The 116,073-nt window shown below is 42.3% G+C and overlaps 2 protein-coding genes across 9 annotated transcripts; both read left to right on the forward strand.

The window, feature by feature from the left end:
• Positions 1-1,005: 1,005 nt before the first annotated feature.
• DDC (dopa decarboxylase) lies at positions 1,006-76,326 on the forward strand. Its single transcript, XM_074985478.1, has 14 exons — positions 1,006-1,206; positions 10,745-10,858; positions 13,383-13,502; positions 19,662-19,796; positions 23,014-23,161; positions 29,960-29,964; positions 35,460-35,526; positions 41,114-41,208; positions 45,640-45,707; positions 51,164-51,240; positions 55,479-55,498; positions 58,100-58,198; positions 69,477-69,578; positions 76,114-76,326. Exons 1-14 carry the CDS (start codon positions 1,006-1,008, stop codon positions 76,324-76,326), a joined length of 1,464 nt encoding a protein of 487 aa, XP_074841579.1.
• Positions 76,327-86,161: 9,835 nt separating this feature from the next.
• FIGNL1 (fidgetin like 1) lies at positions 86,162-94,161 on the forward strand. Of its 8 annotated transcripts, XM_074986002.1 has the most exons (5): positions 86,171-86,227; positions 87,108-87,179; positions 87,312-87,425; positions 88,550-88,612; positions 91,889-94,161. In XM_074986002.1, the coding sequence occupies exons 3-5, from the start codon at positions 87,390-87,392 to the stop codon at positions 93,941-93,943; spliced, it is 2,154 nt and encodes a 717-aa protein (XP_074842103.1). In that variant the 5' UTR covers positions 86,171-86,227; positions 87,108-87,179; positions 87,312-87,389; the 3' UTR covers positions 93,944-94,161. The 8 variants fall into 8 exon arrangements, with proteins under 8 accessions (XP_074842110.1, XP_074842108.1, XP_074842103.1 ...); XM_074986003.1 differs by lacking the exon at positions 87,108-87,179 and having other exon boundaries at positions 86,188-86,227; XM_074986010.1 differs by lacking the exons at positions 87,312-87,425; positions 88,550-88,612 and having other exon boundaries at positions 86,190-86,227.
• The last annotated feature ends 21,912 nt before the right edge of the window (positions 94,162-116,073 follow it).

Here is a 116,073-nt window from a genome sequence, read left to right on the forward strand (position 1 = left end):
GGGACAGAATGCCGCACTGAGTGGGTGTAAGTTTCAGGTACATACCAATAAACCAAGAATGTAGTTGGGCATCTCTACTGGAATGGTGCTCAGACGTCCAATCTGCTCCCTTTGATGTTAATCACCTTGGCCTGTGTGTGTGCTCTCTTTGGACAACAATGTAGATTCTGCGGATAGCCGACACTGCAGACTTCAGAGAGCCCCCAAGAACCACAAGTCAAGCAAGGTGTGAAGGCACTGGAACCAGGCTTTTTTGTCATTGACATATGGTCTCCAACCCCCCAGGGCACCTAGATTAGGTGTCTACCATTTTATGTTGGTGTTTGCATACGCTGCAACAATGGCCCTGGTTTATTTTCAGGAGGCCGGAGTGCCCCAGTACTGTCCCCTAAACCGGGTGATACATTCAGTGTGACATACACCTTTATACTCAAGTATGAACAAGTTACGTGTACATTACGTATCCCAGGTACAACCCGTTCATTGTAATACATCGACTCCCCCAGTGTAACTAGATCTACCCATTAACTTGGGGATAGTGGTGGTACCATTAAAATAATATTATCCAGCATGTTCTCATTAGGACCTGTTCCTGAACGTGGGTCAGAATCTACCTGGTGCTAAGCTGTTATCTATGGTGAGTGTAGGGTACCAAGCAGGATGTGTTCGTGTGTATCATGGAGTGCTGAGCACTTTGGGATAATGTTCCGATCAGCCCTGTCTCTGCCAAATTCCTGTGTGCAGAATCTACCTAACTCACAGTTTTTGCTTTAACTCTGTTATTCAGGCTTGAGGTGCTTTAGCTAGGCACTGACCATTGTTTTGGGCCTTCAGCCTTACACCAAGCCTGATAGTCAGGCCTTCTTATTACTACTGTACTTTTCCAAGTGAAGCCAGTCTCAATTTTTAGACGCCTAAATATGTGGCTGATTTTAAGAGCTTTTTTCAAATGTGAGTTTTTTTCCTTAGGTTTTTCTGATACTGACACTCCAAACACCGGTTACAATGGATGCTGCAGAGTTCCGTAAGCGAGGGAAAGAAATGGTGGACTACATTGCAGATTACTACGAACAGTTAGAGAACAGACAGGTTTATCCTGATGTTGAACCAGGGTACCTGAGACCCCTCATTCCAGACGCTGCACCTCAGGAACCTGAGAGCTTTGAGGATGTCCTGAAAGACATTGGAAGGATAATTATGCCGGGGGTAAGGATGTCTGGAAAACAGAGTTACCACACTTTGTAAAGCCTGTGGGTGAAAACCTGGCCACAGTGAAATCAATAGCAAATCTCCCATAAGGCCAACATTGCACAAACCACTTGACACAGTGAACGTATCTATTCTTATTAGAAATTATCACTCCTGTATATGTACTTCAAATGGGCCTGTTCTTGGAATTAATCTTCTGGACCCTAGATGGGACTTTCATTTTTATGTGACCTATTGTTGATATGCTTTCTACTCTAGAAAAGAACAGGAGAGCTTTTACAAACTAAGATTTTTATCCCCAATATTCAGTACATAAAACACTTTGTTTGAATTTCTTGTTTAAATGTCAAGACTCTCACATGGCTTTTCTTTTTATTACTATTTCTCACCTATTTTGGTTTGTTACCTTACTCTCATAAATGGTGGCTTTTCCACCATCTTGTAATGCAGATGGCTCCTATCTTAATATCACCTTCTCGATAAGGGAGAAATTGACAATGAAAGCTATGCAATTGGCAGTGACTCAGCTTACTCCCTTATTCTCTTTTGCTGTTACCCCAGTCAGAATTGGTTATCATTCTTCTTTCAAATCTGAGCTAGTTTCTCAAGGTCTCTGGGTAGGCTCAAAGGTGAGCAAGTGGTCCTTCAGCTCATGGCTACACTAGAGTTTTCACAATGGCACTGCAGTCCTCTAATGTAGATGCTCTAAGTTGATGGCAGAGATGAGTTTGGCCTTTGGCTTAACTACTCCAGCCTCCAAGTAGCAGTAGCTTTGTCAATGGGAGAAACTCCCCCAACAATATAGTGCTGTCCACACCAGCGATAACATCAGTGTAATTTATGTTGCTTGGGGATGGAGAGGAGTTTATGAACACTGCCTGGGTAACATAAATTATTCTGACATAAGCTATAGTGTAGACATAGCCCTAAATCAGGGATTTCCCCTTGTGCTCTTACACAGGAAGTGAACTGGGGTCACTTCTGAAACGTACACAGCCTCCTGTGTGATAAATTAAGTTTTTGTGACTGTTATGATGCTAAACATGGAACCAATGTAAACTTGATTAGTCTGTGTATTCCTTTGATAAATTTGATCTCTTCATTGACCAGTGTAAATGTTTGTCCATCATATGGGCTTCATCTGAACTGATTGCTGTGGTGCCAAACCTGACGGCCTTTCATAAGCAAAATTTCCACTAAGTTCAGTAGTAGTCTTTCTATTAAATTCAGTAATCAAGCCCTAAACATAGCTGAGATGACCATAGCAAAACACACTACGGGTGCATCTACACTAGGAACAAACTTCGAAGTTAACGTCAAAGTTGCACACTACATCGAAGTAGCGAGCAGAGAGTCTACATACATTTTTCCCCTACTTCAAAGTCCTTACTCCATTCCTAGGAATGGAGTACTGCCCTACTTCAAAGTTTAACTTCGAAGTAGTGTGTGTGTGGACACTCTACTTCGAAGCTGCTTACTTCAAAGTAAGCGACATCGAAGTTATTTTTGTAGTGTAGACACAGCCTATGAGTAACAGAATAATGGCCAAGGTGTGGAACCTTGGCTACTAGTTACCCATGTTGTTTAGTCTCTGGTCCCTATATTGAGCAATATAATTATGTGGATGTGTAGGTTTAATCTGATATATGTGCTGTGGAACAGATGCTCAAATGGTCACCAATGATTTCAATGCCAATGGCACTAGCTGCAGCTCCTTCACAGACTTTTTATATAAATAATGAAATTTAGAACTGTTCAGGAACAGGAAAGTCCATTCCATGAGAAATTTTGAGATTTTGAAAATTGTTTGTTTGCCAATTTGAAACACAATAAAATACCTTCAAATTTTCTGCAAAAGGAATTTTCAGAGTGTTAAGTTTTGTTAAATGTTTCATTCGGGCTATGATTTTTTTTAAAAAAATTGAATAGCATAATCTCAGCTCTTAGAAAATTTCACCCAAATCAATATAGTCCTATTGAAATTACATTTTCTGATTGAAAAGTCCATTGAATGAAATGTTAATGTTATTTTCATCACAAAAATGCCATAGTAACCGTAACTCTGCATTACTTGTATATATTAATGACAAATGTCTAACCAAACACTGGCCAAGATATTGTTGTTGATCAAATCCAGAATAATAGAAATGGGCTGTACTTTCTTTAAACAGAGACGTATGTAACATTTGTGGCTATTCTGGGAAGATTTGCATCAGTTTCTGTTTGTTGTTAGAATTCTTTTTAATGTGGAGAAACAAAATTTACATCTCATTTACCTTCACTTCTCAGCCCTTCTCCACCTAAAATCTCTGAAACTCCTAGCAATAATAGTTGGCTTTATAGATGGTATTTTCCAAGAATAGCAACAAAACACCTCACAATCACTGTATTCGTTAACAGATGTTTTGGAGCATAAGCTTTTGTGGGCAAAGACCCACTTCATCGGATGGTCTTTGCCCATGAAAGCTCATGCTTCAAAATGTCTGTTACTCTATAAGGGGCCACAGGACTTCTTGTTTCTGAAGACACAGACTAACTCAGCACCCCTCTGATACTTTCCCTGTATTTATGTTACCCTTAGGCCAAACTGAGACACAAAAAAGTAAAATGACTAGGTTGAAGTAATGCAGCTGGTCAGAGGCAGAGCTGAGAATAGAACCCAACTGCGCTCACTCCCAGTCCCATGCTATTGCCACTGTAAGAATAAGATGTATTTCTGCATGTATTTTGATGGGTATCCGAGGAGATCCCCTGCCATACAGACTTTCCATAGGCAGAAACATGGAAATAATGGCTCCACTGAAGACTTTAGATTGGCAAAAATCAATGGCAGGATATGATAAATGTAAAATACCTGTTCCCCTCAACCTCCCCACAACAGACAGTCAGCTTCTTTGAATCAATAAAGGGTAAACCTGGCAACATTTTTATATTAGCTAAATTGGAGAGTCAATTTCAATGGAGAGTTTTCTATATCTGAGCCTGGCTATTTCTTCCACTTAAAACAAATCTCTCCCCCTTTATTGTGGCCAAAAGGATCAAGTTCAATGGTAGATGCACCTGCACAACAAGCCAGGGTTTAATTCTTGTAACATATAACCTTTGTAGAAAAGGTAGAAATAATTGTCTCTGATTGGGGACAGGGGTAGTGTTGTTGCATGGAAGGCATTTGCAGCAACTGTTCTTTTCTCAACCCTTCTAGCATTGTTGTTGGTCACTGTGAGTCTGACAGTAAAACAAACACCAACTCTACCACATTCATTGTGAAAATGACATAAATGTGTCAATATCCAGGAGGTAGCTTCTGCAGACACACCTTGGCATTTTGCAGCCTCACTGGGGTTTAAATGATTGTCCTTCTTTTCACTCGGCGGCACAGTTAGAATCTGCTGTGTTTCATCAAGTAAAAGGCACACAGCTCGTAGGCAGTTTAAGTTGATTAACCGAAGATGAATGTCATGTCGTTTTAAGGCTCACACAGGATTATCACTTGGGTGATAAGCACTTGCGCTGCTGGCTGATTATGAATGTCCCCATGAATCTGAGCATATGAGTCTGAGGGCAGTGACTATAGGAGTTTTTTTCTTGGAAGGAGGGAGCCTTTCACTGGAGACTCTATGGCATCCTTTCTTCGTAAAATTGTGTGCAAACCACTAGAAAATAACTTACATTAATACCATGCAGAGCTCCTGTGTGTTTTCCTGAAAGCCTGCAAATGGGCAATACAGTTTTGTACATACCAAGTATTTTTGGGAAGGCTTATAACTCAAGCCCCTCTGGTCCCTCTGAAAACCCTTATTTTACCTGTGATCAGCTAGAACCTAGGGAGTGAGATTTCTGTTTTTTGTTTTTTGTTTTTTGAGTGACTAGACTATGGAATATTTAAATTTGTACTGTGTATTTCATGACAGATTTATCCCCTGCTGGAAAGGGATTAGGTGATATGATTGGTCTTTCACTTGTTTAAGTAAACCAAAAAAACCCCAGCCCTGTAGCACTTCAAATACTAACAAAATAACTTATTAGGTGGTGAGATTTCAAGGGACAGACCCACTTCTTCAGAATTTTCCAGATCTGAAGAAGTGGGTCTGTCCCACGAAAGCTCATCACCTAATAAACTATTTTGTTAGTCTTTAAAATGCTGCAGAACTGCTTCTTTGTTTTGAAGATACAGACTAACTCAGCTATCTGTCTGTGACTATTCTTTAAGTAAGTGTATTTATGGCTTGTTGCACAGCTCTTTATCCTTTTCAACAAATCTCCTCCCATGTAGCTGTTGAGTTGCATTTTGAAGCAACTTTACCCGTGAGACAGTTAAAAGCTAGGAAATTAAGGCTGTAACAGAGCAGGAACTTAAGACAAGGCATCGCGGTGCTGCTCTTAAGTGGTGGACTCGGAAAATACTGCAAGCATACACTGTAAATATTCTAAGTGATCACTGTCAGAAAGGCAGGATCCCTTCTTTCTGCAATAGGTGAGATCACAAAATGTCAGAGGTTTTGAATGCCCCAGTACATGCAGCTCTAGAAGGACTCCTTTGTGGCTTCTTATGCTATAATTGCAAAGTTAAAAAAAATCCTGATTATTTTCAATAAACAGTGAACATCTAAAAGCCCAGAAATGAAAAATTCATATCTAAATAGCAAACAATATATGATCTGAAAACATGGGACAACTCCTTCTAGCATCCTCCAGAGAGAAGGTTTGGGAGTGAAAGTCAGGAAGACAGTGGTACAAACACTGTGAGGGGAAAAAAAATTGTGAATGTCCTTCAGTAAACCTGTATCACATTACAAATCGTTGTGCGTGCACTGTTCTTAAAATAGGCATTACAAAAAGTATGGTCTGAAGTTATGTATTAAGGACAGTCTCGTATTCACATGCATTGTGGCTCTTGAATTATCAAGCTTTTAACCCAACTGGAAAAAATGGCTCTTCTTACTATTTTGGTTGCTGACCCCTGCCCCAATATGACACAGCGTGGGTCTAATTTTTCTCAAGATATAAGCACCCTCAACTCCAACTCAGGTTGAAGGAATTCTTAAACGTGACCCTACATCATTTATCTGATTTGGGTGGCCCTGTGCAACAATATTTGCAATGCCCTCTAAATCCTCACAAATTTAGGCAACTCCTATCCACCCATGATCATGTCATTAATGATGGTGCAGGCCAGAGGATTTGCCCAAAGTAAAGTGGGATTCTTTTTCATGTAGAGTGAGTTTTTGAAAACTCAAAGGATCAAGCAAAGGGATTACAAGGAAGGGTGAGTCTCTACTTCCAGCATTCTCCTGTTTCATAAGTAGAGCCCACAGAGGTCAGGTGTACTTACCAACATTTAAAAACAGTGTTTCTGAAGAATACCAAAGTACTTTGAAAACACATAGGACTGTAGTATTGTACCTTACTCATTTGTAATTTGAACCTAATAAGATTTACAGTTGTAGTTCCCTATATCACATAAACTAGTATAGGAATTGCTAGTGGAGTATTTATAGCGGAGACATAAGTAAATTGTTAATTTGGTTTCTGCAAATAATATGCCACTGTGTTTTCCTATACAGCATTAGCTTCTGAGAATGTATATGTTCTGGCGACTGTAAAATTAACTTGAATTAGGTCTGTGGTTTGTTATTCAGAGGTATAATAGTGTATTTCGTACCTCCAAAGTTGCTTAAGTTTGTAGCACGAAATGGTAGTACTAGCTTTGAAGTCTGAAATGTTTGAATTTTTATTGCTACCTTTAGGGTACGGGGTGAGAATTTTATGGACAGAAACAAATGAGGGAAACATTTTGCTCCTCAAATTTATAATGCCCCAACCAGGGCTAACTGGAAATGTTGTTGGTAGTCTCAGCAGGGAGGCCAGGGAATTAATTAGTAGATGGTATTAATTTCTCTTCCACTCCTAGAGGGAAGAGCTGAGTCACATTGCTGGGGCACTGTGAAAAGCTCTAATTGCCCCTGCCCATGTTGTTCCTGTGCTGGAGTTACAGAGAGGAATTCAGTCTTCAGGGGCTTTCAGAGGCACTAAACTCAACTGAGATTTTTCTTTCAAAATTAAGGGAGGAGGGAAAATAACAAATGGTTCTTTTCAACAGCTAGGAAGGGTGAAGGGCAAATATCTCTTTGAAAAGGGGAACACAAAGGATCTGGGGAATTATAGATGAGTCAACCTAACCTCAGTACTCGGAAAGGTGCTGGAGCAAATCATTAAACAATCAATTTGGAAGCATATGGAGGACAGTCAGTACAGATTTGTCAAGAACAAAGCTTGCCAAACCAACCCAATTTCTATTTTTGGCAATGTTACTGGTCTAGTATGATATATTGTAGAAAATGAGGTCTAGATGAAGTTGGTATAAGATGGGTGTAACCATTTGTGGGGCAGGGGGGAAGGCACAATCAGCTCCAATAAGGAGTTGTGTCACTGCTTGATCTGGAACTATGGATGCCTTAAATACTCTCCTGCTGTGGCTCCCAGCCTGGACACCAACAATGACCAGACAGACATGCAGTATTCTGAGTAGCTGTATCTGGGCAGCCTCCTTCAGTGCTCCAACATCAGCAGCCTGTCACAACACACCAGTTCCATTTTGGTTTCCACCCGCCTTGGTTTATACTTGGGCAGATGACCCCCAAGCACACCTCTAATCCCAAAATTCCCTAAAATGGTTTGCTCTGGAGTGTTTAGCCTTCTCCTGAACCACTCTAAGAAGGAATAAATCCAGGTACTCCTTTCATGAGTCAGTATCCTCAGCTTGCCACTTTAACTAGAGTTCCCAATTCCTTCAATTCAAACACAGCACTGGATTCATTTACATTAAAATAAAATGAGTTTATTGACAACAGGACCTAAACGATGCCAAATAAGAAAAAAAAAGATGGTTAAAAGTAAACAAAAGAGAACCATGCATCTAAGAATCTAAAATTTAATTTAGCAAGGCAGATGCTTTTTTCAGATTATTTTCTGTCCAGCATGGCTGGCTGTCTATTAGTTAGGACCTTCTGCAGAAGCATGCATGGATGATTTCCTTTGTTGCCTTAGGTGAAGGATAAAGATGGACTCTCTCCATGTCCATTATATTCCCAAAGAATTGTGTTTGTTCTCAAAGTTAGGAAGGTCTCCTATGTATTCATTCTCCAGTATCTCCAAGGTATGCAGGAGTTTAGCTCAAGACAAGCCCTGATGGTTTAGCTTTGTTTATGGCTAATATGTTAACTGATATAAATGCCTTTCCTTTGTCTAGAACTAACCTGCCCTATCCTAAGTTGTCTAAATATTTTCTAGAAATATTGTACAGAGGAAAGTTGTAACTTCATGTATAAGTTGGACACATACATTTTACATTAATGACCAATGGGGTGTTTGTTTTCAAATGCTACCTTAGAAAACATATTTTGTATAAAAATCATTGAAGTTAAGTTTGAATACAGAAGCACTTAGGATCACACCTCACCCATACAAAATGATAGAAGGATGAACCCTTAACTGAACCTTATGAAGAGGGTCAGAACCCCCCTGTCTAGACAAGGCATCAGCCACAATATTTTCTTTCCACTTAATATGTACAATCTCCTTGTCATATTCTCGGAGCTTAGAATTAATGCCTTTGGTTCTGCGTACTCAGAGCGGGGTGAAAGGAGATCCCAGAACTTATTGATGTGCCCTGTCCCAGGCCTGGTGTCTTTAACAATGGGGAGGTGGCTCTAGGTAGGTGGAAGGGGTTGGGCTTGGAGCAGACCCCCTCAGTCAGTCCTTCATGGCCAGTGGCTAGGAGCCCAGGGGCTCTAGTGGAAAATTGAAAAGCTCAGGAATCCTGGCTGCTGCCACAGTGGCCAGGAGCCCCAGGCTCTTGTAAATCACTGGGCCCCAGGGCAGCTGCCTATTTCTTGATCCCTGAAGTTCTTGTTAAAAGGTAGGGCTGTCACTGCTTGACACTGTGGCACATCATTCCTTTTCTGTGGCTGCGTCTACACAATGAGATAAAATCGAATTTAAAGGAGTTAGCTTGGCATTAAATCATCACTGTCTTCACTGTAAACACCATTAGATCTATTTAATCTGCTCTAATGTCGATAACAAAATGTCAATATTAACGGAGGCCATATAGTGTCAATCCCGAGTTTAAAATGTCGAATAAAGGCTAGTATCAGAGGTAGCCGAGTTAGTCTGTCTTGAAAAAACAACAAGAAGTCCTGTGGCACCTTGTAGACTAACAGATATTTTGGAGCATAAATTTTCGTGAGACTCATGCATCTGATGAAGTGGGTCTTTTCCCACGAAAGCTTATGCTCCAAACTATGTGTTAGTCTATAAAGTGCCACAGGACATCTTGTTGAATAAAGGCTAGTGTGGAGGCACCGTGTCTTTCATTTGAATTTATTAGTCTCCACAACAGTCCTGTATGGAGCCCACAAAGCTGTGCGCTGCACCTGACTCCCAGCTCCCTGCTACTAGCAAGAGCCAAGAAACTGACCAGGGCTGCAATACTGTCAGTTTCCCAGGTTCCACAGGTTGGGGAAGCTGGGACATTGACCAGGGCTGCTGTGCTGTCAGTTTCCCAGGTTCCCCAAGCTGCAGGGATCTGGGAAATTGGCAGCAGCGCTACTGCAACTGGCTCCCAGCTCAGAATGTGGGGCTGAGGCAACTGTGGTTTAGGTTCCCACAATGCACTGCTGCAGCAGTTGATGTTTGGTGATTTCAGTGTGGAAGCAATATGTCAAATTTGCTGGGAGCCTACAGGAAGTGAGGATACTCAAAATCGAATTTAATAAAACCAGCATTATAAAATCGATTTTTAATAAATTCAAATTTATCTTGTAAGTGTAGATGTAGCCTATGACAGTTCCTTGCTTCCGAAAGCAACAAAATGTCTTATTACTTCTCCTAACTCCTTTAAAACACCACCTGGCCAAATGAATGATGCATCTCTATAATGTTCAAATGTTTTGTCAAAATCTGGACTGGCCATAAAAGGCTTTTCAAACAAAAATTTTCTTGTCCTGATCTTTACACGTTTAACCTTCCAAAAAAAAAAAGAGGGGAAAGGAAAAACCTGATAACAGTCTTTAAATACACAAAGGGCCATTATAAAAGGCATTTTGATGAATTGTTCTCCATGTCCACTGAATAAAGGACAAGAAGTCACTTGCTTAAATCTGCAGCAAGCGAGACTTAGGTTAAAGATTTGGACAAATTAACTTTCTATTTATAAGCATAGCTAAGCTCTGGACAAGCTTCCAAGGGAGGGCGTGAAATCCCCATCACTGGGAATTTTTGAAACAGGTCAGATGAACACCTGTCAGGAATGGTCTAGGTTTGCTTGGTCCTGACTGAGTTTAAAGGGCTGGCGTGGGTGACTTCTTAAGGTCCCTACCAGTCCTACATTTCTATGATTCTATGAAGCCCAGGTCTTTGAAGCCATATCCCTTCCACACTTCGTAATCTTCAACATTTAGCCAAAACAAGACAGTTTGCGGGATACCGGTCATACCATTATGATGATTAACAGTGAAATGTATTGTCTACACAGGTGACTCACTGGCACAGTCCATACTTTTTTGCCTACTTCCCTACTGCCAGTTCCTTCCCAGGTCTTCTTGCTGACATGTTGTCTGGTGGCATAGGATGCGTGGGCTTCTCCTGGGTAAGTTTATCATGGCCGATGATGTTATGCAAAACAAAGGCCAATCCTGCAAAGACCTAAGCATGTGAATACTTTTACCTGGGGGTAAGCAGATAGGACAGAAGTCAGTGGGGCTATGCAGATAGGCGAAGTTACTCCTAAGCATAAATGTTTTATATCAACTATGTAATTACTGATAATGGCAAACTGCCACTTACAAAAACATTTTATCCAAAAGATGGGTGGGTTGATAATTACAGGAGGGGGAAAACACTCTGTCTATTCTCATTTTCTAAAAGGACACTAAGGCTGTATCCACACAGGCATAAATCTTCGAAACAGCCATATTTTAAAGATTACTAATGAGGCGCTGAATTGAATATTCAGCACCTCATTAGCATTAGGACGCTTCCGGCCGCAGCAAAGCGTGCAGGTCAGCGTGGCTACATGAGGGTCCTTTCAAAAAGGACCCCTGTGTAGCTGCGCCGAGCTGCACGCTTTCAAGCGCCATGGCCGGAAGCATCCTAATGCTAACGAGGCGCTGAATATTGAATTCCGCACCTCATTAGTAATCTTCGAAATGGCCATTTGCATGGCCATTTTGAAGTTTTGGGCTAGTGTAGATGTAGCCTAACAGTTACAACAAGGAGGTCCCTTATGATCATGATATCCTATTTTTTTAAGAAAATAATGTTGCTATGTGAAAGCATGTGAGCACCACACGGCTGCCACCAAAGCAATTTCTCTTATGATTACTGCCAGGCTGTTCTCCCAGCAAGCCTTCTCCACTTCCCGCTACAGGTTGCACCTCCCTGCATGGTCGGGGCTGGCTAGTCCCAAACAAGAAAATTAGCTGAACTGGGCAGGTTACTGGCCTCTGGTCCCCACTCCCACAGCAGACACCCTGCCTCCCCCCCCACCCCCTGGACTACTTGCACAGCTGCTGTGTAGAGGGGTGGACAGACTCCACTATTGGCCCATGCTTGTCCCCATGCAGGGAAGACTCTAGCCCCAGCCCCACACTGCCCCCCCATGGGGCTACTCCAGCTCCAGCTCCAGCTCCAGCTCCTTGCTACCTCTCCCTGCAGGGCTGCTGGGGCGCTCTGGCCCTGCCCCCAACCCCATGCTGCCCCTAGCTGGGCTGCTGATGCTGTTACCACTGGCCCTGCATGGCCCTCCTGCCCTTAGACTCCTCGGCACTAGAATCCAGGAGCTGGATCATGGAGTTTGCTGGATCAGCGGGTGCTGGTTTCATGAGATGCAACCAGTTTTAGAAGAACAAGGAGATAAGGGAACTTCCTCATCAACAACCAACTGGCTGGGCAGGTGGGACGACTCCTCGCCGACATTCTCCTGCTCCCGCTGCAGTTTGCTCCCATAAGCTGCACAATGTGTCCGGTTGGGCAAAACACAGGAGCACAAATGAGCTCCCCTACTCTAGGTGGAGGGAAATACTTGTGGGTGTCTCCAGCATAGGTCTGTGTTGAACACTCAGCCCAGGCTCTGAGTCAGGTTTGAGCCCAGCCTCACACAAATCTGTCTAACTCAGGTTAGCGAGAGCTCAAGGCCCAGGTCATAGGCCTCTGCTACAGGGCACTGCATGAGCCCCACTAATGGTGCGTCTATATTACATAGCTTTTACTGGCACAGCTGTGTTGATGTGGCACTTTTGCTGACAAAATACCTCCACCCACAACGAGCGGATTTTGCTTTGTGGGCAGGCGAGCACTCCAGCCAATGAAGTAGCCCTCATGTGTGCCTTTGCTGTGGCAAAACCTTGTCTTTCATAGGGGAGACGAGGTTCAGCAGCCATGAACAACAAACATTTTGTCGAGCAAGTGCAAGTGTAAACACAGTCTAAGACTCAGGTTCAAGCCTTTTCATTGTGCAGAGCAGACTCATGCCCAAGACAGGAGAACTGTGTTGTGCAATAAGGACACATTAACACAGCAGCGAGACCAGGCTCCAGCAAATGTAAACTCTAGTTTACAAGGCAGTGGAGATGCCTCCAGCATGTAGGGCAACCATATCTCCCGGTCCCAGATACAGGACAGGGAGATATGGGGACTAAGGGCAGCTCCTCCGGACTCCACCAAGCACCAGGGAGCCGGGAAGGAGGAAGCAGCCTCCAGCGCTCCCCAAGTCTGAGGGAAGCAGCAGCCCCCAGCGCTTCTCAGGAAGTGGCAGGGAGGTGGCAGCCACCCAGGCTCAGAGAAGTGACCTATGTGCTCTCCAGCCAGCAGCCGGGCCTGCACAGCTGCTGGCAGAAAACATCAGTGCAGGGAGAGCCCAAATACAGGACAATGAGTCCCTTTTAAAAAATACGTATGGATGCCTTTTTTATGTCCCAAATACAGGACCATCTGGCCAAATGCAGGACAGATGGTCACCCTACCAGCATGGACTTGTAAACTCTGAGTCCACAAGCCCGGTTGCCAAAGAGACATGCTCAGAGACTAACATTTGGCAACAGCTGGTAAATGTTAAATTTTAAAAAGCAAACCACTGTATTTGGTTTATTCCTTTGTTTTATTTTCCACTATAGGCTGCAAGTCCAGCTTGCACAGAGCTGGAGACTGTCATGTTGGATTGGCTGGGAAAGATGATTAATTTGCCTGAAGAGTTTTTAGCCAGTAAAGATGGAGAAGGTGGAGGAGTCATTCAGGTAAGAAGGAAAGAGACAACAGACCGTGCAGTGAATGTGCATGTCCTCATTGTTTAGTAAAACCTTCAAACCAAAGCGCTAGCAATGGGAAGAGTGAAATGTTCCCGGTGTATGGAACCCCCTCAGATGTAGAAACAGAGATGGGCTGTATGAATGAGCATTCACCTTTGTTTAACATAACACAACACAGAGAAACTTTGCATGTGATTAGTACTTACAACTATGGCCTTGCCTTCCTTACCCAAAAGATCAACCCACTCAGCTTCAATCTTTTGGGGTTTGATTTTGGTCACCTGGTAAGGACATGGGAAATTGACCTATCATGGTCAGCACTCAATCCCTCCACACCTCACTGTCGCGAGGAGTAAGGGAGGTTGATGAGAGAAACTCTCCCATTGACCTTCCTCAGTGAGGATGGCCAGATAAGTCAATTTTAGCTACACAATTACTGTGTTTAGACTTGTGTAGCTGAAGTTGTCTTATTTTCCATGTGTAGACCTGGTCTAAGACACCACTATAACAAAGATAAATGTCTTTCTGCTCCCAGGGAAGGCAGGGGAAAGTTTCCCCTTGATTGCAGTGGGAGTTGGAAAGGATCCCAATTCACTGACAAAATTGTGCAGCAAATGTTCCTCTAATTTAGTATCCACGTGTAATCTCTTGACCACCACATTTCATAGAATAAGTAGGAAAAAAAAAAAACAACCAGTGTCGTAACATTTTCATTGTCCAACACAAGGGGGATTGTATTAGGAAGCCTGACCAAAAGTATGGTCTTTGGTTTTTTTGTATATGATATTTAAGAAGTGGGACGCTGTTGTTTTAGTAAATGAAGCTGTACTAGACAATTGTCTCTGTTCACATGGGTAGCAAATTTGTGTGTGTAACAATATGCAGGGGTCTATGTGAGTCATATTGTCACTGTTGAATATGTGAGATCAGTCCTAGAGTTGCTATCTTTAGTTCAATCAAACACCAAAGTAAACATTACCCTTTAGCCCTCTTTGCCTAACAACTCTCACTCTATCTGCACGACATCCTGACCACGTGAAAGGCAATGGTACTAGGATATGAGCATGACTGTCCCCATTGTGCTGTTTGTTCTGTTTTCCTTCTCGCTGTACATCCTTACATGGTGAATTTATATTCATGGGCAAATTGACACTGAGGGATTAAATTATTAACTTGGCAAAGTGAGGGGAGCACTGTGGTTTAACAAACTATGTCTTGCAGTCCTGTAGCACCTTAAAGACCAATACATTTATTTATTAGGTCATGAGCTTTCGTGGGTAAGATTGTATTAGACCGGGAATTTTAATCAACCCCCTTCTCTTCACTGACACACTGTGTGGCCTTAGGCAAGTCACTTATTCCACCTGCGTCTCACCGTGATGAAGTGGTAAAACTCAGAAGTCCTGTTTCCCATCCTCCTTCTACACTTCCTCCTGGATATACAGACTCTCCGACAAGATCTGACCTATGAGGAAGGATTGTTTGTCAATAAGAAAGTGAACTGGGAGTCAAGAAATTTGGGTTCACTTCCTGGCTGTGACACACATTCCCTGTGCCTATCTATATCTGCACAGTGCCATAAGCTCGAAATAGGCGATTTCGGCATGTGGCACTGTCTGAATGGTGCCACATGCTGAAATAAAGCCCTGCTTTGAGCCATCCCTGCACTCCTCATGCGCTGCTGGAATAGCATGCCCGTTAGCTTGCAAACTGTTCTGAGACAAGGGGCGCATAGCTTAGATGCGGTCGCTATTTTGGGACACTGCTGTATCCCAAAGCAGAGCCTGCCGTGCAGCCATAGCCTGGATGACCTTGGGCAAATCACTTAGGGTATCGCTAGTCTGGAGCTAGACTCACTTGTGCTAGCTTGCTAAAAATAGTAGCATAGTTGTGGCAACATGGCTAGGTGCCAAAATACCCTTCTTGGGTTACAGATAGAACTGTACTTATCCTGTCCCACTGCAGCAGCCAGTTCTACAACCCACCCGTATATGGTAACTCTGATGTGGACACTAGCAAACTGACATCCAAGTGATATGAGATTCCTAATGTTTACACAAACTATTTTTAATAACACAATAAAACCCTGGCATGTCAAAGGAAGCAGTTTTCATTGTAGCTAACAGAAAGACCAAAAAGGAATTTCTTGCTTAGTTTATTTCTCTGAGATGTGATTGCAGAGGGAAAGCGAAAAAATAGGGGGGGTTCTGTTTTATTTTTGGGTTTTTTGAGGGGGAGGGGTATTTTTCCCCCTTTGGGGTTTTAACCTTCCTGTATCTCAAATATTTCATTCAGCTTCTCCATGAACATTCTACTCTGATGTGAGATCCCACCTGTATATCTGAAATTTAACATTTACTGCACTATGTTTAAAAAATGGCACTGGAAATCTAGCTTTAGCCTAGCCTGTGGAAAGCCTCATACAGCTCCACAATATCAAAACAAAAAGCAGTCAAGTAGCACTTTAAAGACTAGCAAAATAGTTTATTAGGGGAGCTTTCGTGGGACAGACCCACTTCTTCAGACCAAGTGGGTCTGTCCCACGAAAGCTCACCTAATAAACTATTTTGCTAGTCTTTAAAGTGCTACTTGACTGCTTTTTGTTTTGATAGTGTATAGACTAGCATGGCTTCCTCTCTGTTACTATAGCTCCGTAATAATTCAGATTGTAATAACTTTTTCCAACATTTAAAAATCCAGACACCTCTATGGCAACAAATTGTGGGTGTTTTGTCGATGATGGTTTTAAATGAAGGTGAAATTGGTGAAAGTGAAAGATGATAAATTGACGGCCCTGGAGGCATATTGATTATAACACTGGGTATAGAGCTGGTTGGGAGTCTTCTCTTTGAAAGTACGTAGCCATGAGATGCAATGTGGCCAGGGACCATGGCACTAGAGGAGAATGGAAGCATGAGGCACTTGAATTACAACTTGTGTGAAGCACTGCATCAACTCAGGGGTTTACACAAATGCCAAACCCGCATGAAATTAGGTGTTTTCACTCAGTCCAACAAACTGAAATAAGCCATTTTGCTCCAGGAATGTTAAAATGTTTTATTTTGGCAGGACATGTCAAAACAAAGTGTTTTGAACTGAAATTTCCATTTCATGAAAATATTTTGATATTTCAGTGGGGTGATCCAATCTGAGGAAAGACACACGGGGAACATATTGGCCTGTCTCCTGGAATGGAGTTTGCTATTTTTGCCACAGTCTAGCTCCGTGGTTCCCAAATTACGTTAGACCGGAACATTTGCCATGAGCTCTGGCAAAGTGTTCCACCATTGAAACTGAGTAATGGCAGTGTCTTCTCCTTTCTCATGGGAAAAAATAAATTTTGGGATGGAATTTACAGTTTTCTGGAAATGACTATACAGTAAGCAATTTTGTTTTGTTAATGTCTGGTTTCATTATTATTTGTTGAGTTACATTTACCTTACAATAACTTACTTAATATTATTATGAAATATTTTCCATTAGTAATGTTCCTCATAGTTAATATAATGATGTGAAAAAGATAAAGTGGTCCACAGAGAGCACTGTGATGTCCAAATATTCCATGACTGGAAAAAGTTTGGGAACTGCTGGTCTAGCTGGTAGACACAGCAACTGTTCAACACCAGGCAGTAATACTACATGTTTACTTTAGCTATGGGAGTGGAGAACAGCTTGAAGTTGAATTTATATGAGGATTTTGAATCCTGATGATCACCACTAAAGCTCTGTGAAAAGGTTCGCTTTGAAATTCACTCAAAAATATGCAATATTTTCTTACGGACTGTTTCTAAAATGGCCTGCTGTTGTCCAGGGAAAAAAAAGCACCAGAAGTATACCTAAGAGTCCACAATATCTGACAAAGAAAAGCAAAGTAGAAAATCCACCATCAGGAGATTTTGTTAAGGAAATAAACATGATTTGAATAAATACACTTTATGGAATAAAATGAAATAGGACGAAATTGAAGCTGTTTATAATTGGAGCCTAAAATATAATGAAATTAAATAATCCAATTAGCAGGCTAAAACTCCAGTGCCCCAAAAGACAAACATCTATTAAAAAGTTGACCAATGAAATGAATGTTGAAGCCAGACAGCAAAGAATGCCTCTCACAGGGATAGTTTGTATGTGTGTGTAACAATATGTTGTATTTCAGAAATTTCTCCATTAATGCTTGTTCTCACTTCAAACCCACAAGTATCAAAAATTTACTGACCAGAGCTACTTAAAGACAGTCAAGAATTTGGCTTGACTTTGTTGAGCTTGCTTACACACTGCATACTCACAGCTAGTCCATTCCAACCCTAATGTCGTTAGCTATGTTAGGAGTATTTACATTAGGATGAGTCTGGGTTTTGCATGTACATGAAGCCAACCTTTCTTTGTGGGTCTCAACAGCATCAATTTTGTTCTGACGACAGCAGGCAATTATGCCAGTTGTTTATCAGCAGGAAATGTCGCCCTTTCCAGCTGACAACATTTGATGGCCTGTAATTTTGTAAGACACCAACAACTGTTCACATTTAGGAATTGAAAGTGAATGTCGTGCTGCCGCTTGAGATGCATCAATTTGGGCTGCTGATTCTCTCACTCTTGAAACAATAATGATAGAAATAAGAGGGGGTTTGGCAAAGATAACATGAACGTGAGGCTGCCAGGCATTCCCAAGGCAAATACCAAACAATTATTGCAGTGTTATATAAACTGGTCCTGGTCGTTAATTACATTTGAAAGCTCAGATCAATACAAAGCACTTTCTTCCTGTATACCAGATGACACTTGAAAAAGCCAAAAGATGAAAAGAAAATTTCAGCTCACAGCTCCGGTGGACATGAGCATCAGCTCTTGCAGATATTGTTTCTGCCCCTCGAGCCTGCTCACCATGGTAACCTTCTTTGCCGAGAGTAAAAGGGAAGGTATCGTCTCTGCACCCCTAACATAGAGTGCAGCTTTGAAGGGAAAAAGTGATTTTAAAAAGAGCAAAAATAGACAGCAACCTTTTCTCCAGAGCTTGTGTCACTGTGCAATGTACACAACTCACTTTTTTCTCTCAGACTTGAGAAAATGTGTTTACAAATCGATAGTCACAAAGCAAAAAGAAAAAAAGAGTTTGCAGCGTGTTTCTGGTTTCTGTGGGAGGAAAATAAGCTCACAGCAAATGGTTTCTTGGGTTACGTTTCCAAACCAATAGATTGCTGGGTCCAAAAAACACCTCTGAATAGTCACAGAATATCCTCAAATGAAAGCTGTGTTACTTCTTTTGAACCTAGTGCAGCCAAATTGTTTTAAAGCTTGTATCGACAATTCTGTATTTCATTTGTTAGCTTTAGGCATAGAGTGTTTACCAAATCATTAGTAAGGCAGCCAGCTACACTAAATCAGAGTTTTTACACTTAATGAGGTTCCTTCTTGTCAACATGTGGTTTATAACAAAAACCTTCTTGTCCCAGGAAACTATAATCCTTAATAACGTAACGTGCCACAATTTTCATAGTGCTCTATGGAAATAAGAGATGTGCTCAGCTTCTGATCTCCATTACACTCATATAAATCTAAAGCAACTTAATAGAAATCAGGTTACTCTGTGGTTATGTTGATGTAATGGAGATGACCAGTATCTATCTGGTCTCTGTCCTGTACAGAGACACTCCTCCAGCAGTCAGATTCTTGTGCCTCTATAGTCAGTGAGGTGGCTGGGTATCAACAAAAGGGCATGGGTTTGTTTGTAAAGACCTGATTCCAAGTGTGGAGCCTAAATAACCCAATCACAGAAACCAAAGCAAAGAGTCAAATTAAACAGTGAGGATGGGAAAGGCAAAGATTAAAATAAATGGATTTATTACTCAGTCATACAGTTTCTTGAACTTAATGTACAGTTTTTCTGGCATTCTTAGGAGCACATTTGTGTCCATCCTGTAGCAATGCTTCTTACCATGCATGTAGGGACTCAGTCATATCAGAGTTCTTTAATGATTCCATACTGTACCTTTTAACTTTGTACAGCTTTCACTTGGGACAGATCTTTAACGGGAACATTTTGTTCTGAGGAATTCTCCCTCTAGTGACAGGTAGCATTGGTTACCAGGGACCTCTCCCTTTTGAACCTTTCTTCACTACATCCCATAGAGTCTCTTTTCTCCACCACAGGGCACTGCCAGTGAGGCTACCTTGGTTATGTTGCTTGCTGCTAGAACAAAAACAATCAGACGTGTCCAGTCAGAACACCCAGAACTAGCAATGGGAGACGTCATGAGCAGGCTGGTAGCATATGCATCTGATCAGGTGAGTGCCTTTAAAAATGACACTGGGAATTACGAGGTTTCCTCTTCTTGCCAAATGCAGTGTCCCCACTAGATGGATTGCTTAGATTGTAAGCTCTTTGAAGCAGGGATCATTTTGTCACTGGTTTTGTGCAGGAACTTATACACTGGGGTGCTGGTCATGACAGCAGCTGTTACATGCTACTGCAGTACACTCAGCCCTCGTTATACAAGTGCTTTACTTACGATTACTTGCTAAAATGAGGGACACATATACAAGACAAGTGAACTTCCCCACTAATATGAGCTTTAACCCCCGACAACCAACCTGCCACCAAGTTTTAACCCTGCCCCCCCACCCTCCAGCCCCAAGGATCCAACCTGGTGTCAGGTACAGTTATCTCCACTGAGGCACATGCATTCACCATGCGCACATCTCCGGTTTAGGTGAGAAGATGGTGGGAGAGTGCCATGGGGGGAACAGGGAGACCTGGAGCCCTGCATCTGGAAGCTGGCTGGGCAGCACCCAGCTGGCAGAGCCACTGCGAAGTCTCTGGCTGGGGGCGGGGAGACCCGCAGCCCCACGTCTGGCTCTGCTCCAGCCGCAGGGTCCTGGCCAGGGGGTGGGGAGACCCTGGAGCCTTCTCCACCCATTCTCTGAGATACGCAGTTGTCTGACAGCCCTGTGGCTGGGGGAAGAGAGGAAGAAGGCTCTTAGCCTTGTTCCCGGCTCCCCTGAGCTGGCAGGAATGTGAAAATGACCAGCCGTGAGCTGATCCGTTTCCCGATCCCTCAAGCTATGGGGAGATGGGAACGAACCTGCCCCTGGTTCCCAGCTACTGCCACTCTGGGAGCCAGGAAACCGACCAGCCCTGGTGATTCCTGGCTTCCCTCCCCTTTCAGGAAAATTCGAGTTATGCAGGAGCAACCCCTGGTTAACTCGAGAGCTTACTATATTAGTCCCCCCACTGCCCACCCCACAGACCTCACCTGAGCCAAGTTTTAAATCCCACCCCCAGCAGCCCCAAACTACCCCCAGGCTTACACTCCCCCCCAGCAGCCTCAAACTTCCCCCAGCCTTAGTCCTCCCCACATCTCTAAATGGCCCCAGCCTTAGACCCTCCCCATCCTCCCACAGCCTCTTCACCAGGACTGCTAAACTGGACAGCTCCCCCAGCCCTCCTTGCTCCCAGCAGGTAACAATCATTAAAACCAATTAACTCAAGGTTTCAGCACCTCGGCATAAGGTAATTGCTATCTCTGCTGACAGAGATAGCTGCCATCTCCAGCAGCTGTCTCTATTGATAGATATCTGCCTGAGGCAGCAGCGTTAAGAAACTGCAAATGGCTTCTTTAACAGCCACATGCAGCTCAGAACTGCTCAGCTGGTGACCTTTAACAAATCTAATGGGACCCATGTTTGGGTCCCAACCCATAGGTTGGGAATCCCTGCTCTACATACATACACTACCTTCTATTTCTGGTGCCAAACTATTCAAATACATCAGGACAGTACCAAAACTCAACTGGCTTATGTCAAGTTACAGGCAGTTGGAATGAATTGGAGACTTTTACATGTTTTGTAATAGAAATTTAGTGTCGCTCTTATGAGTTTTCGCTTACGAGCAGGGATTTGGGAATCAACTGTGCTTATATAGCGAAGGATAAATGTACACACAATAAATAATATCAACAAGTGAAATATTTGTGTTATGTGTTACTGATTAACAGCTCCATTTTGCCTCCTGCTCTCAAACTGAGTATTTTTTTCACTTTGCAAGGAATCCCATGGAAGCAAATGGATAAACTGTTTGTGGAGTAAAGAGCTAATCACCATAAGTAACTCTGGGCCAATCAACTAACTAAACTAGTTTGAATGTTGACATACATAGAGATGCACTGCATGAATTATAAACAAGCTAGGCTTAATACCTGAAAAATTGTTATGGGCTTAAATAATCTGAGTGTATCAATCCAAGTTTGCCCAGCATAATCATTGTTTTCTATCTTCCAGCAGTATTTAGCCGATTTACTTAAACTATGAATTCTCAGCATGGCCAGGATCATGAAAAGCTGTTATCATCCATGCATGAAAGCAAACTTTGGTCTTCCGGTTCAGCTGTGCTTGCATTTAAAACTGCTGATCCTAACAAAGAGGGCAAAACAATATCACTTTTACCAATGAATATGACATTTTATTATTTAAATGTCAGTGAGATAGGAAGAATGCTCCCACTAGTTGATATTTAATTTGAACTAATCCACTGGTTACACTCTATTAAAATGGCCAGACTTCTGGTTTCACTGGACTTGCCATCACTGTATAATAAGACACAAAGTAACTTTAAGAGGGTACCTGCCTTTTGTTGGGGGGTGGGGAAGGGGAGTATTATGGTGCAGAGGCCATATGTGAGAACAGCCAGGATGTGAAAAATAGGGGAAGGATCCTGATGGTTTTTAAAAGCCATGATACAGTTGGTCCTTTCTTTTTACTTTGGGCTTTCGAGTGTGTGCTGCGCAGATTGCTAGACACAAAGCCCTAAGTCTACCGTAAGCAGAAGCCCATTGTTTGTCTTTCTTTTTTTTTTCTTGTAACCGGCTGATCTGAAATGGAGACTGACAGCCCTCCCTGCTTGCTGAAGGTCAGGGAATTTTCTGTCTGCAGAAGGATTTGCCTGAAGACATTGCTGACCTTTCAAAGCAGATCGTAGGGGTGCCTTCCGCACTGAGAATAGGCCTGTGCGACCCATGGCTCAGTAATCCAAAAGGAGTGAAAAACTAAAACAGCCTCCTGGGAGGGAGACGATGCATGTATAGACTAGCACTGTGCCAGATGGGGGTGGAAGGAGGCAAAACACATGCCAACCGCATTCCTTCACAAGACTCTTTACATCTTACCACACCCCTTATCCCTTAAGAAAATTCCATTGCAGAAATAGGATCACTGCAGGAAATGGGTGTTTGCCATTTACACAAGTAAATGCAAGATGTAGACCATAGAATACATACTGGGAAATGGATATTGTTATATGCAGCAGAACATGTAATTGTGTAATGACTATATAGCCGGGGTAAATTAAGCCCTTGCATAAAGAGCACAACTGACTGGAGATTTTAGCAGGGACTAGCCCAATTCCATTACATCCTTGTTCTCATAAAACATTGTTCATGCTTTGTTAGAATTAAAAACAGCTTTCTGTGGAAAGTTCAAGTTTTAAAACTCACCCATTTATCTGCAGGCCCATTCGTCAGTGGAAAAGGCAGCATTAATTGGTGGAGTGAAGATTAAAAATATACCTTCAGATGATAAATTTGCTGTTCGTGGCTCAGCTCTACAGGACGCTTTGCAGGAAGACAGAGCTGCTGGTCTTATCCCATTCTTTGTAAGTATTGGGTGTAACACTACTGTAAGTAATGTAAGAACATATAGGGTGTGTCTACACTTGCATTCCTCTTTTGAAAGAGGCATGCAAATGAGGTAAATGGAAAACGCAAAATAGGCATAAATTTGCGTATTCATCACCTCATTTGCATGTTCTAATTTCAAAAGAGCTTCTTCCGAAAGAAGAAAGCCAGTGTAGATGCTGCTTTTACGAAAGTAAACCCCATCTTCGAAAGAATCCTTCTTCCCATTTATACCTTATTTGCATTTTTGATTTACCTCATTTGTATACCTCTTTCAAAAGAGGAATGCAAGTGTAGACACACCCAGGCCATGTCTACACTAGCAAGTACATTCGAAATTAGGATCGTAAGACCAAGATCTTTTGAAAGAACCCGCGGAGCGTCCACACACACCCCGTGCCCTTTCGAAAGTAACTCGAAAGAACTCCCACCCTCCTTTCCCGGGATGGGAAGAGCGCCCTCCTTCGAAAGATAATTTCGAAAGAGAGCAAGTGCAGATGCTCTGCGGCCCTCTCATTTGAAAGCAGGAGTCCTCCATGGCGGCGATCAGCTGGCAGGTGGCAGTGCTGCTCACAGCACAGACAGAGCTCTATGGTTCTAGCATCCGGCTGCACTTAAGAGGACACAGGCTCCCAGAAACCCTCAGGCAGGAAGCTGAGAGCGTGCAGCCAGCAGTGAGGCCACACTGCTCTCCAGCTCGCCAGCCACTGTGACGGCCAGCCAGTCCCCCACACCACCCAGACACATGGCCGGCCAGCCAGCCGGACCCCCGCCCACCCCAGGGGCCCTCCAAAGACAGTGGGAAGTCGTTCCATGAGATGGGCCAGGCCCTGAAGCATCAAGGCCCCCCTGGACAGAGGCCAAAATCCAGGACCTTCTCTCCCTCTGGGAGGATGAGGAGGTCCTCCAACAAATGGGGGTCCGTCGCCACAATGCAGTCGCCTTCCAGCAGCTGGCAAAGGGGCTGCTCAGCTGTGGCCACCCCACCTGCACACTGGACCAGGTCTGGTCAAAGGTCAAAGAACTGTGGCAGGTGTATTGCAGGGCCCGGGACGCATCCGGGCGGTCGGGGGCAGCCCCCACAAGCTGCCCCTACTACAAAGAGCTCCACCGCCTCCTGGGGCCGAAGGAGGCCGGACCCCCCACCATCTTTCTCAACACATCCGTCGGTGACACTGAGCCAGAGATGGCGACTGAGGGCGAGGAGCACCCGGGGTTGTCAGCCAGCACCAGGAGACCACAGACAGCACGGCCACTCGACCCCACCAGCGATGATGAGGGCTCAAGTGAGGGGGCCCTCGTCATTGACTTCCCATCAGGCCATCCAGCTGGGCCCTGTCTGACCACGTCTCGCCTTCCTTCCCAGAGGGACCCCTAGGTAGGTAGCATGCACACCAGCCTCCCTAGTGCCCAGGGAGGGAGTGTCAGGTCCCACCCGGGGTGGCCACAAGCATCACAGGGCCACCAGTCCAGTGCATGTGGACCCTGGAGAGCTATGTTCCCCAGGCTCTCAGGGGGATGATGCGCAGCACTCAGCACCACATAGATGGGACAGCATCAGGGGCTGCCCAGACTTGGAGGGAGCAGGGAACAGTGAGGGGGGGCGTGTTCCTGGTACCCCTGTGGGGCACCCAGGGACATGTACCCTGGGGGGGGCCAGGACACAGGGACCTCCCACCTCCCATGCCGACCCCAGGCCCATCCTCAGCAGCGCCCCTATCTCCCTGTGCCACCTGCCCCAGCACAGCCACGACGGACCACCCAGACCTTGGGGGGAAGAGGTGGATGTGGGCGATAGGGATCCCATCCCTCAACTCCCATAAATGAATAGGGCCTTCCACCCTTACCTTTGGCCCTCCCAGGGCCTGGAGGGTGACCACCTGGGTCTGCAATGTCCGTGTATATAGTTCTCCCCAGGCCCTCCTTTCTGTGATACCCCCTGTATATATTCCCCCCCAGCCCCCCTTTCTGTGATACCCCTCCCTGTACATAGGCAGCAAAGCAGTAGTATCAGTTAAGTAAAGTGTTTATTTCGTGGTTCTATCTGGGTCCCCTGTGCATGTGTGGGGGTCGGTGTGTGTATATGGGGGTGGGGTGTGTGTACATGGGGGTGGGGTGGTTACTGCGGTCCCAGCTTAAAGGCCTGGTGCAGGGCCTCCCGTACCCACACCCCGTCCCGCTGGGCCTGGCGGCATGGGGCAGCAGGGGGCTGCTCATACCTGTGCCCTGCTTCAACGGCCCACCCGTGCACAAATGGCTTGTGCTTTGCCTCCATGAGGTTGTGCTGGGCACAGCAGACCCCAACCACTTCCAGAACACTAGGGAGACCAACCTTCAGCCTCGTGAGGAGGCATCTGAAGCACTCTTTCAAGTGGCCAAATGCCCACTCCACCATGTTGCGGGCCCAGTTCAGCTGCTCATTAAAAATGTCCTGACTGGGCTGTGTGTGTCCCGTGTATGGCCTCATGAGCCAGGCCTGCAGGGGGTAGGCCACGTCCACCATGATGCAGGGTGGCATTGTGGTGTCCCCAGTGGGGAGCTCCCTCCGGGGGATGAAGGTCCCCTTGGCCACGCGGCGGCCCAGCCCCAAGTTCTAGAACACCCTGGCGTCATGGGCATGGCCAGACCAGCCCACACAGATGTCCTGGAACCGGCCATTGGCATTGATGAGTGCCTGCAGGACCATGGAGTGGTAGCCCTTATGGTTTATGAAAGCCCCGCTGCTGTGCTCTGGGGCCTGGATGGCGATGTGAGTGCTGTCCAGGGCCCTGAAGCAGTTTGGGAAGTCCAACTCCGCAAAGCCCCGGATGGCATCGTCCAGGTCCCTGACATGCACCAGCTGCCTCAGGAGGACCCTGTTGATGGCCCGGACAACCTGCAGGGAGAGGGACGAGGATGCACTCATGAGCATGGGGTGGGGTGTAGTGTGCCTGACCATCCCTGTCCCCTGCAGGGCAGGCCTCCCTGGGGACCCTGTCCCCGTCCCTGGTGGGAGCTGCCCTGTCGTCCTCGATGGTGCCCCATGCTGGAGTGCCCCCATCCCCTGGCCCCCACATGCACATGGCTTACCTCTTTGAGGACAGCCCCAATGGTGGCCCTGCCCACCCTGAACTGATGGCTGACAGATCGGTGACTGTCCGGAGCGGCCAGTTTCCAGAGGGTGATGGCCACCCTTTTCTGGAGCAGGAACACTGGCCTCATGCGGGTGTCCTGGTGCTGGAAGGCAGGGGCGAGCCAGTGGCACAGCTGTAGGAATGTCCTCTTGGTCATCCGAAAGTTCTGTAGCCACCGGTCATCGCCCCAGTCCTCCAGCACGAGCCGGTCCCACCAGTTGCTGCTTGCGGGGAAGCTCCACAGGCAGCGGATGCCCAGGGGGACTGGTTGGGGATGTCGTACCCTCTAGATGACTTCCAGGAGGGTGACTAGTAGGCTGGCTGCCCGTAGCCACTGCTGCACGGTGGCCAGGACCACAGCCAGTGTACTAGGGATGGGGGGCTGCTCGGATTCCATGGGGGCCCGGGGTGCCTCCTCTGATCTCCTCGGTGTGAGAGCCTGGGGACTTCCAAATGGCAATTGTCAAAAATGTGCTTTCTGACTGATGTCAGAAAATATGTAAAATCAATAACTGAAATGATGCAATGTCAAACTGAAATAGCAACAACCAACCAAAACCCCTCCGAAGACCTTCAGACTCCGGGCTACTTTCGCAAATAAGCCTCATGGCAAGCCCTGGATGTCAGCAAGGTGAGGCTATATCTGACGGGTGCGTGTGCATGAGAGGGAGAGATGGTATCATCTTGTAACAAGATGACAAATGTCAGTAATAAGCTTCAAGTCACTACTATTGATCTTAATATTATTTTCCTTTCCTATCAGAATTCACGCACAATGAAAAGTGTTCATATGAAAGAAGTTTCAGACTGCACACTGTTGTCCTTCTAAAGTGTAGTCACTTGGAGTGACTAGTGAAAAATATTACCTTCTTATTCATCTTACTGAGGACTCTGTTCCTTGTCTGAATTCAGAATACCATGTGTTCATTTTATACTACATGAGGTTTTAAGAATATTTTTCTTCAGCTAGCCCTGAAACTTTAATACCACTAAGACTGAGAATGTAGTCTGTTATCATACATCAACAAAATTGTCTGCTGATTTCCAAACATTCACACTTATGCACACCTGCCGAAGACAATGAAACTTCCCAGGCTTATACGAGAGTGTAACATGGTCAGTAGAATATTTGAGTGGTGATGAAAGTGAAGGGTAAAACCCAGCTTGGCTCTTACAGTCCATACTGGGCCTACAGAGCTAGCATTTAGAAAAGGCCCTGCCTTGTCTGTTAATTTAAGGTAAATTTTTCCAAAGCACATGTGTGATTTAGCTTCCAACTCCCATTATCAAAAGTGATTTAGCAACCAAGGCCTCGGTGAAAGTCAGTCTGAAGTCACTTTTGAAAACTGAACTTAGCAACTTAAATCCCTGGACACATTTGGAAACCTTATTCTTTGCTTTCTTTTTTTTTTTTTGATTGCCTAGGGCCATGAGTTTATGGCATGTTAAAAGACCACAGCATGAGTATGTGACAGCTGTTTCATAAAGGTAGGGGATGCTATCTTCCTGCTTTGGAGAAAAGGAATTGAGTAATCTTGGGATGACCAAGTGAACTCTGCCAATTGCCTTCCAGTGGAAATAAGACTATTGTCTGAAAGAAAGGAGGTAGTATTAAGGCTGCTTGCATGAACGTATTTGTGCCATGCAGCCTGCTGCAGAAGCAATGTGTCTGTAACAGAGTGCTCAGCTCCCTCCCCTGGGGCAAATACAGAACAGAAAATTGTATGAGCATTTTCAACATGCCATGTGAAAGTTTGGGGTTTTTTTTGTTTTTTTTTTTTGCTTTAGTTTAACCATTAGGTTGTTCTAATATTTTTAACAGCCTGCCTCATTGTTATGTTTCTGCATCTCATACACACAATGTAATTCTGCATCCTCCCTCCATGTGCTGCTATAAAGTTAATTCAATTGCTTTGTTGATCAAACCCTGTCTATACACACACACACAATGGAACTCTCATAAATATTCACCATCTATTAATTTTGCAGCTGTGGAAAAGGGAAATCAAATAATCTGCTTACAGATTTAGTGACACTGTTACAAAGGATATCTTTAGTTTAACTGTATGTTGTCTCCACTGTTTGCTTTGCTAGGCAAACCTTGTAATGAAACATAGGTTTAGCCTGAGTTAGTACAGCCAGTGTCAGGCCTTCCCTTTATCTGTGTACGTGAAACATCTCAGGAAGAATTAGATGAGATCTCATTGTCCTTATTGCTGGCCTCCTAACTGAAAATGTGTGTTTGTTCTCTCTCATACTGAACATTAGTCCAGGCACCTCATTCATGATCCTTTTTCTGTTCTTCAAGTTCGTAGAATCATAGAACGCTAGACCTGGAAGGGACCTCAAAGGGCCATCAAGTCTAGTTCCCTGCCCCCACAGCAGTACCAAGCACCGTCTAAACCATTCCTGATAGATTCTGTCTAACCTGCTCTTAAATATCTCCAGAGACAGAGATTCCACAACCTCCTTCAGAAATTTATTTCAGTGTTTAACAGCCCTGACAGTTTGGAAGTTTTACCTAATGTCCAACCTAAACTTCCTTTGCTGCAGTTTAAGCCTATTGCTCCTTGTCCTATCCTCAGAGGCCGAGGAGAACAATTTTTCTCCCTCTTCCTTGTAACCTTCTTTGAGGTACTTGAAAATCACTCATGTCCCCTCTCAGTCTTCTCTTTTCTAAACTAAACAAGACTAGTTCTTTCAGTCTTCCCTCATAGCTCATGTTCTCTAGACCTTTGATCATTCTTGTCTCTCTTCTCCAATATCTCCACATCTTTCTTGAACTGTGGTGCACAGAACTGGACACAATACTCCAACTGAGACCTAATCAGCACTGAGTAAAGTTATTTTGTTCTTAAGTAGTTTGTTTCTGCACTGTTTACTAAGGACCACACCTTCTTATTACTCACTACTTTTTCCTTGAGCCTGCTGTCCGGAGAGAGATGCAGTGTCAGAACAGAGAGTTTAGTAGACGAATCCCCGACTAAAAAGAGTTTGTGACAGCATATACAACCTTCTTTGTCTCCACTGACAAGCTTAGAATGCACAGCTATACAAGTACATTATGCCACCAGGACAGAGCTATGCTGGCAGCAGATTGTCCCCTGATGACATATTGCTGTACGCACACGTGTTTATGCTGGCAAACCTCTTATTGCTCAGGACGTGGGTGGGGGGTGGTTTTCATCCTCCCAAATGACAAAGTTTTGTATGAGAGCTAGTGTAGATGTTAATCTGGGTTGCCTCCAACTTCATGCAGTCTTTTGAGCAAAAATGATTTAATAGGGCTCCTGAAAGAAAAAAGAAAAACCCTTGTGTTGTATGGGCCTCATTTTCCTTTCAAATGTGTACGTATAAATGTACCAATGTAAGTAGGGGGAAATTCAGGCTTCTGTGTTTACTGAGCTTGATAAGAAAGATCTAATTACAATAACTTGGTATTGTACCTGTACAATAGCTTTTTCAAATAAATAAGGTTTGTTTATTAGACATACTTGGCATTTAAAAAAAGTCTTTGAACTTCTGTCTCTCACTGGAGTTTTTTAGCACTAGCAATGTATTATTGGTGCACTTAGCCCAAATTATAGTAAAAGTTGGGAGCAAGTCCAGGGCTGTAGTTTTTATTTGCCTTTCCAAAGTTAAAAGCTCTGTATAGTTCTGTTACAAGTTCAGGTTGGAATTCTGTGGTCCACAGAAGTTGCTAGAGGCTGGGGACTCAGCCAGTCTGGCAGACAGCCCCACTGGCCAGGAGCAGAGCCAACAATGGCCATGGGCAGGGAGTCCTGGTGGCCTGGGGAGGGGCCGACCGTGAGGGGTGCAGAGCCACCACTGGGAGCATGGAGATGCCACCAGCTCCAGGCAGGGAGCCCCAGTGGCCATGGGTGTGGAGCCACTGCCAGCAGCAGGCAGGGAGCCCTAGAAGCTAGAGGTGCAGAGCTGACGCTGGCCTCAGGCAGGGAGCTGCTGCTAGCCCCTGGCAGAGAGCCCTGGCAGCCAGGGGCACAGAGTCCCTGCTGGGAGCATGGAGCTACTGGCAACCCTGGGTGCCCATGGGCAGGGACGTGGAGATGCTGGGGCAAGGAGTCCCACTAGCTGGAGTGGCCCAGAATGGCCTGACCTCCACTGGTCCAGCAAACTCCCTCATACAGGAAGGCTCAGGTTCCAAGGATTCCAGACCAGGGAGGTCCAGCCTGTATTTACCAAAATCAAAGCACAGTTATAATTCAATATATTAACAGAGTTGATAGGCTCTTGACAAACAGTGGGTCCAATCCCATGGGATGCTGAGCAGTTCCTGAGAGGAACTAAAGTTGGCAGGAGTTGAAGGCACTCAGCACCTTGGAGCAAGCTCCAAACTTGGCTAGTATGCTAGCATGTCCAGCTTCTGCAGTTGGGCCCCAATTCTGCAAGGCACTTATGCGTGTGCTGAGATCCCATTGACTTGCTTAGGCCTTAAATACATAAGTGCATTAAGTGCTCTGCGTTAGACTCGCAAACTGAGATGAACATGTCTGAGTGCTGATCTGAGTGTCCAATTGTGCAACACGATGCATCGACTTAGGCTCTAACAAGTTGGAAAATAGGATCCATTGCATACCAAGCTATTTTTGCATAGATGCGTATAAGAGATCTGGATGTATACTGACTTTCACAAGCCAGTACAGATACATGGCAACAGCTGGCATGTATGTTACAAAATACTTCAAAGAGCTAATGCAGTGTCCCACTGCTGTAATACAATCACCTTTCCATTGACTAAAGGCCCAGCATTGGTTCTCTGTGGCTCTAGCAGAAACAGCTCTTCTGAGTGATGATTGATATGACATACAGAGGCACATGCTTGGCACCCAGGTCACTTTGGGTGCTGATTGTATCAGAACTGGGCTGCTGAAGGTGACAGCTTTCACCTGAGTTAAAAAACTGAGCTCCTGACCAAAAATGACCATCAAAACCAGTAGATTTCACAAGTGAAATGTCTAGCCAAACAATCTTTGCTTTCTGTCTAGAAGGTGGTATTGCACCGTGCTACTTTCCACCCCAGACGTGGCTGCATTGTGAAGACAAGCACTGTTATCCTAATTAACTACTTCATTAATACATATCCCAATCTGATGGGCATGGGGTAGAGAGAAGGGAGAGATGGATACAGAAATTAATCACTCTCTAGTTTGGTAACTGAACAGCAGTGATTTTGAATTGAGTGGGGGAAGGGATGGGGGCGTTGTTTTGGTTTTTCAATGGGTCTTGTATGTGCAAGAAAATGACAAGAAGTTTAACATTCAAAACTCTGTGTCAGGTCCAAAAATCACCCTGTGGGTTCACCTTATTCCTCTGCAATTTTAGAAACTGGCTAAACCAGGTTGAATTTAGCTCAGTGAACATTGCTCATGTTTTATCATGAATAACTATGACACCTATACAGAGATTACTGGTAATCTGTTTAAAAATATGTCACGTGCTTTAATATGTTTCAATTACTGTAATATATTTTCTTGGTTAGTCTTATTATGTCCATTGCATTGACAAATAATCTCACCTCTTCAATGCCTCCATAGGTTTTGTGTGATAAACGCTATTCCTTTACTGAATCTTATGAAATTTACATTACGTGTATAGGAGTTAGGGGATACTAGTGGTGGGCAGAGAAATCCTGCTTGTGTGTCACTGGAATACTAGTCTTCTGACACTTGTGGAAGCAATGCTTCCTGAGGTTTATCCTCCAAACTTACGGGTTATTGTAAATATCTGTGCACGCTCAGGTGGTGTACTCAGGGGAAGTGATGCCCAGGGTGAGTGACGCAGACATTTGGCTGCTTTGCGTCCAGATCAAGGGCTGTGTTATATTTACACAATACGATCTGAAAAAGAGAATGCCGTGGGCTCTTCGGAGCTGTCAGTTCCATTTCTGAGACACAGCCTGTCCTCTACCCCCCTGCACAAATGGGATTATGCTACTGTAATATGGGTTACAAATTGGGTTAGATTCATTGTTTAGTCCTAATGCAGGGTAATGAGCACCCTGGAGAGAGCAGATGCTGCTACTTTAAGTGGTTTCTGGGAATTAATGCAGGTGGCGTTGGGATTCATGCACCTTCAGGAAAGACATTAAAATTATTTAAACAGCTGAGCCATTCTTTCTAGAACAAGCCCTTATTCAAACAACGGAGCATATGTATTGAATGTATAAAATCTCTGATTATAATGGCACATTCCTTAAAGTGATTAGAGAGAGAGTGTTTGTAGCTTAGTGTAATCATATTATGATGCTGATATGAGTATGTTGCATCTTTCAGCAGGCTGAATTGAGCTGCGCAATAATTTCGCTTACCCTTCTTGTTTCTCCCTAACCTGTAACACTTCTATTGTGCCCTGTTGGTAAAGGTCAGTCACCTAATTATAATACATATGTAAAAAGAAACAGACTTATGACAGTGCGCTGCAGTAATTTTAGCTCTTCTTGGCATGGGTCCCTTAACCATGCAACCTTAACATTGAAATCATTTTTCTTCATAGCCAACTTTTGTGCATGCAGAGACACAGCGCATTTTCATAAGGAGCTTTCTCTTTTTAAGGTCTGATTTACACCTGCACAATCTGCATCCCTATTTTTGTACCTACATCAACTGAAGATGCAGGTCTCATACCTGCCCCTCTTTTTGACTACCGGAGCAAATCATAAACCTAGCAATTCAATCACTTTAGGTCTCAGTTCTCTAGCTACAATGTAGGAGTAATAATATTTCCTTTGTTCACCATTTATATTTAGACTGTATACTCTCCAATACATGGACTGTCTCTCACCAGATCTGTGTATACAGAACAAAACACAATGGGGCTCTTATTTTTATTGGACCCTCTATATGTGTATTCAGATAATAATAATGGTAGTAGTAGTAGTAATAATAATAATAATAATAATATACAAAATAAAGCATCCCCCTCCCTGTAGCTTACACTCTCCTGTTTGGTTGCTTTCTCCTTTATAATTCCACATTTTCACTTCTCCCAGGGGAAGATTTAACAATTCATATTCACCCATTTATATCTTCTTGCTAATATGAAACATCCTCCTTTATTTACTGCAAATTCTTATTTGGCCCATTGTGCTCAATGTTCTGAGGACAGTTCAGAAGAGAGAGAGAGACATACCCATAAGAGAGAATCAGGGAAGCCGAGTTTAAGGCTACATGTACACTACAGCGATCTGTCAACAGACTTTACTGTCAGAAGATATCTTTCGACAAATCTTCTGTCGACAGACTGTGGCCACACATGAAAGCAAATCACACTATTGATCCCCTCTGTTGACAAAGAGTGTTCACTGCCTGGCCACTCTCTTGACAGAAGAGCCAACCAGAAGCACAGCAGACAGGGCTGCCTGCTGACCCAGAAACCTGGTCTGTCAACAGAGAGTGTTCACACAGCTTTTTTGTCAACAGATTTTGTCAAAAACGGCATTGTGCCTTGTGGGACAGAGGGAGAAGTCTGTTGACAAAAGTGCTGCATTCTGTAGAGTTACTGTCGACAGAATGCATATTTAGTGTGGGCGCTCCACGAGTTTTGTCAACATGAAGTTTTTCCAAATGTCCAGCCTAAACCTCACTTGCTCCAATTTAAGCCCATTACTTCTTGTCCTGTCATCAGAGGTTAAGAAGAATACTTTTTCTCCCTCTTCCTTGTAAACACCCTTTTAGGTACTTGAAAGCTCTTACCTTGTTCCCTCTCAGTTTTTTCTTTTCCAAACTAAACAATTCCAATTCTTTCAGTCTTCTATGTTGGGTCATGTTTTCTAGACCCAAATTCACTACATCTTTCCTGAAATGTGGTGCCCAGAATAACTGAGGCTTAATCAGCAAAGAGTAGAGTGCAAGAATTATTTCTCATGTCTTGCTTACCACTCTCCTGTTAATGTATCCCTGAAAGATGTTGCTTTTCCTTCTATAACTCCGTTTTTCACCCCCTCACATTCACACACTTATAGCTTCTTGCTAGTGTGAAACTTCCTTCATGATTTACATTATTTTTGCAACATTGCAACACTAACTCATATTTAGCTTGTTGTCCACTATGACCCCTAGATGCCTTGTCTGTAGTACTATATTTCCTAGACAGTCATTTCCCATTTAGTATGTGTGAAACTGATGATTCTTTCCTAAGTGGAGTACTTTGCATTTGTCCTTATTGAACTTCATCTTGTTTACCTCAGAACATTTCTCCAATTTGCCCAGGTCATTTTGAATTATAACCCTATCCTCCAAAGCACTTGTACAACCCTTCCCAGTTTGGTATCACCCACAAACTTTATAAACATACTCTCTATGCCACTGTTAAATAATTAATGGAGATATTAAACAGAACAGGTCCCAAAACTGGTTCCTGTGGAACCCCACTTGTTATGCCCCACCTAATCTCTGGGAAAGATTTTCCGACCAATTCTGCAGATACCCTATAATACCCACATTGATCCTGTTTATTGATTAAAAAGGTCATGCTTTACTAAAGAGTAAGTATGCCATGTCTACCACTTCCCTTTTATCCACGAAGTTTGTTATCCTATCAAAGAAAGCTATCAGGTTAGTTTGCCTTGATTTGTTCTTGACAAGTCCACGCCGATTGTTAACTTATCACCTTATCTTCCATATGTTCTCAGATGGATTCCTTAATTATTTGCTCCACTATCTTTCCCGGCACAGAAGTTAAGCTGACTGGTTTATAGTTTCTGGGGTGGTCCTTATTTCCCTTTTTACAGATGGGCATTCTATTTGCCCTTTTCTAATCTTCCATCTTCCACCACTTTTCGAAGATGATAGCTAATGGCTCAGATATGTCCTCAAACAACTCTGAGCATTCCAGCATAAACCACATTTTCATTGACTTCAGTAGAACTATTATAGATTGGGAGCTGCAAACCTACAGTTAGCGATTGGAGATATATGTGAAATCAAAAGCCTCAGTGCAAATTCTGAAACAGTCTTGCATTCAGAATGGCACACTGCAGTTCAGTTGCTGGGGAGGTATTGATTAGCAATTATGTGTGGGTATCCAGATGTCCTAAGTCACCTGAATTCTTTCTATTCCTTGAGATCTTTGTTGCTTGCTTTTTCTCAGTTGGTAATTGTTTTTGCTGGAAAATAGAACTTAAAGGTTTGCCCTTTTTTTCTCCTCAGTTTTGTGCAACACTCGGAACCACATCTTGCTGCTCCTTTGACAAACTGTTAGAACTGGGACCTATCTGTAAGTCATTCTCTGCTTCTTCTCTGTAAATTTAAATATAAGTTACTGTCTCTTGCTGATTCATTTTCCAGGTGTTATGCAGTGTCAGCATCCAAATGCAATAATTCTGACTATAAATCTTTCACATGCAATTGTTTTCTAAAACTTCTTCAAGCAGCAAGATTGTATTTTCAAGCCAGATGGCTAAAGGGTAAGAGCCATGGCCATAGCTACAAAGTTTTGTTGTTTTTAAAAATCTCTCCTTTGTGACAACGTATTTTAGGACCACAAAACGGTTATGTGCTTGACTCTGTGGCTTCTTTCTTTGGTCTCTTCTGAATGGGTCAGAAAATTTCCATCTCAAGCAGAATGAAAAATAGAAATCTGAACTCTGTGCTCTTCCTTGTGCCCCTCTGCCTCTTTGCATCAGTCAGGACACAGGTGAATTAGGTGAGACATAAGAATGGATTTAAGTGACAGGTTGCAACTTTATTAACTTACAACAGTTATCTGTCCTGTCTCCTACATACCAGCTATTTACATGCGTCCAGTGCAGGATTACAGGGTTCCCACCATATAGCCAATAACTAGGAGTGTATTTTCTTCAGTTTACCTCTCAATTTGACCTCTGCTAAATCCTCTCACCTGTTCCTGTGAGTGGGACACAACCTACCAAAAGAAGGACTTCATTACTCGAAGACTTCATGTCTCCCCTTTTCCCCAGGCCGAAGCTCCACCAATGCCACCATGTTGTGATGAGCTGAACAGTCATACAAGTTGCTGTTATTAAATTCTAAGTTCTACTCTATTCAGCCTTAACTACTTCCTCATAATGCTGTGAGGCAGGTGAAAAATGCTACCAGACCTCTGCCAGTTTGTCCCAACGGGAAAAACTCCTTCCTGATCTCCAAAGCAAGGAGATGCTCAAACCTCCAGTATCCTAATAAACCCAGATCCTCTGATTCGGGGGGACGAGTGATGCACTAAAATTGGAGCAAGAGGCTCCAAAACCTTCAGTCCAGGGTTAGCATTGACGATATCAGCTCAGAAGTCATGAGTCAGACTTGAGATTTGCCCCCAAATCATGAGACATTAAAAGAACACAACAGACTCTTTTCCTTTCAAGTCCTCACTTGCTCCAGTCCACCCTGACTGACCTCATCATCTGCAAAACAATCAATGGGAAAAGGCATTTTGGCACTTGCTGTGAGATTTCTATTCCCCTATTGCTCATCCCCTGCCCACTAGTTAACCCTGTCCACAGGATTCTCCCTCAGTTCCATGCTCAGCAGCTCCATACCTCAGTTCAAACCCTCCCCCGCACCAGCCCAGACACAGTTAAATTCTCCAGCCCCATCAATTCATCCCTCCCTTCCATTCCCATTCCCAGGATATGGCTCCACCAACCTAGCCTCACCTCCATTCCTCCTGGGGCTCTTGCTCCCCTGCTCACAGGCTTGAGGGATTGCAGCAGGTCCCCACTGCCCTTCCCCAGGTTAGGGGACAGATCTAGGGGCTCTTCACCCCATTTACTCCTTCTCAGGCTGGGTGCTGTGGCGGGGAGGAAAGGAGAAGATGCACCACCCACCTTGTCCATATCTCAGAGGAGGAGAGGGGAAAGAGGAAGTGGAGTTGTTCTTGGCTGCTGGGCTCTTTCCTATCACCTCCCCTCCTATGAGCATTGGGAGAGCAAAGGGAGGATCCAGTTTCCACACAGCTGGAAGCAGGGGAAGCTTCTCACATCCAGCGGCATCATTTTGGGTTTCAACAATGGGGGTAGTGGGGCTGACAGTCATACCAGGCACAGAACAAGGTGGCTCTGTGCCCCCAAAAGGGGTAGGGCTGAGGGCAGAAGGGGCAGGGCTGAGGGCAGAATGGCAGAAAGGCTCCAACCTCCTGTGAACTGCTCTGCTCCTTGAAGGGCGGGCAAGGGAACATTTTTCCTCTTGATCCCCATTGTTGGGGTGGGGAGGGCTGGGCTACCCCTTCCCTCTGGTGTGTTTATGTGGCTGGTCTGCCCACTTCCATCTGAGGGAGTGTGCGCACAGCCTGCTTTTAAAACGCCTCCATTAGTAATGCAAGGGGGTATAGAGCCATGCTGGTACACATCTGAACAAGCACACATGACCTCAGTATTGGTGCACAAGACAAAACTCACTCCACTCCTGGATGAAAAATCTTTCGAAGACATGGTGCCCCACATACCAATCTTCTGCTTCCTCCCCTTCCCCCTGCTCCACAGCTTCTCTCTGCCCTGAACTCCGCACACTCCACTCAACACTTAAATTTCTTACAGGCACTGTTTTATCACAGCACCCAGACCCCCCACGGGGCGGGGGGCAAGGAACTAGGTTGCAATAATACGCTACCTGTAAGAAATGTGTTACTTTCACCCCACTTTAGGAATAATACAGAGTACTGGAAGGAGGTTCCCATCCTAGTGTTTCTGTAAGGATTTGATAGAATAAAATTCACATCCATGACATTCACTGTGGGGACTCTAGTGTGAGAGAGACTGCTCCCCTCAGAAATATTATAAAGTAAACAGGAGCTAAGATTATGTAGCAGTTGGAAGGAAGGGTAGTAGAGGAGACACACAGCTATAAAAGGGCTGGCTGCTTGAGGCAAGGATTTGTTGTTTCTGTACAGTAACTATTAGCAAAGGTGTTCTGGGAAAAACTCCTTAGAATTCAAAAGCGCGTTTGCTATCCTGCTGAGGAATCAACATTTGTGTGTAACAGTCTGGGCCCTATCTGGTAAAGTGACCCAGCCCACTGTAAAGGAAAGAGTCTCTCAGACAAATGCAAAGTGGAACTTTATAGAAAAATAGATGCCGCACCCTGGGGTACTGTCTTCCCCCCCAAAGTTAGAGAGTTGGAAAAAATAGGAAAGTTTTAAGTAATTAAGAAATGTCTGTGGTGTGACAGCAGGTTTGTTTCTAGACAGCAGGGAAAGATCCCAGCAGGTGGTCATTCTTCAGCTCTTCTGTTTTAACAGTGAAGCATTCTTAGATGATAGAGCAAAGAATAACCTGCCCCAGTGGGAGGGAAAGAACAAAGAAGCACTGACTGGCTTTTCAATCAATGTGACTGGTGTGTGTGTGTGTGGTGGTGGGGGGGTAATGCCTCAGAGTAACAGCAAAGCCAGCGATACATAAATAAAGTGTCCTAAATTTCTCACACTCCTGTGTAGAGGGGAAGCAGGAGCCAATGGCCTAGAGTGGCAAGGTTCTAGGGATGGGCTGCTGCTCTCCCCTTTCAGCCCCAAATGATGCCCTGCTCGCATCTTCTCATGACAGGTTCCAACACCCTCTGAAATCCCTTCACTCACGATAAAAGCTTGAGAATTGGCAATACTGGAACAGTGAAGGGGGTGGGGGAACCGAGGAGCCACCTGGCTCTCATCTTGTTCTGCCAGGCCACCAGGAAGCAGAGATCTCGTAGAGGAGGGGCCTTCCTTGCATTCTACTCCTCTCCCACACCCTATAGCAGTGGTTTCCAAAAGAAATTTAACTGCCTGCCATAGGATCCCACCACCCCCGAGCCAGGCAACCCCTGAGCCAGGCGCCCCACCTCCCAAGCCAGGACCCTCCCCCGCCATTGGCCAGATGAGCCGCCCTGGGCTGAAGCCATGCCACACTGCACGAGCTGCCCCGCGGCTGGAGCCTGCTGGGACCGGAGAAGCTGCCTCTGCCCTTGCAGCCACGTGCTTGTCCCAGCATGTGGTGGGGCCCATGCACAGAGCATATGCGGCGCTCCCTGTTTGCCATACGTGGCGAACAGGGAGCGTATTGGATACTGCAGCCCTACAGATCCAGTTACATTTTCCACCATTGAATAGTGTAGATGCAATTTTTCCTCGCGTCGCTTCCCACCACTAGAGAAACAAAAGAAGTAAGAAACAGAGGGACAAAAGTATTTTTGTTGCCACTTCTCCCACCTACCCACTAGCAACTAAAGCTTTGGCTTTGAACAGTGGTTCGTAAGAAATGCAGGCTCCCTCCATCATAACAGTGACAGCCAGGTGTAGTCTCAGACGGACAGCTGTATTAGTTTGCAGCTTCATAAATAACAAGCACTCCTGTTTTTAGCCTATAAGGTGCTACAGATTTGCTTGGTATTTATACAGGTATAGATTACACGTGGGGCAGCAATATATCTATAACAAACCTTTTGCGGTTATTAAAGAAACACTTGACTGCTCTGATTGTTGCAGTTTTTTATTTCGGTATTTCGGGCAGTTTCAAAGGCTTTGGGGCACAGGGACATTGTGTAACAAATCAGAAGTTGTCCTGATAAAACTAGGATGAAAACTGATGTGTTGTGAATTCACCTGGTGGAAAAACAAAAAACGCATGTTGCCCTTTTTGAACGCCTGTGTTGTAATAATTTGTTTCTATGTATTCAGTACAAACAGGCTTCAGCGCTCCAATATGTTCCTAATTCTGTTTGTCATCATTTGATTAACCGCTAGTAATGAGCATAGTATTCAGGACACGTCCTTAAGAGTCCGTGTCATAAAACAGGAAAGAACAATAACACTTTTGGTGAAACTGCCTTGTTCACAAGACCAATGTTCTGCCTGAATCACAAGCTTTTGTGTGGCTTTTGGCTTCTGGCTTCTTGGCACAGAGATGAACTTCACCCTCCGTGTAAATACTTATCAATCATAAAATGAGGGACACACTTAGAGCTAGGTGAATTCAGTGCAAAACAACAATAACCTCAATTGTTTGCTCAAATGAGAGCTGAGAATTCACTCTGATGGGATAAATATTTTTGAGAGTTTGTTTTACAAAGATTTGTACAAATGAACTTTCAGTTCACAAGAATCCAACCACTTCTGTAATTAATCTTTGCAGCTAGACAGCTAATGTAAAAAAGAAAAAAAAAAAAACACCAGAAATGGTTGGTAGCTGTTGTAACTGATTTTTGTTGGCTTATTTCAAAGTCACTCAGTCAGGGTCATATCATTAGACGTACTGTCAATCATCAGTTGCATAGCGTGAACAGTGAAATCCAGATGCTGAAATAGTTTTGCAAAAACAATTTACTGAATAATTTAAGTGCATAGATTGTAATATGTCAAAGTTTGCTTATTGTTTAACAGCCCAAAATAAATTGTTGTAAATAGTTCACTCTGTTTAGGTTCCTGCTGAAAGAGGCCAGCAAAGTTAAGACATGTTTTATTATTCCATTTACAAAAACTGAGAGCTTCCTTTATATAAATTAATTAATGTGTCACTAGGTGTTTTTCAAGAAATACCCATTTTTTAACATCCTGAACTGATAATAAGTTGAGATTTTTGTACTGCAAGTGTGTATTAAGTATAACGCAGGGTGTTTAAGGGCTCCGTCCTGTTATGAGAACTGTGGAAGTGGGAAGGGTCTGTGTAAATGGATTCTTTAGCTGAACAGAGGTCAGCTGACCGTTTAGATCTTTGTCCTGATTGAATTGATAAAATATGAACGACAAAAATAAAAAAAAAAAAAAGCAAAGTTGTAGGGACTGGGAATCCCCTCTGTCACTTGGGCAAATGCAAATTAAGAAAACAATATAACGAAGAAAGCTGTCTTTGCTTGTTTAATTTCCATCATTATTTTTCCAGGCAATAAGGAGAATATCTGGATGCATGTTGATGCAGCATATGCAGGGAGTGCGTTCATCTGCCCTGAATTCCAACATCTTCTCAATGGAGTGGAGGTTTGTGATACTCCCCAAGTGTACCCAGGGTTCTGTGCAACTCACTGGTTCCTACCCTCAGGGTTAATCTACACTTACCAGGACTTAGGCTTGGTGCACAAGGATATAAAGTCTATCCCAGATATGCAATTCTAGCTACGACATTAGGATAGCTAGAATGAGCGTATCAGGATTGACTTCCTGCCCCTGTGTAGATCAGGGCTGTTCAGGTTCACACCAAGTTCCCTAACTCCACACAATAGCCTGGAGTACCAGGGTCAGTAGCCAAGTTCAGAGAGACCAATTTTGCTGCATCTTCACAGATGTGGCAAAATCAAACTCCGGAGGATCTATCACAGAGTGTTGAACGTGCAGTAAGTGTAGACATACCCTCAGGGTGTTCCTTCAGGTTTCCAACCTCTTATCCACAGGACACTCATGGTACTGTTGGGGCTGCTCTCCACACAGGACGGTACAAACCAGCTTGTAAGATTCAATTTAGGACCATCACTTTGCTTAACATCGTAACAAAAAAGCAGTCCAGTAGCACTTTAAAGACTAACAAAATAATTTATTAGGTGGTGAGCTTTCGTGGGATAGACCCACTTCTTCAAGACCATAGCCATACCAGAACAGACTCCTTCGCTTAACATCATGATAATGGTGGGGAGGTGTATGTATAAATAAACACATACATAAAGTGAAAACAAGAATTAATTTATCATCAAAGAATAGCAATTCAAGTAAGAGTGAGTAAGAATATCTAAATCTTGAATAGAAGCAGAACAGTGATTTTTACCTGTTAGAACAGCAATGAAGATCATATGCTGTATTTGGCACTGGTGTGATTGCTGATGGAATGCTATACACGTGTCCATTTCTGGTGCTCAAAATTTAAAAAGGACATTGATAAATAGGAGAGGGCTCAAAGAAGTGTCATGAGAATTATTTTGGGAAAATTCTAAGGCCTGTGTTATACAGGTGGTCAGAGTAGATAATCACAATGATCCCTTCTGACCTTAGAACCTATGGGCGATTGGAAACCAATGATTACATGGAAAACACAATGGTAACATGCTTTCTAGACCCTAACTTGACTAACAGTTACTTTTAACTAAAGATGTTTATTTCACTCAAAGTTCTATCTAGCATACAGCCCTTTTTCATTGTTTCTCTTTTCTTCGCACCTCAAGGTAAGGCTCTCTGGTTCTGCAGCGTTCACTGTCCTCTTACTTCCATCTTACAATCCTTTATTTGCATTCAGTTCAGAATGGAGACAGGAGATCTCTGTAAACAAGACAATTTTCAATTTATAGGTAAATAGACAAAAGGAGTGGTGTGCTAGCCTGAGAACAAACCTGTTTTTCACTTTTCCCTTTTGTCTAATATCTTGATATAGACTTAAAGAATGTGTTTCCAGTGTATGTCCATAATTTCTTACATTGGATCTGTATATATGTACTTCACAATAATATTGGCCGGTATGACACCAGCCGTTGTATGTATCACAATAACTTTGATAAACAAGTGTAACACTGGCTTTAATTTCAGACTTTCTATAATTAGTGAATTAAATATATTTCACAGTATCAGCAGTTTCCTGTAAACTGCCTCCCCCCTCCAATTCCTTCTTCTCAGTTGTCATCAAGAGGTTCTTGGGCCAAAACAACAACAGCAGCAAAAGCCTAATAGGTTCTTAAACTTCTGCTTTACCCACACTGTACCCAGAGTCCATGCTCTGTCAAGACACTGCACTTCAGTACAAAATATGGGTAGTGATGAATAAAAAGCAAACTTTGAGTAAGTCTTGCCAAGGAGTCACAGAGTATTTCCTTCCTCTGGCCCTGAGCACAACCCTCTGGTATTGTGAAAAGATACTGGAAGAGAAGGCATAGCTTTGTGTGTTCTACCACAAGCCTTTTCACCCAGCCAGTCCGTCCCCTGTCCTGCTCCCACAATCAACCCCAAATGAGCAGAAAAGACACCAAGAGACCTGATGGATGCCTCTTCCCGCAGTTTGAATCTTGTTCAGGGCATCAACTTCCTTTAAATTCCAAGCAGTGTTGGATTATATCAAAATGTCAGATTTTTTAATCAGTCTACCATTGGAACAGGGGTCAGCTGTTATATTTTACCCAGATCCAAATTTCCCCTAAGTTTAGGGAGGCAGAGGGCACTGTGTCCAATGTTTTTGTTTGAGCCCTTCTTAATCACCATTCAACACATTTGTGCTACAGTGAGGCTACAAAAGGCAGAAACCTAAACCCATTTCCTAACAGTTGTTTTAGGCATATCAGTGAGGAATTTGTATAAGTATGGCAACATTGAAAAAACTGAGAACCATAGATTCATTTTAGACATGCACCTCCTGGGCACGAACCCTCACAGTTGCTTTTAGAGCACAAGTTTTGCGCAAAAATGCAGATTTTGTTTCTCAATGGAACAAATGTTAGCTTTGGCAACTGTTACAATGTTAGCAAGTCAAAAGTGTTTTTAGTTTATAATAATCACCATGTCAGGTAAAACAGTTGCTACAATCTTTACACTAGTGTGCACAGTATGCCACTATCTATGAACATTTGCTGTTCATAATACCAAGTAGCATTGAATCAATGAAGCCTGGGAAAAGGGGACTTTTGCTTAAATCTCCTGATATAGAATATTTTCACACCTAAATCTATCTATCTATCTATCTATCTATCTATCTGTCTATAACTTTTAAAATACAACAATGGCAGTCTCACCTGTTTGAAAGCAACATATAGAAATATTACTATATTCTTATTAAAGGACATATAAGGCCAGATGGTGGCTGTCTACAACTAACTGACTGTGTTTAATATTTGAAAATGAGTCAGTTGAAATTTTCTTCCAATAAATATCAGGTTCCTTTTTCTTTTCCTCTCCCTGAGTCACTCGGCACTCAGTTGCTTAGATAAGGGTGCTTCAATTTCCTGATGTTCTTCTCACACTGTCAGATAAGTCCTTTTCTTCCATGCCAGTGGAGAAAATATCACCATTCGGTAAAGACAGAAATTTAAACAGAGCAGCTCTGATAGGTAGACTAATAAAGAAGGAGGAAAAACCTAACAAATAAAGCATTTCTCTCACATACTCATTTTTTTTATCAGCAAACAGAGCTTGCTGTAATTTCCTGTGTGGGTTTTATTAATTATTTTTATTGGTTCCTGTAGGAAGTGAATCAGCATCCATAGCACAGCCAGCATCTGTCAGTGTAGCCACTATTCAACAGCGCAGAATAGATTGCCAAGCTCAGATATTAGAAGGATAAAAAACTCCTCCAACATGGGCAACAACCGCCCTTTTACCAAAGATGGGAAATTTAATGGGAAACCAATGTAAAAAACGATAGCTGTTAGGTGCAGACTAGTGCTTCAGGATTCCCATTTCTTTGTGTCCCTGGTGTTCAACATCAACAGCCACCATAGGATCTAAAGGAGAAAACTTTCAACACAAATGTCCTTTTGTAACGCAAAGTTGATGATGTTAAATTTAATGCATAGCCATGAGTGCTGTGTAGAACTTTGTTCTAAGTTTTTGTCTAGATCTAATTTTGATTACATGAAAAAAGCTTTTTGGGGAAAATAATTTTTGACCACCTCTAATTCTGTGATTAGACTTACTGAAATATATTCCATGTCACAATCTATTATCACTGTACATGTGTGCACACACAAAGTATATGTACATGCTCATAATACTAATTTATTATGCTGTGAAATAGTGAAATCTGGGAACTCTTGAGTAGAAAATGGAATATAAACCAAAACTGGGATATCTCTTTTTTCACACTGAAATGGAGCTATTTATGTATTATATATATTAAAGTTCAAAAATCTGTATTAAAAGCACAATATCAGTGGCACAAGTCAAATATTGAAGATTTAGCAGATGCCAGAAGTTATGTTGTCCAAGGAGAGCCATCTCTATGGTCTGGTGAATCAGGGCAACTGAGGATCCCGGAGCTGGCATGTTTTTGGGGCTGGCACAATTGGCTGGTGTGGTCATTCCCTGGAAGTTTTCATCACTTCCATCACAGTCCCACACACCCCGTATGGTTTGCTCTATGTCCGAGCAACCTGAATTCTGTTCTCTTGTGTATATGCAAAATAGCTGTGATTGAGCAAAGTTTACTTAAGCATGCATATTACTTTGAGCATGTATGTAGTCCTGTTGACCCCTTCAGGCTTACATGAGGCTTATGTGATAGACAGTCCTTTTACTGGTCCTCCGTGCAGGGTGAATTTCACCCAGCATACATGTATAATCATCATTCACATTAGGTGAAATTACATTCTGGGTGTATTTTATTTTTAAAGCCTCAGCTCAAGAAAAGATTCCTTTTCCATATATCGGAGTGTATTTATATTTATAAATTGCCAACTCAGAGACTTTTTTTCCTAATTCTTCTTTTTATTTTAACCCTATCAGTTTGCAGATTCATTTAACTTTAACCCTCACAAATGGCTCCTAGTGAATTTTGACTGCTCTGCTATGTGGTAAGTAGTACAGGATGTGTAAGTTTGTCAGAAATAGTGAACTTCGTGGTGAAGCATGTTCTTTCTAAACACTTATTCCCTTTGTCACGTAGAAATACGTTGTTTTGTGTAGTGTTTGTCTGATGTGAATGATTCACAATAGCATGATAAATTGTTTGACTGAGGCAGCCAGAAACCAGAAACAGGTCTGACCCCTGAAGTCCGGAGCTCCATGAGAAACTTTGGGATATAGAGCTGTATTCCATTTTGTACTTATCTGTAAAGAAAAGAAAAAAAAAGTTGAATATGTTAAGGAAATGAATTGTACCTTACATCAAGCTTCTTTCTCTATTTTGATATGGTTTCTTTGAGGGTTGCACAGTTTAAAAGCCTTTGTTTATAGAGTCTGGACTTCAGCAGACTCAGAGCTGGGTGATTTGAAAAAAGCCTTTGTAAATGGCTGTTTTTTTCCAATTATTTTCGTTACTCATGTGTAAGGAACAAGACTGCATTTTGTGTTCCAAAGAGGTGCCCCAGAGGAACCTGCAGGTACATCATGGGCACAAAGCAAAAGGGCTTAAAAAAAATCCAATCATCACAAGGGATATAGAGTGAATTACCATAACAGACAATCCCATAGCTAAGACTTGGAGTTTTCCAACAAAACCAAGTGTATTGCCAGCATCTCACAGTCACACACCCTTTCATTGTGCTGATTACCAAAGAAGCTGCTCAGGAAATAGTAAATATTTTCCATGAAAAATAAATAAATAAAACCTTTTCAGTGGAAATGTTGGTAATGCTGCTAAATAATACTGACCTCCCGTGGTCTGTCAAATTCTCTAGTTCAACACCTTTCAGGTCCTGAGGAGGCTGGAATAGAGTGGTGCAACCTGTATCAGTAGATTATTATGATGAATCATTACTCTAGCAATTAAGAGTCCTTACCATGGACTAGGTGCATGCGCTCCATTCCGCTCAGTGCTGCGCAAATGAACAAAAACGCAGTCCCCTTTTCTGGTGTTTTGATCCTGCCTCATCCTTAGGGGTAGTCACATCTCAATAAAGAATATTTTGTGGTTTAGAACCAAGCCCCTAGTGTGCAATTATCTCACAATGAAGTGTGAGTCTGTGTTGAAGTTAGGGTGGAGAAGGATGAAATTCTTTTTCTTGCTTTCCCCTCAGTTCCCTTTCATGATTCAGAGAACCTACTGTCAGAGAAGCCACTGATGGAAGTGAAGAAATGAACGTAATACTCTTTACTGTGGTGTGGCTTTCTCAATTCAGTTCTCGTGAATTAATAGCCTTCCTACAGCAACACAAAGTAATAAGACACCCGGCAGCCATGCATAGCACATGGTGCAATATCAAGAGTTTTTTAAGGGTGAATTTACTCTTGCTTGCACAGACATGTAACTGTGGAGTTGCGCTAATGCACAACTGGAGTAAGTCAGAGAAGACTCAGGCCCTGAGGAAGAAATGTTCAAGGTTGCAAACAGCAGTGAGACACTTCACTTTCACTTGTGCCTTGGAAAATCTCCCCTTTAATCTCTTCCCCTAATATAATTCTGTGAAGCCAAGTTAAAAATTAAAAAAAAAAATACAACGTGGTTTTTTGAATTGTATTTCTCCTACTGTGCCAAAACCCAGATATTTTTAAATCTGTGTATACGTATGTGTGCACTCTTACAAAAAACAGCTTTAAAATTTATTCAAAATTGTGGGGAACCTTCAGTTTGTAAAGTCTAGAATCTCTTCATCTGGGCAACTTCAAGCGATTTGAATATAGTTTTTAAATAAAATTTCCCCAGGATTTGTGGAGTGGTTTATAATGACAGATAAATTCCATAATGTGCAAAGACATTTTAGATAGCACTGAAAGAGTAAACTCAGACTTTGTGTGTTGGTTTGCACACAGTGCACACCCTTTTATGAAATACTATTGAAGGAGATAAGGTTTCTCCCAGACTACAGGGCTGTGTCTACACTTGCATTCCTCTTTTGAAAGTGGCATGCAAATGAGGGAAATTGAAAATGTAAATGAGTGGCAGATTTACATATCTGGTGCCTGATTTGCATATTCTTCTCTTGAAAGAGCCTCTTTTGAAAGAAGAAAAACAATGTAGATTCAGCTTTTTTGAAAGTAAACCCAATCTTTGAAAGAACCCTTCTTCCCATAAAAAAAGTGAAGAAAGGTTCTTTTGAAGATGGAGGTTTACTTTCAAAAGAGCTGCTTCTACACCGCTTTCTTCTTTCAAAAGAAGCTCTTTTGAAAGGAAAATATGCAAATGAGGCATCGGATATGTAAATCTGCACCTCATTTGCATTTTTTATTTCCCTCACTTGCATGCCTCTTTTGAAAGAGGCAGGCAGGTGTAGACACAGCCCAGGGGTACACAATCTCAGGCCTTCCAGGTAGTTTGGAATTCACTGTTTATGGAGAAACTTACACATCCTGGGTGCATCTATATTTGCATTCCTCTTTTGAAAGAGGTATGCAAATAAGGTAAATCAAAAATGCAAATGAGATGTAAATTTGCATGTTGGCATCTTATTTACATATTCCAATTTCAAAGAGCTTCTTTCGAAAGAAGAAAGCCAGTGTAGACGCTGCTCTTTCAAAAGTAAACCCATATCTGAAAGAATCCTTCTTCCCTTTATTTATATTTCGAAAGAGCAGTGTCTACACTGGCTTTCTTCTTTCAAAATGCAGGTGTAGACGCACGTGGTGAGAATTTGCTATCATACCTGTTTCTTTAGTATTTTAAGCTTAGTTTTCATATTTGTTTTATTTGCTCAGTAATCTAGTCTGCTACGTTTGGTGTGCCTTATAATGAAAAAGTCTTTCTTTTGACATTTAGCAGCTTGTTTTTGTTTTCTCTAAAAAGCAGCAGAAAGAGTCCAGTGAAATGTATAGTTTTATTCTGATCACAAAAATATAACAATGCTAGTTTCTGGCTCACAGGGATGTCTTGGTGGGAACCAGACCTCCATGTATTTTTAGTGCTTCATTAGTAAACTTCGAAATGGCCCTTGGAACTCATAATGGGGCTGGGGGGGTAACAAGTTGTGCATATCTTCCCCCACATTGAGGGAGAGGGCAAATTTCAATTCGCTTACACTGTACAGTTCCCTGTGCAGTGCAAGTTGATATGATTTGGGATTTACACTCCAGAGGATGCATGCACTGGAGTGCTGGGCGTTTCCTGAGATGATCTCAGCATGTAGAGTAGGGCGTTTACTGCATACAGTAGAATTTTAAACCTAATTTCAGTTACTTTTTTATCAAATAAAACCTATGTGATAACTGAGGTCTTTAGAAGCTGCAGCTGGGCGATCAAAATAAGTACCTACTTTTCATATTGATTTCATTATTCTATTCAGAGGGATTTTCTTTGTGCACATGTTGTTATGAAACTTTAATATGCAAATCTTAGCCTGTTTGGCTAGATCTTAATGGTTATGTTCACGTGGCATCACGCCTTTAAGGAGGCTTCAACCCCCATAAGGTACACAGGAACTTGCTAAAGTATGTGTGTAGGCCTTAAATCAGATAGTGGTATACACAAATGGAGGTGAGGACAGGACTCAATCCTTAGATATATTTGGTAGCAGATCGAAGCTAGTAGTAGTAGTAGAAGCTAAAATCAACTGTGGGGAAATTTAACTATTCACGAGAAAATTTAGACCTGATGTGTGCAGATGCAGCTCTACTGGCTTTATTTCTTAGGATTTAAATTTTTAAATAAAATTCCTCTCAAACAGATGTTTTCTTATTGTCAGCTGGAAAGACCGTATCCCCTTTATAAACCAATACACCAGCTTAGAATTTGCAGGTTTCATCAACACAATTGTTTGTAATAGTCCAGGTATCCACCTATAACCTAGTGGGAGTTGAAAGAATGTATAATAATAATTTTACAATAATTAAATAATTTTTTCCAGTAATTGCTGCACTGTCACAAATATTTAATCAGATAACCTATCTCTGATATTGATCGGTATTGGATGTTGCAAGAGAAGGGGCAGATTTCTAATTCTTGCAGCTCATTGCTTCATAACTCCACAGTCTGGACCCCATTTGACCCTTGCAAATAATTAAGCAGGTATGTAATTTGTGCACAAGCCCCATTGACTTAAACTGCTACTCAAGTGCTTAAAATTATAAACTTGACTACCTCTTTAAGTATAAAGAATGAATGTTCTTTTTGGAACATGATACTCAGTGCATATAGAGTGTGTTTGCTTGACACTTACAAACATGCCTACAGAGAGTAAGATGTTGGACATTAGGGCTACGTCTACACGTGCCCCAAACTTCGAAATGGCCATGCAAATGGCCATTTCGAAGTTTACTAATGAAGCGCTGACATGCATATTCAGCGCTTCATTAGCATGCGGGCGGCAGCGGCGCTTCGAAATTGACGAGCCTTGCCGCCGCGCGGCGCGTCCCGACGGGGCTCCTTTTCGAAAGCACGCCACCTACTTCGAAGTCCCCTTATTCCCATGAGCTCACGGGAATAAGGGGACTTCGAAGTAGGTGGCGTGCTTTCGAAAAGGAGCCCCGTCTGGACGCGCCGCGCGGCGGCAAGGCTCGTCAATTTCGAAGCGCCGCTGCCGCCCGCATGCTAATGAAGCGCTGAATATGCATGTCAGCGCTTCATTAGTAAACTTCGAAATGGCCATTTGCATGGCCATTTCGAAGTTTGGGGCACGTGTAGACACAGCTAGATGTTTTAAGTGGAAATTTACAAATAATTCCAATTTGTAAATTGTAATGCAGAATATGTTCAAGAAATGTGTTTGGACCTGCTAAGAGAGTAGGGCACTGGACTCAATGTCCTCCCAAGATCTCTTCTGTCTCTGTGAGATGTGTATCTCCTTCTATTCCCAGAGAAGAGGTAGCTTGGTGGTTTGAGTATTGGCCTGCTAAATCCAGGCCTGGAAGTTCAATCTGTAAGGCAACCCTTCAGGGGTCTGGGACAAATAGATTAAAAAAAGAATTGCCAGGGATGGTGCTTGGTCCTGCAGGGAGAACAGGGGACTAGATCAATGGCCCTCTCAAGGTCCCTTCTAGCTCTGTGAGAGGTGATATCAAGCCTTCAGAGATGTGGTACCCATTACATTCTAATTCTTTCAACAAATAGCTGGAAATCCCACATTCACCACTAATTTCACTGTTGTCTCAAGTAGCTTACCTGTTCTAGTGTGAATGTCTATTTTCCTTGTGGAAGGGCTTTGTTTGTGTTTGTTTCCAGTTTGTTTGTTTTTTAAATATGATTTAAGAGTTTGTTTCTGCAAATGCTAACTTCAGGACTTTGTGCTTACCACCATGAGAGGAGAGTCACTGCAGAAATATGTAACTAAAACTGATTTTCCTTATCTGATTTTCCTTACCTGATCACCATTTTATTGTCTTTTCTCTTACATGAGACAATGCTGTGATAATCTAATCCATAGCTGATCTTTTTGTGCAGGGTGAAGAAGAGATCTGACTTAACAAATGCCTTTAAATTAGACCCTCTTTACCTGCAGCATAGCCATCAGGAATCTGGTAATTTTGCATTCAAATAAGATATTTGTTGTATCCACATTTCTTTTTTAAATTGCAAAACTCAGTGAAAAGTTAGGGATAACATTTTACGATGATCTAAATCCCATTTTCAAAAATGACTAAGAATCAGATATTCAAATGTATTTGTGACTATAGAGACAGGTAAGTGCCTAAACAGAGTTAAGCACCTATTGCCTTTTAAATATCATTCAGCATTTTAAATAAAAATATTCAAAACCCTTTTCTTCTGCAAAACAAAAAAAACCCTTTATTTTGCTTTTTTGCCCAATTTAGAATGAACGCAAAATTTCAAAATATCTGAGTTTCTCACATCACAGAAATTCTTATTTTTGACCAGCTACAGTCATATACCCACATAAATTAATAGTCCAATTACAGTATAGTGTTGTAAGTTATGTTATGCAGCTCATTCCATTCTGAGGGCTCTGTGCAGAGATCTTTCCTGTGTATTTGTGGTTTTCAAGGAAGGAAATAATTATAACCATCAAAAAATTCCGCACATATTTGAAATATAAACATAGCAGGGCAATTTTTGTTTATTATATAATGAGAAAAGATAGTGATTGGTATGTAATGCAGGGCTCCATAGAATGATGGAATAGTTAGCTGCGTTCTCTAAGGCTGCTTCTACACTTGTTCCCTCCCGTCAGAGGTGGCATGGTAATGAGGCAATTCGAAGTAGGCTAATGAGGCGCTGACATGCATATTCAGTGCCTCATTAGCATAATGGTAGTCGCAGGAACTTCAAAGTGCAGACTTCAAATTGCAGACGGACAGTGTAGATGCTGGCAGCTTCAGAATAAGCACCCACTTCGACATTCCCTTACTCTCACCTAGTTTTGTGGGCCCTTTCACCTGTCCATTATAATGCTGTATTATCTATATCTTTAAACTACTGGAGGAACAATAAACATATGTAGCTCTGGCACATAACATTGTGACATTGACAATACTGGAATGTGAGGTCTTCCATTCTCACCAGGTAGAGTAGCCATAGGAGAAAAGCAAGCCCTGCTAATTCTCTCCTTAATCTGCCAAAGTACCAACTGTGGTGGTATTTTTTTGTCTGATGGAATATTCCATGTAGGTTCACAGATGATAACATTTCTTGGTCTTTACCAACCAGATTTAAACCAGAAGCATATGAGAGTAATTGCTCTGTGTCCTGTCCTTATTTGCCAGCCATTTCTGAGAAATAAGAGCCACCTTTTCAAATTCAGGTGCCTCAAGTGAAGTTGTTAAGAGCATATTTAGGCAACTAAGAAGTGGCATGATTCTTAAAGGTGCTGAATGGCTGCAGTCTGCAACTCCCATTGACTTCATTGGGATTTATATGAACACAGAACTAAATAATGGCAGCCACTCGCTGTTCTGGAAGTGCTGTTTTCGGGAAAAAAAACAATTAGTGAGTTCCTTCAAAAACAAATTCTGTTTTCAAAAGAACCCTGCTTCCTCATATTTTTCAGGAAGACAGGTTCTTTTGAAAACAGGGGTTGTTTTAGAAGGAACCCCATCTACACTGCTTGTTTTTTTTCCGAAAACAGCACTTCAGGAACAGTGAGTGGCTGCCATTAAGCAAATGAGGTGTGTTATATATATAAATAAGCACCTAATTTGCATTTCTGATCAGCCACATTTGCATACCCCTTCCAAAAGGGAGGGGCAGTGTAGATGCATCCAAGAAATAGAAATATTTCAAAATAAGCCATAGGCTGTGGCCACACTACCCCTCCATTTCGGAAGGGGCATCTTAAATGAGGGATTTTGGAAGATGCTAACGAGGCACTAAATTAATATGTAGCCCCTCATTAACATAATGGCAGCCACGTACGATTCAATAGTGCTGCTTTTGAAACACACCCTGCCTGTGTAGCCAGGGGCCTTTTGAAAGGCCCCCCTGATTTTGAAAGCCCCTTCTTCCTAAAACCAGTTAAGAAGAAGGGGCTTTCGAGATCAGGGGGTCCTTTTTATAAGGCCCTTGGCTACATGGGCAGTGTATGTTTCGAAAGCAGCACTATCGAATCATGCATGGCTGCCATTATGCTAATGAGGTGCTGCATATTCATGTCAGTGCCTCATTAGCATCTTCCAAACTCCTTTATTAACATGCCCCTTCTGGAAGGGAGGGGTAGTGTGGCCACAGCCACTGTGTATCCAACGGCTCTATGTCGAAATAGGCTCTGTGTGTATAGACGTTGTATTTCAAAACAGCCAAGTGCTATTTAGAAATGCATTTTGTATGCAGCAGTGTTATTTTGAAATAAGCTATTCCAGAATAGCTTATTTCAAAATAAAGCTCCTGTGTAGACATACCTATAAAAATAGTCATTGCTGTAAAGAGTTTACATTCTTGAAGCTACTAGTTAATGAAGCAAACGAATATGTGAAGGAAGGATTAAGTAGTAAAAATATGAGTACTTATCCGCTTTGTGTTGCCCTGCACATGTACATCACACACCTATGTGTGGTTAACTGTCCATGTAGTGGTACCCAGACCACTTCACAGAGGAAAGAATAAGTGTCCTTTGCAGCCTCAGCTGAAAGCCACCTGGCCTTTAGCTCAAGCTATAGAGGTGCCTCTGCTAAGCTCTAGAGGATCCCAGGTTCAAGCTTGCCTCAGGGCAGTTACATACTCAGTGTAGATTGCTATTGCATTGGACCAGGCCCCTAGTATATACAAATTAACCAGGACTTCACTGAAAATGTTTCCTTTTCTCAAAAATATGGCATGTGATTAGTTTAAAACATGCATAATACAATAACATGCAGTACCTTTTTACAGGGAGTCTCAATTTAGGCAAACACTTAGGTACATGCTGTGTTTGAAGTCAATAGAACAGGCATGTATGCTTAAAGCTAAGCATATAAGTGCACTGCTAAATAGAGAGAAACTTTCAACACACACTTTCGTAGGTATCTGAACCAGAGGCTGAGACTGAGAGGCAGTAGATGTGGGTTTTGTTCCTGTCTCTGACTTATTGTAAGACCTTGAACAAGTCATTTCACAACTTTTTGCTGCAATTTTCTCTAAAGTAAAGATCAATTTAATTCACTGATTCCCAAAAGGATAAAGGCATCTTAGATGCTTGAACAAAATAGGGTACTAATACTGGGTATGTAGCTTTATCACTATTTACTGAAGGCTTTGAATACCTGAAATGAAAACAAAAGTGAAGAGCAAAGCATTGTTGTTCCAGCATAACGGATGAGTAGTTATCATTTATAATTCTCAGGGCTTGTCTACACTTGCCCCCAACTTCAAAGGGGACAGCAATCCCTTTGGCTGGGTCTACACTAACCCCCAACTTCAAATGGGGCATGTTAATCAGGGTGATGGGAGATTACTAATGAAGTGCTGCAGTGTATATGCAGCACTTCATTAGGCTAATTCTCCCCCACAGCAACCTCAAAGTGTCAAACTTCGACGTGTCAGCATGCGTGTAGCTGCAGGCACTTCAAAGTGACCATGCTACTTTGAAGTGCCTTTACTCCTCAAAATTTTGGGGAGTAAAGGCACTTTGAAGTGCCCATGGCTGCACGCAGGGTGACACGTCGAAGTTTGACACTTTGAGGTTGCCATGGGGGAAAATTAGCCTAATGAAGTGCTGCATATTCACCACATCATTTCATTAGTAATCTCCCATTGCCCTGATTACCATGCCCCTTCAAAGATGGGGGAAATATAGACCCAGCCTCAGTGACTTTCCTACAGGTTTAAGTACTAACAACAAGCATGAATGAGCAGAGTGGGGTAATCACTAGCATAAAATCCTTCTTGAAGGTATTTCCAGTTCCCCAAAGTGAAGATTATGGCAGTTTCATGACAAAGATCCTGTGATAAACTGGTGATCTGTTACTACTCTTTCTCCAGGTTCTGCTTTGAGGCAGTGAACTCTGGTTTCCAGTCAAATTACTGAATGGTGTTTTATTCCATACTTCCCAGACACGTATCCCCTTATAACAGGGAGATAAAGAGGACATTTGTTACGTCATCATTCACATGATCCCAAATATAACCAAAAGGGGAGCCTCATTTCTCCTTTTGAAATCTGCTTGGTCAATTCTGCCAATTGAGGAGTACTCCATGCCTTCAACTCAGTATCACTTAAAACCTTGTAGCCTCATGGTCATTGATATATATATATATATATAAAAAATTAGCAGACCAGTTTTTGCTATCACAGTAAATTGATTTATTTTTTTTCTTTAACTTACAGGACTTGTTACAGATTACAGGGTAAGTACAGTGCACTATGTATTTATAACCATATTGATTTATAAAGGTTGAACCTCTCTAGTCCGGCACCCTCGGGACCTGACTGGTGCCGAATGTGAGAATTTTCCCGACCATATGAGGTCCATATTGTCCAGCAGCATTACCAACACTTCAATTGCTTATTGGACTCTTAGGCTTAGGCTACACTATGGAGAAATGTCAGGAAAAGATACACAAATTGTGCACCACAATTTAGTTATCTTTTGCTGACACTTCTGTCAGCAGAGGCTTTTCCAAAATTTGGCCCGTACACACAGGGCCAAATATCAGGTAACCCCCTCTGTTAAGATATCCCTTCTGCTTCATGGAACGAGGTGTACAGGGATATTGACAGAATGCATCTGCTTTTCTGACAGTGTTCTCAGAAAAGCAGACGCGTTGCTTGGATGCAGCAGACCTTTTCCGAGAGACCCCCAGTATCTCAGAAAAGGGTGGTAGTCTAGCCCTGGCTTTAGAAGATATTTAGGGGTAAATTACAGCTGAGGAACTGCAGAATACTGAGAGCCAGGACTGGTAGCTGTAAACAAACTTTATGGGAACATGGGAAACTTGGCCACACCCATGATAAACGGCCATATAGCTAATTAAAATCATGCTAGATTATGGACGTTGCCAGATGAGAGAGTGCCAGACTAGAGGGGTTCAACCTGTGCGTGGTAATTTTTCTAAATATAGGCTTTTTCTTTAATTGTCCCTATTGTAACTTAGTGTTCACTTTTTTCCCCCCCGAAAGAGGCTCAGCTTGCTGTTCTTTTGATAATTCTCCAAAGGAAGAAACCCAAAACTCCTGTCCCAATTTGTTTTTAATCCTTTTGTTTAAAAGGTATATTGATTTATACCATTTAACAGCAAGGGCTAAGGAATGAAAACCAAAATAGGGAAATAACTAATTAAGGAGTATTTAGATAAATTAAGTGTATTCAAGTTGGCAGGATTAGATGAAATTCATCCTTGGGTACCAGACGAACTAGCTGAAGTGATCTGAGAACTATTAGTAATTATCTCAGAGAACTCCTGAAGGACAGCTGAGATCCCGGAAGGGTGGGAGAAAGGTAAGCAGAGTACCTATATTTAAAATGAAGAAAAAAAAGGGTGCATGGAATTATAGACCAGTCCGCCTAGCTTCAATAACAGGAAAAATACTGGAAGAAATTATTAAACAATCACTTTGTAAGCATTTAGAGGACATTAAGATTATAAAGAATAGCCAGCATGGATGTGTCAAAAACAAATCATTGTAAACCTACCTAATTTCCATTTTCCTGATGTCTATCTTTCGGCACAGTCCCACGTGACATTCTCATACGCTAACTAAGGAAATGTGGTCTGGATGAAATTACCATGAAGTGGGTGCACAATGGGTTGAAAAATTATACTCATTGTACCCTATCAATGGCTGGAGTCAAACTGGGAGAGCAGATCCAATGGCATCCCACAGAGCTCAGCCGTACATCTATCATTAATGAGGTAGATAATAGGGTGGAGAGAATGCTTATAAAATCTCCCGATGACACCCAGTTGAGAGGGGATGAAAATTTTGGAAGACAGGATTAGAACTCAAAAACCCTTGGCAAATTTGAAAATTGGAGATTAACTTCAATAGACCAGTGTAAAGTACTTCACTTAGGAAGGAAAAATCAAATGCACAACTTCAAAAATGAGAAATAAGTAGGCAGGTGTTAATACTGCTGAAAAGTATGTGGAAGTTATAGAAGATCACACTTTGAATACAAGTCACCAATGTGATGCTGCTGTGAAAAAAGGCTAATGTCATTATGGGGTATATTAAGATGGTTGTCATATGTCATACTGCCTTCTACTCAACACTGGTGAAGCCTCAGCAGCATGCTGTATCCAGTTCTGGGCACCATACTTTAGGAAAGATGTAGACAAATCCTGAGTGCAGGCAAGAGTAACAAAAATGAAAAATGGGTTAGAACAACTGACCTATGAGGAAGGGTTAAAAAGACTAGGCGTATTTACTCTTGAGAAAGAAGACAGGAGTGACTTGATAGCAGTCTTCAGATATGTCAAGGGCTGTTATAAAGAACATGGCAATGAATCAACAAGTAATGGCCTTAACCTGCAACAAGGGAGACTTAGGTTCTGTATTCGGAAAAAAATTAAACTTTCTCACTATGTGGGTAGTTAAGCTCTGGAGTAGGCCTCCAAGGGATGTAGTGGAATCCCCATTACTGGAGGATGTTAAAAACAAGTTGGACAAATTTCTATCAAGGATAATCTAAGTTAACGGAGCACCTTGTGGAGCTTTTAATAGGAATTTTGGGTGCAATACATTCTTTGCCTCATGAATCACTAACTTCTGACACCTCTCCTTTGCACTTTTGCATTTTCAATACTTGGGTGTTGACTGTACTAGTATATTTGCCAGTTTGTACCCAAATATTGTTTCATGATTTCACATACCTCTGAAGTTATTACACAGTGATCCACTGGAAGCTTGAAATATGGTCTGTGCCAAAACTGAATGTATAAACTGCATTGTACTTGGAATGATGTCTTCAGACACTTTCTCAAACGTTATACTCCTTCCACTTGCAGCACTGGCAGATCCCCCTTGGACGAAGGTTTCGTTCACTGAAAATGTGGTTTGTGTTTAGAATGTATGGCGTCAAGGGATTACAGGAGTACATCCGTAAGGTGAGCTGCTTTTACTTTATGGGGAAATTTGTGTTATGGACGAGGAAGGAAGAGGGGCTTCATAAGAATCCACACCTCTGTGCCTTTTGTATATATACACCTGCACGCATGAACAAAGCTTGTTGTACAGCCCAGTTCATCCAAGGGGTTTCCTGTCGCCCTCTACATCCTATCACAGTAGGTATAATCATTGGGGTCACAGCCATTGGCCATCTTGTGACAAAATCTTGAGATGATTTAATTTTTTCTGCATTAGATATCCACAACCATCCCCCACCCACCCTCCCCAATGGTGCCAGAGCTCGTTAGTGGAAACATTCAGAACAAAGCCATGACTTCTCATTGCTGCCTTAGTTTGTTAGTGATTTATGCTTTAGGGTCAGGATTAGGTTGTTAGGATTTGCATATGCTCCCATGATTACTAGATATGTTACCTAGTTTGATTTAAGCTAAAGTTTCAGGTTTTTCATGCTTGGAAATGCATTTAGCATGTGGTTGCCTGCAGATTACAAGTTATCCTGCTTATGAATAAGTACTAAGGGCATTTCTGCTTTGGCTTTGGTGTAGTTTGCCATCACTGCAAATGCACGTGCTACTGTGCTATCTGATGTACACAGTTCTGTTGTAAATATAAAGTAAAACACTGAAATGCCTTTTATATTTCCAAACTCAAGAGAAACTTCTGTCAAAGATAAAAATACAGGGCCAGATCACTAGCCAATGTTCTGCCCAGAGTCTACAGCAGTAGAGATGTATATTGAATTTGCTATCTAGTCTGTGATTCTGCGCCTTCTTAGTAGGTGTATAGGCACAAATATATCATATTCTCCCAGAGACATGTACTGCTTAACAAAAGAAGGACTGATATCTCAGTTTTCTTCCTTAGGAATCCTATGCAGAGGGTCTGCTGGAAGAGAAAGATGGTGCCCTTTCATTTGCCTAAAATGCTGAGAGAGCTTCTTGTGTCTGATGCCACTACTGTAGAACAGTGGTGGGCAACCTGTGGGTTGCAACATCTGTGGGGGTCGTGGATATCCTCCTGGGGATTGAGGCTATGGAGATGCATGCGGCTCTTTAATGAGCCACTTACAACTGCAAACGCTGTTGCCTCTGGCTCCTCCTGCAGCTCTGGAGGATGGCACCGCTTAAACGGAATTGGGGTTTTTTTTGTTTAAACAGTGGCAGCCTCCGGAGCCACTAAGCAGTTAGCTGCAGCAGGGAGCCCTGCAGATGTCAGCCATCAGGTTCGGGGGCCCAAGAGGAGAAAGCTGGTAGAGCAGGGAGCTGCCCACCGTGGACATGGGGGAAGCCTGCCAGGGAGCTGGGGGGAGAGATGGCTGAGTCTGCCAAAGCCACACAGAGTAGGAGAAGTCAGGGGAAGTAGTGGCCATGAAAGAGAGCTATGCTCGTGCTCCGAGGCAGGTTAAATCTGGAGATGTGGGGACAGGTTTGGGGCTGTTAGGGTTTAAACCTGGGGAGGGAGGGTGGTTTTGGGTTTGATAGGGGCTAAGCCAGGGGAGGGATAGATTTGGGGCTGACAGGGCTTATGGGGCTTAACTTGGGTCACAACACAAGTGCTATAAAAATGGGGACCATGGCTGAAAAAAGGTTGTGCACCTCTGATGTAGCTGATGAAAGATAAATGGAAATATTATACTTTTTGGTTTGGTTCGGTTTGAATTCTGCGTAGCTACCTTGTAATTTCCATTTGGCTCCATGCACAACAGTCTAAATGGGATTTTAATCTTTATTATGTTTTGGAGAAATGTATTTTGGGGACAGCAGGACCTTGGCTTTATATCACCATTGAAGCAATCCAAAAATGAAATTTTGGATCTCCTATTTCTTTCTTACTGAAGTGACTATGGGCTCATAGTTTGTTATATAACTCAGCAGTTACTGCAGCATTCACTGGTTTCTGAGGTCAGATTCTGCAGATGGCAATTAATTCAATTTACTGGCAAGACTTTAAGTAGCACTAAATCTTAAATTCTTCTGGGGGCAGTCTTGAAGTCCTCACATTGATTACATGTACTTTATTGGATTAGTGTTAATACCTTATTAGTAACATTTAAGAATCTTGCCTGGCCTTTTTCTCTTTTTCCATCTCCTAAACATTATCTTTGTACTCAATGAACAAATGCTTGCCTTTTTAAAGTATCATAGATGCATGATGAAGGTAATGTTTTATCATAATATCTGGGAAGTGCACTTCTAGCTGACACAGAAAAATCAGAGCAGATGCATCACTTTTGCAAAGCTGTTGTCTTCAGTGGAGATGAATGAGGGAAGCATTTGGCTCTTCATGTCCACAAATAGACTTCACCCTTGTTTCTAATTTAACTTTATTTTAATATTTTAGATTAGGTCTTTACAGAAATACTGAGGAAGAAAGGTATTTTATTTGCTCATAGTTCTCCAAAATTAAAAAAGAAAGAAAAGAAAAACACAGGGCCAAATTATGATCTCACACTTATGATTTCAGTAGTGTTACGTGGGTATAATTGAGGATAGAATTTTGTTTCATAAATGCATAAGTGGAGTGATTAATTAAGACTGTATTTCTTCCATTTGGAATGAGCGATGGTTTCACTGGTTTCTTGGTTTCACTGCTTTGCTAAGGAAAAAAACCCTTCTTTGTTTCTCTCAGTGGAACTGCCAGGGCAAAGACTGATCAACCTCTTATTATTTTGTAATTTAGATGACATGGCCATTCTCTGAGATCAGTTGCCTGCCGTGAGATTGTAAATATTGTGGTCTTGTTGCAACCTGTACCAGTGCCTACTGACAGCAATTGTGATGTGTTCCATGCATCTCTTCCCAAAAAACGATATTTTTATTTGCGAAAATACTGTGATTAATTTTCTTTTGGTGGTTATGATAATAAGGAATGTTATACATTCTGGTAATTGCTTATGTTGCAAATCTGCAAAGAGTTTCTCAGTTGAAACTCTTTTTGAAATTTAATATCACTTTCCCAACCCATGTCACTCTTTAAGGACTTGTATAATTCGAGGCCTTAAAAAGTTCTTTCCCTTTAATCATACGGTAACATCTCAAAAATAATAGCTTTTGTACTCTCCGTCCTGGTCAAGACAGTCCTTCTAAAAAGAACAGCCAGTACTAGCTCATGGGTTACACTTGGTTTTTCATTTGATTTGTGCCACAAAATGATCCCTGAAGTTGCCAGAACTATTTCTCAATCAGCATTTAAAGAGACAAGAATTAGTTTTTGCCTCTGTTACACTTGATCACATAATGCAGTGAAAAAAGACATGAATAAATCCTGCCGCCCTCTGTGGGTAGAGCTACATTGCATTGCCGTGTCAAGTCTTCGAGCTTGGGTCAATGGATTCAGGCTTCTGGGGTTCAGCCTGCAGGGCTAAAAATAGCTGTTAGACCTTCCTGCTTGAGGTGGAGTTTGGGCTCTGAACTGCAGCAAAGTGGGGAGGGTTTCAGAGGCCAGGCTCCAGCCTGAGTGGGAATGTCTATGTTGCCATTTTTAGCCCTGATGCCAGCACCCCGTGGGTTGGAGTCATTTGTGACTTGGGCTCTGAAATGCACTGCTGTGGGATTTTCTCCACAGCACATAGGTATGCTGTGGACACTTAAGGTCTCAAATACACTTAGAATGCTGGTTTCCTGCAGCATTTGTGAGCAATCAGTGAGGAGGCAATGCAAAGAGAATCCAAACCAGGGAGTAGAACTTTGTGGCAGCTTTTTGAGTTGGAATGTGGGGAGGGAAATGACCTTGTTTGGGCTCAGCTCACCACATACATCTACATAGCTTCAGTGGATACACAAAGATGACTTGCAGCATGCGTGTTTGCTGCATCTACTCATTCTCTGTAGTTGCATTTGCAACCTGACAGGGCCTTACTTGTAGATTTGGAATTAGGATCCCATTTTCCCCCTGCTGCCACAAAAATTATCTTGCTAACTCCTAAGTCATTTCTGAAACCTTTCAGTTTACACAGTTCATCATTTACCAAATGAAATATCAAAACACTGCAAAGTAAAGCATTTAAAGAGGATGTATGAGGGAGAGAGGGAGAAATCACTGCCAAGAATTTTTGGGCAGAAAATTGTGTGTTTTAGAAGTAAATTCCAAAGATGTGGAGAGAAGACCAGGAGGGCAAGCAAAGGAGAATGAATAAGAGTGCTCAGGATTGCCCTGTAATTAACTGAAACATGAGACTCGAAGCAGAAATGTGTCCATTTTTAAACCATTTGAGAATAACCTAGCACTGTGTTGCTGTAAGTCATGTAAAGGGATCATGAGCCAGCAGAGATACTTGGCTTTCTGTTCTGTTTAATATCCATTCCATACTCTCATTTTTAAAAATCAATTTTTAAACTTCTGAATCCCCTCAATATTATGATCAATTTGTTCAAATACATACCCAATAGCTTCAAGAAAAATTATACTGAACATACCTTTTGCAGTCAACAGTTCTTCTGTTCTCTACTTATGATAGAGGACTGAACACTTTTTAAAACTAGCAGAAGTTATTAAGGATCAACTGGAAGGGCAGAGTGTGGACTGATTTTCTCTGTTTGAAGCTGTATTATCTCAGGTGGTGATCTTTCTAGTCAGATATTCATAAAGAAAGCAAGCTTGGGCCAGGTCAGTAAGTAGGTGTGAGAACGCAGAAGGAAACCTCATATGCTATGTAAAGTGTTACTGGTGATTCAGCAGATGGCACCTTTCCCAGTACTGAATCCTTGCCCAAGAATGCTCATATGGGTCACTATGCTTTTTGGAAATGCCATCTTTTACATGAATGATAAAGAGATTTCTTAATGGTCTCATGGCATTTTTCCCCACAAAATTAAGGGGTTGACCTTGGTGTCTTGCCCAAATTTCATTTTAGAGGAAAAGACAATCCTTGCTCCAAAAATTTACAACTGAAATTGGACAACCGGACAAACACTGCATTGGGCTGTGATTTGAATGTTGCCCTTCACACAGGTACATGTAAACCTCACAACCAAGAAAAAGGGGAGTATTTGAAGCAGGAGCAGATGGTAGGTTTCAGATACTTTCTGTGTCCTCTTGAAAGGTCCACTCAGCCCTTGGAGGGCTGCCAAAGTCCAGCACCTCAACATGAACAACCCATGAGCAGCTGTACCACCATGAAACACTCTGTAATGCTATGCCTCTACCCTTTTGTTGCCTTCAGCATGACCCCAGCACACCCATTACACCAGAGTTTGCAAGATAGTGCTTCATAATGCAGTCTTCATGGTTCCCATGGCCACCAGCCAGCCACATGAGAAGCCCCAGGGCCCCCCTTCAAGTGCTCCCAGGAGTCTAGCCAGGGGGTGAAAAAGCATGCCCTGTCCTGGACACAGCACGAGCTCCGGGACTTGCTTGCGCTCTGGCAGGAGGAGTAGAAGGTGCTCTGGGTCATGGGCACGAAGCGGCGGAATGCGGCCGTTTTTGCCTGGCTGTGCGAGGGCTAGAGTACCCGAGGTCACCCTGCCTGCACTCCTGACCAAGTCAGGAGTAAGCTCAAGGAGCTGCGGCAGGGTTACGTCTGGGCTTGGGACTTGGTCAGCTGGTTGGGAGCTGCTCCCGCTTCATGCCCCTTCTACCGGGAGCTACAGAGCATCGTGGGCTCCTGGGACACCTCCTCCCTGCCAGCCATCCTGGACACCTCTGCTAATGAGCCCAAGCCTGGCAACATGCAGGAGCCAGGACCATCGGCCAGCTCTGTACCAGCTGGGCCACAGCCGCAGCCAGGGACTGGTCGAGCAATGAGAGACCTCGGCATGGTCCTCCCGTCCCGCATCAGCCACCAGGCAGAGGGGCACTGTGGTGTTCCCCAGTGGGATGTCCCTCTGGGGGATATAGGTCCCTGCCTCCAGCCAGTGGCACAGGTCTGAACTGCAGAACACCCATGCATCACGGGTGCAGCTGGGCCAGCCCACATATACATCTTGGAACGAGCTCCAGCTGTCCCCCATGGCCTTCAGGACCACGGAGTGGTAGCCTTTCCTGTTTATATATTGTCCTCCGCTGTGCTCCAGGGCATGGATGGGTATGTGGGCCCTGTCAGAGGCCTCGAAGCAATTTGGGAACCCCAGTGCAGAGAAGCCCATGATGGCTGCATTCAGGTCCCAGATGCAGATGACCCTCTGGAGGATCATGGCATTGAGGGTGAGCACCACCTGTAGCAGGGGAGGAGAACATACACACCTGTGAGGGTGTGCGGGGTGTGTTAGGCCCCACCCTGAGCCCACCCTGGCCCCACCCTGGCTCCTTGTCCTGGGCCCCTCACCCCCGGTGGGTGCGTGGCCGGGGCCTCCTTACGTCCATCATGACAGCCCCAACTATGGCCTTGCCTAAACCGAACTGGTGCTCCATGGAGCAGTAGCTGTCCGGAGTGGCCAGCTTCCAGACAGCTATCATGACCCTCTTCTCCACAGGGAGGGTGCACCACGTCCAGGTGTCCTGGTGTCTCAAGGCTGGTGACAGCCACTGGCAGATCTCCCGGAAGTTCTGCTGCCACATCTGGAAATTCCGGAGCCACAGGTTGTCAGCCCACTCCCCCATAACCAGTTGCTCCCACCACTCAGAGATGGTGGGGTAGCTCCAGAGCTGAGCGAGAACACAGGCGGGGGGTGGGGATAGAGGACCCCATGGTCCAGGGTGCCCCTGTCTGCCCCTGCAGAGGACTCCCCTGACAGGAACTGCAGAGAGGCCACCACTGCTGTGGCTAGCAGGGTGGCCACTCTGCTGGCGGCAGCAGCAGGGTGTCGAGCTGCTGCTGCTCCATGGCTCTCCCTGTGGGCACTGTGTCTGCGAGGCTTGTGGCAGCTCTGCAGGCCTCATGCTGTGCAGGCTGAGGCTGTTGGGGGGGCCCATTAAAGGAGCAGCTTTCTGTGGCCGTGGAAGGGCTTGGCCACCATGCAACCCTGTCTGTAGGGTTTCCTGGTCCTTTCTTCCGAAAGAGGGCATTGGTGAGTGTAGACACTCTCGTTCAATGGCCCTTTCGATGGTGCTCATCAATGGTGCCATCCCCAGCCTGTGTGTAGATGCTCCCCTTCGAAAGGGCGTCTTTCAATTACTCTCTTTCAAAAGGTGCCCTTTCTAAAGAGCGCTCTAGTGTAGACATAGTTATTGTGTGTATCGACACTCTGCAAATTTTGTCAACAAAACCCTGTTTTTTGTTGACAAAACTTGCTAGTGTAGATATAGCCTATGAGTTCTTCCCTCCCCCACGGAATTGAGATCTCTGTGTCCTGGTGTCCTATTGGGAATTATCTTAATTCTAACACAGTACCAAGGTACAACAGTTTGAAGTGCAGTTGGAAAGAGGGGCCTGTACTAAAGAATCTCTTTGGTCTTGTGGATTTTAAGATTCAAATCCCAATAATGTTTGTCTCTTTTGTATTTACTACACATGGGGTTATTAGTGTTGCAGCAGTCTTAAGCTGAGTGTACACGTGCCCCTTCCTTTCAAAAGAGGAATGTTTATGAGCAGGTTTGAAATATGCTAATCAGGTGCTGCAATGAATATGCAGTGCCTCATTAGCATAATGGCGGCCGCGGAGATTTGAATGTGTGGCTTTTCGAATCGTGCACCGCCCGTGGAGATGGGACTTTCCGAAAGGACCCCCTAAGTTTTTGAAAGCCCTTCTTCCGATCACCAGATAGGAAGAAGGGCTTTCAAAAACTGGGGGGGTCTTTTTGGAAGGTCCCATCTCCACGGGCGGCAAGAGATTCGAAGAGCCGCACTTTTGAATCGCCGTGGCCACCATTATGCTAATGAGGCACTGCATATTCATTGCAGCGCCTGATTAGCATATTTCGAACCTGCTCATTAACATGCCCCTTTCGAAAGGAAGGGGCACGTGTAGACCCAGCCTCAGAGAACGCAATCATGAACCATTCTTCCTGGTTCAGCAACAGCAACTTTGGCAGCTGTGATGAACTCAATTGTACAGTATGCTGAAAGTTTCAGGAAATAAACAGTAGTCTGTCCTGTTTGGTTGTGTAAAACCCAAAGCACGTGGGTGCCCTCCAATGCCTTTACTGATTACTGCTATTATTAAAGTTCAGTTAAACAATTGTACTGCAACTTTCTACTTTCATAGAATCCATTCAGGAATGCAAAACCTTCAAACTTTTTAATTCTGAATTGCTTTCTGCTTATTTTCTGTAAGAGATTTTATTTTTATTGTCTAGCAAACACTTTAGTGAATAATCAGAAAGAGATGCAGCCCTGAAAAACATAGTCCCTATTTGGGGTTTTCTCTACTTATGAGTTACAATGAGCTAAATCCTGAACATTTTACTAAATGTTTAGTTGATTCTTACTGAGACAAAATGTCTATTGTGTTCATTGAGAACTTTGTCCAAGACTTGAGTAAAAAAGTAAAGGCTTCAAGTTTTTCCCCCACTAAGTTTAATTATATCACACCTAAATAGAGCACATGCAACACAGAACAGGTGAAATTCTGTATCCATTGAAGTCAAGGGGAGTTTTATACAGTATACATGTAGAGGACTCAGTTGTGCCCTGATATGCACCAAATTCCATGAGTTTTATAGTAACAGAGAGTAAGCCGTGCTAGTCTATACACTATCAAAACAAAGAGCAGTCAAGCAGCGCTTTAAAGACTAGCCATTTTAAACCATTTTGCTAGTCTTTAAAGTGCTACTTGACTGCTTTTTGTTTTCATGAGTTTTATAGTGTGCAACTTGGGCTACATATATAGAATATATGGTTATATGATGTTACAGAATGTATATTACAGCATAAGATTTAAAACAAAAAAGCAGTCCTGAAGCACCTTAAAGGCTAGCAATATATAATAGTCTTAAAGGTGCCACAGGACTTCTCTTTTTGTTTTGTGAAGATGCAGACTAGCACGGCTGCCTCTCTGAGTATAAGATATAACGGATATATAGTTGTATATTAGTTATATCTTTCACAGTCAAAAATTCATTGTTGTTTATATTTGGCTATACCTATATGCTTCAGACAAGGCTTGGGTCTTGCTGTTCTGCAAGACCAGGTTCCTTGTGAAAACAGCATCCACTATATTTTAAGTCAAGATACAGCAAATGAATGTCATAAACAATGAGTAGGAAGTGATAACAACAGAAAGAATAGCTAGTTTTGTAGTCTATTGGTCTGCATAATCGGAAAGTTATAAATTAGATAATGTTTGTCTATTTTAAGAAACAAGCCTCAGAAAGCTATAATTAAGATTGCATGATGTCTTTTACTGTAATTTCTGTTTCTACTGGTTCCTGATTTTTGAAAAAATGCCCTTATGAGCTGAAATATTCCACATTTAACTTCAGCCCAAAGCAATATTTTCATTTGATATTTTCTTGAATGTTGAAAAACACAGTGTGGAAGGCAAAAATATACACAATTATTTTATGCAATGGATACTTAACAAATCTGAGGCACTTTAAAAGCCCTTCCTCCGCATGTGCCTAACCATTCTCATGGAGGAGTAGTCATACAATGCAAAAAACCTCTAACTCCAAGGCTTTGATTTGCCAAACTGTTGAGCACCGTGAGGCCAATTAAAGGGGGATGGAATGGGTGAAGAAACCACATTTCCACTAGAACATGGCTTCCCAAACTGGGGTGGCATGTCCCCCTGGGGGGGCATGAAGAAATTTCGGGGGGGCATAAGGCGACCCAGACCCTCCATGCCCCATGATTCCATTCCACCTGAAGAAATGAAGAAAGAGCCAGCCTTTGCTTCCAGCTCTCAGCCCCTGCCATTTGATGTGGGCAACCTGTTGCAGCCGCTATAAAAAGCAGGCAGGCAGTGAACACCCACATGGAGCTAGCTGCCTCCTGCAAAGGGGAGTGAGTGTGGATTGGGGAAGAAGGAGAAGGACGGGGTTCGATGGGGGCTGGGGGGTGCCTAGCTTGGGGGAGGAGGGTAGAGTGAATGGGGGACAGGGGGTACCTGGCTTTGGCGGAGGGGCTTGGGCAGGGGAGCCCCTGGGGCTCGGGCGGCCAGCTTGAGGGGTTCATGGGGCTTGGCCCTGGCATTGCAGGGCTTGGGCAGCTCGGGCTGGTGGGCAGGTGGCTGGCCCTGGCACTGCAGATCTTGGTCAGCTTGGATGAGCAGCTCTGGCAGCACAGGCCTCAGATAGGCGGGTAGCTGTCGCAGGCAGCTCTTGTAGCTGGCACGAGGCTCAGACAGCTGGCCAGCTGGGGCTGCACCAGGCACCCGCAAGGAGCCAAGAAAAACTATTTGTGCTTATTTTTAATTTCAAATAACATTTTTAAGCAAGTTTTTGTGTTTATTGTAAATTACAAATTGAAATTTTTGCGAAAGGGGGGTTGGAGGATGGTAAAGAAGAGGCGGGGGCGTGACGGTTTCTCAGAAATCGAAAGGGGTGGGCGTGATGTCAAAAAGTTTGGGAACCACTGCACTAGAAGCAGACAGCACTCGGTTCCTGTCAAATGCAGCTGCTGCTCCATCTACTGGCAGAAAAACTAGTTCATACGGCTCCTTAGTGATATACTGCCACTTTTCTCCACCTCCACCTTAGGATTCCCATACCTGATGATTCCTTACTTAAAAGATTAACTGGAATCTCTGCTCTTCGGGCTGCTAAATATATACTTTCATATATAGAGCTTGCATAGTACCAGAGGTAGTGTTGCTCTAAGAACCTTACTTTTGTTGTTCCCTTAATTCAATGTGTTTTTAGTCTGCAACCTTAATACAAATTTTTAACATGTATGTGTATGAAATTTGGGGGAAAATAAATGGAAAAGCATTGCTTGGATGTTACAACTTCCCAGATCACTACTGATGCACAAACTAGTATTTTTCTTGCCTGACTTCTAAAATAAACAACATCATCTTTACACACACAAGCTACATACTTGACAGCAGTGGAGATGGGGGAGTTTTTCAATTTCATTTTGGCTCAGGGTAAAAGAAATAGTGGTGACTTGGAATTACTATTATTTATTATAAATATGACACCAAAATTGGCATGATATTTTACAAAAGGATAGATACTACTGTGACATGCACATTTGAAATGTCTTAATAGATACAGTAGGCCAGAAGTGCCAGACAAGTAAAAAGATCTCTGACCTATGAAGTCTATAAATGTTATGAACAAGATGCAAATTAATATGAGCAGGCTACAGAGTTTTAATATGTGGTTCCTTAAGAAGTGTTGATTGAGGGGCAGTATGTGGGAACAGACTGGCAAATGTTATTTTTTGATTAATCTGATCGATACAACATAGATTTTGCTCTCTTTCGCTCTCTCTAGCATGTAAAACTGGCACATGAATTTGAAAACTTGGTCCTTCAGGATAAACGATTTGAGATCTGTGCTGAGGTCACACTGGGACTGGTGTGCTTCCGACTAAAGGTAAAATAGCAATGGTATTTATTGTTCCTCTTGGTTTTGTTTTGTTATGTATTTATTTATTTATTTTTGGTTGGTTGGTGGTGTTTTTTTTGAAGGTTTTGATAGAATTTAATGCACTGAATTGCATATTATTAGAGTGAACTTATTCGTTTCAAAAAAATGTAGAAAACTCTTGCTACATCATATAAACCAAAGAGACCAAAGAAATAAACTTGAACCAGATTCTCTTTTAGCATAAGAGAAAATTTAAATGACCCTTACTGCACCTTGACCACCCCATCATAGAACTTGGTTAAAGTTGCTTGGATGCCTGCGTTTTCCCATATCTCAACATAATAGGGTTTCTTTTCAGTTTAAACTTACATCTAAATTTATAATGCTTGCTTTGGGGAGGATTTCAACATCCCAGTAATGTGTTTTGTTTTAATTTTAAATGATTGACTGTACTTTTAAATCTTAGTGCTATTTTTATATGTGGGGGAGACGGAGTATTCTGAGAACATTTTTTTGTCAGGGAACTGTTTTCAAGGTGTTCTTAATTATTAAAATGTCATTCATGAACACTAGACCAGAAACCCTCAAATTTAATCTATGTTATTTATTTTAATCTGAAGATAAGTATCAACAATAATTCTTTTTTGTCTTTATTATCTTTTAGAGCCAGATTCACCAGTTTGCTCTGGGTAACCCTGTAGCAGCACAAAGCAACCAGTGCACATTGACCTGTTAAATTAGGCTTATGGTTGCCTTGCATCACCAGATCAGCACCTATGAGCTGGGATGCATTGGCTAATCTGGCCTTTCATTTGCAACTGGCTTAATTATTCAGGACACAGGCTAATTTTAAATTAAATTTTTAAAATATTTTAAAGTATAAAATTTAACTTGGCAAATAACATTCCAGAACATGAGAGCAGAATTCTGTTGTCATAATTGAAGGAATAAGAGAGACACATTTACCCTTCCCCTCCCTCCCCAAAATATCCTATCTGTAAGATCCTGGAGATGGACTGTACCATACTGGGACAAGACATGGGTAACAGCTTAGAGGAGTATTAGTGAGAGGAGTCTGTGAGGATGTTTGGAGCACAGGAATGTTTCAGGGTGTGAAAGTGAGAATATAGGGGATACAGGATGATCTAATGGCAGTGTCAGAGATAGAGGGAAGAAGACCAGGGATATTCATGACGCATGAGAGGAAGGCGGGAATAAAGTTATGTTCAGGGTAGTCCTGTGTTGAGGAGAACAGAGCTGTGCGCTGTGCAAAGACCTGAGGTGGGGAGCTAGTGTCAAGATAACCACATATAAAAGACTCCCAATGATCTTTTTCTTTGGCTCCTCTGAGTACCATAGCAGTACCCAGGGTCCATTAAATCAGAGACTTCTCTCAGGGACCTTTCTCCTTCCTTCACCATGTGTCCCACCATGGGCCCTTCTCTTTGGATAGTACCAGTCTATCTAATGCATTAGTTCTCAAACTGTGGTCCATGGACTACTAATGGTCTGTGGCCATCTTGCAGGTGGGCCACAAGGCCTGAGACTCACTCTAATGTGACCAACCTCCTTACATATAGCCATAATTTCCCCCAGCACCATGCACATGTCTGTTTCCCTCTCCCCTCACACATAGTCCACCCTCCAGGCACCATAAAGCAGTGCTGTGGAGAGCCAAGAAAAGGAAGTGGCCATAACATGAAAGTAAGTGGGGCTATTATGAGACCAGGAGAAGAATGGGAGAAGGTGGAGCAGGGGGAAGCGTGGGTTTTGGGGTGGGGAAGAGGGCTGTATTAGGGAGACAGTGCTAGCTCAGTGCACAGTGGATTGGAGCAAGCAGTGTCATGGATCTCCTTCCATGCACAGATAGTCTAAGCCAGCATGAAGCCCTGGAACCTTTAAGTAGCAAAGACAGCTGGGGTCAGTCCACCTACCAATAAAAACCCTTGATGCTTGAGTCCAATCTCTCCCATACCACTGACCCATGAAAACCAATAGATGTGTATCATGCAAATTGGATGTGGGGGAAGACTGATGATTTGCTGTTAACTCTGACATCATAGTAACTCCACTTCAGAGTGACCCAAGTTGTTGAGCAGAACTTGTTTGTACTCTATATAATTATAATTAGCTACAATAATAGATAATAACAGGTTAATTACAGCTTAATTTATTCAAATATAACCAATGAACGATGAATTTTAACTACATGGAAAGTTTGAAGAGTCTGCATTGTTCTGTTGATATCGTTCAGAACAATAAAAGGTCTGAGTGCTGAATTTCTTAAGGGCCTAGTCTAAATTATTGTTATTCATAAACCAATTGCCAGATTTATTTGTAAACACTCAAAATTCACTCTGTACTCAATAAATGCTATACATAGGTGAGGGTACATGCTGTTCTTCATGCATAATATAAAAGGTCAAATTCAAGTGCAAAATTCAATTCAGTGTTAACTAACTATGGAGCTGGAATTGAAACACTGGCTCTAAACACCACTGCAATTCCCTATAAAAACACCAATTATGCTGTTAGCTTATCTTAAGATTCATAAACAAAACCAGCTTCTTCTGATGGTATGATGTTATTTTTCAGACATTCCTTTCTTGGTTATTCAATTGTCCCAGTTACCTGGGTTTGATACAACTGGTAGAGGAGCCAAGAGTGTTTCAGGAAAAGCTGAACTAAGCTGGTATAGAAAAGTAGTTTTTCTGTGTTTCTGTTGTGAACAAAAATGGGCAACTTGCTGGTGGAATAGGTGCAACATACATTGTGGTTTGGGTTCTTTTTAATTAGCATAGGCATGTTAACAGTCCTTTTTATTTCCTGAAAATAAGGTGTTATTTTTATTTTTCAAAAGCTTAAAGGCAGGTTTTGAGCCATTGAGTTTGTGGATGTTATTGCTGACATACAAATGTTTTAGACCTATTTTCTTACATGGAACAAGCAGACTCAGAGGTTTTTGTAGGTCTTGTGACAGATGTTAGTGCTCTTTCTGTACTTTTGAGGAGCATTCCTGGTGAAATGGAGCATGGCAATAGAAGAATTGTCATATTTGATCAGACCAATGGCCCATTTAAGTCCAGTCTTCTGTCCCTGATGCCTCTAAGGAAGGTGTAAGACCTTCATGAGGAAAACTACAAAATTGTGTGCAGATGCCTGAGGTCATGGACACTTTGCAGAATAAAGTCTTAGCTCTAGCAACACTAGATTTTTAGCAACCCTGAGACAGAAAGGCTTTCACATCTCCCTCACCCTGCGTTTTGGACTTCACCACTTTTTGCCCAACCCTTTGCATGAACAGCAGACCACCATTGTGTCTGTGGGTTTACTGCCTTTCTGAATCACTTTTTCAAAATCAAGTTTAATGTTTGTTTGATTCCTGGTAAAATCCTCTTCAGATCTACTGCACCCATAGTTCTTCTGTACTGGTTTTAACAGGGCATTGGGGTGGTAATGTATAAATGCAGCATACCAGGAAAGAAAATTTTATGTAATATTTAGAGATAGTGAAAAATAATTTTTCCACTTTTGTTTGTTATTAAACATTTTTTACTGTCTTGCTTAATTAAAACTCTTAGTTCTGTGAAGTTTTTCTTTCACACCAAACAGCTGCACTTACAATGCCTACATATTATAGGGTAAATCTATTTCCAAAGGCCAAAGAGAGAAGCTGAGGGCCAATGTGTCAATTTTAGGTTTATTTTGACCTCCTTGTCATGAATGCAGATTAATATGAGAAAATCTGGTCATTTCTCTAAGGGACAGGCAGAACAGTTTCTTATTAAAACTGACATGCTCAATCAGAGCTGCTACTTGTCTTGCAAAGCTCTGACTGGGGACTGCTCATCACTAACTTCAATTTGATGTGACACCAGAGCGTCAAAGCAGCCCCTAAGTGCTTCTTTGGGAATCTAAGAGGAAGAAAAATGTGCACCACTATTTGTCCAGTGAGCAGCCCCTTTACCTGAGATAACTGATATCTACACGCTAATGCTGTGTTGTTGTACTACCTGCTTCATATAGGCTGAAAGGATCATCAGAATTATTCAGGATAATCATCCAGAACAAAGAAACGTATATATCATAGTCATAATCACTGGGTTCAGGGCAAAAAGCTCACCAAGACAAAATTCAGTGTGTGGTTCATGGGCATGGTAAGCAGTAGTGAGACCACAGCTGAAGTTTCATGATGATTTTCTGAAAAGACCTTCCCTTCCAAAAGTCAAAGTATGGGGTAAATTGCACATAGGATTTTGATTTGGGACTATCTCTATTGTAACATAGGGAGGACTACATTTCCCACCTGCGGCAATAGGGAAATGGTCAATTGCCTTCAGAACGTTTTGCTTCCATATGGAGAGGATTAGTTAGGCATGCTACTGTGTATAGTACTGAAAGAGCAACAATATGGGTTTTAATGGGGAGGTTTTCAAAATCAGCTAAGAGAATCATTGCAGTTGTGCTCTTGAGTTCTGTAGGTTCCATTGCCAATCTCCCCCAAATGCTTTGCATGTTGATTCAGTGCATTTCTGCGTTGCTTGATGCTGTGTTCTGACACCAGCAATCTAAACTACTGTGTAAACCTGTTTCACCTACTGATTGGGCAGTACGATGGAAGTGACTGAGGCACTGTTGCATTACCTCAAACATATGGGTAAAGAATAACTGCCAATACTTTAGATCAAAGGCTACCGTGAACAGCTGACTGCAAACCATATACCATACTGAACGCATACTGCAACACACGTTCTAATGTACAGCAAGACTCAGGATGTAACTTCCAGCCTGCTGATATAAGGTCTAGGTAGGCTCCCCACTAAAATCACATGATAAAAGTATGCATTTTGGATCTTATCCTGCAGTGCTCAGAGAGAAAAATCTCCCAGGAATGGGTCCCTTTGAATAGTTATTTTGTGCATAAAAGTATATGGTTTGTATAAAGGAATAATTTAAAACAATGTATTTCTCTTTTGGAAAATTGGTCAACTTTATTTCCATCCCAAACCATAATTTATAAAGATGACCCTTTGAGAGTTTTGCATAGCAGTATGATTAATATGACTCTGGCTGGATCTAAGTGGGGCATCAGGCCTCTTCAAAGCACTTATGGGGACATTAGGAGTTCGGACTGACACCACATTGGTCACTCAGCAATGGAGAGTACAGAAACCACTTCAAGAGGCCACTGCAATAGAAGGAGGCATAATCTAATGGTTCATATATGGTAGACTCCCTCTGTCACTGTCAGCATGTCAGTTTAACCTCTTTGCCTCAGTTGCCCCATCTATGGAAAGTAGATGCTACGTACCTGACAGTGAGAGAATTGATTCATATTTCTAAAAGTCTAATAATAAATAACAAAATATATATAGTAACATTCCAGCATTGTCACCTGTCTTTGTGTCACTGTGGAGGCTAGAATGTCTACAAAGTCAGTTGACGTGATGGAAATAGTGACATGTTTGGTTGAGGGCTTTTTCATTAGAATATCACCAGGATGAATCATGACAAGGGTACATAGTCTCTGACTGTCCAACTTTTAAGTTCTCAGACATTTTGACTCCACATAATGCAGATATGCCATGCAAAACAATGTATCTATATGATGCCAAAAATCCTAGATAATTGTAGTATCAATGAAAATTTATGCAATATGCTCTAACACTACAACTAATTTCCATGCAACAGTTTCAGTTGTTGTGTGAAAACTGCAAATGATGGATTACTTAGCCCATATACCACACACATTTGCCACAAAATACCACAAACACTGCCTAGCCCTTCCTTGACTCATACCCCTTATCCACTACTCTCTTGAAAATCAGCATGAAATCTCCTGTGCTGTAAACACACTCTTCTAGCTCCACCCATATTTACCTTAACATCATAAACTCACTCTTCTAGCTCCACCCATATTTACCATAACATTATAAATTCTTGTGGCAAAACTAGAGGTTGTCACTAGTAGGCATTCTCCAACAGTGCAGAACTTGATACAGACTTTTGTTTAGGGTTTCTGCCAAAATAAGTGAAATTCATTCCTGGCTTTTAAACCTTGCATGAATTTGGTTCAATTGCCTCTCCTTCCCCCAAGTCCTGTGTATCTTACTATTCAAATATGTCTTCATTGGGAGTCACACTTGAGTAGGATTTAGTTCACAAATATTAATATTTCATTGCAAAATTCCTTCTTAATTGTCTTTCATTACCTCAAACGATTAGAAAGGGAGCTAAACGAACATTTTCATATAAAACTGCAGATATTGATGACCCCAGCTCTGCCAAAAGTTATCTGCCATAAGAAATGTCCTAGGCCACGTCTTCTCAAACATTTGGAGTCCATGACTCACAAAATGACTGAAAAGTTATCCCATGAGCCACTGTATTCCCCAAACCTTTGGTGACAAAAGACTGAGAATTTGGATCATAAGAAGAAATAGTGGGTGCAGGCTGGTGACAGTGTTACAGTTAAAGAGACAGTGCTCGTTGGTGGGACTGGCATTTAAAGTTGATGTTTATTGGTTTACAATTATTTCAGGGCTCCAGTGAATTGAATGAGGCACTTCTTAAAAGCATCAATGATGCCAGGAAGATTCATCTTGTTCCATGTCACCTCAGAGAAAAGTTTGTGCTACGTTTTGCTATTTGTTCCCGCACAGTGGAATCTGTTCATGTCCAGCTTGCCTGGCAACACATCTCAAAGCTAGCAACCGATCTTCTGAAAGCACAGGAGCAGGAGCAGCAGCAGTGAGGAATAAGGCTGGGGTGAGGAGCGTTAATTGATTTTCTCTGTGCTTTCAAGTTTTCTTTTGTAGGCAAAGGAATTGGGTTGTGGGTGGACAGGAGAATGTAGCAATCGATATTCCATGGCCCAGCTACATTAGCAAAACTACTCAAGCAAATTGTATTGTAACACAGTCTCCTGACTATATTATACCGTAATTTGGACTTAATGATTGCTTTGTAGCCAGGTTACTAAGCAGTGTAATGGCACTGTGAAAATCAGGACTGAATGGAGCTTTAAAACATGGTTTTAACACTGTTCTTGCCTAGTGAGAAAGGACCAAAATACCTTATTACAACATGGAGCACTATCCTATTGAAGTTCTGTTTGTTACCATGGTAGTTTTGCAAGTGGCCTTGGAGACATCTGCTCTCCTACATGGGACAGCCAATGGTAAGAAAGATATTAGAATAAAGTAATAGCTTCTGATGTAACAGTTTACTATGTCAATTCCCCTGGCTTTCCTTAAGAACAGTTTCCTTTGGACAGTGGCATCAGTGGCATCCCCAGGGTGGTGCAAGGCCTAGGGCAACACCCCCTACTGCCCCAGGCACAGGGCCCTTGGCAACACTTGGTGCAGACCCAGCCCCAGCCCCATCCCACCCCTTCCCCAAGCCCTGCCCTTGCAACTTCTTCCTGAGCAGTGAGAGCCAGGGATTACCTGGGGGCCTGTCATGGGGCACCAAAAGGCCCACTTCATTCTGCTCTATAGCAGCAGGTAGCAGAGCACCCTGGGTCTGGAGCACTCTGCTTCCTGCTACCTTGGTGAAACGCAGCAGGCCAGGAGCCCACAGTGGGTTGGGGCTGCTGCCTCGCACCAGGCCTCCATGTAACCCCATAGGCCCCACCCTTAGGACAGCTGAGGTGGCTGCCACAGGGCTCCCTAAAGTGCATTGCTGGGGAGACAGCCCCATACTGTCCTATGGACAGGATGGCTCTAGCTTTGGAGGCAGCCACCCTCTTAAAAAGCAATGTTTTACATATGGCTAATTCTATCCATCTAGATAGGTACTTCAGTGGCCCACATCTGACTGCCTAAATGGTATTGCAAGTAACTAGGAAACCAGGAACACTTTTAAACTAAGGAATACACATATTTTATTTGGAGTTGACTTCAGTAATAAAAAGTTTATTGATCTGTTGGCACTGGAATCTAGTGCCAACCTTTTGGCATGTAGAAGAACCAACTCAGATCTTAAAATAATGAAAACAATGGACGTTTAAATTTAAAAGCACTTGTTCCCTGACTACCTGCACAGAGCAAAGGGAGAATGGACTCTTTCCTCGCCCCTGCCCTTTCCACACAGTGCTACTTCCCACAGCATTATACTCTGAATATTTAGGAATTCACTGCACTTAAATGAAAAATTGACCTACTGGGTGCGGGGCAGACGCAGATATGGAGGAACCCATCCTGTTCTCATGGGCTGAAGTATGTTCCATGTATCCTTACATCCCCTGTATGCTATCTGGGAAGGGAGAATAGGGCCGCGTCTACACGTGCACGCTACTTCGAAGTAGCGGCGCCAACTTCGAAATAGCGCCCGTCACGGCTACACATGTTAGGCGCTATTTCGAAGTTGAAATCAACGTTAGGCGGAGAGACGTCGAAGTCGCTAACCCCATGAGGGGATGGGAATAGCACCCTACTTCGAAGTTGAACGTCGAAGTAGGGCACGTGTAGACGATCCGCATCCCGCAACATCGAAATAGCGGGGTCCGCCATGGCAGCCATCAGCTGAGGGGTTGAGAGACGCTCTCTCTCCAGCCCCTGCGGGGCTCTATGGTCACCGTGTGCAGCAGCCCTTAGCCCAGGGCTTCTGGCTGCTGCTGCTGCAGCTGGGGATCCATGCTGCATGCACAGGGTCTGCAACCAGTTGTCGGCTCTGTGGATCTTGTGTTGTTTAGTGCAACTGTGTCTGGGAGGGGCCCTTTAAGGGAGCGGCTTGCTGTTGAGTCCGCCCTGTGACCCTGTCTGCAGCTGTTCCTGGCACCCTTATTTTGATATGTGCTACTTTGGCGTGTAGACGTTCCCTCGCAGCGCCTATTTCGATGTGGTGCTGCCCAACATCGAAGTTGAACGTCGATGTTTCCAGCCCTGGAGGACGTGTAGATGTTATTCATCGAAATAGACTGTTTCGATGTTGCTACATCGAAATAAGCTATTTCGATGTAGCGTGCACGTGTAGACGTAGCCTAGGACAATCTGCAAGGCCTCAGATCTTTTGGCCCCTTCCCAAGGCACCCCATTCCCTGCTCTCTTTTGCTCCTTCAGGGGTATGTATTCCTTCCTCAGTCTTTCAACTCCCTCCTTGCACCTGGCTTGGCTGACAATCATTTGACAGTGGTCATGCTTTAATTGTTCCTGTTAATCTGATAAATGTTTATGTTATCAAGGCTGATTCCCACTCTGACACTCTGAGTGCAGAAGGTGGGGGCCTGAAAGAGACCTTAAAAATACCTTGCCTCAATAGACTTATGCATAGAAGCTTCCCAAGGTCACAGATTCCCTGACCCTGGGAGGTAGCTGTCACTACCCAAGTGAGAAAACACCCCCTTTAAAACTCAGGAAGACACACTTGAAATGTTTCCCTGTGGGGTAACCCTAAACTCTTAACCCACGCTTATAAAGCTTGAAAACAAAGAGGAAGAAATTAAGCTGCAATCTGATAGCTGACCTTTCCTTCTTAGGCATGCATATACACAAACCCTTCTCGAGGGCATAGGAATCAAATAATTGCCTTTAAACAAAATTTTAAAAAGAGTGATTTTATATCAAAACAAAAATAAAGTATACGAATAAAGTGATAAAGCATACTTAGTTGCTAGGTGTTACAGAGAAACTTAGAAAGGGTAGATAAAAGCAAAGAGAATTAATTCCCTGGGATTCAGTTTAGAAGTTCCTGTGCGGGGGGAGGGGCGTACATCAGCTGGCCTAAGAAGTCCTGCATCAAACCCAAAATAAACAATAACCTGATTGCTTCTGACTAAGCATTTCCTTTATCCTTACATATCTGTGTGCCCAGATCATGTTGTGGACTGAATAATTACTTAGACTTAAAACATCTCAGTCTCTCTCCTCTAGCCAGACAAAAGAAAGACCCCCATCAGCACATAACTGCTCCAGTTTAAAAGATTCCTCTCTATTTTGAATGGCTCACTTGGCTGCTTGCAAATAGAGAACCTATTCTTTCTGGATTTAACCCTTTACAGGCATTCATTTATGACATACATCAAGAGGGATTTCCTACAAATAGCTAGCAATGTTTTAAGTGAGAGTGATCTTATAATTAACTTACATTTAAAGGATTTAAAATTATTAAACATCTTAGAATATTACATAGCAAAATGAATATATTAGTTTACTTTTTATCATTTCTAGCATCAAAGTACACAGTTGTAATTTCCAAAACTGGACAGTGAAAATGGCCTTGCCAATTTTGTTCTCATTTTCTCATGCACCAGCACAATGCCATACTTCTGGCATTTCTCATACATCAAGTACATGCTTGCAACTAAAGCTATTTTCTTTCATTAAAAAGAAAAAAAATCTTGAAAACAGATGCTAGGTTCACAAACTTTTTCTTTTCTTTTTGAGCCAAACCCAGTGAAATCTATATCAATACTATATTTATACTATATAAGTGAGAGTGATCTTATAATTAGTTTATATTTCAAGGATTTAAAATTATTAAACATCTTAGAATATTACATAGCAAAATGAATATATTAATTTACTTTTTATCATTTCTAGCATCAAAGTACACAATTGTAATTTCCAAAACTGGACAGTGTAAATGGCCTTGCCAATTTTGTCCTCATTTTCTCATGTACCAGCACAATGCCATACTTCTGGCATTTCTCATACGTCAAGTACACGTTTACAACTAAAGCTATTTTCTTTCATTAAAAAGAAAAAAAAAAATCTTGAAAACAGATGCTAGGTTCGCAAAATTTTTCTTTTCTTTTTGAGCCAAACCCACTGAAATCTATATAAATACTTGCATATTTTTGGCAATGTAAGCCTCCTATTTACTCTTTCTCTGCAGCTACATAGAAGCTGTAATGGAGCATTAATTACTATGGTTTGGTAGAGTCATTACTCATCATATAAATGAGTATTAGTGATTAAAAGAGAATTGGGCTTTCTGCGGATTATACTTACGTTGATTTAAAAAAAAAAAAAAAGTCTGCTTCACAGAGATCCATCCTGATACGTTGTGTGAGAATTTCATCTGTAATCACAATCTGTGTAATCTGTGCTCTACCTGACACTTATCATGAAATCATTACATTCCCTCTGTATTTTTAAATTCCTTTATGAGGAAATTATTTACTTGAAGAAAATAATCTGTGAATGATGTTGCATGTCATGATGCTCTGTGGTTTTTAAAGCTGCTAATTTGTGTGGTGTAATGTGTAACACACCTCTTTGATGTAATACCACTGTAATTGTGACTGTAAAATGTTGTTCCTGTTCCCACATTAGTTAAAGATGATATATCATAGTCAGTTTTTGTTCCATGCATGGTAACTTTGAAGTATGAAATATTTCAGAAATATAGGCCATAAATACAGTTCAAGGTCCATGTTGAAAGTATGCCCCTGTGATTCTGATAAACCCACAGAATAAAGAAAATATGTAGTTTAAGCACTCAGTCATTGTTACTGTGTAAAACTTAGATACTGCAGGAGATGAGTCCCAGGACCATAAATCTTATTAAGACTCTTATTTAAAATTCAAATTCCAGACTGACATTTCTGGGGTAAACTAAAACAGTAAATGGAGATTAAAGGAGCGAGAATTCCCTATATCTGGAAATCTGAAAAAAACAGTTTTCAAATGCTAAAAGATGCAAAATGTGATAAATCAATCTGGAGAGGCAGGCAATGTTCCTGCAGGTGACAGTCACTGTGGAAAACACTGCTCTTGCCTACACTATTCAAAATCAGAGGAACTTCGTTGACTTAGATGGAGTTCAAGTAATGTAAGCACAGAATTTGGTGTACTGATGGTCAACAGACTTGAGTAAAGCTGACGATTTTAGCTGTCTTTTGATTCCTCTTAAGATTTCTCTCTCTCTCTCTCTCTCTCTCTCACACACTCTCTCTCTCTCTCTCTCTCTCTCTCTCTCTCTCTCCTCTGGTCTCAAAATAAAGGAAGTTATTTTGTCTTCTGGCTTCCTAGATGGTAAGTCTTTCATACTTAAATAATTTTTACAGGCTTAGATTCTAAAATACTCATGTCTGGAAACTAGGGAAGAATTACAGCTTCTCCATCAGATGAACCCATATTTTTGGGCATGAAGGACAAGAGTGATCAGATTCTGATCTTGTTTAAGGTAGTGTAAATCCAGGATAATTCAACAGAAAACAATGGAGTTGCTCTGGGATTACTCCTGCAACTGAAGTTAAAACCTATCTCATACTAACTGTATAGGAAATGCTTCATGGAAGGGAACACTGCACTGAACGTGTCTTTACTACAACTGCAAGGAAAATTTCTGACAAAATGAAATTTTATTGTGAAACAAATAAATATTCACTAAAAGTTGTTCCCATGCAGTTAATCTAAACACTTTTCATTTTGGAAAAGAGTAGCTATGTTTATAATTGAAATTATTCTAAATGTAGGAAAAATGTTTAAAAAATTAAAAAGGTTTTGCTCCAATTGCTTTTTTTAAAAAATCAAGAAGTTATAAAGGTTTGTATATTTATAGTGCCCCTTACGTAGCACAAAGCAGAAATCTGTTATTTCATATTTACTTGTTTTTGAATGCCTGGATGATTTGACTTGTTATGATTCATAAGGAAACAGTCAAGGCCCCACCACCACCCTGCCCGGCACCTTCCTGTACCCTATCTTCCCTTGCAAGGTAAAGGGTGGGTAGTTAAGGAAGGTATACTTGTTGCCTTGAAATGTTTACATCACTTTACTGAAAATAAAATATTCAGCCACGTAATCAACTTAAAAAACATAATTTATAAAAACTAGGTGATTAGAAGAAAAAATGTAATCATAGGATTAATCATATTACTCTTACACAGCTAAAATGGAAACTAATGGTGGGTCAATGCATAAATCTAGATCTGCCTTTTATTCAAAAGCTGACACAATCTGTGCATTGATGATTAGCATTAACATTGATGATGACTATGAAGTCTAATAAGAGCACTTTAACAAAATATCCAAATTCCAAAACATTTATTATAGCTACTAAATGAAGGAAAAATAAAATTAATCAGGCAAGCTTGAATATCCTTTCATGTTTTTCTTAGCTAGTACAATATGTACATTCTTTTGATATTAGATTAAGATGCTTTATTACTGATTATAATGTATTCTAAACATTGATTTTTTCTAACATATAACACATTGAATTGCATTAAAATTACTATAGTTCTAGTACTTTTCCTCTCTTGCTTTTAGTACTGAATTCTGTTTATCGGTTATTTTTCTTTGTTGTAAAGTTGCAAAGGTATCACATTTTTGAGTGTTACCAATATCACTTTCATCCACCTTCACCACCTGGTTGTCTTCTATACCTGTGTTCGAAACCACTTAGACATCCGTGGTCTTTGAAATGGTCAAAGACCGGAGCTAAAACATACAAGTGAGAAAAAGTTGAAAAATTGAAGATGACCAGGAAAAAAGCTCACTAAATAACAAAAATCACAGTTAGTGCCTAAACTAGAATACCTGAAGTTGCTTGAGTTTGGCTTAAAAATGTTTAGATTTCTCAGTGTCTTTTTGTCATATGTTGTGTGAATAAAAAAGCCTCCTGTACTTGAAATCTGTGTCCAAAGCCTGTTAACCAAACATGAAGTGATTGACAACATTAATAAACAAAAATGAAGCCATTTGCATTGTCTGCTTGTATTAAACCAGCCTTCTACATTTTATGTATATCATAAATAGTTTAAGGGGCCAAATTTCCCAGTGCCTTAAACAGTAGCAGCTCCACTGAAGTCAATGCACCTGTTTTCAGCAGCTGCTAATTTGATCCTCTTTCTTCAGTCTGTTCTGAAAAATCCTGACAATAAAGACACTCCATGAATTTGGGCATTCACCCTTGGGTACAGAAAGTTACTATTTTGAAAGATGTATTGCTACATGTTAGCCTTTCACTAGTGAATCCTGCAAACTAGAGATATCATAATACTCAATAGGGCAAATTCTGGTCTAAGCTGTAACTGCAGGGAAATCAGCGGAGCGTTAACTTAGGAGGAAATCTGAAGATAGTGGAGTTACAAGATGTAAACAAGAGCAGAAATTTGTCCCACAATCACTAAAACAGAGTACAAATCTGACACAGCTACAACTACAAGGCATAGTTCAATACACTGTAGATCAGATGTCCTAAAACAGGGGTACATGAATTTGCTGGAAGTGGTAAACTGTAACAGTGTGGTCGTTTCCTTTTATGGGCCAGTGGGGCCTGAGCAATCCTTGTTCCATAAAGAGGACCTCTTTGAAGCAGTAGGTGTTCAAGGGAGCAGCAGGCTAGCTGGGGAATGTGACAGGGTGTTAATTAAATAGCTAACTTTAAAATGATAAAACCCAGCAGTTAGCTGAGTCCCATGTAGTAAAGAGAGGACAGGCAGGTTGGAGAGGATAATTACAGGAGCCTTACTCCCTGGGATGGGAACCAGAACAATCTGGGATATTGGTGGGCTGAGCAAGCCTTCCTGAATCATTTGTAAGCCCTCTAAAGAAGGCTATGTTGCCCTGAAACCAAGAGGAAGAAGTGAGGCCAGAATCAAGGAAGGATCCATGGAATATGCCTAGAACTTGGAGGGCAGGGGAAGCCTGCTTCAATCACAGCATAGCTCCAGCTAAGGAACCAATGGCATCCTTTAGCCAAGAGGAAAGAGTTGAGGGACAGGATAGGAAGATAAAGCCTGAAGTGGAACTGGCAGTGATCCCTGATTCAGAGGGAACTGGCAACCCAAAGCCTTGGAACTAAAGTGCATTGGGAGCTAATGCTGGCTGGGGCCTAAGTAAAGCCCTTCACTTCTAAACAAGACTCCCTTTCCCTTCTTGAGCCACTGCCTTTTTATGCATGCCCACCAGAGACACTCCTCTACCACCACAGCCCTTTGAATTCCAGTCATTTCATCAACGTAAAATATTATGCACCATGGCGCTGAGTCAGCCGCTGGGGACCAGGTGGGAGGGGGCCCAGCTCACCACCACTGCAAGGAGCAGGGCGTAGGACAGTTAGCCCTGGCTCCCTCCCAATCTCACCACACACTTTTGTGGGACAGCAAGTTGATGAGAACTGAAATCTTTTGGATCTGGGTTTGCAGGACCAAAAAATGTGACGAGTAAAACACAGAGGTGAAAGTAAGAGGTGTGTCCTGGTGCACAGCTCCTGCAAGAGCTGTAGCAAAAGCCAGCAGGGAGCTATTTAACAAGCCCATAGGGTCACAGTAAGACACAGACCCATATGCGGGTGTGTATGTGTGCAAATTCCCCCCTCCACAGGCAGCACTCCCTCTTTCACCATACCATCCCCCTTCCTCAACAGCCTGGCTGGAAATCATTGGAGCAGGGAGTGGTCAGGTGGAAGCAGCCGCAGGCACAGGGGGATCACCTCCTTGCATCTTCCATCGCCCCCTGCACTCACCATGTGGCACTTTGTCACTGCCTCCCAGCCTGCTGAGCTCTACTAAAGTGGGTGGCAGGGGCAGGGCAAACTGCGGGTAGATGAGGGGGCAGGGCTAGCGGAAGAGCCCATGTGGGGTGAAAAGGGCAGAGTCCTGTGGGCAGTCCATATTTACAAAATAAAATAAAACAAAACAAAACAAAACAAAAAACAAAAGCCCCTCCCCAGTTCCTGCGTAGGGGCCTGGGACTGACCCCGCAAAACATTTTAAGTTATTTTCACCCCAGGCCCTGGGAATACAGTAAAAATTCAAAACCCCCAGAGGGCAAAGAAATAGGTGGCAAGTTTCAGAGGGGTAGCCTGGTTAGCCTGCATCAGCAAAAACGAGTCCTGCAGCACCTTATAGGCTACCAGATATTTAGGAGCAGCAGACATGTAGCACTTTAAAGACTAACAAAATCATTTATTTGGTGATGAGCTTTCATGGGACAGACCCACTTCTTCAGATGTCCCACGAAAACGCATCACTGAATAAATCACGTTGTTACTCTTTAAAGTGCTACATTTCTCCCGCTTTGTTTTGTTGGAATACAGACTAACACGGCTGACTCTCTGTTACCATTCACATATTTTGAAGCATAAGCTTCCCTGGGCAAAGATCTACTGCAGCTGATGAAGCGGGTCTTTGCCAGGAAAGCTTATGCTCCAAAATACGTTAGCCCATAAGGTGCCGCAGGACTTTTTGTAGTTATAACAAGCCAGGTACTTTTCAGCCAACGTGTGGCTCAGGAACGGGGCGTGGTAATCTTGCAGCCTTTAGCTGCAATTGCTCCTTGCTGCTGCTGCTGCTGCTGCTGCTGCTGCTGGGGGGGCGGACACGCCAGAAGCAGCTAGCGGCGCCCCCTAAGGAATATCCCCCACCCCGCCGGCCCTGCGCTCACAGCTCCGAGCGCGCAACACCCGTTCGGTGCCCGCTCACCCCCCGGTAAGGATCCTGCTCCTATTGGAAGGCAGAGCCTCGGGCGCGACCAATGGGAGCGCCACACCGGCCGGGCTTTCCGCGGCGTATCCCAGAGCCGCTCGCGCTATTGCGCGCGCCTCTTTTTCCCTCCCCCGCCCCAGACTCGGATTGGCTGCGCGTGAGCCCTCCGTTTCAGTTGGCTGCGGGAGGGCGGGCCTTGGGAGGACGCGCGCGGGGAGACGGTTTGTAGCCGAGTGGGGGCCGCGGATGTTTCGGGGGTGGCGCGCGCCTCTGTGATGTGAGTGGCACCGAATTCCTCTCTCTCTCCCGCCCGCCCCGCTTGTGCGTGGCCTGCGGTGCCCGCTCCGAGTCGCTGCGAGGGCAGGGACCTTGCATGGGCGGTGGGCGGCCCTCAGCGCCCTGCACCAGCAGCCTCTCAATTAGGCTGGTGCAGCCTCTCCCTGTGTGGACGCGCTGATGGCGGTGGGAAGCGGTTTGGTTTGCAGGGGTGAAACCCGGCTGCTAGTCCAGGGGACGTTAATGGAGTGGAACCCCAGCGCCCTGAGCTTGGCTCGCTTCCTTCAGCTGTACTAGCGGGGGTGAAATGGGAAGAGGTGGGGCCTGGCCCCAGGGAACATGGTTGAACAGGGCCCCTAGTTTCTTTCAGTGGATTTTGAGGATGTCCTCCCCTCCCATGTGGAAATTGCGAACAGGGAGTGTGAGATGGGACTGGCTTGTCACACTTTGTTGGAAATTGAAAAATGTAATCGTGATACAGAAGTACTTTCAAGGGATATTAAACAGTTAGCGTTGGCCCCCGCAGGGTTGCCAACCATGGGAATTTTGTTTGTGGACAACATGGGAATAATTTAGGGACAGATAAATTTTTTTACGAACATGAGTTTTATGCTATATGAAGACAACATAAATTGCCAAAAGTGCAATGTACGCTTTATCATTCATACATCACAAGAATACCCTGTCAGTAAATTTACGGACAGGTTGGCAACCCCAGTGGTGGGTTTTTAACTCCTCTTGCTCCCTTAAAAAAAAAAAAAGTGTACACCAGGGTTAGTAATACATCATCGAGTTTCCTGATTTAGGGTGGGACCATGGGATCTACTCAATAGGTCTGGCCCAACTCCTGCAAGCATTTACCCACATTTTTTAACTTCCAGCACATGAGCAATCATCTGGAAGTGGTGGTGCTATTTAGCTGCTTCTAACTGAGTGTGAGTCTGCAGGGTCAGGTGAGGGACTTTTCTTTAATTATATTTTGCAGTTTTAAAGATGCCCATTTATCTTCCTAATTGCAAAACTTTAAACATGAAGCAATAATTAAGGTGGTATTTTTTTTTTTTTCTGATTGACTTCCCTACAAGGTGAAGTGGGAGTGCTGACTTTCATGGTGTCATCCTGAATGAGCAACCTGTACCAGTTTGTGACGGGATAAGGTGTCTATGTTGCCCAGTAATTGCATATCTTTGGTTTTGAGGGTGAGCAGTTTTCATTAATCACAGTGAAATTGTGTATGCCATGGATATATTATATTTTATTAAATATCTTCATATAAAGATTTGCTATCTGTACCTGGAACGGTCGGTAGCAATACATGAAGAAATACTTTTTTAAGTATCTATTTAAAAAACTTCATCAGCAATTCTTTAAAATTTGAGTTCAGTCTTTTGAAGAGGGACCAAAAAACCCTAAAATTTGAAAGTGTTTTTAGCTCTAGTATGAGCAAACTATTGTTCAGTGTATTATTGGCTAGATAAAATTAGGAGGTAGTCTTGAACAAGGACCTTTGTTTCCTGAAAGTATACTGATTGTCAAATACTGAACTTGTTGGGCCTTTCTGTTAATACCATCTGTAAATGCCCATAATGAGCGTGTAACCCATAGATAGTAAAACTTGGGCATACATGCTACATGAGTACAGTAACCCCGACTTGCATGTAGGTCGTGTTCCTGGTAGCCATGCGTAAATGAAATTTCACCTAAGTCAGGACCAGCTGGGAGAGGGGTCCTGCTGCCTTCATGTCCCCTGGTCCTGGCTGCGCCTGGCTTCCTGCTCCTGTGAATGACAGCGAGCCCAGAGCCAGACACAGCAGAGCAGGTCAGTTTCTTGGCTCCCAGGAGAGGCATGGAGCCAGAAGCCGGGGGGCGGGGGGGTTGGCACGGAAGGCTGGCTCCCTGCTCCTCTCTGCTTGCAGAGTAGGAAAACTGACCTGTGCTGCTGCACCTGGCTCTGGGCTCTCTGCTGCTCAGAGGAGCCAGGAAACTGACCAGCGCAGCGGCACTAGTCACTTTCCCAGCTCCTGGAAATGGAGGGGGGCCCTGAGGCAGGCTGCCCCCAGGTTCCCAGCTTCTTACCAGTCGCTGGAGCCAGGAAACTGACCAGTGCAGCAGCACTGGCCACTTTTATGTGAGCTGGGAGCCAGGCTGCTGGCTGGTTTCTGGCTCCCCACCACTAACAGTTTTGACTTGTATTATTACAAGAAATGCATAAGTCGAATTATGTAATTTGGGGGTGAACTGTACTTCATTATTAATTGGCTTACTTCCCTGCTCACTTTTTTCCTCTTGATCAAAATGTAAGATGTTTTTCTTGTCTTCGTAGAATCAAAAAATGAGTTTTGTTTTAAATCTGACTTTCCTATGCAGCATTAAGGAGAAACTCCATGTGAGTATGTGCTAGGCAGTAACTCAACTTACAGTGTAAATTTCCACTGTGGCACATGGAAATAGATTTGTAAGATACTGTATTTTAAAAATGTGATTTCAGCAACATTTTATAAAGTAATGTGTGTTCGTTTAGTACTAGAAGATTTACCTGTTGTTGCTTGGGTACTCAATTCTTATTCTTATCCTTACTATTTCATTTTTTTAATAACATGCAAATGTACATGCTTCGTTTAAGTTGTTGATCTGGGGTGGAGCTGGGTATGAAGGGGCCTTCAGTATAGAGGCTGCCCTGGGAAGAGAGGAGTACCTCAGCCCACTCTCACCGCTGCATCTTGGGGCCAGGTAAGAAGTGCGTATCTGTGGCTGCTGCAGCACCAGTGAGCGCAGCTGGAGACGGAATGCCAGTGCCCCAGCTGGAGCAGGTTCAGGTTCTTCTCCTCCCTGTGCTCCCCAGCAAGAGTGAGGAATGCAGCAAACTGCACTTTGCCTTGACTCCCTGGCAAAGAGCAACAACCAGCAGTGTTCCTGTATGAATCAGGGTGTGGAGTTGGGGGAGAGCTTCAAACTCTCACCCTCCCTAAAGAGCACTTGTTTGGGAGGGAGAGCAGGGGAGACCTCATGGCTGGGTGAGTCCCAGACATTGGGGATTGCACCCCCAGCCAGCCCCTTTCACCTTCTGTGTAGTTGTCTCTCTCTTGAGTGTTTTTATGAGAAGCAGTCCCATTCAGGCAGATCTGATTTTCTTGGTGGAACCAAACTCATACGTTTCTTTAATTTATCATAAGCAGAAGCTGTATACCAAATTTGGTGGTCCTAGCTGTTACCGTTTAGGAGAAGTTCTTGAACAAATGCTCTGAAATATATAGAAATAGTGTCCGAAGTGTGTAATCTGACCTATTAATGGTGGTCTGTTAGTCTTTGGAAGCAAATTACCTGCAGCTAATTTTAAGCAATCTAGTTATATTTGTGAATTGTGTTGATTGTGATAGTGCTGCTTTTTGGCTATATGTATTATGTTAATCTCATTTATATTTTAGGTTTGAGTGTTGTATGAGCAAAGCTAGGGATGTTAATGGTTAACCGTTAAGCCTCACCCTAAAAGGATGAGGTTTACTGCTTATGGTTAACTGGTGTGGACTGGAGCAGCCCAGCTTGGGCTGCAGGCTTGGGGGCATTCCAGCCCCGTTGGAGCAGTCCTTATCTGTTGCAGGCCCAACCCGAGAGCACTGCTACCAGGGGCACTCTACTCATGCTGCAGCTTCCCTCCTACCCATTTAATCAGTTAACTGGTTACACTTAGTGGTTAACCAGTTAACTAATTTAACAGGATTTTACATACCTAGGTATAGCCCTGCAAATCCATGGATATCTGCTTTATATCTATATGTTAGGGGCATTAAAACCCATTTAATTAAATGGTAGATTTAACTGGTTAACCAGTTGGGGGAGGGTCACCTGTGATGTGCTGGCAACAGGGGCTGCTCCAGCTGGGGTGGAGCACCCCCACCCACGGTGCACCTGGGGTGCTGGTCTGGTCTGGTGCATTGTTGGTGGGGGAGCTCTAGCCTAGCTGGAGCAGTCCTGGTCCCTGGTGTGCCACTTCCCCTCCTTTAATTTGGTTAAAACAGTTAAACCTACATTTTAGGATGAGGCTTAACAGTTAACTGTTAACATCTCTGCTGCATTGATAGATGTGGATGTGGATACCATGTCTCGTTTTTGTAAATGATGGTACAAATATTGTGTCTAGAACTCTGCATATTTGCAGACATCTGCTTTGTATCTGCCTCTGTTGATATGGACTTAGATAACTATGGATCATTTTTGCAAACATGGATGTCAATTTTGTATACTTGCATAGCTGTAGGTATGGTCTTTGCCCTGAAAGATGACGTAAAAATTGAATTGTGAGTTTCCACATTCATTGTGCCTCACTGGTTTCTAATTTAGATGTGCTGGATTTGCTAGTAAATTTGTCCCCTAATGCCAGATTTTAAAACTCAGGTATGATGGGAGACTCAGATTGGACTGTTTTCATTTTGTGTATCATTACTAGTGACACAAGTTCTGGCGTCTGGGTTAAATGCCCTGCTGTAAGTTTACAGTGCTTGTTCCCCATAGTCGTTGACTTACATTTACTGAAAGTCACAATGCACTCTGAGGTCAAAGACCTAGAACCAGATCAATTTTAAACTATAACACATTGAAACAAACACAATTTGTTGGGAGACTGAAGGACTAGAATTACTGGCAAGCAGGTAGACTAGTGCAGCTTAAGAGCTTTTTATAAAGGTTTTTTGAGATAATTGTGGATTTCCAAAACTGAGCATACACATTTGTCTATAACATTAAATCTAGGCTGTGCCAAAACTAGCATTTCTTGTGCCCGAAAAGCACACTTCAAAGAAATTGTAACTTTGAAAGTCAATCAAACACAACATTATATATATAATTTCAGACGTAGCGAACGGCTTATTCCAGGACACATTTAATCTTTCCAACTTCAGCTGCTTTTGCTATGGCTCTGTAAAAATAAGTGTTTTTTCAATTTTAATATAAAAAATAGCTGAAGGGATTTCTAGACATAATAAATTTTCTGGTGGACAGAAACCAAGTAATGGTAAATTTAATCTGAACAGGTGAATTATTGGAAGGTTCTAACTGAAATTGTGTAACTTTTACCTCAAACATTTACTACCAAATAACCAGGCTCTGAATTTTCATTTTAAAAAAATTACAAAAGCCCTATGCTAAACTCTGCCTGGCACTTTTCGGTTTCTTCCTACGCTCCTCTAGCCCACAAACGTCTTATGCATTTTCATGATTTCTACAAACATCATTATAACATTCTGCATTCTGACAACTAAATGCTTAAGTTGTACTCTGTAGACTTCTCTCCAGTAAGGGTTAATCATTGCTGACTTTTGTTTAGCCATTCCACCTTATCTAGCCATTTGTTACCCTGCAGTTCTCCCTTAAGCCTGCTCCTGGGAGACCTGCTACAAGGATCAGTCTGCAAGGAGAGGGAGAAAACCCTAGATTCTGATAGCTTCAGGGCATAAATTTTGCTGTGTTGTAGGAATAGTAAAGTGTGCAGTCCAGGTTAGTGTCATCCAGTTTGCTGACTGTTGCTGACTTAAAACAGTTAACCATTAATTTAACTTTATACACTTATGAATTTAAAAGGGAGAAGATAGCAAAAATATAATTAAGTAGTTGCTCAAATTATTTTTCTTTGAATCTTAATTCTAACACTTTGTTTGTTTCAGCATAGATCATGCAAACATCTACCTCTAACGCTGTACACCTGAGTGAATGGCAGAAGAATTACTTTGCTATTACCTCTGACACCTGTACACCGGGACAGAAGGCAGATGGATACCGCGCACAGATTCTGTACATTCAGTATGCATGGGCAAACTCTGAGATCTCCCAGGTCTGTGCTACCAACCTGTTCAAAAAATATGCAGAAAAATATTCAGCCATTATTGACTCTGACAACATAGAGACTGGCGTGAATAACTATGCTGAAAATATTTTGACTTTGGCAAGATGTCAGCAAAATGACAGTGACAAGTGGCAGTCCTCATTGACAACAAGCAACGTGTTTGAATTAAAGAGTGTTCAGGAGTTGATGCAAGCTGGCAAAAAGTTCCAAAGCTCTTTGATGGCACCAGCAGATGCCGTTGTGGTGGTTAAAGAGGTCAGTGCCTCTGTTGCTCCTGGTCTTCCTAAACTCAATGTGTGCGGCAATGCTGTAGATACTGACCTTTGTACTAGCTCATCAAAATGTATTCCTGACAGTCTCTCAGCTTTGAAGTGCCTTCAAAGTACTATGTCTTCTGTGACCAAAACTACAGATATACTTCCTGCCTCCGCTGCCTCTTTAAGTGAACTGCCTAATGCAGGTTTCTGTGCAAGCCCATTACCTGGCAATAACAAAGCAACAAGTAGCAGTTCTGTGAATCCCCCAAGTCATTTTGAAATTGGACAGAATTTATCTTTTCCTAACCAATCTTGTCTTCTGGCAGGATCTGGAAAATCAGGAAAAAGGAAAACATTTTATAACTTGAGTGATGAAAGCAGTAATACAACTTCCAGTCTTGCTTCTTACAAGCCCTCCATTAGTACAGAAACCAAGAACATTTTAGGAAGTAGAAATGGAAGTGAAGAGAGCAATGTAGCTGGTTTTAAAACTGCAAAAGAACAGCTATGGGTAGACCAGCAAAAAAAATATCAAAATCAGCCTCAACGCACACAAATCTCATCCTATGGAATTAAAAAATCTTTGGGTGCTGGAAGATCTCGGGGTCCATTTGGAAAATTTATCCCTCCAGTGCCAAGACAAGATGGGAATGAAAATGGGGGACCACATTATAAACCTTACGATGCTGTACCAACAGTGTCTTCGTTTCCAGTGGATGAACGTTTGAAGAACATAGAACCAAAAATGATTGAACTCATTATGCACGAAATCATGGACCATGGACCTCCTGTGAACTGGGATGACATTGCTGGAGTAGACTTTGCTAAAACAACTATAAAGGAAATAGTAGTCTGGCCTATGCTAAGACCAGATATCTTTACAGGGTTACGGGGTCCTCCCAAAGGAATTCTCCTCTTTGGCCCTCCTGGGACAGGTAAGACTCTTATAGGCAAGTGCATTGCGTGTCAATCAGGAGCTACGTTTTTTAGCATCAGTGCTTCTTCCCTGACCTCTAAGTGGGTAGGTGAGGGGGAAAAGATGGTCCGGGCACTGTTCTCTGTGGCACGATGTCAGCAGCCAGCTGTGATTTTCATTGATGAAATTGATTCTCTCCTGTCTCAGCGTGGAGATGGGGAACATGAATCTTCTAGAAGAATAAAAACTGAGTTTTTAGTCCAGTTAGATGGAGCAACAACCTCATCTGAAGATCGTATTCTAGTGGTAGGAGCAACGAATAGGCCACAAGAAATAGATGAGGCTGCCCGAAGAAGACTGGTGAAAAGGCTATATATCCCTCTTCCTGAAGCTTCAGCTAGGAAGCAGATTGTAACTCATCTGATGTCAAAGGAGCACTGCTCTCTAAGAGAAGAGGAAGTTGAGCTCATTGTTAAAAAATCTGATGGATTTTCTGGAGCAGACATGACACAGCTCTGTCGAGAAGCTTCTTTAGGTCCCATCCGAAGCCTTCAGTCCATGGACATTGCAACCATCACATGTGAACAAGTTCGGCCTATTTCTTTTCTTGATTTTGACAGTGCTTTCAAAACTGTGCGACCCAGTGTGTCTTCAAAGGATCTGGAACTGTATGAAAACTGGAACAAAACATTTGGCTCTGGAAGGTAACTGCTCTTACTGCTGCACAAGTTTCTTTTTCTCTCTCTCATAAGCATGCACATTACCACTGATCTCAGTTTACAATGTTTGTTTTTTGTTTATACCAATTCTTTGTAATAAAACTATTTTAATAAAAGTGGTGAAAATCATTTCTGGACTATGTACTGCTTCCTCTTGCAATCATACAATCTGACCTCCACAATGTCTGGGAAGAGCAGCTCATCCATACCAACTAATAGAGAGCATATGTACACCACTAAATAAATACATACATACATAAAATTTGTTTAATAATCTTCTGTAGTACAGTATGTGAATAAGTTATTGAATTTACATGCTTTAACTGTATAAATGGTAATTCATGACATTCATAAAGTAGTTTTGTTCCATAATCTTTCATATAAATTATTAAATGTTTTTTTTTCTGGCTCTGAGCTTGTAAACACTTACCAATCGTTCAGACACCGCACCCATGCAGAATGACTTCGAAATGAGAACTCACGCAGGTATGGGATCCGTATTTGCCTATCATTTGTAGAAGAATTGTATAATACACTTTCTGGTCATTGAAAAGAAAAGAGTTGTTATGTTGTAGTGTGCTTTATCACATACATACTTTCACCCAGTAAAAGGTATCAATTGGAATTTTAAAAAAATGCAATCCTAGTAATTATTTTTAAAATAACATAGCCTGTGATTGACTCTGTCTATACTTTATGGTTAACCATATTTGATTAATCTTGGCTTGATATAGTATGAGTCTAATTTTAAGGTACAGATTATTTTAACAGAGGAATTAAATGTAAATCTCTTAAAACTGAGTCTTCTACATAAATATGATACAGGTTGAACCTCTCTAATCTGGAACACTATTGCCATGGCATAATTTTAGTTAGCCGGATGACAACTTATCATGGGTGTGGCCAAGTTTCCCATCGTCCCATAAAGTTTGTTTTTAGGCATCATTCCTGGATATCAGTGTTCTGTGTTTGTTGCTGAGCTGTAATTTACCCCTAAATATCTTCTATGAGCCCAGTAAGCAGTGGAAGTGTTGGTAATGCAGCTAAATGTTGACCTCCCATGGTTTGGCAAATTCTCGATTGGTCAGGTCCCTAGGGTGCCAGACTAGAGAAGCTTAACCTGTAGTACAAATGCTCTAAATTTAGAAAAACTCCAGGTGATGTTTGGATAAAATTTTAAAGCCAGCCTGGGAACTTAATTATGCAGGAATATGAAAGATGCCCTTTTCCCATCCAGGACAACCACCCAGTTTGGTATGTGGAATGTTCAGCCCATGTATCAAGTGGGGAAGACGGCACAGATTGCAGCAGAAATGAAACAGTACGAGATTCTTTGAGGCAAAATGGACTGAATCTGGACAGCTATGTCTGGGAACAGGTGACACCTTCAACTACACAGGACGTGAAGAAGAGGGCACATCACACACAGAAAGCATGGACATGATGCTCTCAAGAGAGGCATCTGGTGCCTTATATGCATGGACAGCAGTATCACCACGTGTCATGACAGCCAGATTCTACGCCAAAGTATGGAAGGTATTGATTGTGCAATGTTACATACTAACTGGTGAAGTAGCTGAGGAACGTAAGAGATTGCTATGAAAAACCACAGTGTTGTGAACCAGACAGCAAAGAAGGATATCTTGATTTTGATGGGAGACTTCAGCTTGAAAATTGGAAGCATAAATACAGGCAGAGAACAGACAATCAGAAAAAAAAGGCCTAGGTAACATGAATGAAAATGGAGAACGCTTCAGTGACTTTTGTTCCTTCAATGGATTGGTGATAGGTGGTGGTTTTTTTTTCCACACAAAAAAATCAATAAGATCACTTGGGTTTCACTGGACCACCAGTCAGAAAACCAGATTGATCACATCTGTATCAGCAGTTCGTTGAGAAGATCTGCCTTGGAAAGTGAGCAGATGTAGGTTCAGACCACCATTTAGTCATGATAAAACTTAAGTTCAAGCTCAAGAGGTACACCACAAAACAACCAGCTGGGGTTGAGATTCAGCTCAGAGCAGCAGAAGGGTATAGAGACAAGAGCCAGTTTCCAAGTGACTCTGTTCAACAGATATGCACTTGTGACAAACATCATCCTGAAAGATGCTACTGTGGAACAAATTTGGGAATACACCAAAACAGCCTGGAAAGAATCCTGCAGTTACACATTGTGAAAGAGGACAAGGCGTCAGAAAGAATGTATCACAGCAGAAACTTTTAGAAAGGTGAAGGAAAGAGGACAGAAAAGCAGCAGTGAACAAAACAGTAGAATAAGAGCAGCCAAGGTGGAAACTCGGAGGTTGTGTTCAGAAGCCAACAGAAGTTAAAAAGGCTTTAAAATGGGACAAGAAGAACTTTGTGGAAAACCTTGCACAAGAAGCAGAACAAGCTGTGGGATGGAGAAACTTGAAAGAGCTGTATCACGTCATACAGAAGCTATCTGGGTGATGGCATACAGTGACTCAGCCAGTACAGGACAAGGAGTGGGGTATGTGCTAACAGACCCAAGCAAGTAGCTCTATAGATAGAAGGAGCACTTTGAATTACTGAATTACCCTGCTCACGTGGAACCTCTGAAGTTACCACCTGCAAATACCTCTGCAGATTAATAGCAACAGATCTACAAAAGAAGAAATGAGGAAAAAAACCATTGCCCATCTGAAGAGCACAAAAGCACCTGGTCCAGACAGCAGACCCACAGAAGCAATCAAGGCAGGTAGCGTGACATCAGTCAAATTTTGGGACACTGAGGAAATCCAACAAGACTGGAAACAAGGCTACCTTGTCAAGCTTCCAAAGAAAGGCAACCCGAAGGAATGCAAGAACTGGAGGGACATCATATTACTGTCTATTTCAGGGAAAGTGCTCAACAGGCTCTTTTGGAGAGAATGAAGACAGAAATTGATAGCTCAGGGAAGAACACACCAGCTTCTGAAGCAAGAAATTTTGTACTGACCAAATAGCAACTCTCAGAATGATCATAGAATAGTTGCTTGAGTGGAACTCCCTAGAATTTGAAAAGGCCTTTGACAGCATTGATACAGACCTTTTGTGGGAACTGCTGCAACACCATGGCATCCCATTCCATCCCATCCAAAATTCTTAACCTCATCCATTCAACATATGAACCCTCAACATGCCAAGTTGTTCACAGCAGTGTCTTGACAGAATCCTCAAGCATGCTCTCAGGAGAGTGACAAGGGTGCCTATTGTTACCTTTCCTGTTCTTGATCACAGTGGACTAGATGATAAGGACAACAGATGGCCATCAATGGGGTATTCAGTGGACACTTTTTTCAAACAGCTAGAGGACATTGATTTTGCTGACGATGTCCTCCTTTCACATTGATACGAAAGCATGGAAGAAAAGGATGCAACGCTAGGCAAAAATGCCACAATGACTGGTCTGAGCATTAACAAAGGAAGGACCAAGATAAAGAGCACCAACCATTCCAACAACAACGCCATCACATTGGGAGGGGATGACCTGGAAGACGTGGAGCCATTCACCTACTTGGTATTATTGGCAGAGATGAAGGAACAGACAAGGGTATTGGTGCCAGAATATAGGGAAAGCAACAGCTGCATTCAAGACTCTTCATCCCATATGGAGTTCACAAATATCTGCAATGATAAAATTGCAGATCTTCAACACAAACGTGAAGAGCGCGCTCTTGTATGGGTGTGAGACCTGGCATACTAAAATGTCTTCAAATCACAAGCCACAGATGTTCGTGCCTGAGGTACTTCTTTCACATCAAATGGCAAGATTTAGTCACAAATGAGGAGGAGCTTTGGAACAGAGCAGGACAAGAACCACTTGACGTTCAAATCAAGAAAAGACAGTGGGGATGGCTCGCCCACGCTTTCAGGAAATCATCATCCACTATAGTCCATTCAGCTCTCAAATGTAACCTGCAAGGAAAACACAGAGGAAGACCTCAAACTGTGTGAAGAAGATCTACTGAGACTGAAGGACAGCAACAGGGTTGCTCCTGGGGTCAGCTAGAAATTTTGTCCTGAGATAGAGTAGAGTGGAGTGGAGGAGACTTGTAGATGATCTGTGCTCCACTTGGAGTGCAAGGGTCTAAAGTCGCAAAAGTATAGAAAACATTGATTTCAAAACAATTTGGAGTTTCTTAGGCTATACTGCTGTTAACTACACTTGAAATGCTACAACAGCACAGCTGCATTATTGTAGCACTTAGTATAGATATTGCCTACACCAAAGAGAGGGATTCCATGGTGTAGATTATCTAGCTTCCTGAGAGGTGGACAGTAAGTTGACAGAGGAGTTCTTCCCATGATGTAGCACTGTGCACATAGAGACTTAGTTCATCTTAACTGTGCTGTTTGGATGCAAATTTCACATCCCAACCAGTGTAGTTTAACTGACCCAATTTTTTTTAGAGTAGACCATGTCTGAGACTCACTATACATTCAAACATTAAACATAATTTTAAAGAGAACATACTATACCACGAGTGGTTTTTTGTAGATGCGTGCAGGGTTATAGCATTCTAAAACCTGTTTATAGGTCTATACAATCTTTAAAAAAAACCATTAATTTCAAAATGATCATGATCAGTTGCCTTCTGTCGTGCTAAAAATGCACAAGGATACTTTTTATTGCTGAGAAAGTATAGTCTGCTGTTTTGGATGAATGGAGTCAGAGGTTCTTCATGTAGACCTGCTCTTCCTCTTTTTAGCTTGCTGAATAAGAGAGGTGATTGTCAGCATACGTGCATTTTTATTTTAGAAAATCATACATATTTTACAGACTTTGACACACCAATTCCTTTTTGTCCTAACCAGAGAGTTCCTTTTCAGAAATTCCACAACTTCAGTAGTGGACTGAGGCTAGAGTAATATTGAATGTATGAACTGAAATTTTTATCTTGGGTATGGATTTGCTTTGTTACAGAAATTCCTAAACTTTTCATAGGGTGGCCCATATGGAAGAGTAAGAGCATTTTAGTGTGTTTTGACTGCCTTTGGATGAACTTAACTAGATATGAAGAACAGTCAGCAGTATTTACCCAGCTATCTGTAGATCAAAATTTAAGATCTTTGTTCTGCAATATGTTACAGAAATTCCCGTTTGCCACAGGCAGACTCTAATCAGCCTAGTTTAAGCTTATTTTTTGGGGGGTGGGGGGGGGGAAGTAGTGCTTCTCTGTTTATCACACAATTATACAAAACTCTCAGGAGGACCCCTCCTGAAGAACTGCTCATTTGCTCTGTTGTGCAAAGATTCTATGTTCTGTTGTGTAGGAAAAGTTAAACGGAAGTAACATTTCCACTCATCCTTTTCAAGTGCCCTCATTACTTGCAAATACAAGTGTTTCCTAAATGTGTCATTCTGAACATACATAAAAACTGTAGCAGTATTTTAATGTTCTTTTTAATTAAGCGTGCATGTCTTTTTAAAGATTACTTTTAAAATAACTTCAGTACAGATCTTCCTATCCCACAGAAACAACATACATCATGCAGCAGTACCTTTGGGTTTTTGGTGGAACAGCTGTGTAAATGGCTTCATAAAACTTTCATTGCTGTTTTGTGTACATAAAGATCTCCTGCACTGCATGAGGCTAGTCTTGGGTTTTGCTGTTTTTTTTCATAATAGAGGAAGAGAAACACATACATTACATTATTTAACTCACTGATTTTTTTTTTGTGTGTACTTCGTTTTAGACCAAGGGAAAGCATTGTCTGAACTTAATGGTTATCAACTAAGTAAAGGAGTAGTTGCACAAATCAGAATCTTTTTTAGTGTCTAACACTGATCAACTAACTTAGATAATTCTTCTCCTGCGGCTCACTCAAAATTTATGTAAATCTGTGGTGTCTCCATAAATTTAACCCTTTCAAGTTTTTGAAAATATAGCCTACTACAATGAAAACTGAGGGTCGGGCAACTGTTGAGAAGATCATTGCATTATGAACATCTTAGTTGTCTCCTGATAGGTAATTGGGTCACAGAATGGTGAAGAAGGTAGCATACTTAAGTGAAATGTGTTGGTGTCCTCCTTTTGTGTGTCGTGGACAGAATTAAAATCCTCAGAATATATTAGTGTGGGTGTAGAGGTTGCCCAATGCAGTGCAGATTCCTTTGCATGTGAACTAGCTGAATTTCTGTACTGTCATGTCGTGGAGTTACTTTGACAAATTGTCCATGTGAACAAAGACTTCTAGGATAATTTGAGATCTGATGGCTGCCCTTCATAACAGTCATTGCCCTGCACGATCTAATTCAATATGTAAAGTAGACTATCTTTCAGATGTGATTGGAAGTCAGTTACTAGTGTCCTGGTACGTTCATTTTTTAATTCCAGCTCAAGATTGGGATCAGCATTTTGAAAGGAGCATATTGTTTGACTCAGAGGCCTGTCTATCCATAAACTAGTTGAATGTTGTATCAGTGAATCACAGATTATGTAGCAGTTGCTTTGCACTGCTCCTGGAAGATTGAGATGGTTATGGATAGATTGGTTTGGCATGATGTGAAAGTCTCAGATTTTAGCCTTGTGTGGCGCAGAGTCTCTGCTGGGTTCTGTTGATATCCTTTTGTCTTTGGATAAAAATCAAGCTGATTCTCTTAGAGCTGACAGCTGTTCTAATGCCATTATCTACAAAAGATTGCTGACTTGTTAGCAAGCAGAGATAGAATTGTGGCTGACTGGGTGGAGCCATCCTTTTTGGAAAAGGACCAGAGATGGTAGTTTATAATGGTTTATCTGTCCTGAATACTCTCTTGTGACACATTGCAGGAGTTTACTGTGTTGTCCCATTTCTTTTCAACCTAAAGAAAGATCATAAAGGTGGAGTGTTTGTTTGTTTGTTTTAAAGTAGTGATGTTTTACTGTACAGCAAATGGGGGGGAAACACTGATTTTTAAAGTATACCATGATGATAAAGTAGGCTGTGTGCTGTGCTTTGGCAGGTGGACATAGGCAGAAAAGGTATTTAAAAATAAATCTTGTTTTTAGGTTCCTCTGTTCCATTTCCAGATTAGGTTTTAGCTTTAAAAAAAAAATCAGTTCCTTTCAACCTTTCCTGTTTGAGAGCATTGGAAAAATTTCAGTTGTCTTAAAATGCGTGCTGCCCTTCACTGTGGGAATGCCACAAGCTTCCTTTTCCTTTTCAAAATCAAGACTTTATTAGCAACACAATCAAAACACAGATACAGTTTCACATCCCACAATGCACTGCACATATTAAATAAAGAGTTATTCAACATATCACGATCACATATTGTTTGCCATTTAGATATGTCGTTCATTTTGGGGCTTTTTGGTGTTCACTGTTATCAAAAATAATCAGTGTTTTTTGTTTTTGTTTTTTCAACTTTGCAATTATAGCACTGGGAGCCACAAAGAAGGCCTTAATGAGCCTCAGGTTGCAGACCTCTGGGTTAGACAAACATCTATCGTTAAGTAGTTATTACTTAAACTTGCCTTGAGTTCAGGGGACTGGAGTAGATGACCTATTGAGATTCCCTCCAGTCCTGTGGTTCTGTAGAAAACAGAGGTGAAATGAAATTCCTATATATGTCTCTCCTCACACGTCCTTACAATATATTTATATAATCTTAGTATATAGGCATATGGGGCAGTAATTCCCATAAAAATAAAATAGTTGGAGTGAGAAGCAGCAAAGTACAAATTTACCTTATAGGGCAGAAAATCAAAGTAGATGTGGAGAAGAATTTCTCACTCAATGTGTTTTCTGAATGATGAAACACATACCTGGACATAGAAATGTTGCAAAAAACCGATATCTCTTCAATATCTTTATTACAGAATCTAGCCATATAGGTGAAGGCATAGTATCTTCTGGCTTGTATCTCACAGGAAAAAGTAAGAGTAAATTACGCTGTGCCTCACACATACTGGTTTATGTTCATAAGCCAAAAAGTTGCTTTGACTTTACTGTATGTTCCAGTCTCATCAGTATTTGTACAAACTAAAGTGTACAGAATTAAAGTTGTACTGGTGCAGGCTGGAATAAGTAAAAATGACACCCGATTCCAGCATAAAAAGTGCCTCTCAAATCTGTCTTAATTTAATATTGGAATAGTGATATATGCTTATAGGTAAGACAAAATCTGTGCCCCCTTCCCCAAGAGTTAAAACATTAGTTTTAACTTACACTGTTGAATCTTCTTCCACCCAACTAATTATTGGAGGTTCATTAGAAAGTGTTATGAGTGAGTAACTAAACACAAAAATATACATTCATTTTGTTTGTTTTTTAAGTTGTTTATACTGATAATTTTACTTGCATGCTGTCTGTACATTTTTAAAGCTATGATGATTAGTATAATGTATTTTGTGATGGCACCAAAAACTTAGTAAAAAGAAGAAGAATATTATTGAATCTTTGGGCTCAGATTTAAAAAAATGTATTCGATAACGTAGTGAGTAAATTGCTTTATATATTTAGTGATGCTCAGTGGTGGATTAACATGATGGTGCCTTTATTTTTCATATTCTTTTTACTTACGTTTTGGACTCTTGTGAACCAAGAAAGGGCAGAAACATAGCAGGAGATGTAAATATTCATGCTTTAGAATACAGAATACATCATATTGCTCAACAGCATTGAAGCAGACTCATATGCAACAAAATGTGAGAACTATAGGAAGTGCAAAGTTAGTGATTTGCATTTGACAAGCATATGTGCTGAAATGATGAAAAACCATTAAATAATTTTGATTTTCTCTTTCATAAAGATGCAGCTGATTTGTATATTTGTTCTGCCCTTATGAAAATCTAGATGGACTGTTGACAGCATTGAACGCTTGGAAGCTGGGTGTGGGGGGATTAGGCTGTAACCTAATGTTGCATGTAACCTAATGTTGCATGATCTGCTGTTCTTATGCTACCTAAAATGAAAGATTAAGCTACAAGTGACATAATTTATTTCAGAAAATACAGAAAATAGCAACAAAGTAGGACATGATTGCAATTTAAGGGAAATGGAGCAGATAAATCCATGTTAATGGATCTGTTTAGTAGATGCAGAAACCTTAGTACTCCGATATTTATTCCTTTTGGCTGGTTGACCTTAGTGAGAAGAAATGAAGGACTCTTCTTCTTTGTGGTTCAGTAACATTAGATGCCAGGTCTTTTTAGTTTTCCTAAATTGAAGTAAATGATTTCCACAGTCTTGGAAAGGTGAGCTCTTGTCAATCATTAAGACACTACATAAAATCCTGTTCATTTTCTCAGTGTATTTCTTATTTTTGAGCTAAACTAATTTCTCAGAATATTTTGAGATCATGGGCTGTATTTTCATTTAGAGGACTCTATACTGAATAGTAAGGTGAGAAAACTATGGAGCAAGAATGACTGATTTAATAGCAGGTGAGAGAAAAATAAAGGCCGGGCTTGGACCATCGAGACACATATTCAAATGAGACATACTTGTTTTTAATCAAAATCATGGATGTGTCGACAAACCAATATTTGTTGGGATTTTTTTCCCCTCCCATAAAGATTTCTTGTTTCAGTAGTAGTTTTCCAGGGAGTTCTGTGGTTGGTAGATTTTGTGTAGCCTGTTTATAGGGAATCCTCTCAACCCAAGTGTGTGTGTATATATATGCATAACAATAACGGACTCCTCTGACCTTTTTGCAATATAGAAGTCTTTCAGTGTGAAATGAATAATGCAAAAGGGGATAAATAAATGCTAAAATGGTGTAAAACTACAAAGAAAGACTTTATCAATGATAGTTTCTTAACCAAATGGACAAAACCCTCACTTATGTGGCCCCTGAGATATCTCATTCCTCTCACACTCCAGCACCACAGGCAGAAGGGTGGAGAAGTGGGGGACTGATGTTCAGGGCTTTCCCCAAGTCAGATTAACTCTTATGGTGGGTCAAATGGGGTAGGGATGTTTCAGGGTTCAGGATGGGCTATGGGGAGCAAGTGTGGGTTCTGGGAGTTGGTGTTTGGGGTCTGGATGGGAGGGAGGCTGCAGGAGTGGGATGGGGTTGGGGAATCTAGGTGGAAGGTAAGGGCAAGGGGCAGCAGTAGGGGGGATGGTCAGGAGCCAGCTGGAGGGGAGGGGTCTCTACAGGAGAGAAGGTGCAGGAACAGGCTGAGGGTGGGGTGGGGGGGTCTGGCCAGGAGGCAGGTGCTGTTGTGGGCTAGGGGCAGCAGTGGGTGGAGTTCAGGAGTGGGCTGGAGGGGTATATAGGAGCAGAGTGGTGACCTCTTGGCTGGAGGGAGGGGATGGGAACAGGTTGGGATTAGGGCTGCTTACCTCCATGTGCTGCTGCTGCCACCCTCTTCCCTGTCTGGGTAAACAACAGCAGTGAGAGAAAAAGCCACGCCAGGGACTTTTTCTCCTACTGCTGCTAGGCACTGTTCTGCCCCCCCCCCCCCCATTGGCTAGAATCCAGCCAATCAGAGGCATAGCAGTATCCTCTCTGCAGGTAATGCTATGCTGCTGTTGGAGGGGAAGGAGGAGTCCCCCCACACAATGCACCCTGTCAGTGCCCATGGGCCAGATCCAGTCCTGGCTTACCTGATCTGGCCTGAGAGGCTCAGGCTCTCCATGCCCCACTCAGACATGGGACAGATGCTGGGGAGGGAAGCCTCAAGTCTCGGGGTCTGGTTTCAGGCAAGCTGTGGGCTGGGAGCTTCCCACCCCACTCTACACTGAGAAGCCAGGTAAGCATGGGATTTGGTACTCAGTTCCTGGTCCTTGTACTGCAGATCACTGCATCTATTCCCATCTTTACTGGTAAAAGCCTGGAGGCATGGGAGAGAATGTCAGCTGGAGAAGTAGAGGGAAGAAGGGATCAGTGCTGCACAACTTGCTCTTTACTTGGCTTCTTCTGTGGTAAGAAATCTGCCTTTAGTCACAGAGTAATGCCTCATCAGCTTTGATGGGTTGGGTCACTAGAGGAAAGGGGAACAATTTTCTGTCTACAATATGGACATGACCAGAGTCACTAACTGGGTCTATTCAGAGATAGTATCTGTAAAGAAGAGCATTCAGCTAGGCCATCCTAAATTGGGGTCAGTATGTTGGGCTTATCTATATTTACTTTATAATGGTTTTCTGTCCTCTTAGACTGTTTGATTTTGGAAGGTGTCAATTTTTCTTTTAAATTCACTAGAGAGTTGAGTCAGTTATGGATGTTAACAAAGACAATATATGCAGCGTAACTCCTTGCTGAGAAGTGTGTTCAAATGTACTGCACGTTCCTTTGCATAACTGCGTATATAGGCACAGTCATGCTACTGTCAGAGGAAGAAATACAGCCCCAGTGCAAAACTCCTGACAACTTGGAGACATTGGAACTGACAAATATCTTAAGGTTTATTGGGACTTTACTTTGGGTTAAAATACAAAAATAAAGGTAAAATTACTGTGCTTTAGGGTTTAACTTTTAATTCTGGACTAATGGGATAGTATCTGTAATTTCTTGCTCTGTGTACTGTAAGTATTACAAGTATGCCTTTTTACCCAGTGCAGCCAGAAGCAAGGAGTTTAGCTTGTAAGAAAGGGATGCCTTTCCACCCTAAGTTGTAAAACCAAAGATGGCATCTTTTGTATGATTTTCTAAGTCTTTTAGTTGTAATTGATAATTCCTGTTGCTCAACTCACAGATGAGCAAGGTTTAGGAGTCTGTTTTCCTTCTCTTTAAATAAATGCTTTAAAATATCTGCAAATAGAAAAGTTTGTGTGATACTGATACCAACTTACTATCTCTGCAAATCTGGCATGCCTGGTACTGTTCCTTACAAAAGCCTACTCTAAATAAATGTCTTAAAGTCACTAGGGCCTGATAAAATGCACCCTAGGAAGAGTTGATTGAGGAGATATCAGAGCCATTGTTTATCTTTGAAAAGTCATGGAAGGTGGGAGAGATTCTAAAAGACTGAAAAGGGGGCAAATATAGTGCCCATCTATAACATGGGAAATAATAACCCAGGAAACTCTTCCCTGGCACAGAAGTTAAGCTGACTGGTATGTAGAGTGTAGCAAGTAATTAAGGAATCCATTTGCAAACATCTGGAAAATAGGGTAATAAGTAACAGCATGTATCTGTCAAAAGCAAATCATGTCAAACCAACCTGATAGATTTCTTGGATAAAATATCTAGTCTTGTAGGTAAGGGGGAAGGAGTAGATGTGGTATACGAAGACTTGAATGAAGCTTTTAATTGTCTTATGTGACCTTCTTACAAATAAACTAGGGAGATACGAGGTGGACGAGGCTGCTAAAGGTGGGTGATAACTGGATGGATAACCTTTTTCCAGAGAATAGTTATCAATGGCTCAAATACATCCTGGAAGGGCATAACAAATGAGATTCAGCAGAGATCAGTTTTGGGGGCCAGTTCTGTTCAATATCTTCATCAACAATTTAAATAATGGAGTATGCTTATAAAGCTTGCAGATGGTATTAAGCTGTAAGTGAGCTGGAGGATAGGACTGCAGCTAGCAAGTAATGTGAAGGGCATCAAGAAAACCTTTTTATTGTTAATAGAAACCTATTGGGAGGGTGTGAGGAATTTTACTGGATGAGGGCAGTAATCTGGTGACAGCTGATATGGGATATGCTGAAGTACCCAATGCTTTTTTTGCCTAAATCTTCATGGCCAAGGCCAGTTCCCAGACTACAGCAGCAGGCAATGCTGTATGGGAAGGAAGTGGGCAACTCTCAGTGGGGAAAGAACAGGTTAAGAGCTATTTAAAAAAGATAGATGCACACAAATTCATTGGTCTGGATTTAATGCATCCAAGGGTACTGAGGGAATTGGCTGTTGTCATTTTAGAGCTTTTGGCTATGTGAAAACGTGTGGAGATTGAGAGAGGTCTCGGATGATTGGAAGGTAAATATAATGCCTCTCTTTAGAAAAGGAAAAGATGACAATCCAGGGAACTACAGACCAGTCAGTCTTACCACAGTTGCTGGAAAAATCATGGAGGAGATCCTCACGGACTCCATTTTGAAGCACTTGGAAGAGGGGAAAGTGACCAAGAGTAGCCAACATAGATTCACCAAGGGCAAGTTGTGCCTGACCAGCCTGATTAGCTTCTATGATGAGGTAACTGGTTCTGTGGACATTGGGAAGTCAATGGGTGTGATATAACTTGACTTCAGGAAAGCTCTTGATCAGTCTCACACAACATTCTTGCCCTTAAGGGACTGGATACATGGACTGTAAGATGGATAGAAAGCTGACTAGATGGTTGGTCCCAACAGGTAGTGATCAATGGCTCAATCTCTGGGTGGTGATGAGTTTCAAGTGGGGTGCCCCAAGAATTGGCTCTAGGGTCAGTATTGTTCAACATCTTTATTAATTACTTGGATGAGGGGTTATTTCAACCTCAGCAAATGTGGGAATGACACTAAGCTAGGGGGACAGGTAAATATGTTGGAGGGTAGGGTTAGGATCCAGAGTGACCTAAATAAATTGGAGGCTAGAGCCAAAAGAAATCTGGTGAGGTTCAGCAAGGACAGTTCTGGGCCCTGCAGAATAGAAAGGATGTGGACGCATTGGAGCAAGCCCAACAGAGGGCAAGGAAAATGATTAAGGGGGGCTGGAGCAGATAAACTATGAGGAGCGGCTGAGGGACTTGGGCTTATTTAGTTTGCAGAAGAGAAGTGTGAGGGGCAATTTGATATCAGCTTTCAACTTCCTGAAGGGCTGATCTAAAGATGATGACGAGGGGCTGTTCTCAATAGTCATGGATGACAGAACAAGGAGCAATGGTCTGAGGTTACAGAGGAAGAGGTGTTGATTGAATATAAGGAAAAACCGTTTCACCAGGAGAATGGTGAAGCACTGGAACACATTGCCTAGAGAGGTGGTGAAATCTCCATCCCTAGAGGTTTTTAAGTCCTAGCTTGACAAAGTCCTGGCTGTGGTGATCTAGTTGGTTTTGATCCTGCTCTAGGCAGGGGGCTGGACTAGGTGACCTCTTAAGGTCCCTTCAAGCCCTAGGATTCTATTATTCTAATTCAGAATCTGGACAAAGTGGAGAAATGGTCTGAGGTAAATAGGGTGAAATTCAATTAGACAAATGCAAAATGCTCTACTTTTTAGTCAGGAACACAGAATGAGAAATGGCTGACTCAGAGGGAGTACTGCAGAAGGGGATCTGGAGATTGGAGTGGACCTCAAGTTAACATAAGTAAACGGTGTGAAACTTACAAAAACCAAAAAAAACCAAATAAAACCAAACGTTATTCTGAGATGTGTTAACAGAAGTATTGTAAGCAAGAGATGAGAAATAATTCATGCATTCTATTTTGGGCAGCATGTTTCAGGAAAGATATGGACAGATTTGAGGCAGTCCAGAGAACAGCAACAAAAAATGATTGAAGGACTAGAAAACAAGACGTACGAGGGAAGATTGAAAGAACTGGGTTTGAAAAAGAAAACTCTTCAAAAGAGAGGACTGAGGGGGACATGACGTCTTTCAAGTGCCTAAAAAGTTGTTACGAGGAGGGGTAAAAATTATTCTACTTAACCTCTGATAGTAGGACAAGAAGCAGTGGGTTAAATTGCAGCAAGTGAGGTTTAGGATGGATATTAGGAAAATCTTTCTAACAGGATGGTTGGGGACTGGAAAAAATTACCTAGAGAAGTTGTGGAATTTGTCAGTGGAGATTTTTAAGAGAAGGTTAGCTAAACACTTGTCAGGGATGGTCTAGGTGGTGCTTGGTCCCTTCATGAGTGCTGGGGGCTGGTTTTGCTTGTTTCTCAAGGTTTCTTCTAGTTCTAGTATTCTATGTGCGTAAAGGTTTCTTTGTAAAGGGTCAGAATTAAGGTTGTGCTTGCACCCTTAACTGTGGCCATTCCCAGCCTTTGAGTGATTTAACCATGCTTCTTTACTGTTCTTTTTAAAAGCTTTTGCATGGAAATACCTAGGACTTTTTTTAAGTTATAGGAAAATTAGAGGTACGTTTTCCAGTGTGCTAAGGTTGGATTAGCTTGCAACAAATTGACAACAGTGAGTGTGAATTCTGTAAACTGGACCTGTATGATTAGATTCCACTGAAGATGACTAAACATGTAACGGAACATTTCAGTGCTTTCTAGCCGATGAGATCCAGATTATAGCAGTTAAGCCCCATAGCAAATAGCTGGTTGAGTACTGATATACATTAGAACAGCCTTTTTATGCCTCTTTGCCCTAGTCTCCATCAACCTTCCTATTACTTTGAACCTTACAAGGTCTTCAAATATTTTCGTGCTTTCCCAGCTGTGCTTTCTAATTCAGAACAGCTTACTTAGTGAGTTCTTTTGCTACAAAATAAATTTAGCCATGAATATATGTCCAGTGAACATCCCTTAGCTGCTTTTTTTAAATAAATTGACTACACCATTTACATGATTTTTCAAAGGCTTATAATTTGGTCACATGAGGATTGCTTTTTGCTGGAGCAAACAAAAAAGTTATTGCCAGTTAAGGCTATGTCAATGGGAAAGTTTTACCTTTCAACTATTTTTTTCTGTAGACTTGTTTTTAAGTTTTGCAAGAACATTCTTTACAGTTGTAAGAAATTGGTTTCTTCTCCCCATATTTATAATTCTGTAGGATGCTATTAATTTTACAAATATCTTGTCCTATATCCATAGCTAAGCAGATTTTGGGCCTGGCTGGTGCTTGGATGGAGATCATACAAGGAAGGATGGAGTGCTGTAAGAGGTGATGTTTGAGTCAGAAGATCAATCAAAGCCTTAGGTCAGTGTTAGGAGCAGCTATGTTTTCAATGGTAATAAATTTCAGGTCAGATAGAAAGCAGGTCCTAAACACCCTTCGTTCTTCCCTCCCAGCTCCAGATGGCACAAAAAGGAAGTTAATCTTGGCCCACTTCCAACGTTGAGGCTTATGTTGTGGCTGACATGCTTTCCTCAGAAGCTTCAATTTTATACCCTATTATTTGCTTCCTGTCCTAATATCTCCCATGTTTCTGTGCAATATCAAACAGCTCCAGTGTCCTGTCCTAGAAGACAGTGGAAATGTAGTAATTTCTCCTGATTAAAGTGGCTTGAAACCTTTTGAGATGAAAGGTCTACCTGTTACTGTGAAAGATTGTTCTTAAAGCAATTGGGGGACATCTACTAAGGTCAGTGGAGCTGTGGCAATATATACTTGCTGAAGATTGACCACAGTGATCTCATTCACACCCTTGTTTTAGTGACTCGACCGCTAATCAAACATAAATTGAAAGGTATGCCACCAGTGTAAATCAGTTACAGCAGTTCAGTTATTGTAACCAAAGTTGATACAACTTAGATCAACTTACAACATTGTTTACACTCATCACCATCAGCATAGCTTCCACCTCATGAAGGTGGAGTACATCTGTCAATGGAAGAGTATTGTTCCATCAACTTAGAGTGCCTTCACCAGTGTAGGTGTGGCCTAGGAAACAAGAGTTAAACTAAATTGCACTGTTGTTTACAATTGAAGCTCAGCAAAGTCAGTGGAAGCACTCATGGATTTTGAATCAAGTCTTTGATTTTAAGAAAATGCAAGCTTGTACATCTGGGGAATTAATTTTGAAATCTATGCATGAAATGGAAGGGAGAAACCAGAAAGCAGTAACCTGACAGCACTTGAGTGAAAGTAGTGTACAATTATGTTTGTAGTGCACTACAATAGTCACTGTAATTTTGCACTGCATTTGTGACTTATTCTCTGGCCAGACCACAAAGTGTGCAAGTCTTGTGCAGCTTTTATCTCGAATGAGTGGCTCTTCAAGTTAGATGGTAGAGAGTGAAGAGTTTTTTTGGCTCTGGAAGTCCTCCACTAAATCTCCATTGTCAGCCCTCATGATGCTCATCGCACGTACTATTACATTCATACTACAACATGATTGATGTGAATAGGAGTCTGTAGTTTCTGCCTACAGCTTTGGAGCAACTACTTTCGGAGTATCATCTACAGGGTGGGTACATCATTGTGAAGGTTGAGAAATAAGGGAATTCAAAAGGAACAAAATAAACTGTTGAGATGATAAAATAAGTAACTAATATGAATGAGACAACTTGCAGGAGGGAAGGCGCAGAAAGCAATTATTAAGTTCTTCCCATAGGTGTAGATGATTAGTACCAAATAGATTATTCAACACAATGGGAACATCTAACTAGGACTGTTAGGATGAAATTAAGAAAAAGGAAAACTTCCTGATGCTCATGGTTTCCCCAAAGCATATGGATCCTCATAGGGATATTTTAAAATTGGACTAGACAAAGCAGTTGATGTACTGTATAGAACAATGCTGCAATGAATAATAACCTAACAGAGCTGCCTCATCTCTTTCAATGAAGATTATCTGAACATCCCATAATGCTTTACTTGACCATTTTGACTACAAATGAATTAGCTGAAAAGGGATTCTTTTACATATTATCTTATTAACAGTTGTCATTATTAATTTTTGCAATTGACCAAAAATATTTAATGAAAATTAAAAGGTTTTGATGGCAATAGAAGTCTTTCCAAAAATAGAAATTTCCACACTAAAGAGGATGAAAGCTCAAGGATCTGATTTTTAAACATTATCTAATCAAAGAATACTTACCTTCTGTTGTGACCTTACTGCACTTTGCAAGCTAGACTGTATTAATGCCTGTTCGACAACTAGATTTTTATACTAGAATAACTATTTGCATTAGTAGCATGTTCTTTTCCCCTGAATTAGCTTTACTTGTATGAGCCTTAGTATGGACAGATGCACACTGTGTAATGGTTCAGTAGATTATTCCTCTTTCCTTATGAGAATTAAACTGTACTTGAATAAGGAATCTTTGTAGATGCAGTTTTTGTTCGTGTGTGTGCATGTGTCCATTCCCAGTGCTGGAGTGTGCATGTTCCAAGTAGAGTTACTGGAATTTTTTCCATGAACAATATCCATTGGGTTCAGCTCCAGTGCTGCTCAGTCTGTCGGGAGCCCCAAATGTCCATATGCCTGGTTGCTGAAGCCTGGTGTTGAGTTCAGGAAGCCTATCGGGGCATCACAGGACTCCATGTGTGGTCTCAAGACGAACTTACTCCATATCAGTACCTGAGAGCTCAGAGCAGTATGCCTGACCTGCCAGGTATTCTGAATCTACCTTACAGACAAGGTTGTCTTGCTTTTCATAGACAATACAAACATCATGTACTACATCAACAAAACATTCCCCCCACCCCAGCCACCTGGCACCCAAGCTGCATTTTACCTGCGGGTACACAGCCCTGTTAAAGTGATCTGGGAGCTGGTTCTATCTCCACTCACCTTCATAGACCTGTTCACTACTTGTGACAAGATATACCATCAGTTTTGCTGCCTGTGTGGCTTTCTTATAGGTACCTTCCTGTTGGTATGGACTGCTTACTTCTATTACACTATCCCCCTGTATTCCATTAATTGACAAGTTTCTGATGAAGCAGGACAGAGCATGGCTCATCTTTGTAGTCCAAGTGTGACCCAGGCAGCACCAAATCTGTCCTCCACTGTATCTGGACCTAATCACTCAGGTCCACAGTAAGTTGCTCCATTTGAACATCAGCTCTTTTCATCTGATGGCCTGGAACCTTCATGGCTGAATCCTTAGGAGCAAGTTTTCTCAGAGCAGGTGCATAGAGTCCTACTAGGCACTGAAAAATTCTCCACCAGGGCAATTTACCTGGCAAAGTGAAAAAAAGATGGTTCTCCTTCTGGTCTTCCCATCATAGGTCCACCTGGGTAGTCCCCACTGAAGATTGTTTTGGAATATCTTCTGCATTTGAAACAACAAAAGCTGGCCTTTTTGGCAATCGAGGTCCACCTGGTAGCCAATTCAGCTCATCCTAGGGTTGACAACAGATTTCTTTTGTTGCACTAAATAGTAATTGGTTTTATCAAAGGGGTTTCATCAATACCAGGAGAGGGTATTGCCCTAGATAAAGAAACCAGTCACACCCTGAGATCTAAACCTTGGCTCTCAAAGCTGATGTACCCACCCTTTGAGCTATTATCAACAAGCTCACTGTTTCATCTCTCCTGAAGGTGCACTTTTTAGTGGCAATCCCTGGGCAGAAGAGTTTCTGAGAACTGAGCCCTCATGTTGGAACACCCGTCTACAATCTTCTTTGGAGAAAAAGTATAGCTATACCCTCATCCTGTGTTTCTCCTGAGAGTGGCTTCAGAATTCCATTGCAGCCAGGCAATGTTTCTACCAGTGTTCTTTTCTAAGCTACATTCAGATAGGGGAAACATCATCTACCTTGCTGGGATGTGAGACAGTCCCTGGCACTTTATATTCAGAGGTCCAAACCATTCCATAGATCAAATCAGCTGTTCCTAGAAATTGCTGAGGGAATTAAAGGGCTCCCTATCTCTGACCAGAGAATTTAGTCTTTGATTACTTTGTGTTTATGGATATGCTGTGACCTTATGGGGGTCCCTACACAACATAACCTGAGTGCTCGCTGCACAAGATCTTAAGGCTCTTTAGCCTTTTTCCTAGCTCGGGTCTTAATCCAGATATCTGCAGGGCAGCAACATGATCCTCACTTCATGCATTCTCAGAGCACTACTCCATTACTCAAGAAATTGAAGACTATGGCTATTTCAGCTGTGCAGAGTTACAGCCAAGTTTGTCTTGGAATGTAGAGCCGGCCTCCTGTGCAACTGATTTGAGCTATCTGCATTGGAATGGACACGTGCAAGCAAGTGAAGAATTAAAAAAAACAGTTACTAACCTTTCTGTAAATTGTTCTTAGATGTGTTGCACATGTCTGTTCCAAGATTTATCCACCCTCTGCTCTCTCAAGGAGGTAGGTAAGAAGAAAGTGAAGGGATCTGGGGTTGAGAGGCCCACCTTAAACTGGTGCTATGAACCCATAACACCAGTGGGCACTGGAGCTGACCTAATGGATGCCACTAACGGAAGTTTTTTCCAGCAATTGGTTGTGGGTGTGCAGACACCTCCATTGGAATGGATGATGTGCCCTTTTTGCCAACTGACATATTGGGCTGCATTAAAAGGACCATTGCCAGCAGATCAAGAGAAGTATCATTCCCCTCTATTCGGTACTGGTGAGGCAATATCTGGACCCCTACCTTAGACAGAATGTGTATAAAATGGGTAGAATCCAGTGGAGGGCGACAAAAATTATTAGGAGGCGGGGACACATGACTTATGAGAAGAAGCTGAGGGAAGTGGGCTTCCAAAGAAGATGGCACTATGTTATTTCCAGTGGTGACAGATGACCGAACGAGAAGCAATGGTCTTGAGATGCAGCAGGGAGAAGGGGGCTGTTAGTTAGTGGGAAAACTATTTCACTCAGAATGGTGAAACATTACAATGGGTCACCTAGGGAGGTGGTGAAATCTCTGCTTAGAGGTTTTTGAGCCCAGATTGACAAGGTCCTTCCTGGAAGGTTTTAGTTGGGGTTGGCCCTGCTTTGAGCAGGGGATTGGAATAGATAACCTCCTGAGGTCTCTTCCTAGCCTAATCTATGATTCCATTTTGAACGAATCTCAAAGCACTACATTTACAGAAAGGTTAGCAACCATTTTTATTTCACAGAATCACAGGGCTGGAAGGGACCTCAGGAGGTCAGCTAGTCCAGCCCCCTGCTTCAAGCATGATCAACCCCCACTAAGTCATCCCAGCCAGGACCTTGTCCAGCCAGGATTTAAAAACCTCAAGGGATGGAGAATCCACCACTTCTCTAGGCAACGCATTCCAATGCTTCACCACCTGCCTGGTGAAGTAGTTTGTCCTAATATCTAACCTACACCTTTCCCTCTTCAACTTCTGACCATTACTCCTTGTTCTGCCATCTGACACCACTGAGAACAGTTTCTCACCCTCCTTTTTAGAGCTCCCCTTCAGGAAGTTGAAGGCTGCTATTATATCACCTCTAAGTCTTCTCTTCTGTAAACTAAACAAGCCTAAATCCCTCAGCCTATCCTCATAGGTCTTGTGCTCCAGACCCTTAATCATTTTTGTTGCCCTTCACTGAACCTCCTCCGGCAAATCCATATCCTTTTTATACTGGGGGGCCCAAAACTGGACACAATATTCCAGATGTGGCCTCACCAGTGCCGAATAAAGAGGAATAACTACTTCTCTAGATCTGCTCAAAATGCTCCTCCTAATGCACCCTAGTATGCCGTTAGCCTTCTTGGCTACAAGGGCACACTGTTGACTCATATCCAGCCTTTCATCCACCATAACCCATAGGTCCCTTTCCGTCGTACTGCTGCTGAGCCAGTTGGTCTCCAGCCTTTAACAATGTTTTGGGATTCTTCCACCCCAGGTGCAGGACTCTACGCTTCTCCTTTCTGAACCGCATCAGATTTCTTTTAAAGTCCTCCAGTTTATCCAGGTCCCTCTGAATTCTCTCTCTACCCTCCAACGTATCTACCTCTCCCCCTAGTTTTGTGTCACCCGCAAACTTGCTGAGGGTGCAAACTTGCTGAGGGTGCTCACCCAGGTCATTAATAAAGATGTTGAATAACACCTTATAGATATAAGAGATATAGAGAGGTCATACTGATTTAACTATACCAGTTTAGTTAAAATAGTATAATTTGTATGTTCAGATGAGCCCTCACAAGACCCTAGGGAGGTCAGTTTTATTACCCATATTTCATGGGGGGAGAAAAGCTGGGACAGAACTTAATACTTTGACCAATAGTGCACAGGAAGTCTGGGGTATTTGCAGTCCTGTGTTTTCACCACAAGACTCTTCTTCCCCTTTGCAGTATATTAAGCCTTTTTGAGGCATACAGCGGTAGTAAAGATTGCATGGTTCTAAACGAAGAACTCAGTACACCAGAATGAGTTAATGAATATGTAAGATTTAAACTGCTCTTTCATTTAGAGTGGGGTTTGTTTGTTTGTTTATGGTAAGTCTCTTTAGTGACTGTTTAGAAGGTGGTTGGATTACATCTTACGTAGAAGTTCATTTCCCTAAAAAGACTTGTTCAGATTTAGAGGGTTAGAACATTTCAGGATAATCTTATTTATGATGCATCCACTCTTTCTCCTTTGGCACCAACGTCTGTGTTTTGCTCTTTTTGACATGAGTAGGATCTAAATTATTTTGTTATGTTGTTTTTTTCCGACCTGCCACCAGATGGAGTTCTTTTCTC

The sequence above is a fragment of the Carettochelys insculpta genome, chromosome 2 (assembly GCF_033958435.1).
Source record: "Carettochelys insculpta isolate YL-2023 chromosome 2, ASM3395843v1, whole genome shotgun sequence".
NCBI lineage: Eukaryota > Metazoa > Chordata > Testudines > Carettochelyidae > Carettochelys > Carettochelys insculpta.

Bases quoted from the DNA above. Each gene is read 5' to 3' on its own strand.
- FIGNL1 (XM_074986002.1), top strand. From the start codon at position 87,390: ATGTTGCCCAGTAATTGCATATCTTTGGTTTTGAGG. The intron at 87,426-88,549 runs GTGAGCAGTTTT...TTGTCTTCGTAG, and splicing joins GCATATCTTTGGTTTTGAGG to AATCAAAAAATGAGTTTTGT. The intron at 88,613-91,888 runs GTGAGTATGTGC...GTTTCAGCATAG, and splicing joins GCATTAAGGAGAAACTCCAT to ATCATGCAAACATCTACCTC.
- DDC (XM_074985478.1), top strand. From the start codon at position 1,006: ATGGATGCTGCAGAGTTCCGTAAGCGAGGGAAAGAAATGGTGGACTAC. The intron at 19,797-23,013 runs GTGAGTGCCTTT...ATTTATCTGCAG, and splicing joins TAGCATATGCATCTGATCAG to GCCCATTCGTCAGTGGAAAA. The intron at 51,241-55,478 runs GTAATTTTGCAT...TTTAACTTACAG, and splicing joins GCATAGCCATCAGGAATCTG to GACTTGTTACAGATTACAGG.